We start from the raw sequence: 125122 nt of genomic DNA on the forward strand, positions 1-125122 counted from the left end.
TGTTCATTTTTTATTAGAATAAATAATCTTTTTTTGTGTGTGTTTCATCAAGCAAAGTGTTCAAGTGCCTTTCAGAGGAGTTTGTTGAGTTTGCAAATATGACTGGAGAAATGGAGAAAGTTTGGAAAGGACCTGTTAGTGATTTCTTAGGCATGAAAGTGTCAAATGTTGATGTCCAAATTTAGTCCAAATTCTTATTATTAAAATCTGAAAATTTGAAAATAAATACAATAGGAATGTTTTATAACATTATAGATGTCTTTACTGTTAAGTGTCCTAACTGAAAAAAAGTATTAAGGCAAGACACTACATATAAAATATATAAAATAATGTTCATAAATCATTTTCATAAACTTAAACCTCTATAACTTTTTTTTTTGTTTCACTTTTTAAACTTTTTTTTACTTCAAGATTCTGCCAAGGGTCTTCTTTAAAACGAGACCAAACTTAAAGGTGCAATGTGTAAATTTTATGAGGATCTATTGACAGAAATGTAATATAATAAACATAACTATGTTTTCAGTGGTGTATAAAGACCTTACAAAATGAACCATTATGTTTTTATTACCTTAGAATGAGTCATTTCTATCTACATACCTTACATGTTATGTCGCCATTTTACACTGACATGTTTCTACAGTAGCCCTAAACGGACAAACTTCTCTACAGAGCACGTTTGCTTGACTAGCTACTCTCTGCTGTCTCCGATGATGACATCTTTGTCCTGTGACGGCCACCGTAGCTTCTCTATATTGCAATTTGCAACCTCACCACCAGATGCCGCTAAAATTTACACACTTTACCTTTAAGTCTGTGCCCCCAAGCTTCAAATGTTTTTCACATTTTTTGACACAGAGATTTTTGCCCACTATTGACATATGTGTAACTTTTTTTAATTGACCCACAAGGGTTCATTTCTTTAAAAAAAACAAAAAACAAATCTCTTACTGTAAACTTGGTAACTTACGCCAAATTGTGCAGATATAATTTTTGGCCAGGCTTTCATACAAAGAAATTATGAACACATGCAAAAACAGGAGAGAACCTTAAAAAATTACAATATTTTCCTCATATTTTGATGGTTTAATAAAACCTTTAGGATCATTAAAAAAAAATATACCCTCCATGTCAGGCTTTTGGTGTGTTCTAGTCAACACACAAGGAAGTACTAATTCAAAGTCTTTAAAGGGTTAGTTACCTTTCTGGAGCTTGAAAGTGGTAGTTGTGTAGCTGTCAAAGGAGGGACAGAAACCTTTCAGATTTCATTAAAAAGATCTTAATTTGTGTTCCAAAGATGAACGAAGGTCTTAAGGGTTTGGAACAACATATAAGGGTGAGTAAATGATGACAGAATTTTCATTTTTGGGTGAAATGAAAGCTCTAGCGTAAGTTCTGCCAGGAAGACTCAATGTTACAATCATTATCTTTCACTTGGAGTATATAAGATTGCTGACACATGTTTGAGTCCACAGATGCTGACGCAAACCTTCACCTCCATCCTCCCCACCACCACCAGGATGGTCCCTGTCCATACCTCCCAGGGGTCGGCTATGCCCCTGCCTTCATCTTCAGGCAGGAAATGCAGAGTCCGCAACCCTTTAGGATCTGAGCTACGGACGGGGCCTACGCCAAAGAACTTTCTTACAACATTTTGCTTGCTGATTGTTAATAAACATGGTTGTCACGTTATCTTACCTCCCCGAGTCTTTCTGGTAGAACTAACCCTTTAATAAGTAAACCATAATGCAGGAGATCACATGAGAAAACAGGAATACACTCAAAGTAAAGACGACACCGAACAATGAACAGAAGGAACTAAGGGCTTAAATACACAGGACAGATAATCAACAGAACATGAAACAGGTGCGTAACTCATATCAGTAGCCAATGTAACTAACAATGACAGGGAACACAGGCAAACAGAACAAAACCAAACTAAAGGCATCTTTACATTATAACAATGTACTATGTACATTTACAATGTAGTTTTTTTTGTTGTTTTTTTGTTTTGTTTTTGCATACAGACGACAAACAATCCCCTTTCACACAGATCCGTGAAAATGACTAAAAACGCTGTATTATTCATTCAAGGCCAGTAGTTGGTGTTGTCACTTTGTAAAGAAACACTACACACCTACATGTAATACACATGCGCATTACGTTTTCACAAAATCTCATTTTTGTAGCGACGATAAAAATCAGCCCAGGCTCATTAGAAAAACGTACCTGTGTCAACATTTTTGCGAAACACAAAATAGCCTATGTTACGTCGTGCACGTTTCGCGACAGTTTCAAAGTGAAATGTCCACTGAGTGGCGCTAAAAGTGTGTTTAGTTTTTTCCGGAACAGATGAACGTGAATATTTTAACGTTTTATTATTTTTTGGATTGAAATGTCCAGTGAGTGGCGCTAAAAGCTTATATGCTCTATCACATTTAATAACGTACACCTACACTCTAAACCTACCCGATAGTGTTAACAAAAGCAAATGTGACATAAAAAGGCAATCGTAACCATGGCATTTTAGCATGTTTTTGAACTGTTGTTTGAGCTCTTTTACCGTGACTCGTCTTTCACTTTATTCGTACCCGAACTCTTTGCATCGCAAGTACAATTCTGTACCAGCTGAACTACCGAGCAAGCTTATTACGTCAGAAAAACTGAACATGGAGCTAGTTAAGTGATGCAAACTCCAAAATATATTCGTTTACAAATGGTAAAACGTGTTTTGAGGTCAGAACATAATTGTGTAAGGAGCCACGTGAAGTCTTTATTAATCCATAATCTGGGCCTGTAATCATAATTGAGTGTGAGAACGATTAAAAGTGCTTGCTGTATCACTGTCTGTTGTGTTCATTTCTGTTAGAAACTGCGTATTGGTATGTATTTTGCGTTTTGAAAAAATGTGGACACAAGTACGTTTTTCAAATGAGCATGTGTTGCATAAAATGGTGTCCTGTAAACGGCCCCTAAAACACAGTCAAACATAAACCTGACACTCCGGACATCACATTTGGCCAATACTGTATAAATTTGTTGTATATATTAAGCTAAATGAAAACTTTACATCTATACTAGACCACTGAGCATTTTATCTAAAGCATTTGCTTTGTTCTTCTCAGTGAATGTTTTTTACAATGATTCTTGGGTGATGTCCCGCCTTCGTAAAGTTCTCACTAGCCTGTATGATTCAGTATATTACAAAACATTCATTGCATTCTTCAGAAGAAATGCATTGTTAGTAGACACACCTTCTAAAGCAGTAAAGCATTTAATCTAAGCAAGTAAACTCGTGTTGCTTCAGATTCAGCTTCTTGTCAAACACATTTCTGTGCTCTGATGTGAAGAGAGAGTGTCCAGCAATGAATCTACCCATCATTCCACCTCATACAGAATGCTGTATTCTGTACATGACAAGCATAAATCAGTTTTCAATGCAACATAATCCCTTTTTTCTCACACAGCCTTGGGGCTTTTCTTCCTTCTCACACACACACACTCACAGGAGCTCAGGTGTGTCTTTACAAGCTTCAACTTTCAGAGTTATTACCGCACAATCCATGGCTGGCAGCTACAGGAACGCGCCCCACAAGCCCAAGACCACAACATACTGAGATTATCAGAAGAAGACCCTGTCTAATGAACTTCAAACTCTACATTCTGGTGAGTGTAAGTGAGATTGTGGAATTGTCAAGTCATTTTTGTGCTGCAATATTAAGAGTAATACAATGATGTGCAAACTTTGAGTCAGTGCTTTGAATTGTTCTCTATAGAATATCGGACTATGATGGATCTTTGGTAGAAGTCGAAGCTGTTCAGTCAAGTCCCCAACCACATGCTATTTGTCTTCATATCTGCTAAGGTATGTGTAGAAAATATTCTGTCATAGCTGATGTAATGATTTCTTGGTTTAGTTTATGTAACTGTTGTGGGATGCACTGTTATTTTAGTATCATTCAAAAATACTATTTTTATATTTTCCACTTTCATTTTAGTTATTTTCAAGCTCTTTTTTAAAGTCTGTTTTTTAATTAATTTTTATTGTAGTTGTAGTTATTTAAGTATATCAAGTTAAACTAAATTGTATTTTATTTAAAGCAACAAAATATGGTTGCAGATATGGTTTTAGTTTTAGTTAACTATAATAATCCTGGATTCTGTATGTACACGAGTATTTTGTTCCATATTAAAAATGTGTTTTGAGTATTTTTTTTACTGGTTTGCAATTAAAATAATCAGATAAATTCAGTATATTTTATCTTTATGTGTGGGAGAGAGAAAGAGAACATAACAATTGACAACCTTACTTATTTTATTGTTAATTAACATCATTAGAATTTTTAACAGGCAATTTTTTATGTTAGCAACTTTTATTTTAGCATTTATTTTATTGCATTTTTAGTTACATTGTAGTTTAATGTTAAGGAACCTTTTTATTTTTTATTTTATTTAGTTTTATTTATAGTTTGTTTCATGTTTTAGTAACCAATTTTTTTTTTTTGTACTTGTAATACAGTAATTTAGTTCTTACTTTTAAAAATTCTACAAAATACTGTAACGACTGAAAGTTATGTCTGGCCTATAGGAAAATTTACTGTAGCATACTGTAGTTTAGCTTGTAGTCAATTGTTTTATTATGATAAACAAAACAAAATAATGTGCGGAAATCATTGTTGGCCAGGCTGTCATACAAAGAAATTTTTAACATGCAAAAACAAGAGAGAACCAATGAAATATTAATAATATTTTCTATGAGCTTTTTGTTTTTCTGTTTTTTTTTTTTCATAGTAAAAGAAAACCTGTAGCTGTAGGTTATCTTTTTTTTATTCAGATAAATACCTTAACCAAGTTTAATGTTTTTTTCTTCCCTCATATTTAAAATCTTAATAAAATATAAAATATTCTCCTCATATTTTGATGATTGAACTTATAGAGTCATTAAAAACAAATATCCTCTTCACACATCACTTTTGGTTGCTATGCAAACTAAAAAAACAAACAAAAAATATGTATTAAAATATATACATGACTAATAATATTTTTAATGAGGGATAAACTGCCCTGTAAATTTGAGCACAATGTGATTGACTTTAATGCAGCACCATCTACTATGGCAGGACTTAGTTGCACTGCAATTACATAAATACTCAGTTTCTCTTTTTTTCTGTAGCTGCAGGAGCTGCTGTGTTGCATTGCCTAAAAACAAACTATTACTTGAATGAGCATGTTGTTGTTGCATGTTTTAAATTGCTGTTTCGTCACACACAAGACTTAAACAGAAGCCCACCTATAAGTTCCGGGGCCATAAAAAAATACATTGTGGCTTTTCTTGAATGAAGTTCAGTCTGCTCTGTGTCATAGATATACTGACAGACTCTACAGAAATATGATCAAATTACATGCTACATGCTCACACTACTATAGTCAATGGTTGAAATGGTTTTACTTCAGGACCTAGATTTCATAACAGACATGGACGAGTGGACAAAAATTGTTTATCATAACAAACGTAACAAAATGTCCTTAAAATAAATGTATTATTTATTTATTCATTAATTTTACTTACTGTCTGATTAAAGATGACACATTTATTTTATTTTCACTACAAGCAATTTAGATTTTTATTTAATGGTGCAATGTGTATTTTTTCAGGAGGATCTATTGACAGAAATGCAATATAATATACTTAACTGTGTTTTCAGTGGTACATAAAGACCTTACATAATGAACCATTATGTTTTTATTACCTTAGAATGAGCCATTTCTATCGCATTCACCGCGGGTCCCCCCTCCATGTCAAGTCGTCATTTTGCACCCGCATTTTTCTGCAGCAACCCTAAACGGACAAACTGCTCTACAGAGCACGTTTATTCACTATGTTGTTGTTTTTCTAAATCGTTCGTGTTTTTAGAGGCAGTTTGCACTAAGTTGAATATGCATGGAGTAGTAGTAGTTAGTCATCTGGTTTATTAGAAGCAGAGACCGTTCTGGCTAATGGCTAATGTACTCTCTGCTGTCTCAGACGACGACATCTTTGTCTTGTGTCCGCCAGACGGCCACCGTAGCTTTTCCGAAAGGGGGGTGAGCTCCGTTGGTTGCAACCTCACCGCTAGATGCCGCTAACATTTACACATTTCACCTTTACTTTTTATACTTTTTAGTAGTTTTAGTTTATTTATTTATTTATATGCCACATTTTAGAATCCTACAAAATTTATTTGATGAATAAAAATATAAATATCTATAAATGAATAATGCATATATTTTCAAATATGTTTTCTATTGAAAATATAATTAACTCTCATAGATAAATAACTACAATGTAAAAAAAAAAAAAAAAAAAAAATTGTTGGTTTAACTTAAAAAAGTAAGCTACCTGAGTTCATTGAAATTAAAAATTTGAGTTAATAGAATGAAGGCGATTGGTTTAATCAACAGAAACTCAAAATATGTTATCTGAACCACATAAATTATATAAGAAAAAAATGTGATAAACAAATCATGAAAATAATTTTTCTCAATGAGAAAAACATTTTGACACCTTGCTTTAATTAAACCAGTAGTAAACCTTGGGGCAAGGGCTGTGTTTATTGTGACATATTTCTCTCATTGATTTTGTATCACATTCCCCCTCCTCCATTCATTCATCCATCCTTTCTCTCCCCTCATGCACCCATCTCTCCTATAGGTCCAGCTATGCAGATCCGATTGGAGACATCAGCGTTCCTGCTTCTCTGTAAGTCTGCTCATGTCTTTGACATTGCTGGAAGCTGACAGTGAAATTACCCTATGAGCCCAATCATAGGAAACATGTGATCACTTGCCACCCTTGGATTGAAATTTTTTTTCTCCCCCCACTTGTTGACACTTGAATCCTCTAACATGCACAAGTTGTGTTATATATTTTTCAACATATTTCTTTAGTTTTTGTAGCAAAGCCAATTTGAACAAATCACTGTCACTCAGTTTAGCAATTATTCTGGTTCATACTTGTTTGGTTTTACATGTACATTTTTTGTCTTTCAAGTGTTGCTTTTTTATTGAAACTTAGTAAGGTAACTTAAGACAATAATTATTTTTAAGCTGCAAATTAAGCTGCAGTCTAGTTTCTAGAGAGAAACAAATGGGATTATATTCTTATGTAATAATTTATAATTAATATATGTATTATAATTATGTATATGATTACATGGATTGAGTGCTGTAGCATTTACATATTTTTGTAGGCTAATTTTGTGCAATAATCCAATGGAAAAATCCTATTGGGTTTTTGTTGAATGAACCAGGGTGATGCTATATTGTCTGCACTGGCCTACAAAAATACATCATTACCTCACACTGTAAAAAAATATTTTCATGATTCATCACAAAATTTTTTCTTTTGTCAAATCAACTTAGATAATTAATGTGGTTCAGATAACACAATATTTTTAGTTTCTGTTGATTAAACCAATCGCCTTCATTGTATTAACTCAAATTTTTAATTTCAATGAACTCAAAATGTTAAGGCAACCAGAAAACTTACTTTTTAAGTTAAACCAACAATTCTTTTTTTACAGTGCTATCAAACTAAGAAGATGGGGACTTTTTCTAAACCCTGCTTCTTGAAGCTTTGAAATATTTACAAATCTTTTGTATCAAAAAATGGTTCGCACATATCAAACTCTCCAAGTCACGAGATTTCAGCAAACGAGGCTTTGTTACGTCACGCTGTTTCAGAATTCCTATAGTTGACGCTAGATGTCTGTGATCTGGTGAACACATGAACCAGTACAGTATCTAATGGTTTGAACTGATCTTAGGTCAGTTTTATAATGTAGGCTCACTCTCATTAATTATTTTTAATACATATGTGTGTAATATAAATATTATAATTATAGTTAATTGTTATTTTAAATGTCATTTACCGTGTCTTGGCCAACAGGTATCTCCACCTTTTTTGACTGTTTTTTGAAACCGTGAATCATTTTACAAAGCAATTTGTTCAATCTATTTTGGAGTTTTATAAAGCTTTGTTTCTCCCTTCACTACAAAATAAATGATTTGCTATTGTGTAGTTGTTGGTTGCGGGTGGTATTAGGGGCGGGAACGTTCTCAGACTTGAGAGGTTTTATTGGACAAATATTTGTATACGACCCTGAGCAATTGAGAGGTCATCAAAGCGTGCATACATGGACTAAAAGAGTAGTCCAACATACATGGACTATTTAAGGGGAGGGGCATTCTGAGTCTAGATAGCATTTGATTGGACAGAAATTTGTAGTACAGGATGAGTCATCAATATACAGCTAACTTTATTACTTGAGGTTTAGTTAATGTGAAACCTGAAATAACCATGCATTTATGATTTTTAGTGATATCAGCTCCAGTCCGCCTCCAGGACCAATGTGTGGGGAATTCATGTTATCCTAACCTCGGTGACCTCATGGTGGGTCGTGCCGCCCAACTCACTGCTTCTTCAACCTGTGGCCTCTACAGACCACAAAACTATTGTATCCTGGGATACCTGGAGGTCAGTTGTAAAAATTGCAACACTTCAAAGGGTTTGAATGTCAGTAAGGGGCATGTGTTTTAAAAAATGTATGTCTTCAGAGTATTAAACCAGAAATGAAAGTACATTTGAAGAGTTTCTTGGAAAAATACTTGAAAAAAATATAAATATTCAAGGTTGTAAATTCCCAAGTCCTCAAGCAATTATATTTCCCTCAGGAATCCAATTACAGTGAAGCCCTTTTTTTTCCTCAGACATATTTGCATAACATCTTCCCAATCCAAACTACCCAGGATACAGTTCCATTCCAAAATGGTCCCTTTTCAGCACCCACACTGAGATAAAAGAGATGGCATGCTTTTTCCCCTTTTTTCAGTGTGGATTGACAGCACTCTGGCCAACCCTTTGGGTAATACATACTACAGACAAGTTCTGATGTGCCTTCCTCAGCTGTCGTATAGGTCATTACCTCTTCACTGCCACAAGACTAATTTATGCCTGTTTCCATTTTCCACTTTCCTCCCACCCCACACCCCCGGCTCTGTCTATACAGGTGATAAAGCTGGTATGTGGGTGTGTCGTTTAGCACTCATTTTGTATATTTACACTACTTTTCTTGACTTGAAGAGCGAACCGCAATGGTGCTTCCAATAACAGGCAGTATAAATAAAAGGAATCTGCAAAAACACTGAATGCATTTCGATTGGTTTCTCAGGTGTTAAAATGAGATTATTGATGTGATGGACAGCACTTGTTCATACATGCCCAAAACTAAGACGTGCCCCCTGCATATCCGCCCTCATTGTCCCTACTATATTCTGCCTTTCTTCAGGAAATGCTTCTGAATTTTTGCCAGGAGACACTAATTACATAGAATAATACATTACTGCAGGAGCTTCTGCGACTTACTCCCCGCTGTATGAAGTTTACTTGAAACTTCATACAGAAGAATAGTTCACTTGGAAAATGTTCATTTTCTCATGTTGCTTCAAACCCGTAGAAGTTTCTTTCTTCCATGGAACACAAAAGGTGATTTTTTTTTCTGAAGAACATCCTGGTGGGTCTTTCCAATATAATGAAAGTGAATGAGGACTGCGGTTGTCAAGCTCCAAAGAAACCCCATAAAAGTAGTCTAAAAGACTGTATGCACTATATTCCAAGTCTTTCTTCTTTCATTGGTTTTGTGTAAAGAATAATTTGAATTGTAAGTCGTTAATCATCGAAAATCTTGCCATTCGCCCTTACTCTCCTTGGCAAACTCATAAGAGAAGTAGTCATGTCCTGTTTCAGATCAGATCTTTTCAATGAATCAGTTGATCCTGTTTACAAACTTATCTGGGTACGTTTTTCCACAAGCATCATTATCCAACATTATCCAAGTTCTGTTGTTTACCAACACATTTCAATGAATCTGTTTCCCAAAACCATAGTTCCAACAAACATTCCCAAAAATCATTGCAAAGTTGTATGATTGCACCTACAGCTCTCGAACTGTGGTTAGAAGCATAGGTTCTTGTTAGTATGGCATGTGGACTTAATCATGCCATTGAGCAAAATAAGCAAGCTAACATCCGGTACAATATATATATTTCATTCCATATACACCAATCAGGCATAACATTATGACCACTGACAGGTGCAGTGAATAACAAATTATCAGTGATGTTCACTGATTAGTTGATGTGTTGAAGTTGATGTGTTAGAAGCAGGAAAAATGGGCAAGCATAAGGAGTTTGACAAGGGCCAAATTGTGATGGCTAGACGACTGGGTCAGAGCATCTCCAAAACTGCAGCTCATGTGGGGTGTTCCCGTTCTGCAGTGGTCAGTATCAAAAGTGGTCCAAGGAAGGAATAGTGGTGAACCGGTGACAGGGTGAAGGCTCATTGATGCACGTGGCCCGTGTGATCAAACAGATGAGCTACTGTAGCTCAAATTTCTCAAGAAGTTAATGCTGGTTCTGATAGAAAGGTGTCCGAATACACAGTGCATCACAGTTTGTTGCGTATGGGGCTGCAGAGCCGCAGACCAGTCATGCTGACCCCTGTCCACCACTGAAAGCACCAACAGTGGGCATGTGAGCATCAGAAATGACCACAGAGCAATGGAAGAGGGTGGCCTGGTCTGATGAATCACATTTTCTTTTACTTTCATTGTTGGGTGTGTCACTTTCCTGGGGATCACATGGCACCAAGATGGACTATGGGAAGATGGCAAGCCGACAGAGGCAGTGTGATGCTTTGGGCAATGTTCTGCTGGGAAACCTTGGGTCCTGCCATCCATGTGGGTGTTACTTTGACACGTACCACCTACCTAAGCATTGTTGCAGACCATGTACACCCTTTCATGGAAACGGTATTCCCTGGTGGCTGTGGCCTCCTTTCAGCAGGATAATGCTCCCTGTCACAAAGCTTTTGTTTCAGTGTTTTGAGGTGTTGAATTGGATTCTAAATTCCCCAGATCTCAATCCAATCGAGCATCTGTGGGATGTGTTGAACAAACAAGTCCGATCCATGGAGGCCCCACCTCTCAGCTTACAGGACTTAAAGGATCTGCTGCTAACATCTTGGTGCCAGACACCACAGCACACCTTCAGGGGTCTAGTGGATTCCATGCCTCGACAGGTCAGGGCTGTTTTGGCAGCAAAAGGGGGACCAACACGATATTAGGAAGGTGGTCATAATATTATGTCTGATCGGTTTATATACAAAATGTCACCACCTGCTTGACGTCATTAATTATATTTTTGAACCAACGTGGTTCAAACAACAGATGTGCAACAAAGTTACTAAGGTTTTGGGAAATAGTTGTGACTATCTTGTTAATTTCTCCGTTGACGCATCGTATTATTGTAGTTGAACAGCGAGTTACATTGTTGTACAAGAAACGCACCCCTGAATTATTAATTTATGAATCTGATTCGGTTCCCGAGTTCAGCTTATTGACCAGCCATAACTGTTAAAATCCCTACAGAAAATTGGTGAACAACCACTTAATTTTCATTGCTCAACACTAAAATGGTTACATATTGCCATTTGATAGACACTTTTACCCTGTATCTCAAAACTCAGAATGAACGCAAGTGCTTCACCTGTGACTCCAGGAGCCCCTACAATCTCCACCACAATCCCAACAGCCACCGCATAGAAAACATCATCACAACCTTCCAACCTGAACGTAAGATGAGCTGGTGGCAGTCTGAGAATGGTGCGTAACATTTTTGCATGAACTGAATGGACACTTTGTCATTAAATTCTGCTGGTATTACAAATTTAGACTTAATTTAGCTTTATTTCAAAATCTCAGGTGTGCATGAAGTCAGCATTCGGTTGGATTTGGAATCAATGTTTCAGTTTAGTCATTTGATATTGACATTCAAGGTACATTCACATCATCCCATTCAATTAATGGCATCTTATTCAATTAATTTTAATTAATTAATTAATATTTCACATGTGATTGAGCAAACTATTTGATAACATGCTCTCAAACAGAGTTTCCGTCCTGCTGCCATGTTGGTCGAGAGGTCAAAAGACTTCGGGAGAACCTGGAAGGTTTTCCGTTATTTCGCGGAGGACTGTGCCAACTCATTCCCCGGCATTTCTGAGGAGCCAGCAGACAGTATTGATGACCTCATATGTGACAGACGCTACTCTGGGGCAGAGCCATCCACCGATGGAGAGGTAATCTCAGAGCAATCCTGAAATAATCCAAACTCTTCCATTACTTACAGTGCACAGCATAAATGAGTACACCCCCTCTGAAACTTCTGAAAGTCAGCAATTATTCAATTACTTAGAAGACATGTTAGGGTTCTTTAGAGATATAATGTTCCAGCAAGTCTGCTTAATCAATTGTCAAAGAAGCATGTCAAAATTATTCAGGAAAATAAGATTTTCTTATCAATGTGACAAAATATTGTGTAGCAAAAATGAGTACACGCTCCTTAAAGTTACTAAATAAAACAATTTTTTTTTTCTGGTGTAAGTTTAAGGCAATGTTTGATCAACAGGTAAGTATGTTGAACCAAAACATTTAAAGAGAAGTAATTTCTTGACAATTAAAAGCATTATATAGCCTACTGAATCATTCTCAGACTTAATGCTAACAACAATGGAACTACTCGGGAGAAAACTGTCAGGAGACTTATTTTTTAGCACAAAAAAGGACAGTGGTACAAGAGGATTACCAAATCATTGTTTTAAGTGTGAAAATATAACAAACGTAACAGAAAGTCAAAAACAATGGACTTGTGACAAGACCACTGAAATAATCAGGCCTTCATTTTAAGCTTTCATTTAGTGATGAGGGATTTTTTTGCTAGACAAAGAGCAGGACAAATACCAAGCGAGTGTCTCAGAGCCAGCAAAAGCTATGAAAAGAGTGACTGTTTTTCTCATAGAGTAAGATGCAGCCTGCAGAAATGACATGCATGGTTGTTGTTCTCACTGGAGCTACCTACTGTAGCCAAAGCACAAAAAAGTCAGTTAGCAATTTCAAAAGCCCATATTTAAAAAAAATATAGATTCTGGGAATCAATACTCTGGTCTCATGACACCAAATCAGTAATTTTGGATCTAACAGCATCCAAAATGTTATGGTGTTGCTAGAGGAGGAGTACAGTGAGAAGTGCCTGGTTCCCACAGTAAAGTTAAGTGGTAGTAAAGCTCTTATATAGGGATGTATGAGTGCTGAAGGTGTGAGGGAGTTGTGCTTTATCAACGCTGTCATGAATTCCCACACCACTGTGTAATTTAGTACGCAAACTTGAAACAGAAGATGTTACCCTTTCCTCATTCCCTGCATTGTTTCCACGTGACAATGAGGATATGCATTTTCCCAAGGTGAAGAACCTTCTGTGGACATGTATTGAACTCAATCTTAACACTCTTGAGCACATGTGGGGGATTCTGTAGAGACGAGTTGAGCAACACTCCCCATTAAAGATCAGGGCATTTAAGGAGCTCATCATCCAGGAGTTAAACAGGACAGATGTGACAATTTGTCATGAACTTGTATACTCTGTGCCAAGAAGGGTCAGAGCAGTATATTCAAAATTATGGAGGGCATACTAAGTACTAGAATATTATACATTTGTTGAATTAAAACAAGGGTGTACTCATTTCTGCAATCCTTAATTTAAACACAACTAATTTACTTTTTATGGCTATTAATGACATATATTATATTATGTATATGTTTAATACATTTTAGTTTTGCCATCTTTCCATGAATTGTATTAGTGATCATAAAGAAAATACATCTTTTGTATTTGTTCAGAGGGGGTGTACTCATTTATGCTGCACACTGTGCATTTATCATACTTACATTTCAGGTTAATTCTTACTGTGCTTTCCATCCAGGTGGTGTTAAAAGCCTTGGATCCCACTTTTGACATCCACGATCCATACGACCCTACTATACAAGGTTTGTGTCTCATTGAAGGTGTTGTTTGTTTTAGAAATAACACAGTAATTTAGATGTCAAGCCAGGATGATGCCTAAAGGCATGTCCAACAACTGAAAGGCCTTGATATCTTTGATATCTAGTTGATGAGCTCATAGTGTACTAGACACTTTTAAAAATTCAGTGTAAAGAATATTTACACTGTTCAAACATGTCATAACATAGTCTGTTTCATTGGTTCTCACCTGGGCTTTTTTCAGGACCCAGATTAATTAGGGATGCAGTGATATTAAAATTCTGCGTATTGATATGTCGATAATTATTTATGTTATGGCCAATAATTGATAAATGGCCGATATTAAAATTTCATATTATTTTGTTTAAATTAAAAATAACACACGAAAAACTAAAATTATATGCTACAAATTAATTTAGAAGTCAAAACATTATAATATACAGTTTAAAAAATGCATATTCATTGAGATTTTCTAAAGATTTAAGAGTATTAATAAAATATTAATTTTTTTTTAAACATTAACTGTAAGTAAGGTAATCTAGATGTAAAAATGGAGGAAATAAGCTGCACAATTAAGTATCCAATATCTCCCAATACCAATAAGTGAAAAATTTGTAATATGGGCCAATAACAGATATGGTGCAGTTATATCTTGAAATATCAGTTATTTATTATGGTCCTCAGAACTAATTACCCTGACGAACCTGCGAGTAAACTTTACCCGTTTGATCACCCTGGGTGACACGGTGCTCACACGACGGAGGAGGAACCCACAGGATAAGTACTATTATGCCCTCTATGAGATGGTCGTTCGGGGGAGCTGCTTCTGCAATGGCCATGCCAGTCAGTGTGTTCCCGTGGATGGCACACGTGGAGATACCTTCAGTGAGCCTGGCATGGTGAGCATACTCCTGCAAGAAAGAAAAATCACATACGAGATGTCCTTAATGTCTGAACTGTTTCTCCAGGACGGCAATAAAATTAAATGAAGATTAATGGAGACATTACTTTTCTCTAGACCCCAGATAGTCTCTCATGTGTCTTCTTTAGACATTCAGAAAAGAGAACTTAATGTCTCATGCTGTGCTCAGATTGCCAGTCATTAAAAGTATATGTGAACTCAAACATTTCTCATCCAAATTCTTTCAAATTTTTGTCAACCATGGACATCAATTTTATATATTACTGTAAGTCAACAATTTGTCTACATAATGTTTCATGCTGTTATTTCTATAATTGTGGAATTTTTTTATTGTATGTATATATATATATATATATATATATATATATATATATATTTTTTTTTTTTTTTTTTTTTTTTTTTGCGTTTTAGAGCAGTTAACAATAATCGCTACCAAGCTTCAGTGTAGTATAAAAGGTCTTGCTCTTCGGTTATCAGAGCCTGTTTTTAATCTTAAATTAGTAGCTTAGTTTAAAGAAATTGTATGTTCTTTATAATAATTGTCTGTTTTTTGTGATCCTTTGATATTCACCTCTCTCTGTCTTTGCTCAAGGTGCACGGTAGATGTATTTGCCAACACAACACCGCAGGGAACAACTGTGAGTGCTGTCAAGACTTCTACCATGATGCCCCCTGGAGGCCAGGTGGAAAAACAGACTCCGATGTTTGCAGAAGTAAGCATACTCAGACAATTGATAGATTTAACCACAAAAGACACTCTTCTGGCTCTAAATAAATTTTGGAAGAGATAATAATATGTAAAATAAAGGCATGCACATTAAAACACATTGGAAATAACAATAAAAGCCATATGTAACTCCTCCTTTAATGTTTCAGGATGTAACTGCCATGGCCATTCAGAGAAGTGTCACTTTGACCTAGCACGCTATCTGGCCACTGGTGGGATTAGTGGTGGTGTGTGTGATGACTGCAGGAACAACCGTGGTGGATTTCAGTGTGAGCTGTGTGGGCCGTATTACTACCAGGACCCTCAACGCTCTGTGGATGACCCCAACGCTTGTATACGTGAGTGAAAAAATCCTCTAGACTTGCTAAGAATTTTTTTCTGTTCTAATGTTTTTCATTGTTGTCCTCTAAAATAACCATTCTGTAACAAAGGCTACTTAAAGGTTTCCAAAATATCTCTATTTTGTTCTGTACTATGTCCAGCTTGTGAATGTGATCCTGATGGCTCAGTGGACCGTGGTCTGTGTGATCCAGTGACTGGCCAATGTGTGTGTAAACAGAACGTTGAAGGAGAGCGCTGTGACCGCTGCAAGTTTGGGTTCTATGGGTTCAATCGGGACGATCCTAGTGGCTGTCAGTGTAAGTGTTCATTCACCCACAAAATGGGACTTTTAGGAGTCATATCATACTCAATAATGTGTAAAACTGAGTTGGAATTATTAAAAGTCGTACTTCCAGTTAAGCAGGACTTCCGTCTACTCAAGTGTCTACCATCCCTGCTGAAAAATCCAGAATAAACCGGCATGAATTCCATATTGGTCCAGGCTGGTTAGAGCTGGTGTAGTGCTGGTCTAGCTTGTAGACCAGCATAGTCATGCTGTTCTCAAGCAAAACTGATCTGGTGTAGCTGGTCCACCAGAACTCCCAGTTCCCATGCTAGGAACCAGCAACCATCACACTGGTCCCAGCATGTAAAACTTGGTGACCAACAATGCTGGATTTTTCAGCAGGGTTGTGAGATCACAAGGTCGGGAGTTTTGAATAGCCAAAAGTCTTTGAATTCACTAAATGTTTATCTAACCTTTCTCCATTAACTTTTACATGTTCAGTGTGCAGGTGTAATTTCATGGGAACGATACGCACAGACAACCCTTGTGATCAGAACACAGGAATGTGTATTTGTGAACACTTTGCTTACGGCCCACAGTGTGACCAGTGTCTGGTGAGCTAAACCGCTCCATCAGACCACAGCATGTAAACTTAATGATTTACACTTGAAAATTGTAATGTTTTACTATGTTTTCCAATTTCCTAGCCAGGTTACTGGGGTCTGGGAAACACAGTCTATGGCTGCTTACCCTGCGACTGTGACATTGGAGGGGCCCTGAGAACTGAGTAAGATTCTCAGCAAACTACTTACCTCTGCAGCAAACCACTTACCTCTGATTAACTGTTTACAAGACTGTATGTGCATATATATATTCAGATGTTCCTCAGTGGATGGCCAGTGTGAATGCAAGCCTAACATGGTGGGCAACAAATGCAGTGATCCAGCCCCTGGATATTTCCTGGCTCCTCTTGATTTCTATATCTATGAGGCTGAGAACGCAGCACCTCTGGTGAGAGATTGTGATTGGCTGGATATGATTTCTTTACTAATTTATATTCTATATTTGAGGTCACACTAAACAAGGTGTGGCGAACTCTGGTCCTGGAGAGCCTCAGGCTACATCCACACGAAGCCAGAGCTTTCCCTATCCAATCTTTTTTTCCCCCTCGTCTCAAGAAATATCTGCATACACAAAAAAACACTGAAACCAAATCAAAACGATGTAGTATACATGCCAGATCAGTATGTGGCGCTGTAATTCTGCCACAGAGATACAATAAAAACGGAGAACAAGACTTGCATGCGCATTAACCTTGTGCGCTGTATACAAACTTTAGTAAAGCTTAGAAATAAAGCTTTATTTTAGTAAAGCTAATAGGCTCAGTAGCTTATGCAGCACGAACACAAGCATGTCGTCTGCTATTGTTGTTGTTGTTTTGTGCTGTTAGCGGTGTCTGACTAGGGTCGACACGTAGGGTGATGAGATCATCGTTTCACAAAATATACGGATTGACTACACATGAAAACTCAAGGGCGTCATTTTCAGATTTATCTACTCTGGGACCCGGTTTCAAAAAATAGCGGTTTCACCTTCTTAAAATGCCGGATCCGTCTGGATGAAAATTTTTTGCGAATACAGCTAAACTCGTCTCCGTGTGGACGGGCCCTCAGTTCTGCAGAGTTTAGCTCCAAACCTGATAAAAACTCACCTGCCTATAGCTTTCTAGCAACCCTTCAGACCTTGACTAGCTTGTTCAGGTGTGTTTGATTAGGGTTGGAGCTGAACTCTGCAGGACTGTGGCTCTCCAGGACTGATGTTAGCCACCCCTGCACTAGACTTTGAGCATGCAAAATGTCTATGGACACTGCAATGGTCACAATATGACATTTTTTTAAACACATTATTCAACATATACTACAGTCCTCTGTTTGCAAAAAAAAAAGTTTGCAGTCTTTTAATTCAGCTAATAGGTCATGACACAACATATCAGTCACACGTCTTCACATGATGCAAATTCTCAGGGCAGAGTTCACCAAACTTGAAATTTGAAACAGCCAAATTCGCACGAGGTTGCATTTCCTGCCTTCTGCATTTGCATACGTATGAATAGAAGTCAATGGTCAACATCCCAAAACATAATTTTATTTTAGGGATTTATTCATGTTATTTAAATAAAAATTTGTACCTTGAAAAATATATTTACAAACTTTTTTTGAAAATGGATGTGTGCACTTGTATTCAAGGTATAAGGAAATATGTTATTACTTTTTACTTCATTGTTACACCAAATATTTTGTCTTTAAATTTAAATGTTAGATTCAATATTTAAATCTTTAAATTTAAAAATGTATCTTTTTTAAATTTTAAAAATGTTTTAACAGAGAACAAATTGTGCACTTCAGCTCCCACTTTCTGCTTCCACAGGTGACAGTTTCTCCATTTATTCAGCCCACTACAGTCTACATACCTGAACGACCAACAAAGCTCCCTCTATGTCCCCCGGCTCCGAAACCTTCCCCAACACCTCATAAAGAAACTGAACCCCCAACGATGAACCCCCATGTCACCCTGCCCATCTGTGAGCACTACTACAGACAAAGGGGTTATGACTTTAAGATCAGTAATGGAAGGGTTGTGCTGGTCAAGCCTGAGAAACGGCGAAGACGAAGACGAAGACAAGGCCAGGTGATGCTTAAAATGACAGATAAACAAACTGTTATAATGCTACACAATTTAATGTGTTTGTCTTACTTAATTGTTCCCATGTAGAGGACAATCCCCTTTGAACCAGGCTCACCTCTTCAGATCATCCTGCGACAACGTGTCTCTGATCGGTCAGTCACTTGGACTGGACCGGGTTTTGTGAGAGTTCAGGATGGGGCAGGACTCAGATTTACTGTCAGCAATATACCAGCAACTCTTGACTACTATGTAGTTGTCCGCTATGAACCAGAGGTCAGACAGTCCTTTCAATCAATATTTGAATATCAGCGTTTGTTTGAAATGTTTTGGTCCATTTCACATTTATGTATTGTAAACTTTATCTTTGCAGTCCACCGATGATTGGACAGCTATTGTGAATGTTGTATCACTTGGATCAGGGGATGGACGTTGTCCAAAAGAACCATCCAACAAAATGTTTACTCTTTCAGGCTCTGGAAGGTGATTTTTGTTGGATTTATTTTTGCATGATTTTCAAAATATTATTAAGTTTCTGTCGAGTGATAATTTACAAAGGATATAGTTCACCCAAAAATGTAACTTTTGTAATTGTTTACTTAACCTCACATTGTCCCAAATGTATGAAATTCTTTCCTCTGCACAATAGAAAAGAAGACATTTTGAAGTGTTTTAGAAGTGACAGTCGGTGGAGTCGAATATTGTTTTGGACTCTACTTCATCTAACTATATTTAACTATTCCAATACAGGACAGCCACTCTGGATCTTCCAGTGTGCCTCAATGATGGTAACCAATACCACGTGGACGTTACTTTTAGAAAGCAGTACAATGCCGGCTATGAGACCAGCTCATATATCCTGATTGATTCTGTAAGATTTCAACCAATCAAAATAAATGGAAATTATGAAATAGAAAATTAAACAAATTGCCTTTTGCTTAGTGTATTTGCACTATTCACTTTCACCATAGGTAGGCCTCATTCCCAAAGTGGACTCCCTCCCAAACTTCTGTTCACAGTCATATCTAGCTCAGTTTCAGCAATACCGCTGTATTGAGTTGGGAGCACAGGCAGGAGAGCAAACCCTCCCAGAAGTATGTGAGAAGCTTATTGGAAGCATGTCTGCCTTTATTCACAATGGTGCAGTGTGTGAGTATCATTTTAAAGTACACCACTGATATACACAAGATTAAATTTCATGTTACTATATGTATACTATGTGTATGTGTATAAATCAACAGCTTGCAACTGTCATCACATTGGAGCATTTAGCTCATCATGCAGTAAATTCGGTGGACAGTGTCAATGCAAACCTAACGTTATTGGCCGTTGCTGTGATTCCTGTGCTCCTTTGACATACGGACTTGGACCCAATGGCTGCTCAAGTAAGCCATATTCTCTCATGTCATCTCAGGCATATTGTGACAATCTATATTTCAAATTTGACATGATATAATTTGACTTAAATTATTTTTAAACAAATATTTTTGGGGGGCATAAAGTAAAAAATATCCAGGTGGTTCTACTGTCCTGATGTCAATAAGTCTCTTAAAATATCATATATTCTGACCTTTTATGACATGGTATAATTCAGGTTCAGTTCATAGTTTTAGATCATTTAAATTAAAACTTATGTTAAAAATAAACATTTTAAACTCTTAAGAAATTAATAAAAACAATGCATTTCTAAGAACATGGCACATATGCTACATTTTTTTTTTTTTATCTTGGACATTCTTAATTTTCATTGACCTTTCTAGCATGTGACTGTGATCCGTCTGGCTCTACCGCTGAACTGTGTGACCAGACAACTGGTCAGTGCTCGTGTCGAGATGGAGTAACTGGCCGGCGCTGTGATAAATGTTACCCTGGATACTATGGGTTTCCCCTGTGCAGACGTTGCCAATGCAACAGGTTGGCTGACATCTGTGACCCCATCACTGGAGACTGTTTGAACTGCAGGGAACACTCCACGGGACCCCACTGTGAAAGGCAAGAGAGGATTTTGAGATCAAATTGTTTCAATTAAAATAAATATCACTACAATTTAGATGCTAAAGGTCTTTTTCTGTTCCAGGTGTAAAGATGGTTATGTTGGAGACCCGGTCTCTGGGCAGCCATGTGAGCCATGCTTATGTCCAGATATGAATGGAAGTGGACGCTTCTTTGCCATTTACTGCAACAATGACCCATACTCTGGAGCCACAAACTGTGAATGTCTGCCTGGACATACAGGTCCTTGTTCAAGTTTGCATACACCACATTTCCGAGACTATCAAAGAGTCTTCCAGTTACCTGTTTGTTGTAACACACAGTCAGTGAGGGAAGTAAAGATACAACACTGTAAAAAAAAACAAAAAAAACATTTATTTTATAACTCTTACCCTTACTCTTGCAGGTCTACACTGCGACTCCTGTGCTCCTGGTTACTACGGTGACTTAAGGTTACCAGGTGGCCGATGTGAGGAGTGCTGTTGCAACAATAACATTAATCCTCGAGATGGTAATGCATGTGATGCTGTAACTGGCGAGTGTTTGCGCTGCTTATACAACACAGATGGGCCGCACTGTCAGAGCTGCAAAATCGGATACTATGGCAATGCACTCGCTCAAGACTGCAAAGGTATGGGTTTAAAAAGTTCTCAATCTCAAGAACGTAATTTTTTAACGACTCAAATATTGATCATATATTCAAAGGCTACCTCAAAGGGTACATTCACCTAAAATGCTTAATGCATTGCATCCAAAAATGAATGCGAGCTTGCAGTTGATTGTAGAAGGTTGAGTTTTAAGTGGATTTAATGATTGGCATACGTCCCCCAAGAGAAATCTACATGGATGAATCGTTCACAATAAGATTTATAACATGTATTTACAAAATAGGGTAAAAAAAAATGTTTCTATGGGGGACAAAATGCTGAAACACCTTCATAAACAACATATGTCTTTTTTATTGTATACTTAGAGTGCTCTTGTGACCAGAGGGGCACAGATGACACAAAGTGTCCAGCTGGAAGCCCCTGTTTCTGCGACCAGGAAACTGGCCAGTGCCCATGTCGCACAGGTGTCAATGGAGCTCTTTGTAATGAGTGTGAGGATGGATACTGGAACCTGGATGGGGAGTCTGGGTGCGAGCCCTGCAACTGTGACCCAGAACATGCTCTTGATTACGTCTGTGACAAGGTTAATACTGTATCTTATGTTAATATAACAAATTCACTTTTCACAATAAATTTCTCATCACAAGGGCACCTTCATTTTTTGTCCTCCCAGATCACAGGCCAGTGTTTCTGCCAGCCAGAGTATGGAGGCAGAAAATGTGATGAGTGTGGGCCGAATCACTTTGGAAACCCAGATATACAGTGCATGTGTAAGCTATTATATGCAGAGTTTTGTTCTCTTCCAAGTCACTGTCTGCTGACTACAACAAAATGATCTCATCCTTCTTTCAGCTTGTGACTGTAACATGGAGGGCACCATTTTTCCAGCTTGCGACACTTTCACGGGTGAGTGTTTGTGTAAGCCAGGGGTGACAGGCCCTTTCTGTGATGACTGCGCCCCGGGTCACGACACCAACTTTCCTGCTTGCAAACCCTGCCATGCCTGCTATCACCTCTGGGAGAAAATCATCTCAGATGTTAGACTAGATACTAAAAGGATAGAAACTGTGATACCTTGCCCTGAAGACTTTCGGCCTAGACCTGATCTACAACGCTTACAGGATTTGTTGGAGAAGCTGCAGAGTCTGCTTAACATGACCGCTCAGGATGAGCTTAAAAAACTAGAGGAGCTCTTGGCACGCATTAGGTATTATAATGCCTTTACACAATTTAATTAACATACTACAATATTTCTGGATCAGTGACAATGCTAATTTTATTTTAGATCTATTAATTTATTCAAAAATACTTAATGACTTCTTGATGAACATGTTTTTAATTTCTGAATTGAAATTTATTCAATTTATTATTATTGATATTTTTTGGGGGGTCAAAGTCAAAAAGAAAACCTTATAAAATTAGTCATAATCTTTAATATTTTTTTAAAGAAACAAACTAGACAAAATAGTCAGTGGAGTAATTTTGTTAAAATATTACAGATTTGTGAAAAACCCTTGCTGCCAAATTAAAGTCAACATGCCCAGTGGTGCAACCAACAAAGTCATGCAGTGCAACCAATGTGCAGAAACATGCAGAAAAGAAAATATGAAAAAGGAAATTGTTATAATGAATACTTTTTTGGCAACTCCCAAAAAACATATTTATAAGTGAATAATTCAGACTTGTCTGGTTATGTCTAGTACAAGTGGAGGGAATGTGTGCAGTAATCTTGTACAATGAAAGCTTATATCTTGCACGGTATTCTACTCACTCCTCAGGAATGAAATGGAGACCATTGACCCAAAAATAATCATTATTGATCCAACCATACTTCTCAACACTGACATCGACAACATCCACCTGGAGTTCAATAGGCTGTTGAGGAATCTCAGAGAGAAGACAAAAGAGGTTCCAGTGACAGACGTAAAAGCTAAAGGTTTGTGTTTGAAAAGTGTTAAATCTCAAGAATACCAATGAAAAGTTATGACTGAATTATACGGTCACTTGTGAACAATATCATTTTAACATTTCAGATTGGATTTTAAACATGCTACTATGCAACTATTGTGTCTCATATCAGATATTTTAAATAAGATCAAAAAGCTCTATGATGAGTTCAATGACAGCGAGATGAAAGTGGAAGCGGCTAAAAAGGTTCTAGAAGCCTCCAGGAAGACGAGAGAGAATGTCACATTGGAACTTGCTAAGTGTCGCATAGGAGAAATGGATAAGCTGGAGAGGAACCTAAACGCTCTGAGTGTTGCCAACCTCAACAAGGAGGTGAAGAGTAAAACTGGGGTTTTGAGAATAAAGAAAAATAAATAAATCTGTATATCACAGTGACAAAACCTTCTGCCGTAGGTCTGTGGGGCTCCAGGTGATACAGAATGTGAGAAAGCAAAATGTGGTGGAGCTTTGTGTGGGGTATGCGGGGGGCCGGCCTGTACGGGGAGTTTACCCACCAGCCTCGATGCCTCCAAACTGGCAGAGATGACCAAGATGAACATCACTGCTCTGCAAAGTAAACTCAAAGAAGATGATGCTAAGGCATGTCAAAAACGTACCAGTACCATCCTATTCTTGTGTACTTATATTTATAATCTTTTATTGCATATACTTCATAGTGAATATTTCTTTGTAGTTCAAAGTGTCTATATTAGGCTATCCAGAGGAACTTTATCTTTTACATGTAAAATTTAGGCCTTGTTCTGTTTTCTTTTCTATTTACAGCTCATGAACATCTCAAAACTGACTAATTACATCAAAGATCAAGCAGAGAACCTGACGAATAAAATTAATCAGACTAAGAACAAATATGAGATGGAAAAGACTGACACCAAGAACCTCATAGAGAAGATTAAGAACTACCTAAGAGGTACTGCACCTAACAAATCAGTTAGTAGCTTCTGGTAAAGCTAGCCTGGTCTTTGATCATATCCAGTCAGGAAAAAAAAACTGCACACTTATTTCATCATCTACACACCTCAGATAGAATCTTCATTTTGTGGAGCACAAAAGCAGAGCTCCAAGCTTCTTTTTTCATACAACAGAAGTAGACAGTGACTAGTGTCAATCAGTGCATTTACATGCACCCTCATAACGTGATTATAATTGGATTTTGGCAATATTGCGATTAAACTTTACCTCCGTGACATTATTCCCATAATATTTACATGTTAGGTCAGGAGCCAGAGAGTAAGCGGTCTTTTGTGCTGTTCGAACACTTTCAACCATATGAGTGTTTACACTATGAAAGCAATCCGGTCTAATGCTTTTCGACTACCTCTGAAAGTGGTCATAAGTAGACAAGCTCAAAACATTTTAGACCCCATTTACACCTGTATTTAGTGCCGTCCACTTGTGATCCGATTGATCAAAACGCATCTTAATACCAGGTGTAAATAGGGCCTTACTAGAATTTATCACATTCTATTGCATTTGTTGTGGTAAATTTTGACTAACTTGTTGTAGAATTTATAATAGATAGTTTGATAAGGGAATATGTTTCACTAAAGATTTATGATACAACTATGTTGTAGATAGTTTCTAAATGTGTAGGTTGGTATATAACAAATGCTATAGATAAAAAAGAAAGAAAAAAGTCGAGAGCGCAAGCCTTTCAAAGTGTACTCTTTGGCTGTAAGCGCAAAAAGATGCATTCAAGTTACTCTCACATGCGCTGTTGTACGTGCACCATCAAACGGGGTGTGCGGGTTTCCGCAGACCCCCCTGATGATGAAAATTATGTCACACCGACAGTGTGCGGACCGTCGTGGAATGCGGATGGTCAAGTATACTTTGGGATTGATTGTTAACTAGTAAAAAAACATAAAGTGCTTCATTCTGCCAAATGTCTTCAAATCATATAGATTTGGTGTGTCGTGAGGGATTAATATGAAGAATGAATTTTAAGATGAAACTACTAAATTTACATTTACAGTAAAGTAAAATGTACATTGTAAAATGTCAAATTTTTGAGTATTGTACCTTAACAGATGAGATGGTGAAGCCAGAGGACATTGAGAAACTGGCCAATGCTGTGTTGTCCATTCACCTGCCCAAGTCCCCTGATGAGATCAAGGACATGATTGAGAACATCAAGGGGATCCTGGCAAACTTCACAGACTTCAACGATGATCTAGAACACTTGGAAAAACAAGCCAAAATAGCTGAAAACCTGAAGGAGAGGGCCAGAGAAATTTTGTGAGGCTATAGTAATGAAGTCTATGTCTCACAGCTGTACTATTTCAGTGTGCTTTATAAAGTTAAACCTGTGGTCACCAGCATTACTAATCCTGTTTGGTTGTTGTATAACCAGGAACAGAACCAAGGCAATCGATGTGAGGGAGATAGAGAAAGCACTTGTTGATACAGCAGAGCTCAATGACAAGATAGCCAATGATCTGGAAAAGGCTAAAGAAAACAATGATGTTATCAGTAGCAAAGTTAATGAGGTAATGGCTTATTTTGCTGAACGATTTAAGGAATTGTTTAAGTAATTTAAGTAATTCTGCCATTATTCACTCACCTTCATGTAATGTCTTGTCAAATTATGGTGTAATTTTTCCAAACATCATGACATCAGACGTGGTCCTACAACATTTTATTTTTGTGTGATCTCTTTAAAATTAATAACAATTCATAATTTCATTACTTTTTCATTTATTTTGCTTTGAGAGATATATACTAGTATATATACCCCAAATATACTGCTTTATAACAATATTTTCTCATCAATGTTAAATAGACGGAACCTAAACTGAAAAACATTGAGGATAATTTGAATTCGACTCGCGCCAAAAAATTACTGGATGAAATCGAGGCCTTGAAGAATAAGACAGAGATGAACAGGGCTCAGGGGAAGGAGGCCAAAGATGCTGCCAATGCAGCTCTCGCCAGTGCCAAAGATGCCGACAAAGTAAGTCTTACAACCACAAGTACATGTATATTATGTAAATATGCAGTATGTTGGATGTACAAACATCATTACTGTTTAAAAGTATACTCATATTAACTGGAAAGATGCTACAGCTGCCTTAATTTAGCTCCTAGTAAGTTAACCGTAACCTGTTCTGTTAAGAGTAGATTGCTTTTCTACATTTACAGGATCTCGAAGAACTGAAAGAGCAGTTTGAAAAATTAAAACTGAATAGCACCAACCAGAATATTAATGAAGAAGCTAATGAACGTCTAAAGAACATCACAATGGAGGCAGAAACGCTGGCTAAATATGTGGAAGATAAAATGAAGAACATTGAAGGTACAATATCATAAAAACAGAGCAGTATGCATCTGGATTTAATGGTTTTATGGATTTTGATATGTTTGATATGTGAAATGTTTCTTTATCCTTGGGGTTTCAGAGTTGGAGAAAAGGATTCTGGTTGCAAATGAAAGAAAAGAGGAAAGGATGAAAGATTTAGAGGCACTCCAGAAGGAGGCAGATGATTTGAAGAACTTTATAGTTGACAAAGTGGATAAATACGGTCTGTGCTCCACTTAAGCCTGCAAGGGCTTCCCTTCCTCAAAATTAGAGGAAGCATTTTAGTGTTTGCCATGGGAGAATGCTGAAGGCAATGCAGTGCAAAACTGCCTCTGAACAGGACTAAGGGATAAATGCGGTCTCATCATGCACCAGAAATGCCTTCTGGTAATATCCTGGATCTGTTTTATTAATCTTTTGTTTTTCTTTATTTTTTTAGTATATTTTTAGTAAATTATGGTCCAGTCCTGTGTTTGGCAATGTCTTATAGAGAATGTATAACCCTGACTGTCCACTAGGGGACGCAAGAGTAAAATTAAAAATAAAACGTCACACAAGTACTTGTTGTTTCCTTCACTGCATGAATCTACAGTGCCACAGCAAAACAAATCATATTTTACTCAAGTCATGAGTTTGTTGAATTGAATAAGATGAGTTAAAAAGAATGTGTACTACAAAATAATGACAACAAAGCATATTCTTGTCCTCAGAATGACAATGATTCAGGTTTTGAGCCAGGTTTTGAAGTGAATCGTTCAAAAAGACTCATGAATTTCATGTTTGAATTAGACTTACGAATCAGATATACAAATTCAATTACTGATCAATTCAATTCTGTCATTTCAAATTAGCTTAGTCTGAACTATTTAAGCATATTCCTAAGCTTCCTCCAACAGTAAGCAGTTCAAATGCTTTTTAAGTATTTTCATTGTTTTTGGTTCATGGTTAAGTAATGAAGACATCTATAGATTAAAAATATACTTTAGCATTACTTCCAGAGTTTAGCTCTACAGCTGCTCAATGTTCAATAAGATAAGACAGTCAAGTTTAGATGCCTGCTGCTTGTGGAATGTGTTCGTTTGTCTCTCGTAGGAGGTGGAGGGTCTGTGCTTTTGTCCTGCAGTGTTAACAGCCTCTCCGTTTACTATTGAATTGCAAAACCAAAGGTAAAGCCCCACTGATGTTATTTCATTGATCTGTCTGAGTGGATCTTCCCCCCTTTTTAGCTACTTAAGTGTTGTTGAGACATTTCTTATGAGATAATTTAATCTTCACTGGATGAAGACAAAGGGAAAAAATTAAAAGGTGCGGTTGTTACCTTATAGTTATTTCTACTTGTCTGATCCTTAAAAATGTAGCCTGTAGTCAGGCTAATTATTTTTTTTTTAAATAGTATATTTTGACTTGAATAAAACCAATTAATTTAGGTGTTAAAACCTGAAGTACATTTGTATGTTACCTGACAGAACATTTTTTTTTTTCTGGTGTAGGTCAGAAAGTCTGTTGAATGGTTAAAATGTCTTTCAGGTTTTCATAGGATCTACATTAGTTGTGTCACCTTACCTAATCTCTTCAAAACAAAGAAAATGCTATGTGAGCTGGTTAAAGGTGACAGGACGTAGGGTAAATCAATTTAGTTTCACTTTTTACACAGTGTGCTTTGGAGAACTTGCCTTCCTTCCAAATAACTGACCACTTTTTATTGCTTTAGAAATACACTGATAATCAAAAGCTCTGGGTTACTTCTTGGTGTCTAAACTGACAAGAGTTTCGTTTTTCTCTGCCTGGTCATTTTTATTATTTTACTAATTTAGCTCAGCCGAGGCAACCATTAGTTCTTCATGAACCTCCTGAACTGTCTAATTATTGAGGAATCCTCCCTTATTTAAGGCAATTTCACTAATCACAGGCCAGTTCATTTCAGCGTATCATCTTTGAAAGTGAGAATAGCTGTTAACATAATTATTGTTAGGACTTTGTAATTATGCATGAGAAAAATTAATTTCTTTTAATAAAAAAAAATCTGTTGCAACCACTGATATAATGGTTTTTATCTTTCTCTTAGGCTAACACTAACTAAAAGTACCACAGTACTACCATGGTTTTCTGGTACATGTACCATGTATGTACCATTGTCCATGAATTTACCAGTAGGCCTGCCCTATATGATATAATAATTATCATTATTAAAACTTGATATACCACAGTAGGCCTACTACAAACAGATCTGACATTTCGTTGGTACCGAAATACAAATTAAAAGAAAATATTTCTATATTACTAATTTTTCAGTCACAAGCCCGAACAATCCAGCCCTGAACAGGGTAAATATCTTTGCTTGGTTTGAGGCACCGTTTCAAATCCCATAAAACGGCGAGTTTTCCTCACTGTATGCAAATGCTCGCAATCAGTGTTATTTATTTGACATGTACATATATCAGTCTACTTGAACCTACACTTCAGTGCTCATTTAATTAGTTTTATCCGTTTTTGATCGACTTACCTCAAGACCACCTTCGTGAATGGGGGAGGGAGTGCGCGACTCGACGCATGCGCAGAAGAGTGGCGGCGGAGGAGAAAAAGTTTCGCGCAGTTCCAGCTGCAGTAGTTTAGCAGCAGCACAGTCTGCAGGGATCAGACTCAGCTCAGCAGTTTCCAACGCAAAACCAGGATTACTGCACCCAGACTGAAGAAAGAATCTAGAAACATGCTGTTACAGCTCGCAGCCCTTCTAAGTAAGTTTCATTTTAGTTTGGTTGAGGTAAAGTCTCTCAATATAAAGATTTATTTATAAGGTCTATTTTAACTGCCACAAGGCATGGTTTCTCAAACTTTAAGCATCTAAGTATATCTTAAACTTTCAAAAGAAAATATGTAATTAACTTTAACACCTTTGCTTGTTCACTTGTGAATTATATATTTTTTGTTGTCTTATTACAATGAACTTCTTACATTTACTTTTAATATAAATGAATTTAAATTGAATTTCAGTTAAGTTCCATACAGCCAGTTGCATCTTATTTAGATAGCATATATATTTATTTGTATATATATATATATATATATATATATATATATATATATATATATATATATATATATATTTATGTGTCTGTGTGTGTATAAGTATGTGTGAATCTATGTTTGAATGTAGGTTTCAAAAGGGATCTCTCTCACCCATCCCTACCTCCCTTCAGATTTAACAATCTGAAGAACCATTTCCACTATAAAGTACTTTTTTTTTTTTTTTTTTTTTTTTGCAATGGCAAGATTCCATGGATGTTTAAGGTTATTCACGGAATCATAATTTTAGGAGTGTATGTATTTTAAAGGGATAGTTTAAAGTCAGAATTGAATGGATACCCCAAAATTACAATTCTGTCATTATTTATTCACCCTCAGGTTGTTCCAAACCTGTATAAATTTCTTTGTTCTGTTGAACACAATGGAAGATATTTTGAAGAATGTGGGAAACTGAACAGTTTTGGGGCACTATTGAGTTCCATAGTATTTGTTTTTTCTACTGTGGAAGTCAATGGTGCCTCAAAGCAGTAGAAACGCTCTTCAAACTATCCTCCTTTGTGTTCAACAGAACAAAGAAATTTATACAGGTTTGGAACAACCTGCGGGTGAGTAAATGATGACAGAATCTTCATTTTTGGGTGAACTATCCCTTTAAAATGTCCAATTTTGTAGCTTGGTTGATGTGTTGTTCTATCACCACTCACTTTTTTGTAGCTTTTCTAAAACTTAAAGGAAAATACAAGCAAAAATACCTTGAAAATACAAGTAAACAAACTCAGTTACGTTTCATTAGTACAAATGCATATAAAAGTTTTTCTTCCTCAAAGTACTAGGGGCATGGGCTCTTGCAGATGAGCCTGAGCTGGGAGATGTTTGCACAGAGGGGAGCTGTTATCCTGCCACAGGAGATCTTCTCATTGGAAGAGCTCACCAACTCTCGGCCACCTCAACATGCGGACTCCAGAAACCTGAGCCCTTTTGTATCGTCAGTCATTTGCAGGTAACCTATGTGCTGCATCTCGAAACCCTTTTGAATAAATGCAGATGTTTTGCCATTAAAATTCTCAGAAACATTGACTTATTGACTATGAATTAAAATTACAATGAGCTAACATCATTCCATTGTGGTGGAAATTATAAGGACTTCATTTTTCAGGTTGCAAAGATAAGCATTCATTTTATGTTAACGTCAATGTCAAATGATATATGTTCATTCAAAATGAAAACTGCATGCCTGTGCGCTCTATAGATAATTAAATTGTAATACCACAAATGAGGATTTACTTCCACATGTGGGATTTCTCCCAAAACCCCTTGGGGGTTTTATCTGGAACATCTTTAGAAAGAACTTCATTGCAGTCTTGTTATTTCATGTGGGTGTTTTTGGAACACCAAGTTATGTTTGTCTGCAGAGATTTGTTTCAGGACCTGTGACTTTTGACTGTCTAGACTGCTTCCTTTTAGACAAAGTGCCTTAAAATGTTTTATGTAGGTCTATTGAAAATGTTATGAGGGTCTTCTGAATCTTCAAAACTGGAACCTGCATGTTTATTGATGCTGTGGCTGAGTTGTAATCACTCATGCCACACCATAACAGAGATAATTGCTTCTAAGTCTTGTCTCGAGACCAAGAATTTGATTTACACCATTGTATCACTTCTTTTGATCAGCAGTCTTCAGTTTACCTCAATCTCTTTTCATGTTTAATCATTTAAGTGGTGTCATCAAAGACAAACCTTTGCAGTGCAACATTTTGAGTAGGAGCTCATGGCATGAAGATAGTCATTAAAATGGTGGTGGCGGTGATGTCTCCCACCCTCGTGAGGTCAAATGGTGGTTATGAGGTGGAGGTAGACAGGAAGTCATTTTAATGCGCTAGCCACATTACAACACCATATATTTACCAACGTTCATGCTAATTCCCCTCAACAGAACTAAATTGCTGTAATAGGTTTTTAATGAAGAGAAAAATGTCTCAAAGCAACTCTGAACATCTGGAGAGCACATGAAACCAATGCTCTCAGTAGGCCATCAGACTTTGAAAAAGCTGCGTAATGTAAATCAGACCAAGTGGGTTGACTTGCTTCAGTATCTCAGAGACCCTTACAGTCATTCATTTCATTTGGAGAAGTTCTTGCGTCACAAGAATGCAATTGACATTATCTGGTTTTCCCACCCCCTCCATCACAGGAAGAGAAGAAGTGCTTTGTGTGCGATTCCAGGAAGACCTACGATGAGAGGATGCACCAAGTAACCAGCCACAGAATTGAAAATGTTGTGACTACATTTGCTCCGAACCGCCTCAAGACTTGGTGGCAGTCGGAAAATGGTGAGTTGAGCCGTGACGCCAAACAAGACAATTGCTCATCTCCCTTCCTTTTCAATACTGTTCAGTACCATTTGAAGTGTTTGTTCACAGTCGATGTATGAAAGACTGCACTATCCGTATAGTTCTCATGGGAACATAGGAAGGCTGTGAAACAAGGTCTTATTATAGGGAACTCTCTCTCATTAGTGTGTCTGTTAGTTCCCCTATAATCAGACCAATGGAGGGACTAATAACTTCAAAGCAGTTGTGTAATTACTGACCTGTTAAGGTGATGACCATCTTTAACGTGTGGAATGACAACTTTTTTCCCTTGGGAAAAAGTTTTCTATCTGCTAATAGTGTTGAAAGAACATTTCACCCAAAATGTTTATACTGGTTTGGAACAGCATGAGATAAATTCTCATAATCTAGTAATTTATATAATAAAAAAAAACGATAAAATAGTAATTTTATTATTTCTTAGGAAAAAAATATACTTGAGCAAAACTACTTCACTGCTTATTAATATTTGAAAAAAAGTCAGCTAAATCAAAGTCATCTGACTCAAAGTCATCTGATGTGCAGAAAAAAACATAAAGGAAATATCATAGAGAGGACAGACCTTCAGTAATTCAATGAGTCTCTTAAAATATCAAATAATGTAACCTTTTTATTAGTTTAGCTCATATGGTGCGACTTTCTGAAAACCAGACAAAAGACACTTATAATGAATAATTTATTGTATTTGTAAAAACAAAAAACAAAAATGTTTACAAATATGTAAATATATTTTAAAACTTTTTAAAATGATTATTAAGACACTCAAACAGTGATTATATTATTCATGGTGTATGGAAAATATGTTTTTACTTGATGTTACAACATTCATCAATCAATCAATCAATCAATCAATCAATCAATCAATCAATCGTATAGTGTGTTACTATGTACTACTGTACACCAAAAGTGCTTTACAATCATATCATGGCATTTTTAGTTATTTATTTTAAACTTTCTTTAAAATGGTCAGTAAGTTTTCAAAATCATGAAATCATTATGAATACATTTCTAAGATCTCGAGTTCTAAAGATTTTTCCTTTTCTTTAGTGCATACACTTATTTTTACCCTTAAACATATGTGATTCCTGTCTATGTGTATGAAAATGTAAAATGTAAATCTATTGCTCACACAAAGCAATCATATAAGTTCAGAAGATTACACAACAAAGTTCGGAAAAGTTTTTCCTTTGTGTTTTTCGCGTATATGTGACAACATTATGAAAATGATCCCTGTTCACACCGATCTGCGAAAACGTCTAAAAATGCTGTATTATTCATGCCAGGCCTGTTGGTGATGTCACTTTGTAAAGAAAGTAACACTACGTGCCTATAGACTGAACACGTAATACACATGTGCATGACATCACTGTTTCATATATTTGTGTTAATGTAGCTTAAATGGAGACAATACTGGTATCGTTTTCAAAAACTTGTACTTTGAAACCCATTTTTTTTAAAAGGTTGCATTTTCAGGCCCCTAAAATGTTGTTGTCATGTAAATGAATGGCCAAAAGGCATAAAAAGCTTTCCGTTTTTATTTGAAAATGGTGTCGTGTAAACATTCCCATTATTCTATGACTAATGAAGCCACTCGGATAAGTTGCGAAACATCTTCAGCCAACAAGGAGAAGGTTCAGCTGTTTTAAACTGTTAGAATGTACAGTTTCTACAAGCCATATGTTCCTCAATTACATGAACAGACAGAGGAAATGGAAATCCAGAGATTTACTGGTTATTGCCAGTGGAGGAGTGTGAAATGTAGTGGGACAGGAAACAAAGGGGCCATGAATGCAACCAGAGAAGCCTGTGAATATATGGTTTAGGAAAGAGTTACTTACCCATGAGAGATACAGCTGCCAACTGGACCAAAGGCTTGGGAATACAGGGGGGAACTCCTACTTAATTAAAAATACGATTCTGTTTATTCAAATTTTTGATGTTTATAGACCCCCAAAGCACTTTCCCAATAAAAAAGCAGTGTAACTATAGAGCAGCAGAGTTCAGCAGTACTATTAGAGCAATTGTGAATTTCTTCTTAATGTACAAGCTGCAGATGTTCCTGGTAAAATTGTGTAATTTGTACTGAAACCATGTTGCTCAAGCCTTCTGACTTTATATCTCGCTCTGACTCTATATCTCGAATTCTGACTTTATATCTCGCAATTCTGACTTTATAACTCGCAATTCTGACTTTATATCGCGCAATTCTGACTATATCACGCAATTCTGACTTTATATGACACAATTCTGACTTTATATGACACAATTCTGACTTTATATCGCGCAATTCTGACTTTATATCACGCAATTCTGACTTTATATGACACAATTCTGACTTTATCTCGCGCAATTCTGACTTTATATCTCGCAATTCTGACTTTATAACTCACAATTCTGACTTTATATCTCGCAATTCTGACTTTACATCGCGCAATTCTGACTTTATATTGCGCAATTCTGACTTTATAACTCGCAATTCTGACTTTATATTGCGCAATTCTGACTTTATAACTCGCAATTCTGACTTTATATCACGCAATTCTGACTTTATATCGCGCAATTCTGACTTTATAACTCGCAATTCTGACTTTATATCAAGCAATTCTGACTTTATATCAAGCAATTCTGACTTTATTACTCGCAATTCTGACATTATTACTCGCAATTCTGACTTTATATCGCGCAATTCTGACTTTGTCACAATTCTGACTTTATAACTCACAATTGTGACTTTATAACTTGCAATTGTGACTTTATATCATGTAATTCTGACTTTATATCATGCAATTCTGACTTTATAACTCACAATTCTGTCTTTATTACTGGCAATTCTGACTTTATATCACACAATTCTGACTTTTTCTCAGAACTGCAAGATAAAAACTCACAATTGCGAAAAAAAAAGTCAGAATTGTGAGATAAAAGTTTCAAGCATTTAAGCATAAACCATTATAAAGGCTTTAAAGACCATGAGAAGCATAAATTCAGTATGTAAGCCGATGTATACTCTTAAAAATAAAGGAGCATTTTCTGAGCAATCCCATAGAAGAACCATTTTGGGTTCCTAAAAGAACCTTCAGCAAACAGTTCTTAAAAGAACCATTTTGAAATATTCAAAGAAACTTTTTCCACTATAAAGAACATTTTGGACAATGGAAAGATTCTTCATGACAGATCCACAGATGCCAATAAATAACCTTGTATCTAGAAGAACAGTTGGGCAGTTAACAAATGGAAGTGCATAAATAAATGTGGAGAAATACATCCCTTTGTCTGGACTCTCTTTCCTGATGTCTTTTTCTTTCTCTCAGGCCTGGAGAACGTCACAGTCCAGTTGAACCTTGAGGCAGAGTTCCACTTCACCCACCTCATCATGACCTTTAAAGTAAGTGCTTAGGGGACACAGTCAGTTGGTGATGTGTGTTTAGGGGGAAGGTGTCGCCACAGCCCCGGGCTGAGGTGAGATTTGAGGTCGTTAAGAGAGAATGTGGGAAGGGAAGGGGGTTGATGTGGATTTTGCTGGCAGGAGGGGAAGTGTTGCTCAGTGTGTGGGAGTCGTGGGAGGTCTGGGATAAACCCAGCTGTGCAGCCGTCTGAGACCGATGGAATGCTTCAGCTAAAGATTACTGTTCAGCATGATCTCACTTCAGCAATACAGTTAAAAGAAATCAGAGTGCACAGATTAAACGACTGGCGTCACGAGAACAATAGTGCTCATGTGAGGTTCATTGCAAAGATTGTTGTGAAATAGCACAGGAACAAGACATTCATCAATGTTTACTTGTTATAATATAATATATAATGTACTTTTTAGGTCAATATTGCCAATATCAATACCTGGATTTATTATTAAACAGTCTAGCCATTTAACATCATATCTTAACAAAATCAAATAAAAAAACAACAAATAAACAGCAAATTATGACAAATGATCAAACTAAAAAAAAAGAACTATTATAATAAATGTCACATTTCAACATGATTTAGCGGTATGAAAACTTTGAAGGTGCACTTTAATACACTGTAATTTTAATGCTAATCAAATACAAAGTAGTTAAAAAAGGGTAACACAATTTTAGGCCTTACATGCACTGTAGTAATAACTAATAAATGATGCATAATTACAATCAACTAACACTAGCCATAATCCCATAGTAAGTAAATGTAGTTAATTAATATTACTCAGTACTTATTTGTGTAAATGCACTGTAACAGCATCACCTTAAAGGGATAGTTCACCCAAAAATGAACATTCTGTCATTAATTACTCACCCTCATGTCGTAAGACACACCCTAAGACCTTCGTTCATCTTTCGAACACAAATTAAGATATTTTTGATAAAATCCGATGGCTCAGTGAGGCCTCCATTGACAGTAAGTTAATTAACACTTTCAAATGCCCAGAAAGCTACTAAAGATGTATTTAAAACAGGTCATGTGACTACAGTGGTTCAACCTTAATGTTATGAAGCGACAAGAATATTTTTGTGCGCCAAAAAAACGAAATAACGACTTTATTCAACAATATCTAGTGATGGCCGATTTCAAAACACTGCTTCATGAAGCTTCGAAGCTTTAAGAATCTTTTGTTTCGAATCAGTGGTTCGGAGTTTGTATCAAACTTGTGTTTTCAGTAAACGAGTCTTCGTTGCGTCATAAGTGTTTCAAAACGTTTCGAAATTTCAATGGTTCACATGACTTTGGCAGTTTGATACACGCTCCGAGCGAGCCGCTAATTCAAAACAAAAGAAGCTTCATGAAGCAGTGTTTTGAAATCTCCCTTCACTATTTAACATCGTTATTTAGTTTTTTTGCCGCACAAAAAGTATTTTCGTCGCTTCATAACATTAAGGTTGAACTACTGTAGTCACATGAACTGTTTTAAATACGTCTTTAGTAGCTTTCTGGGCATTGAAAGTGTTAATTATCTTGCTGTCAATGGAGGCCTCGCTGAGCCATCAGATTTTATCAAAAATATCTTAATTTGTGTTCCAAAGATGAACGAAGGTCTTACGGGTGTGGAACGACATGAGGGTGAGTAATTAATGACTGTTTTTTTTTTTTTTTGGGTGAGAAATAACCCTTTAAAATAAAGTGTAACCAAACAATGAGTATAGATATTATGTAAGGATCAATCTTAATGATACAGGATTATCATCAACATTGAAAGTGTTAATCCAATGCCCTATTGTACTCTCTCTATATAGACATTTCGACCTGCTGCCATGGTGATCGAGCGTTCTTCGGACTTTGGCAAGACTTGGCAAGTGTACCGTTACTTTGCGTATGACTGCGAGGCCTCCTTCCCCTTCATCTCTCAAGGACCCATGACCAAAGTGGACGATGTTATCTGCGATTCTCGCTACTCTGACATTGAACCCTCAACTGAGGGCGAGGTGAGCGTCTGGAAATTTAATGCACTTCCTGTGAATACTTCCTTGGATTTTTCATTGACTCTTGTTCCTTTTGCTTCTGAAGGTCATCTTTAGGGTTTTGGATCCTGCCTTCAGGATTGATGATCCCTACAGCCCCAGAATCCAAAGTAAGGACACAAACGAAAAAGAACCAGTGACCTTTTCTTTAAAAACATACATCCTTGTCGTTAAGTGCCCTAACAGACCAACCAAATGATTGTATTACTAACTTCTTGCTTTCTGTAATTTACGTTTCCCTTCTATAGACATGTTAAAGATCACTAATCTGAGGGTGAAGTTCACTAGGCTGCACACTCTCGGGGACAACCTTCTGGACTCACGTATAGAGATCAAGGAGAAGTACTACTACGCAATCTACGACATGGTGGTCAGAGGAAACTGTTTTTGCTATGGACACGCATCTGAATGCGCCCCCATTGATGGAGTTGGAGAGGCCGTGGAGGGCATGGTGAGTGTTATCCCAAGTCGTGCCAAAGTCATTCTATATTGTAGTTTAAAGTGCTCCTATTTTACTATTTTAAAGGTTCCTAATTTTGTTTTAGAGGTCTCCTGCAATAGGTTTAAATGCATCCAAGATCAAAAAACACTTTAATTTTCTCATAATATACATTGCAGCATCACCTCTTTTCTCACACTATCTGAAACGGTACAATAAAAGATTCAGTCTCTCTAAAACCCTCTGATTGGTCAGATGGCCCAGTCTGGTGTGATTGGTCTACTCTGCTCTGATTGGTCAGATGACCCAAATTCACAAACAGCTATATTACACACTACATGAAAGGTAATATCCAAAAAAGCATAATAGAGGTGCATAAAGTAAGCTATTAGTATTTATTTTTTATTTTTTTTTTATAGTTCACTATTATTATTTTTTACATTAAATTATAATTATATATTATTTGTATTATTTAATGTTATATAACACTTTTTTTATCACATTTAAATTAATTCCAAGTTTTTCCCTCCAGTCACCACAAATTGACTTAACAATTGTAAATGGCAAGAAATTTAATGCTGTGTTGAAAATGGATAGGCCATAAATACAGCAAATTTAGAGGAAGTAGTTTTTGATTTATGCCACATTTAAATGGAGCAGATGCTTTTGTGGCTTTTTTAACCTCCGGTTTGAAGAAAACATCTCACATACATTTGTCATGGAAAGAAATAGTTTGAACTTCAATCACAGTCTGCTGCTAATTCAGTCTGGATCTGTTTCACATTAGTATGAAAGTATGTGGCCCGCCTCATGGTTTCATTATTGAATAGTTTACAGTGCAAATAATCATGTGGCAGAGAAAATGCACGCAGAGGGTCTTGTTCGAGTATCTTTTTTGGTTTTGTTTCATTTATGTTTGAAGTTGTAGTATGTGTTTCTACCGGTTTATATAAATGATTTTTAGAGCCAAAAACGAAATACACCAAAGGAACGAGGTTCCTGTTTAGTCTGTCATCTCCTCTGTTTACAAGCCGTCTGAACTGGGTTGCATCTCAGTCTGTTGCTGCCCTTACAAAAGTAATGAACTGAAAATACATACAGATCTCAATCTCACTACATTTTTATGTGCAAAATGGCACTGAAGTGACCCCAGATTGTCTCTAGGTACAAAGCAGGTACATGAAAGCTCACATAGATGGGTCTAGATCTGCGTATGTGCCAGAGCTGGAGTTTGTTTAATGTAGTCCAGATGCATCAGTATAAACATTTCCTGTTGCCATCTGGTTTAGGGCCGGATTTGTATGTTCTGAGAAACTGCATCTTTTATCTAAGTTTCTGTTGTAGGAAGAAACGTTTCACAAAACATTTCAGGGTCTCAGTGAGAAGTTAGCTCTCCAAATGTTCATCTTCTGTTTATATTTTTTGGTGCTTTCAAGCATCCTGTTCCAAATAGTATCAATTTGATTACAAATATTTTAAGTGTTTTGTTATTGGTTATCATTATTATGTCTGCTTTTGCCGTAGGTCCATGGCCATTGTATGTGTAATCATAACACCATGGGTCTGAACTGTGAGCGCTGTCAGGACTTCTACCATGACCTGCCATGGAGGCCCGCCGAAGGACGTAACACCAACGCCTGTAAAAGTATGATGTTATGCTACGATTAATCATGGGTCAATGAAATCACGCTATTTTTTGGTCAATCTATTAATTTATCTAAAAAGGTTAGATAAATTAATGTTATAAAATGTGGTACAAAACCCAAAAACTTTAAGATATTATTTATGAAATATTTAAGAATTATTTATGAAATAAGTAATATGAGGACATGTGTCTTAATTGTCCTAATGCACAGTAAGAGTTTGAGTGGCCAAAGACTCTCCAAAGATCAGGAGAATTGCTGAAATTAGCTGAGTCTTGAGTTTTGAAAGCCTAAAAAAATTATCAAACAGCACCTACATCCCCACAAGTTGTTCAGGAGGCTTACAAGAAAAATCCTCCTCGCTCATCCAAAAACAAACTCCAGCATATTCAGCTGTCAGACAAGACTGGAACTTCAAAAGGGACCTGGTTTTATGTTCAGATGAAACTAAAAAAAAGAGCTTTTTGGCAGCAAACCCACCAGATTTTACCGCATTATAGTTTTTAAACAACGTTGTTGTAGTTCTTTGTTGTACAAAATTTACCGCATTATAGTTTTTAAATGTTTTTGTTGTACAAATTTTACCACATTATAGTTTTTAAACGTTTTTGTTGTACAAATTGTACCGCATTATAGTTTTAAACAACGTTGTTGTAGTTCTTTGTTGTACAAATTTTACCGCATTATAGTTTTTAAATGTTTTTGTTGTACAAATTTTACCGCATTATAGTTTTAAACAACATTGTTGTAGTTCTTTGTTGTACAAATTTTACCGCATTATAGTTTTTAAACGTTTTTGTTGTACAAATGTTACCACATTATAGTTTTAAACAACATTGTTGTAGTTCTTTGTTGTACAAATTTTACCGCATTATAGTTTTAAACAACATTGTTGTAGTTCTTTGTTGTACTAATTTTACCACATTATAGTTTTTAAACGTTTTTGTTGTACAAATTTTACTGCATTATAGTTTTAAACAACGTTGTTGTAGTTCTTTGTTGTACAAATTTGACCACATTATAGTTTTAAACAACATTGTTGTAGTTCTTTGTTGTACAAATTTTACCGCATTATAGTTTTAAACAACATTGTTGTAGTTCTTTGTTGTACAAATTTTACCGCATTGTTGTAGTTCTTTGTTGTACTAATTTTACCACATTATAGTTTTTAAACGTTTTTGTTGTACTAATTTTACCGCATTATAGTTTTTAAACGTTTTTGTTGTACAAATTTTACCACATTATAGTTTTTAAACAACGTTGTTGTAGTTCTTTGTTGTACAGATTTTACAGCATTACAGTTTTAAACGTTGTTGTAGTTCTTTGTTGTACAAATTTTACCGCATTATAGTTTTTAAACAACGTTGTTGTAGTTCTTTGTTGTACAAATTTTACCGCATTATAGTTTTTAAACAACGTTGTTGTAGTTCTTTGTTGTACAGATTTTACAGCATTACAGTTTTAAACGTTGTTGTAGTTCTTTGTTGTACAAATTTTACTGCATTATAGTTTTTAAACAACGTTGTTGTAGTTCTTTGTTGTACAAATTTTACTGCATTATAGTTTTTAAACAACGTTGTTGTAGTTCTTTGTTGTACAGATTTTACAGCATTACAGTTTTAAACGTTGTTGTAGTTCTTTGTTGTACAAATTTTACCGCATTATAGTTTTAAACAACGTTGTTGTAGTTCTTTGTTGTACAAATTTTACCGCATTATAGTTTTTAAACAACGTTGTTGTAGTTCTTTGTTGTACAGATTTTACAGCATTACAGTTTTAAACGTTGTTGTAGTTCTTTGTTGTACAAATTTTACCGCATTATAGTTTTTAAACAACGTTGTTGTAGTTCTTTGTTGTACAAATTTTACTGCGTTATAGTTATAAACAACATTGTTGTAGTTCTTTGTTGTACAAATTTTACTGCATTATAGTTTTTAAACAACGTTGTTGTAGTTCTTTGTTGTACAAATTTTACTGCATTATAGTTTTTAAACAACATTGTTGTAGTTCTTTGTTGTACAAATTTTACTGCATTATAGTTTTTAAACAACGTTGTTGTAGTTCTTTGTTGTACAGATTTTACAGCATTACAGTTTTAAACGTTGTTGTAGTTCTTTGTTGTACAAATTTTACTGCATTATAGTTTTTAAACAATGTTGCTGTAGTTCTTTGTTGTACAAATTTTACCGCATTATAGTTTTTAAACAACGTTGTTGTAGTTCTTTGTTGTACAAATTACCGCATTGTAGTTTTTAAACAACGTTGTTGTAGTTCTTTGTTGTACAAATTTTACCACATTATAGTTTTTAAACGTTTTTGTTGTACAAATTTTACCACATTATAGTTTTTAAACAACGTTGTTGTAGTTCTTTGTTGTACAAATGTTTCTGCATTATCTCACTAACATTCCCTTGCTTCTTTTACAGAGTGTAACTGCAATCATCACTCTGATTCCTGTCATTTCGACATGGCCGTGTATCAGGCCTCAGGTAACGTGAGCGGTGGCGTGTGCGACGGCTGCGAGCACAACACCATGGGTCACAAATGCGAGCAGTGCAAGCCGTTCTTCTACCAACATCCGGAGAAAGACATCCGCGACCCCAACATCTGCGAGCGTACGTGTTCCCTCTCATTTCCTCTCCTGTCATTTCCTCTGAGGAGCTTTTTTTCCCCATTCAGGCGGCTGCTTCTCCTCTACCTGTCTGGTCTAGTTTGTGATACGAGTCTGGTCCAGCTGTTCTTTTGTTCATCTCTGATTTGGGAAGTAGAAACACCTGGGCTTTGAAGTAGTCCGTCACCACAGGGCAAAGCTCCGCCCTTTTTCAAAGCACATGCGTCTACGGTTTCACATTCCTCTTTTGTTGTGGTGACTGAGGTTTTTAGTTTGAAACCTCTGACCACAAAGCAGAAATGCGGTCTGTGAATTTTACACAAAACCTTGGTAACAGTTTACAATAAGATTCATTAATATTAATCCAATAAATAAACATAAAATAATAATGAAAAATACTTTTTTCATTGTATGTAAAAAATGATTTTTTTTTCCTGTGTTGGATTTTTGAGAGAATGTATTCTTTTACGGTCTTAAAATTGTTCATTGTTTGTTAATGCAATAACTGTTAACAAACTAAATTTTGTTGCAAATTGTTACCAATAGTTTGTTGTGTGATTATTAATGCTAAACAATGAACTTTGTTTGGCTTGAAAAACTGTGTTGTTATATATAATAAGATTTTCCTGTGCTGCACTGATATACCATAAGAGCCAGCATGGCTTCGTTTGTTAGTTTTCCCATCTGTCCACAGTTCCTCCCATTGTCTTTAAGTATGCTGTCTGGATTTGTCTTTTCCAGCCTGTAACTGTGATCCGGTCGGCTCTCTCAATGGTGGAGTTTGTGATCCGCTGACAGACGTGTCTCTCGGGCTGATCACGGGTCAGTGCCGCTGTAAGCCTAATGTGGAGGGAGAGCGCTGTGACCAGTGCAAACAGGGCCATTACGGACTCAGCGACGACCCTCTGGGATGTCAGCGTAAGTCGACGTCTCACACAATAAAGCGACTAATCAGTCTAAATCCAAACCATTTGTCAATGTGAGAATGACTTTGAAAGGTCTTCATAACTCTAAAGAAAGCTATTCTTGTGTTGTTGTTACCCAGCATGCACGTGCAATGCTTTGGGGACAGTTCCAGGTGGAAGCCCATGCGATACGGACTCAGGAAACTGCTACTGTAAACGTCTGGTTACCGGAAGGAATTGTGACCAGTGTCTGGTGGGTGTTCTGCTTCCTTTATGAGTTAATTCATATGTCTTTGAGCAGTAAATCTGTAAGTTGTTTTATTTTAAAAATATAAAATCTTACTTTTATGGTAATTAATGTAATATTTATTATAAAGCAATAATCACCAAGAATCACCAGTGAATTTACAGCTGCTAAGGCTTGTTGTTAGAAACGACGTAGAGTGGCTCCCATAAGGCTTATTGCTTTTAGAAAACAGTTAGTCCATAAAAATATTTGTTTAATATTTTTAGACTCAGTGGCGCAGTAATACTGATGAAATGAGGTCACAGGTGTATGTTTTTAGAGTAATTTACAACGGCTTTGAATGAGGCTTAACCAGTCAGAATCAAGGACTGGAACTAGCCATTTTATTATGTAAATTATACAACAGTTTGTGCAAGTGCTTGAATTGATCAGTGTTCTAGTAGCCCTGATATTCACTATAATAGCACTTTAGCTTGTGCAAAAATGCTTAAATTGTTATGAAAATTAATGATTAAAGTTGTTTTTGTTTAATTTATATATATATATATATATATATATATATATAGCATTCTATTGTGTGAAAATGCAATCTCTTTAACAACTGCTTACATTTTGCTTCTTGTGAGGTCTGTCATAAACACTGTGGTGTTCAAATGTTATTTTAACAAGTCTCTCTTTCTCTCTCTCTCTCTCTCTCTCTCTCTCACTCTCTCTCTCTCTCACTCTTAGCCTCAGCACTGGGGTCTCAGTAATGACATGGATGGCTGCAGACCATGTGACTGTGATCATGGTGGCGCAATCAACAACCAGTGAGTAAAACTACTCCTTTCTGTATGTAGTTCTACTTTCTGCCTGAATCTCTCATTCAAATTCAGTTTTTATCACTATTATTATAGTTTGTAATGTTAAGGATTTGACCAACCCTGATTTACCAGTGTGAACCCAGTGTTACCAAAGTATTATTATATGTAGTTTAGTTCTAGTATAGTATTTTAAATAGTTTTTATTTTTCTGTTTTCATTTTTAACAAGCAATCATGTTCTGTGCTTTTGTAATTTTCATTATTTAAAAAAAAAGTTTTTTTTCAAATTTCTTCATGAAATTTAATTTATTTTTATTTCAGTTTTTTCAGTAAAGCCTAAACTGATTTATTTCAGTTAGTTGTTTAGGCGACATTTCTAATTGTTGTTTAAGTAATTTATTTAATTTTTCTATTTCATTTTATTTTAGCTTCATTTCCCTTACTGAAAATGATTTTTAATAGTTTCAGTTTTTGTTAACAGTAACTATATGTATTAAACTTTTGCGACATTGAATGATACCTTACTTAACTAATGTTGCTTGCTGATAATTACTTTTCTAAGTGATCAGATCAGTCTTTGATAAAACGATAAAGCGTTAGTTTACCCAAAAATGAAAATTTTGTCATCATTTACTCACCCTCATGTCGTTACAAACCCCCAAGACTTTCGTTCATCTTCGGAAAACAAATGAAGATATTTTTGATAAAATCGGAGAGATTTCTGTTCCTCCATTGACAGCTACACAACCACCACTTTGATGCTCTAAAAAGTTCATAAAGGGCTCGTAAAACTAAATCAATACCCATGCATCATACCCGCGTTACCCTCGGTTTCCGGTTTTATTTTGTAAAAACACTATTTTGTCAAGTAGCTAACATAGCATAATCAGATGCAGCTTTATTTTTAGTAACAGTAATACAGCATTTTCTCCATCATACAATACGTTTTAAAATTAATTGCATGCCATTTATCAACACAATCATCCAGCATTTAATATTTTAAAATCGATTAATCTTGCTGCAGTGTGTCTCAAACAAGTGTCTCACAGCAGCCGCCGAGCGAACGCACAGAGTAATGTTATAACATCATTTTCAACACTCTCAAATGTATCTAATATGATAAACAGAGCTGTGTTACCTCATACTCATGACTGGAAAAGAGGAAGCAGCACCGGCGACTGTTTCATAATAAAAGTTCAGCTGCTCGTGAGGCGTGTGTTGCACAATCTCCTCGTTCAGCTCCCACAACACTCGGTCCTGCTCTGCTTCATACTACAGTAACGTTAATAATTGCATCCATGAACATGATTTCTTCCCGAGTCCTATCCCAATTCTTTTCCACCAGCTGTGATGTGAAGACCACATGTCCCGAGATCCCGCACTCAAACTTGCCGTCATCAAGCTACGCCTTTGTTTTGAATAGGCCTCTAGCGACCTCTAGAAGACAGAAATCTTACATATTGCACCTTTAACTTTACTTTTAAAAAATTGATCATGCTATAACAAAAAAAAAAAAACCCCAACATGAAACCAATAACCACTGTGCAAACTGTGCAATATTTTTTATATTTTATCAGAATTTATTTATATTTTATTTAGCACACCCAGGAAGTCGTGGTGTGGTGTGTGGGGTAACCAGGATCTATTTAATTTTATTTTATTTTCAATTTCTTGGTTACACACAGTTCTGTATTGTCATATTTGGTTGAATGTTGATGCTGAACGTGAATAAATTAATTTACTTTGTAAATCTGGGACTTTTCTTACTTTTTTTGGACGTGAAAGGACATGAGCGGTCTTGAATAATGGTCTTTAAAAGGCCTTAAAAGTATTAAATTTACCTTGTCGAAACCTGCAGAAAATACATTTTCTTCAGCACTTGTAAAAACTTACTTTCTCCTCTTACTGGGCTGTCCTTCTTATAAGTTGTATCAGCCTGTTGAGAAACTACTGGCAGGAGGCCTGAAATAGCAATGAAAAAGAATGTTTCTTAGTCTCAGATTAAGCCCTGAACTGGCAATATCGTCCAATAAGAAAACTGCATTTACATGAGTTACAAAGGGAGGCTTTAACTGCAGTCCAACACTCAGTCGGGTGCCCTTTCTCACAGGTTTTGTATCTTAAATGTGTGTGTGTCTGTCACCGGTGAATATTTCCTCCTGAGCTGTTTTTCTCCAGACCTTTAAGAAGAACCATCTAAACCTCTTGATGTTTCTTTTCCCAGTTGTTCTCCTGAAACGGGCCAGTGTCAGTGTCGCGAGCACATGTTTGGCAGGCGCTGCGACCAGGTGGAATCTGGTTTTTACTTCATCGCTCTGGACCACTACACTTATGAAGCAGAGGACGCCAAGTTTGGACCAGTAGGCTTCTTCATTATTCTCATTTAACAAAGTCCTCATTTGACCCAATGGTTGACCCAAATATCTCTCCATCTCCCTGCAGGGTGTGACCGTTGTCCCAAGAACACACCCTCAGGACAGATCCCCTACTTGGACAGGCATTGGTTTCGTGAATGTCCCTGAAGGTGCCTATCTTGAATTTAGCATTGACAACATTCCCTACTCTATGGAGTATGACATCATCATCCGATATGAACCACAGGTGACTTCCTCTACAATTACATTGTCTAATACTCGTACTGACATTTGACTATTGAAGATGTCTAACTAAAGTCAGCTGGGACATGTTTCATCAGACCTCTCTTGAGTTAAAGGGTACGCTGACATCTTCAGCAGACTTCACATCATTACATCATGTTTTTGCTCTTTCATGATCTGTAGCTGCCAGAGCAGTGGGAAGAAGTGTTGATGACTGTCATCAGGCCTGGTGTCATTACCGCCGACAGCCGCTGTGCCAACACAATGCCCGATGATGACAACCAAATGGTGTCTCTGCATCCTGGATCCAGGTATGTTGCTACGTCCGAAAATTTTCCACCCCCATGCAAAGTTCTAGATTGCATGAATTACTTGCTTTTGATCATGAAAGTACGCAACGTTAACTGTGTTTAGAACCTGCCTCTCACTAGGTTTTGGAAGCCAATGTCTTTGAGTGTTGAGAAAGTCAATTCTCTTGGTTTTACCCATCAGGTATGTGGTGCTGCCCAGGCCTGTATGTTTTGAAGAGGGCTTGAACTACACCGTGCGCTTGAGTCTGTCTCTATACTCGGCTCTCAGCGATATGCAGTCGCCATACACGCTCATCGACTCGGTAGGCTCCTTCTTTTACCCTCAAAACAGAAAGACTCAACTGCATTGGAATAGTCAAATGCTGATCGGTTGATTTCGATCCTTGCCCTCAGATCGTCCTCATGCCACACTGTAAAAACCTGGATATTTTCTCTGGCTCTGGATCAGAGGGTGGGGATCTGGTGACCAACAGCGCCTGGGAAACCTTCCAGCGTTACCGCTGTTTGGAGAACAGCCAAGCTGTGGTGAAAACCCCCATGACTGATATCTGCAGAAATTACATCTTCAGCGTTTCCGCTCTTCTGCACCAGGGAGTTAAAGGTATACAAAGTCAAATTATTAGTTATGTTTGCTAAGAATTTCCCTGAGAAAATAAAAAAAATCTAGTTCTGTTATCAAATTTGGCACTTTGACTTGATCTACAAGATCTTTCCACTTTGTTTAAAGTGCACACGCATACAGATACTCACTCTGTCATCATCGCATGAGATTGGCTCCATTCTCTAACCACAAAAGCATCCCCTTTTCCCTTTATGATAGACGTGCCAGTCTTCATTCTGTCATCGTTCATTCAGCTTTCATTTTCTTCCGTCTGCTGTCTCTCGGCAGAGGTGCTTTCCTGCCTCGTGTCAGAGCTTGTAACATAATTATACTGCCTTACATGCTTCCTGTCTGACACTTTACAATTTCATCGACTGTCAGAGCAAGAAGAAAAGCAAAAGACATGGCTAGAGGCATTAATCGGAACAAAAGCTTTGCTGACTATGAATGTTTTCGGTGTGAAAACGTTCACTTCTACATGATAAAATCAAACATAACAAAACACTCTACTGCTAGAAATATTTGTTGAAGTCATACTTTAAGAATAGGATATTTTGAAACTTTGTAACTTGTCAAGCTTCACGTGATAGATAATGAAAAAACAACAGTCATACTCATTTCTAGGAAAAGTAGGCTACAATTCAAAGCTACACTTTAATAAACAGCTACACTGAAGCTATTTAAAGAGACATTTTTTTTTAAATATATCAGTTTAATGAGAGCAGTATATTGCACAGAATGGCAAATTAATGATAGTTTTTAAATAAACAGTATCAAGATTGGCAATTACATTAAACTTGAAAAAAATGTACACAAATAAAACTGTTTTAGTAGTGTCTCTGATTTAAACTTTATCAGGAAAAATGGTGATACAGTTGGTGAGATCAATTAATTTTCACATTTGGCATGTTGCCAGAATTATTCATGTTTTTTGTTTGTCTAGATCAATGGTCACCAACCTTTTTAAGCCCAAGATCCCTGAGCTCGACCTTTTTGGAAGACAAGATCTACTTGATAGAAAAAGACAGTCCAGATTGTATTTAGTATTTTTTTCATGGTCAATTTAGATTCTGATTTATTTATTTATTTTTACAAGCAAATTGGCCGATTCTGATACTGGTTGCAGATATTTATTATTAATAATATTATAATAAACAAAAATACATAGCCATTTCAAATTAGAGGGAACCACTGCTTTTTAATCACAATCCAAACAAAGATGCTACGCACGTTGCATGAGCAGTTGTTTTTTATTTGAATTAGATTTAATTTCAAGATTTAAAGCAAAAACAGAACGGTCTGACTTTATCTTTGTGAAATTATAAATGCTACACACACAAAAAAAGCATGAAACAAAAACAGCAGGCTGAATGAGACGCAGATTCACTCTCTGACAGAAGGTGGCGCTTTTATGGAGCAGCAGTGATACAGCGTTTCCTTGGTTACCGCTGTAAACAAAGTTGAACTGCGCTAATAATTAGCTACTTTATTCACAGGTAAGAGGAAAATAAAATGTCATTGCCATCGAAATCTTCCTGAAGACTGATCTCCTTTTAGAGATGAATTCATAATCCCTCGCCCCCAATTCAATATTTATATTTTCTTCCTATATTTCAAGCATCGTGAACAGTGAGCTGCTCTGCCTGCTACAGAATTGTCTCCTCTTCGCGTCCGTCTTCAGCGTCTCTGGCCTCTTGTTAACGGCCATTTACAGACTCAGACATAATGTGGGCTATTTACCTTTACTTGTCTGTCCCAGTAGCTCCAGAAAATAACATAAAAATAAATACAAAAATACAGTACAAAGACTGGAGAAATGTAATGTATTTTTGTACTCATATTTCTGTTATTTTCGCGAGCTACTGGAACAGTGATAAAGATCGACCAGTCGATCGCGATCGACGGGTTGGCGATCACTGGTCTAGATTATGAAATACCTGCTCATAGCACTATTTTTTGTCATTTAGTTGCATGTCTCCAGCCTATCTAGCAGCAAATGGCACGTACATCTCATCAACTCTATACATTAATGATATAACAGTCTCTTCCACAGAGTATGTAGATGATGATTAAAGGATTAGTTCACCCCAAAATGAAAATTACCCCAAGATTTACTCAACCTCAAGCCATCCTAGGTGTACATGACTCTCTTCTTTAAGACGAATACAATCGGAGTTATATTGATAATCACCCTGATGCTCCAAAGCTTTAAGATGGCAGTGAACCACCAGTTTTACCACCAGTTTGAAGCTGAAGAAAGTTCATAAACGTACTCCACACGGCTCCAGGGGGTTAATAAAGGCCTTCTGAAGCTAAGTGATGCATTTGTGTAAGAAAAATATCCATATTTAACACTTTATAAAGTAATATAACTATCTTCTGGCTAAACGGCCATATATGGATTCGGCTTACGTCTAAAGCGTACCTTACACAACGGACATAGTGTAGTTAGTATGCCGTGGTGTAGCGTAGTACCAGTAGTACATCGCATAAGTTAATCTGCATAAGAATCTGTATGGCTGTTTGGCCAAAAGCTAGTTATTTTACTGAATTAACATAACTCTGATTGTATTCGTGTGAAAGAAGAAAGACATATGCACCTAGGATGGCTTGAGGGTGAGTAAATCATGGGGTAAAATTAATTCTGGGGTGAACTGATCCTTTAATAGTGAAATAAATAGTAAATATTAAAGGGTTAGTTCACCCAAAAATTTTATTTCTGTCATTTATTACTCACCCTCATGTCGTTCCAAACCCGTAAGACCTTCGTTCATCTTCGGAACACAAATTAAGATATTTTTGATGAAATCCGAGGGTATCTGATCCACACATAGGCAGCAACATCAATGCACCTTTTGACGTCTAGAAAGGTAGTTGAAAACATGGTTAAAATCATCAACGTGACTACAGTGGTTCAACCTTAATGTTATCAAGTGACGTGAATACTTTTCGTGCGCAATAACAAAACAAAAATAATGACTTTATTCAACAATTTGATCCATTATCATACGTAGTGAACTCGGTGCAGGGTTCCTCGTTTACGTCCGAACGCCAACTCAGTATTGGCCGAAGCTGAACACGTGAGCAGCACAGCCAATAATGCGGCGGCATTCTCGCATTCGGACATAAATAAGGAAGCCTGCACTGAGTTCACTATGTATGACAATGGTTCACTAAAGATAACTATAAAGATAAAGATTTAGGGAAAAATTTGCTCAAACAGGTGCGTTTCCCAAAAGCCAACTAACATCGCAAGTTCCGTCGTTACTAACATAGTTCAATGATTTGGTGTTTCCAGAAACCATAATTCAAACGAACATTCGCAAACTGCATCGCAAACTTGTGTGGTTGGAAGGACAGCTCTCGAGCTGTGGTCAGAAGCATAGTTTCTTGTTTATATGACGTGGACTTACTAAATCCTTATCTGGAGCAAAATAAGCAAGCTGACATTAAGTACAATGTAAATATTCTATATATACAAATGTCATTTACATATTTTAGTTTGTCAAGAAATTTTAAGCACCATTTTTAAAGGTGCCCTAGAATTAAATATTGAATTTATATTGGCATAGTTGAATAACAAGTGTTCAGTACAAGGAAAAGACATACAGTGATTTTCAAACTCCATTGTTTCCTCCTTCTTATATAAATCTTATTTGTTTAAAAGACCTCCGAAGAACAGGCGAATCTCAACATGACACCGACTGTTACGTAACAGTCAGGATCATTAATATGTACGCCCCCAATATTTGCATATGCCAGCCCATGATCAAACCATTACACAAGGGCAGGACGTCTGGATGTGCACAGCTGAATCATCAGACTAGGTAAACAAGCAAGAACAATAGCGAAAAATGGCAGATGGAGCAATAATAACTGACATGATCCATGATATCATGATATTTTTAGTGATATTTGTGAATTGTCTTTCTAAATGTTTTGTTAGCATGTTGCTAATGTACTGTTAAATGTGGTTAAAGTTACCATCGTTTCTTACTGTATTCACGGAGACAAGAGCCGTCATTATTTTCATTATTAAACACTTATAAACACTTTTATAAACACTTGCAGTCTGTATAATGCATAAACACAACTTCATTCTTTATAAATCTCTTCAACAGTGTGTAATGTTAGCTTTAGCCACGCAGCATGCATGACGAACATCTTGTAAAGATTCATTTTGAGTGTCATATTAGCTGTGTGAACTGTGTTTATGCTGTTCAAGGCAAGCGCGAGCTCCGGGGGAGGGGGAGCGCGAGATTTAAAGGGGCCGCAACCTATATATCGGTGCATAGTTAATGATGCCCCAAAATAGGCAGTTAAAAAAATGAATTAAAAAAAATCTATGGGGTATTTTGAGCTGAAACTTCACAGACACATTCAGGGGACACCTTAGACTTATATTACATCTTTTAAAAAGAAGTTCTAGGGCACCTTTAAAGAGTGCATATGTGCTTTAGTACGTAAGAACAAGCCTATGATTGAATCTGTAAAACTTGAATTAGTCCTCCGATGCCATGTCCGTAATTTATAGCAGAAAATCTAGCATTAATTCGATCTCAAACGGATTCATTACTTACCACCTGTGTGACATCATTCACCAATGTGGTTGAACGACAGGTTTGCAACAATATGGTTTCGGGAAACAGTCATGACTAGCTAGTTGATTTGTTCAACAATGCATTGAACAATTGTAGTGAAGCAGCGAGTTACGTCATTGTACGGGACACGCACCCCAGATCAATCCTGACTATTAAAAAAAAGTTATGTTCCTCTTTTTCTCCTCTGTTTCTCTCAGCCTGCCAGTGTGACCCACAGGGCTCTCTCAGCACTGTTTGTGACCCGAGCGGTGGGCAGTGCCAGTGTCGACCCAATGTGGTTGGCAGGAACTGCGACAAGTGCGCCCCGGCTACCTTCCTTTTCGGGCCGCAAGGCTGCAGGCGTAAGTACAACTTGGACTCTTTTCACATTTTTGGGGTTCGTCAGAAGTTGTTATAGTTGGGTAAACTACTGGAACGATAGCAAAAGAAAAAAATCCATAAAAGCATTTCTATGACTTTAGAGATTGGTTACGTTGGTCAGATGAGAGAAAAATGTCAAATTTGCCATCACTCCATCAGTGTTAACTATAGTATAGATTGCACCATGTATAGACTCAAGCGTAATTCTGGTCTCTTGTTATTTAGCATGTGATTGCAGTCCCGAGGGGTCTGTCCACTCTTTCTGCCATGAGGCCACGGGTCAGTGTGAATGTATTCCCGGAGCGTATGGGCGGCAGTGTGACCGTTGTCTGCCTGGACACTGGGGTTTCCCTAACTGTCGCCCTTGCACTTGTAATGGCCACGCTGAGCAGTGTGACCCACACACCGGACAGTGTCTGACCTGCAGAGACCACACCAACTGGCCACAACTGCGAGAGGTTTGTTACGGTTTTCTTTGTTCAACATTATAGGTCAAAATGTAAGCCTTTTACTCATCAAATCATTTCCGCAGGTGCTTGAACGGCTACTATGGTGACCCTGTTCTGGGCTCTGGAGACCACTGCCGCCCCTGCATGTGTCCTGACGGTCCCGGCAGCGGCCGGCAGTTTTCCGGCGGGTGTTATAAAAATCTCGACTCCAACCAGGTGTTTTGCATCTGCAACCAGGGATATAAAGGTAAACACCAGACATCTTACTTGATTTATAACAGCATCTGTCGAGAAACTGTAAATTTCCTTTATCATGACACACGCTAGAACTTGTTATAGTTCAAACGTTTAGAATCTTCAGTGTTTTTTAGGTTTTTGAAAGAAGTCTCTTCTGCTCACTTATTTGATCAAAAATACAGTAAAACATTAATATTGTTAAATATTATTACCATTTAAAATTATAGTGATACACTGATAATATAAAAAAAGTGCCTTAAGCACCAGATCAGCATATTAGAATGGTTTCTGAAGGATCATGTGACACTGAAGACTGGAGTAATGATGCTGAAAATTCAGCTTTGATCACAGGAATGAAATACATTTTAAAATATATTCAAATAGAATACAGTTATTTTAAATTGTAATAACATTTCACAATAATATTCATTTTACTGTATTTCTGGTCAAATAAATTGCAGACTTGATTAGCATGACGTTTATTTTTAAAAGATTCCAATCTTTTGAAAGGTAGTGTATGTGGAAGAATATGGTAATATTTTGACTTGAAATATGTATTTCTTTAGTATCTTTCAATATGTAATTTTTTAGTAGTGAAAGCTGTAATTTAACACGCCTCCTCTCATGTTGCCCATAGGTGCCAGGTGTGAAGAGTGCGCCCCTGGTTATTATGGAAACCCACACGAGGCGGGCGGAGAATGTAGGGCTTGTCAGTGCAATAACAACATTGACATGACGGACCCGGAGTCCTGTGACGCCCGCACGGGCGCCTGTCTCAAATGCCTGTACCACACGGAGGGCGAGGGCTGCAACCGTTGCAAGCTTGGTTATTACGGCAATGCTCTGACCCAGAGTTGCAGAAGTAAGTTTTTGAAGAAATCAGTTTCCATCCTGCAAATTATTGAATTTTTATTGCCAATACAATGCCTGATTAATAAATATATTTTTATTTAAGACCTAATAATGCACAATTGAAAAGTTTAGTACTTTTGAAATCTAGTTTAAATCTTTTCCCACCAGCGTTGTTTTTTTTTTTTTTTTTTTTTAAACTAGCCAGCTTCAGCATTTTCACAAAAATGTCATGGCCTCCAGAATATTTTGTTGTATGAACATCTGAACATACAATATATCAGAAGAACAGAGGCTCAAAAGCAAAAGCAAACAAAACAAATTATAGAAAAAATGAATTCTAGCTTCATGCGTTCTTTTTTTATCAACATTTGTATGTGGGTAAATGTCATGAAAAAAGCAAGCAATGCTTCTATCAGAGATGGTGTTATTATTGGGAGATACAAGGATCAGTGGCTCTATTATTGGAGAAAGCATAATGACTAACTTGGATTATGTGTGCCTTGATAACCAATCACATTACAGACTTGACATCATTGAATTTCATTCAGAGTTGTGCGACTGTCAATCACTGTGTGCGGATACCATAGAAATCAAAGAGAAGTGCCGTAAACTGAATCATACCTGTCGTGCAATTGTCCGTGACTTCACTCTTAAACCAGCATTTTTTTCGGTGTAAACTCTAATTAGCCGATGGGCTGTCAATTCATTAAATGATAATCCATTTCCTTATAAAAGCATGTTTATTCAGCGTAGTGAAGCCTCTTCTCCATTGACATCCATTCAAAAAAATGGATCTGGATCCAACTCCTCCCATTTTACATATCCCTAAACCTACCCATCTCCACCCCCTGGATCTAAACCTACCCATCTCCAACCCCTGGATCTAGATCCAACTCCTCCCACTTTACATATCCCTAAACCTACCCGTCTCCACCCCCTGGATCTAAACCTACTCATCTCCACCCCTGGATCTAAACCTACTCATCTCCACCCCCTGGATCCAGATCCAACTCTTCCCACTTTATATATCCCTAAACCTACCTGTCTCCGCCCCCTGGTTCTAAACCTACCCATCTCCAACCCCTGGATCTAGATCCAACTCCTCCCACTTTACATATCCCTAAACCTACCCATCTCCACCCCCTGGATCCAGATCCAACTCTTCCCACTTTATATATCCCTAAACCTACTTGTCTCCGCCCCCTGGTTCTAAACCTACCCATCTCCAACACCTGGATCTAGATCCAACTCCTCCCACTTTACATATCCCTAAACCTACCCATCTCCACCCCCTGGATCCAGATCCAACTCTTCCCACTTTATATATCCCTAAACCTACTTGTCTCCGCCCCCTGGTTCTAAACCTACCCATCTCCAACCCCTGGATCTAGATCCAACTCCTCCCACTTTACATATCCCTAAACCTACCCATCTCCACCCCCTGGATCCAGATCCAACTCTTCCCACTTTATATATCCCTAAACCTACTTGTCTCCGCCCCCTGGTTCTAAACCTACCCATCTCCAACCCCTGGATCTAGATCCAACTCCTCCCACTTTACATATCCCTAAACCTACCCATCTCCACCCCCTGGATCCAGATCCAACTCTTCCCACTTTATATATCCCTAAACCTACTTGTCTCCGCCCCCTGGTTCTAAACCTACCCATCTCCAACCCCTGGATCTAGATCCAACTCCTCCCACTTTACATATCCCTAAACCTACCCATCTCCACCCCCTGGATCCAGATCCAATTCTTCCCACTTTATATATCCCTAAACCTACTTGTCTCCGCCCCCTGGTTCTAAACCTACCCATCTCCACCCCCTGGATCTAGATCCAACTCCTCCCACTTTACATATCCCTAAACCTACCCATCTCCACCCCCTGGATCCAGATCCAACTCCTCCCACTTTACATATCCCTAAACCTGTCTGCTGTGGAGCATTGAGGGCACATATCGACCGCAAAGGAGCATTCACGAGCACCCTTCTGAGACCTAAAATTGACAAATGGGACACCCTACTGTCTCGTGGACTTAATGGACACATGTGCACGGCAGCCATTGTAAGTCCACAAGACTGAAAGTGTAATGAAGTGGGGCCTATCTCTTGTTTCTGTTTCTTTTTCGCCTGTTTTGATCCGGAGACTCTGTACTCTTTCAGAAGATGTGTAATAGCGCCCCCTACCGTATAATAGTCAAAACATGGATTGCCAGAAAATTACGTCAATGGCGGGGAAAAAGTTAAAGGCTTCTTTACTAGTATGAAAAATACAATTTAAAAATGATTTAAAAAAATGTACATATTGTGCATCTAGTGTAAGTATGGTCTAAAATGTTTTGTCCTTGTCTTTCCCAGAGTGTGTGTGTAATAAAATGGGCACTGCTGCGGAGACGTGTCCCTCTCAAGGTAACTGCAACTGTGACTTAAACAGCGGACAGTGCCAGTGTCTTCCCAACGTGGTGGGCCAACACTGCGATCAGTGCGCCCCGGACACTTGGAACATGGCCAGCGGGAAAGGCTGTGAGGCCTGCGACTGCGACCTCAACCATTCCTTCGGCTCTTCCTGCAATGAGGTTAGACCACATCTCATGTTTGGGATAGTAATAAAGTGCAGATTTTCTGATGGATTAATCTGTGTTTTTATCCTCTGTGCTGTAGATTATGGGCCAGTGCTCTTGTAAACCTGGATTTGGTGGCAGAACCTGCAGAGAGTGTAGAGAACTGTTCTGGGGGAACCCTGAGGTCAAATGTCACGGTGAGTTCAGAAAAAATGAGAAATATTAGTGCATTAAATTACCCAGTGAATTATGATAATTCTTATCATTTAACTTTAGTATAATGTGACATATTTGTCCATACTAGCGCTTTCCAGCACTCTTCTTCATGAGCATTTGAGTGTGTGGTTAAAAACTAGCCTTGAGCGCCATCTGCTGTTAAAAGTAAGCTCAGAAAATTTATTTGAGAGAGAATCAATCCAGAATCATTGTATCGCAAATCAAGAATCGATGTATTGTCCTAGCCCTGTGGTTCCCAAACTGGGGTACGTGAGGTGACAAAAGGGGGTACGCGAACAAAATGCTGAGTAGTTCATTTAATTCTACCTTAAAATAATATTAAAATTGAGCATGTATTACTAACTTCCAAAATGTTGTAAATCTAGTACATTTAATCAAATTACCTCATCATTTGCAGTCAAAAATGACTGTATCCACCATAGACTGTAAAACAAGCAGCATGCAAAAGATAGATTGCGTGCCGAATCTGCTGTCTTAAATCGCGCTAAATTACTTTAGTTCTCAACAATGCACCTTTGTAAAAGTAGAGATTTAGCACTTACTCGCATGAAGAACAAATATAGACACAGATAATGGATTAATTTCGATTTAAGACTTCGATACAAAAACATACCTTGTGTGAGTTCTTGTGTTTAATGATGATAACGAGCAAGAATGCAATTGTTCCCAAATATCCACATGACTGCAAACGTGCCATTATTATACAACAGGTCAAAAAATAAAACGTAAATTTTAAACACAGTACTGTCAGTATTTACTCTATTTTGCAATGAAATAATAGTTCTAACGAAAACCACAGCAGAACTACAACACACGTCTGTGTTTCAAAAACAATTCTGCGGCTTTGAACGAATTGAGAGAGTCAATGATTCAATGATTCATTTACAGCCACTTGCTTCGTTACTGAATGAATGACTCGATGATTCACTCATAAAAACAGTGACTTGCTGCCACCTACTGGCGGTTCTAGTTTAATATTAAAAAGTTTTACTTAGTTTTACCATCGTTGCATATTTCTCTATTAGACATTTTTTCTTTAAAACATTATTTATTTTATAAAGTTATTCATAAAGCTAAAAAAAAAATGCACTGGAAAATCAATTTAGGGGGCAAATATTGTCCCTTAATGGTAAAGGTGTGACTGCAGCCGAAGTGGAAGAGAGGGGGGTACGCAGAAGGATAGTAATCTCTTCAGAGGGTACTCCAAGCTAAAAAGTTTGGGAACCACTGTCCTAGCCCTATTGCACACCAATAAATCGTGTGCAAGGTAAATTAAGTTATTTTAATTTAATTTTAGATCTTAAATTTTAATTATCACTGCTAAACATGAAAGAACAGAACTAAACGTTTTGCTGATAGTGGAAACACACCAATTGTGAGTTCTGCCAATACTCTAAACCATAAAAACTGTAGGCAACCCAGTTTTGTAGGAATGTGTAGCAGAATGGAAAAGCCCTCGACCCACTCTTTGATTTGCCCCAGATGTGCGTGACCATGACGAGCTCGTGGGGGGATCTGTCGAAGCCTAGCAATATCTTCTCTACTCCCACAATGCACCTTTGTACTCGTGGGCTTTCCCCTTATGGGGCCGTTAGAGTCTGACGCAGCACCTCTTCACAGAAAAGAGTTTTTGTCCTCTCTCTGACTGTATTTGTGGCTGTGCAGACCATTATCTTTGAAAATCTATTTGAACTTGATGAAGAATTTTCAGTCTGCTTTTAAGGAAAAAAGGGTAAGATTCTGATTGAGCATCAACTATCTACTGATCTCCTTCAAGATGGTTGTGAAGCATTTCATTAGAACTTCAAATAAACACTACAATCTCTGCCCAATTAACAGCTCATAATCAAAGGTGATATATGTAAATTATGACAGCAAGTACCTACAGCATTTCCAACAAGTCATATAAACACTTTTATGCTATGTTTTTGTAATTAAATGAAGGAAACTAAATGCAGATTTAAATTTTTTTGCACGAACAATTACGTTATTAACCCATTTGGCCGTCAGCAGAGCAGGTTTTGGACTCTCTTTGAGCAGAAAAATCTGTTCCACCCCCACACCAATCCATTTGTTTAGAGAGTCCTGATGGAGCAGGAAGCCCCCCGTGTTCCTCTAAGATCCAGTTACCCCTCTATAACCCTGCTGTTTACTCGCCCTCAACATGCTCTCCCTCTTCCAACACAGGACTGAGCGTTTGTTCAGCTTGAGCTGTGCTTTATGTGGTTTCCTCTTATTAGTTTGGTAATCTTGTGAAATCGCAAGCTTTAAGTTTTGTCCAACCACATCTGATTTGCTCATTTTTTATAGAGGCTTCAGTCATACTTGTGTCTGATTTGCTCTTGAGCACTTGAGTTTTAGAGTTTTTAAGTTTAGACTAGTGCTTAAGCTTTTTTATAACTTTTATACTTTTATAGGTCATAATAATAACAATATAAGCATACATAAATTGTATATGTATGTGTACATATATATATATATATATATATATATATATATATATATATATATATATATACACTGTGTGCAGAATTATTAGGCAAGCTGATTTTCTGATCATATTTTTTTTCCAAGCACATTTTACCAATTCCAATCCACATCAATCTTAATAACTACTATTAACATTGTTTTAATCATTTATAAGTGATATATAATTGTTCATGAAGGCTGGAAATGAAAAATGCCTTATATTCAGGTGTGCAGAATTATTAGGCAGGTTTGCTTTTACAGGCAAAATGAGCCAAAAAAAGAGATTTAACTCAGACTGAAAAATCAAAAATTATTAAATACTCACGAGAAGGACGCAATACTAATGCAATACTAGAATTTGCAAAGTGAAAGCATGACCAAGGGAAAGCAAAATGCTCATGGGGTCAGCGGGGTCATACAAAATCAGGTGGAAAAGAAAAGACACATGTTAACTGCAAAAGATTGAAGAATTAAGGTGAAGAATTAAGTGTGAAACCATCAGGAACCCTTTAGTCTCCAGCGCCACCATTTTCCAGAACTGCAACCTACCTGGAGTCCCCAGAAGTGCAAGGTGTCAGGATCTCAGAGACTTAGGTTAGCTAAAGAATCCTAAAAAATGACCCGCTCTTAATAATAATCACAAGCTGAAATGTTGTGAAATACATGAAGACTGGGTTTTTATAGGCTTTATAGACAGACAGCTTGAGAGTGACTCCTGAAGGACCAGCACCACATCCTCTTGTACCACTGTTTGAAGAATTTATCTTCCAAAATCTGGCAGTAAGGTGTGGGAGTTTACTTTTAGTCCCTCTCTTATCCTGAAATGTCCGTCTTGCAGAGATGGACTAAAAATGAACTCCCACACCTTACTGCCAGATTCTGGAAGATAAATTCTTCAAACAGTGGTAAAAGAGGATGTGGTGCTGGTCCTTCAGGAGTCACTCTCAATCTGTCTGTCTATAAGGCCTATAAAAACCCAGTCTTCGTGTATTTTATAACACTTCAGCTTGTGATTCTGATTAAGAGCGGGTCATTTTTTAGGATTCTTTAGCTAACCTAACTAAGTCTCTGAGACACCTTGCACTTCTGGAGACTCCAGGTAGGTTGCAGTTCTGGAAAATGGTGGCGCTGGAGACTAAAAGGTTCCCGATGGTTTCACACTTAACTCTTCACCTTAATTCTTAACTCTTTTGCAGTTAACATGTGTCTTTTCTTTTCCACCTGTTTTTGTATGACCCCGCTGACCCAATGAGCATTTTGCTGTCCATTGGTCATGCTTTAACTTTGCAATTTCTAGTATTGCATTAGTATTGCGTCCTTCTCGTGAGTATTTAATCATTTTTGACTTTTCAGTCTAAGTTAAATCTCTTTTTTGGCTCATTTTGCCTGTAAAAGCAAACCTGCCTAATAATTCTGCACACCTGAATATAAGGCATTTTTCATTTCCAGCCTTCATGAACAATTATATATCACTTATAAATGATTAAAAACATTATTAATAGTAGTTATTAAGATTGATGTGGATTGAAATTGGTAAAATGTGTTTGGAAAAAAAATATGATCAGAAAGTTAGCTTGCCTAATAATTCTGCACACAGTGTATATATATATATATAGTAATGCTGTTAAATCGATTAATTACGATTAATCACATCTAACATAAAATGTATGTAAATGTGTGTGTGTGTGTGTGTGTGTATGTATGTGTATATGTATATATATATATATATATATATATATATATATATATATATATATCTCAGTGCTTCCCACACATAGACTTTACTTGGGCGGGCCGCCCTGGTATAATAACGGCCACCCATATATATTTGGAGACACATTTTTTCTTTTATTATTTTTATCCTCTTATACTTTTATATCTGCCCAATATAATGAAACCATCCGCGATCGATTAACTAATTGTTTCGTACCTTCTCATTATGTGTGCGTCAGAACTGTTTACTCCCGCTGACATTCCCACAGGCGCTGCATTTTGCAAAGTCACAAGAGGGCGCTGTTGCGCGTTCTACAAGCTCGCGCAACAGCGCTTCAGACTGCTTCAAAGTGATTCTCAATCAATGAAAAGCGCAGATTTATGCCAAGCAATTACTAATGAACTCAAGTTGATGAATTATTACAATGTCTACTTCATAGCCTTTATATAAAATGTTTTATATGGTTGTTTTATAATCTGAAGGATCAGCCTACAATAGTATAGATATTTCAAAATAAGAGTCCCGGTTTATTGCAGGCTTGTTTATAATTAAACGTCACACGCTACGTTTTTTCTTTCTCTTTTGGGCATTATTGGTATTTTAGTTGCATAAGAAATTATATTTAATTTGATTTCCATTTAATTCATAGTAAATTATTGTAATCTAAGAAAAGACTAAGAACATTATTTGACATATATTATTCATTATATAAATTTTACTATTAAAATCTGTGTCCCATTCACCGAGAGAGACACTATATGACAGCAAAGAGAACATAGGAAAAGGATAACCATTTAAATGCTGTAATTTTGCATAATTTAAATTACATAATATTAGTATGTAATTAAATGTAATAGTATATGCTATGTAATTAAAATTAATTTCAATTAATACAAATACTGTTAAAAATCACACATTATTTGTTTGTCACATGTAGTAGACCATTTTTGTGCAATGGGTAATAGGAGGATTTTTCAACCAGCTACCACCGCAAGTATATTTCAAACCTGTGGGAAGCACTGTATATATATATATATATATATATATATATATATATATATATATATATATATATATATATATATATATATATATATAATGATTTATGAATTATAGACCTATTTTAGCTAGACTTTGAAAGAAAAATGAATCACTATTTTTTGTCTGTTCTTCTTAAATAATGAAATAATGATTATTGTACCTTAGATGCAAAATTGCATAGGATATTAAGACATATACTTAAAGCATACAAGTTAATTTGATGTGTGCTTATACAAAATACTCCCGCCGAACAGTAAAACAAATTTGTTCAAATGTTCATTGAATGCTACTTAAACTCTTAAAGCCCTTGTGGAAGAATGATACCTAGACCAAGAAGTGAAGTTTACTCCCATGCTTTTGTAGAATAACCTTATCTACATGGTGATGAAAAACAGATGGAAAGGATGCATACATTTATGAATAAAAACCTACTGACTGATATATTAGAACTTATTGCAGGTCTTTAGTTGGTTTCAGATTAAATTTATTGACAGAAATAGGATCTTCATGGCTGGTTACTGTTTACACAAATCTGGCAAATACATCACTAACCCAGAAGTTGGTATGTTTTAAAGGCATCATTTCCGAGAGCTTGTTAACACCGTCATGAATGTTTAACAGCAGTAAAATGGACATTGTTTTACAGAAGTACCTCTAGGGTGGTTTAGGCTGGGAGACTGTGGTTTCTCTTCTCGGCTAGCGTGTGAGATGTTAAAGATTTACATCCCCATACCTTAGCCATATACGTCTGTGTAACCGTTGGCTGAGTACACAAATGCAATGCATTCAATCTTCAAGAAGCGTGTTTATTTTAGGCCTATTTTTAAAAGGTTCATTTAATTCTCAAGCCAGCTTTTAAACAATAAAATGCAGATGTGTTCCTTAGACAGTAAACGCATGTCCTAGTGTTTTTGTGTCTGTTGTAAATTGTCGAAATCACCTTCACAAAAACTCCTACGCATGTCACCATCTCCAGGGGTCACATTCACGGCATTGTCCCAACAAGAAACACCCCGGTGCCGCCTGAGGCCCCCTGGATAATAGCAGGGATTAACCTCCAAGATAATTCCCTATCTCTAGTACCTTGTATGCATTAGTGCCCTTAGGTGAAGGAGTCTTTTCCCGTGGAATGTGTGTGTAATCACTACACACTGGAATGTGTTTTAAGTAAATTAACCGTCCCAGACAGGGTCCCCATTCACATATTGTATGTGTCACATGTATTGTCCTGAATTCCTGGTTACTTATCTACCCAGAAAGACATGGTCTCTGTTCCAAATCGTAATGAGCTACAAACCCAGCATAACTTTCCTGCTCTCTAATGCCAAATTGGCACAGCAAAGGTGGCACAGAACTGGCAATTAGGTGTGTTTACACAGACTGTTTAATACTGCTCAGAGGTGACATAAATACATTTACACAGCAGTTTCAACTGAATACTTTGACTCTAAGGACTGAAGAGGGCCAGAGCAGGCTTAATTTAATCTATTTTTTGTGCAGAATTATGATTTTAAATTGAATTTTTAGCAGGCAAAGCATTGTAACTATGTCTGATCTTTGAAATTTTAAGGCATCGTTCATGGAGAAGGCAATCTCATGCTGTGGTTATGTTGGAAAGATCATAATTACTAGTTGAACGCACATGAACAACACCAGAATTTCATAATTACAAGTGGAAACTAAATTTTGAAAACATTGTGAAAGGCAATAAATGTAGTGTCTGTATTTAAGGTAAAGTTGATGAATGAATGATTTTTTTTTTATTATTTACAATAAAATAAGCTAAGTTGCTTCTACAAAATATGATAGTATTGTATAATTATGATAAAATATAAGATTCAAGTTAAAGCACTTTAATAAATTGAAAAACAGCAAAAACACCTGATGCGCATTCTTTATTCGAGTTAAAAAATATTGCAGTATTGTTTGTAAAAGGCTACATTGATGTCTTGCTCCGACTAAAGTGATTTGAACACACCTGATGTTTTAATTACAACTTTCCAATTCGTAAATACGAACTTTCCAGGAGAACCTGAATGCACCATTAGAATGATCTGCACCGAGCTAAAAAAATATCCAAAATGGCAGACATAAAAAATGCTATGCTGATATTTCTTGCAATACTGAATAGTATTGATAAAGTAATACATAAAAAATGGACCATTTTATGGACTAGTGCTTATGCTTATTACCACATTGTTAGCTTAGCATCATGCTAATGTAACCGCTTTTTAAGTTGTGAAATAAGGAATATTGTTTATGGCATATACACACACACGTATATATGTATATATACACATAGATTTCTCATTAGCTGCTGTTTCTGTGGGTCATGATACACAAGTCATCCGCCATATTGGAACAGTCAAAGCCAGTCCGTAAACATTAAAGAGCAAGTTTACTGTGCATCTGCAACCGTAGTTAGACGCATGTTTGATTATCTATATCTGCAATATATTTCAGCAGATGATTTTGCTAAACTAACACAATACAAGACGATGGCGTCAGCTAACACGACATTAAAAAGGTTGCCATAGTATAAAAACAGTAATATTGAGTTAATACATATAACACAAACACATTCTCACCTGGGAAAGCTTATCCCATTTCTTCAGGAATTTAAATCAAAGCGGTTTCACAACCAAAGTTGTGAAAGTTGCGCAATGTTGTGGTATCATTGATTCTTACTGTAAATGACGACATGTTGACCTTTCCAAGATGGCAGACGCGCCGATGTGTCTGAAGCGGTCGAGTGTGGCATCTACATATACATACAGTATCTTTGGTTTCGGGTCAAAGCCTCTACATTTTTCACTTGAGAATACTATCTCAACAGCTCAATGAGCACTATTTATTCATATCACACATATAAGCTAAGCTTTTTAAAGCTTACAGTGTACATTACGGTCTACAAATATTTTAACGATTCATAAAAGACAAATCACTGTCTGGACATCTGGGATTTTGGTATGGAGATAAAGGATAGGATCATGATTTTTCGGTAGTATTATCCAAAAAGAATCTAAAAAAGAGATTTTTTTCTGGTGAAATAGTCTTGATGAAGGTTAACAAGGTTCTTACAACTCCTAGAATTTTCTGTAGATGAGTATGTTTGTTTAAGGGCCTCATGTTAGGTCATTCCTGATGTGGTGTTTGCTAAGTGTCTCGTCTGTCATTGTAGGCAGTTACTGCCTTTTGTTCACCAAACACTCTGAAACAACGCTAGACGTGCAGCACTAAAGTGGGCAAACAGTCTTTTCCTCAATGCTTCTACTCCCACCTCCTCTCCCTGGCTCAATCACTCACTCTTTAAACTCCAGCCTAATAAGGTCACAGTAACTTAAAGTTTGCAGCCATTGCCAGAAAATGCCAGTCAATGAGCTGTTGTTTTTGCCCTGTTTACACCTGGTATTAAGATGCATTTTGGTCGATCGGATCACGAGTAGATGGGGGAGACACATACCAGTTTACACCTGGTGTTTTAATCCGTCTCTTTTGATCACTTTCAACCACTTCTTTTTGGGGAGGGTCTATGGGCAAGTAAATGTATGGGTTTTTTCCAGATCTTTCGATCTAATGGATGAAATAAGCTTGCACAATCTAATTTCAACTAACTTGGTTAGTTGCCAATGCAGTATTTAGTCATTTAGTTTGAAATTTTTACCTAATATTTATATTTTACTTCAGGCTTTATTTCAAATAGTTTAAATTAACAATAATAACTGTACATAAACCTCAATGTTCCTGTATATTTTTTCAGCGTGTGACTGTGACCCAAGAGGCATTGCGGAGCAGCAGTGCAACAAGGCCACAGGTCACTGCGTTTGTGTGGAGGGTGTTTCCGGACCCCGATGTGACGCATGCGCTCGAGGCTACACGGGCGAGTTCCCACAGTGCGAGCGCTGCCATCAGTGCTTTGCCGAATGGGATGTAATTGTAGGCGACCTCACCAATCAGACCCATAGACTGGTTCAGAAGGTCAATACCATCAAAGCCACTGGCATTACTGGACCCTACCAAGCCACCATCAATAATGTTGAAAGCAGCGCCAACTCAATCCGCAACATCCTGGCCCAGAATCCAGCCACTGAGCCTCTAACGGAGATCCAGGAACTTCTTGAAAAAGCTACGTAAGTTATGTCCTTGCTTGGCATGTGGAAGCAAGTGCAGATCCTTCTTATTAGTTCGCATTGAGAGATCATTTTTAACTCTTCTCATAAGAATAATCTTCTTTCTCTAAAGTGATTTGATGGCTAAAATGAACACCAACCTTAACCTGACGGAGGAGACCTTGTCCGAGATCTCATCTGACAACAACAGCACAGACACCAAACTGAACTCTCTCAAAGAAGAAGCTCAAAAACTGGAACAGACAGTGAAAGACCTGCAGGAACAGGTGGAGTTTGTGAAGAATTCGGATGTTCGAGGTGAGTAACATCACTCAAGATGTTGTAAAGCACTTTTCTTGACCAGGAAAAACCATCAATCCACCATCTTTTTTGGTCCACAGGGGCCAGAGCCAGCGTGAATCGATATTACGAGCAGTCCCAGAAGGCAGAGGCCCGTGCCAATGCCTCCACCAGTGACCCATACAATCTGGTCAATCAGTCTGCCACCCTGCGGACAGAAACGGAGGACTTGATGAACCAGACCAAAGAAGAGTTCAGTCAAAGGCAGGATGAGTTTTCAACAAAACTGGACAACCTGGCAGGACAACTAGAGACTCTGGACCTGTCTGAGCTTAGCGAGAAGGTAAAGCAGTCAAGGATAGGTGTACTATTACATTTCAAAGTGATTGGACTTTTAGTTTTTTGCTTGGGCCAATGAACAAACAGACATTTGTGACCACCCAGAACACTAGCAACTGCATAGAAACACCCTTGCAAGACTCTAGCATCATGAAACTAAGTTTTGCTTATTTAAAACCTAGTTTTAACTTTGAGATCTCTCCTTGGATACAGACATGTGGTAGTCAAGCTGGCTCTGAGAACTGTGCCGACTCTCCCTGTGGAGGCCTGAGCTGTGTGGACGGGGAAGGAAACAGGAAGTGTGGAGGAGAGGGATGTGGTGGGCTCACTACGCTGGCCCACAATGCCTGGCAGAAAGCCAAGGACTTTGACCTGGAGATCATCAGCGCCATGGAGGAAGTGGACAAGCTGTCCAAAATGGTGAGGTTTCTCAGCAGACACTGTATCTGCTATCGATATAATAAAGGCATTTTCTTTATTATATTCTGATCTGCACTTGCTAACTGCTGAATGCCTTCGTGAAGACAAGGATTTCTTTCTTTAAAGAGTCCTTCATATATGTGTTCAGGTGTCAGAAGCCAAGGTAAAAGCCGACGAAGCAAAGCTAAATGCTCAGGAGGTGTTGGCGAAGACCAATGAGACCAAAAAACGTGTGGACAGCAGCAACGAGGAGCTTCGCCAACTCATCAAACAGATCCGAGACTTCCTTACTCGTAAGACACACTTAGCAAGTTTCCTTGAGATAAGTTGTTTGGATGATGAAAATTGGCTTGAATTTCAACTCCTATTGTATCTGATTCTTCAGAAGATGGAGCGGACCTGGAAAGCATCGAGGCTGTGGCCAATGAAGTTCTGCAGATGCAGATGCCCACCACACCAGCCCAGCTGCAGAACCTGACAGCGGAGATCAGGGAGCGTGTGGGCAGCTTGACAGATGTTGAAGACATCCTCAACCAGAGCGCCGATGACATCCTGAAAGCAGAAAGCTTGCTGGAACAAGCCCGCAAGGCCAGGTCTGAGATATATTCAGTCATATACATCAATCCCAGAAAACGGTTTGAATGCTAAGCTATATTTTTTCCCCAAAAGTCTATTTAATAAAAAAAAATGTATAAAAAAATTAACCTCTAATACTTAAAAAAGTAATGGGACACTAATTCAGTGGTTGACTCTAAGGCTCCCCTTTGTTCAACATAAAACTCGAGGTTTTCTTCTCTCCCTATTATATAAAAGATATTTTCAGTGTTTCTGACATGACAAAGATGCTTGTTTTCAATTTTTTTCATTAACAGAAATATTAAATTGGCATATTAAATTAACATATTTTGTGATTTGGAACTATATAATTTGGAATGCAACTATTGAGTATATCTACAGTACATACAGTATACTCACTATATAGCAAACCTCAACTGCTTGATTGTTATATCATTGAAATGTATATATTTATATATTACTGCCCAGGTATATATATATATATATATATATATATATATATATATATATATATATATATATATTAATTAAAAATTGTATATATAGAACAACCTACCTTCTCTCCGTATTTACAGTATATTCACATAAAGCAATATATATATATATATACTATATAGAATCTCGACAGTGTGATTATTTATATTGTTCCAAAAATGTAACATTATTGCCCAGCTCTTTATATAAAGTTGGATTTATATTATATCCAACTTAATTTGCATACATACAGTATACTAACGTAAAGCGACATATATAAAATATAGTGAAACTTACTGATTTTTCATTTTGTCGCAAAATCTAGCTACGTTATCACCCAGCTCTTTATATAAAGATGGATATATAAATTCAAAATATGTCCAAATTCATCTGCATATATATCTTTCACTCTTTCAAAACGATACTATATAGCAAATCTAAATTACTTGAATGCTTGTATCGTCACAAAATGTAAACTATATTATTGCCAAGCTCTAATCTGCTAAATTTGACTATAAGGCATGTTGATATTACAAGATATTATAATCATTAAAATCACAATTGTCAGTAAAGCTGTGAAAAGAGCTATATAAATCAATTTGACACGACTTGATAAGTTTCTGTATGTTCTTCAATAAAAACCAATAGTTATTGAAAGGGCGAAAAGAATTGTGATTTCAGCTTGATTTCGTCTTGTTTTTTAGCATTTTAGAGTCAGTTTATTATAGTATATTTACTATAATGGGATAGTTCACCCAAAAATGAAAATTCTGTCAAAATTTACTCACCCTCAAGTTGTTTCAAACCTCTATGAATTTTTTTCTGCTGAACACAAAAGATATTTTGTTCCAAACTGTTGATGGGCCCCACTGACTTCCATATTATGGAGGAAAAATACTATGGAAGTCAATGGGGCCTATCAACTGTTTGGTTACCCATATTCTTCAAAATATCATCTTTTGCGTTCAGCAGAAGAAAAAAATTCATATAAATTTGGAACAACTTGAGGCTGAGAAAATGATGACGACATTATTGAGTGAACTATCCCTTTTAAGTCATCCTGTGGGCCCTTTGGGTGTTTGCTGAGGCCCCCTAGTGGGCCCCTGGTTGAGAATGACTGTACTAAAGTGTACCATATCTATGGAATGTGGCACTATTGCCACCTAGTGGCCAGTTCATTGAACAACATGTTTGTTCGTTCTCTATTTTTCACAGGAAGGAGGCGACAGATGTAAAAGACACAGCTGAGATGGTGAAGGAGGCCTTGAAGCAGGCCGAACGCGCTCAGAGCTCTGTAACAGAGGCGTTGAAACAGGCCACTGCTGACATCAAGGGAACACAAGACTTGCTGGTCTCGGTAAGTCTACACTGGTTTATATCACCAGTCATTTGCTCTAAGACTTGTTTTGTCATGAACAATTTTCTGCTTTTGGATGGTACCAAAACACTTTAAGTGACTCTTTTGTACAAAAGGTGGAGTCAGAGACATCCGACTCAGAGCTAAAACTGAGTAACGCCACACGAAGGCTCCTGAAGTTGGAAAGCGACGTAGCTCTGCTCAAAGAAAAGGCTCTCAATACCTCCACAAGCGCCAACATCACAGAGAAAGAGGCTGATAGCATTAACGCACTGGCTGCGCAGCTCAAAAAGGTGCCTGTAATATCTGGACACTGTTGCGTAGTTTTTGGCATTAAATGTTTTGCGTTTGTAACCACTTATGTTGTGGTTGACTGCAGGATCTGGATTCAGAGCTGAAAGACAAGTACAGTACTGTTGAAGAACTGATCACACAGAAAGCTGAAGGAGTGGCAGAGGCCAAGAAAAGAGCAGAGGAACTCCAACAGGAAGCCAAAAATCTGTTGCTACAGGCCAGCGAAAAACTTCAGCTTCTGAAAAGTAAGTCAGTTGTGCATTTCTGATTTGTGAAGCAAATTTTACGCAATAATACGCATTGTTGTAAGAGTATGATAAACCTGAGGCCTGTTGACATGTTATTTCTGCGTCAAATAAGTGCAAATGCAACATCAGCTTCAACTTCAACTGTGAATCTGAACTGATTTCTGGGTTAAAACTTTTAAACATTGGGGTTTAAAATAGTGATGTGAAGTAAAAATTCTGGGCCGATACCAAAAATTCAGGATGGACTTGGTCGAAAGGTGAAAAGGAAAATAGTTTATTTGATAATCAATTAATTAGTCATTAATTTAAAAATCAACACTCAAATAAAACTGAGTTGTACAAACATTTATATCACACATAAGTTTTTATATCAACTCTTTAATAATAGAATTATGTTTCTTCTAATGAGGACATCACTAACAGTAATAAAAATTATAATGAATATGTAATACGGTGCATATTTTTATCAAAATGCGTGTCTAGATTCATTTTTTCTAGCTAACAAGTTTATGGTCACTGAATAGTTTTCAATATACAAGCTATTAAAATAGTTGACATCTTTCTTCGGTCGAAACACTGATCGAGCAAATACAAAAGAGCATCAAAACAACATATTTATTACTTGAATTTTGTGATAAAATCACAAAATTTAATTTAAAAAAATTAAAAGTTGAGAATTTAAAAGTTGAGACTTTGTTTCATATTATTAGGCCCGGTTTCACAGACAGGTCTTAAGCCAGGATTAATCCTTAGTTCAATCATGACATTTTCCCCCGGTTTCACAGACAAGGCTTAAGTTATTCCTAGACTTAAATGCATGTTTGAGCTGTTTTAACTGAAAGTAACTTGTACTGGCAGATCTTAAAATATGTCACTACCATTGTTTTGTCTCAAGATGCACACCAATAATGTTTTTTTCTTAGTGAACGTTTCTAAAAGCTACTTAAATGCCCTAATTGAACTAAGGCTTAATCCTGGTTTAGGCTAAGCCCTGTCTGTGAAACTGGGCCTTAAGTAGCTTTTATAAACATGCCTTATGAAAAAAAATTACTGGTGTGCATCTTGAGACAAAACAATGGCAATGACATTTTAAGATATATCAGTGCAAGTTGCTTTTAGTTAAAACAGCTCAAACATGCATTTTAGTCTGGGACTAGGCTTAATCCTTGTCTGTGAAACTGGGGTTAAAAGTATCAAAACACAAATCTTATTGAAGCTTATCCACATTGTGTGCACAAAACACAGTCAAAACGTGCAATGCTAATTAAACATCACCATTTCGGTCCGTGATTTCAGCTCTCCTAAACCATTTCGGCCAAAACATAAAATTTTCGGTAGCGGAAATTTCAGTGCATTACTACTTTAATCTTCTGGTGCTCTTCGGTCATTTTTGACCGAAAAATTTTACGTTATTTTTTTTTATTTATTTATTTTTTAGAATTTTTTACTTCATCTGAATGGTATGAAACTTGGTAAAAGTTTTGGCACTTGCTATGTGAACATAAAAAAAAATCATGGACATGATTCGAAAAGGTTAAATGGTCCTGAAAAAAATAGTCACACTTGTGCTCCTCCCGGTCAAAAATGACCACATTGGAAATGAATGGGAGACGAATTTCATCTACTGAAAACTTTTGGTACTGCGGGTAAACAAAATCTTACTGAAAGCTCAGTTTTTGAACACTATTTTTTTAGTTTTATGATTTTGATTTTATTGCAGTTTTAGAGTAAAACGTGTTTTTGAAAATATGTATTTCATATAAAAATTGAAAAAAGTATTTTTGTGCATTTTTCATAACAATAAATGTAAAATTCTTTCGTTTTTAAGTTAACTTTTTAAAACTTTTGTTCACTTCAGCAGTAATATGCCAAGTGTCATCTTTGAAAGAGATCAAAAAGTCTGTGCTATAAAGCATTCAAAATTTATGACAGCTTAAGTTGGAAATTTAATTTCCAGGTCTATGCTCAAAAATTGAATAGATGGATTATAACTACAGAGTAAATATAATTTAGCACCATAAAATCCCCTAAAAATGCAAAATATTAAATAAAAAACATTATCGAACTAAAATATACATACATAAAATATAGTACAAAAAAAATCTGTAATTGTTGACCGACATGTGAAGAGCACCAGAGGGTTAAAAAGAACTATCATACAACTGTTTCCAGTTTAGTTTTTAGTGTTCTTGATTAAGAAGAGCTAAACTTCTGTTGTTTTGCAGATCTTGAGAAGAGCTATGATGAAAATCAGAAGCTGCTGGAGGACAAGGCCAATGAGCTGGTGGATCTGGAGAAGGCTGTGAAAGACCTGCTGCAGGAGATCAGTCATAAAGTTACCGTCTACAGCACCTGTCTGTTTTAACGCTACTAAAGACCGCATTAGGAAAATAAATTATATTACCTTTTTGGTGAGTTTTACAACTCTTACAGCTACAACTTTACCCACACATTTATCTTTTGTCACTGTATGGAAGGGTGTTAGACACTTTTGCGACCACAAGAGAATGTAATTTGGATTTTAAAATAGACAAGACCAAAGAGTGAATGTAAGATATGCCCAACATAACTATGAGACTGCAATTACACTGACCTCATTGTTTTGATTTATAATAAAAGTTGTTGAAACAAGAAGTAAAATAATGTAAATATGCCTCAATTTTTTACTTTTCTGTCACAGATATCTGGACCAATTTATAAATGCCATGAAAATGAAATCTGAATAAACTCAAGTTTATTACTCAATACTACAGTGTGAAATTGTGTCACTGTTTTCACTCTCCCTCCCAACACATCCTTGAGGTAAAAATACAATCTGAGCACATCTCTGCATTCTTATGAAACTTTATAAGATGGAAATAACAGTCGAGAGTCGTGTATTGTGGAAGAATCACTCTTTATTCAAAATTTGTTTACTTGGACCTGGTCCATGGCTGTAGACCGGTTGAATCACTATAAAGAACCAGTTCATAAGAGTCATTTGGTTGTAAATCAGACACTAGTCACACTGTTATTGTGCTATACTGAGCTTCAGTTATTGTGCTTAAAAGAATTCATTAATTGGATTAAACTGTTTTAAACAGGTAACTCCTAAGTTTGTGAATATTTTTTAGCATTCATTAAAATAACCAGGTCTTAAGAGTCATTTGCTCATGAATCGGACTACACTGAGTGTTTTGTATGTTTTTGAATGACTATTAAGAACCAGCTCAGAATCATTTGCCTGTGAATCGGACAATGGTCGCGCGCTGTATCTTATTGTGCTATACTGAGCTTAAGTTATTGCGCTTAATTGACTTCATTAATTGAATGATTCATCAGACTATTTTAAAAACTGGTAACTTCTTAGTTTGTGAGCTTTTTTTATTTTTTTTTTATTTTAAGCGATTCACTAAAAATAATAAGATTTTGTCATTTACACGGTTTTTTTTTTAGCCATTATTTTAGAGTACGCAGTCTTTTATATTTATATTTTATATTTATATTTATATTATATTTTTATATATTACATTCAATTTAGATGGCAAAGTCTCATTTACTACACAGGTTAAATTGTGCCTCAATACCCCCAGTGAGCAAGCCAAAGGCGACAGTGGCAAGGAAAAACACCCTTCAAAATGTAGGGAGAAACCGTGGGAGGAACCAAGACTCAACAGGGGGGACCCATCCTCCTCTGGTCGGCACATTAAAAAAAATACTGCATATTTGATTTATAATATTTATGATTAGATGATAATTAGCAAAATAACTAATTACATGTTCTCTACAACTCTTACCTGTATTTTACAACTCTTTTCTGTATTTTATAACTATTACATGTACTTTGCAACTCTTACCTGTATTCTACAACTCTTACTTGTACTCTACAACTCTTACTTGTACTCTACAACTCTTACCTGTATTTTACAACTCTTACCCATATTTTACAATTTTTACATGTACTTTACAACTCTTACCTGTATTCTACAACTCTTACCTGTGTTTTACAATTCTTACATGTACTTTACAACTCTTACCCGTATTTTACAATTTTTACATGTACTTTACAACTCTTACCTGTATTTTACAACTCTTACCTGTGTTTTACAATTCTTACATGTTCTTTATAACTCTTACCTGTGTTTTACAATTCTTACATGTACTTTACAACTCTTACCTGTATTTTACAACTCTTACCTGTTTTACAATTCTTACATGTACTTTATAACTCTTACCTGTGTTTTACAATTCTTACATGTACTTTGCAACTCTTACCTGTATTTTACAACTCTTACCTTTGTTTTACAATTCTTACATGTACTTTATAACTCTTACCTGTATTCTACAACTCTTACCTGTATTTTACAACTCTTATCTGTATTTTATAACTATTACATGTACTTTGCAACTCTTACCTGTATTCTACAACTCTTACTTGTATTCTACAACTCTTACCTGTATTTTACAACTATTACCTTTGTTTTACAACTCTTACCTTTGTTTTACAACTCTTACCTTTGTTTTACAACTCTTACATGTACTTTACAACTCTTACCTGTATTTTACAACTCTTACCTGTTTTACAATTTTTACATGTACTTTACAACTCTTACCTGTATTTTACAACTCTTACCTGTGTTTTACAACTCTTACCTGTGTTTTACAATTCTTACATGTACTTTACAACTCTTACCCATATTTTACAATTTTTACATGTACTTTACAACTCTTACCTGTATTCTACAACTCTTACCTGTGTTTTACAATTCTTACATGTACTTTACAACTCTTACCCGTATTTTACAATTTTTACATGTACTTTACAACTCTTACCTGTATTTTACAACTCTTACCTTTGTTTTACAATTCTTACATGTACTTTACAACTCTTACCCATATTTTACAATTTTTACATGTACTTTACAACTCTTACCTGTATTCTACAACTCTTACCTTTGTTTTACAATTCTTACATGTACTTTATAACTCTTACCTGTGTTTTACAATTCTTACATGTACTTTACAACTCTTACCTGTATTTTACAACTCTTACCTGTGTTTTACAATTCTTACATGTACTTTATAACTCTTACCTGTGTTTTACAATTCTTACATGTACTTTACAACTCTTACCTGTATTCTACAACTCTTACCTTTGTTTTACAATTCTTACATGTTCTTTATAACTCTTACCTGTGTTTTACAATTCTTACATGTACTTTACAACTCTTACCTGTATTTTACAACTCTTACCTGTTTTACAATTCTTACATGTACTTTATAACTCTTACCTGTTTTACAATTTTTACATGTACTTTACAACTCTTACCTGTATTCTACAACTCTTACTTGTACTCTACAACACTTACCTGTATTTTACAACTATTACCTTTGTTTTACAACTCTTACCTTTGTTTTACAACTCTTACATGTACTTTACAACTCTTACCTGTATTTTACAACTCTTACCTGTTTTACAATTTTTACATGTACTTTACAACTCTTACCTGTATTTTACAACTCTTACCTGTGTTTTACAACTCTTACCTGTTTTACAATTCTTACATGTACTTTACAACTCTTACCCATATTTTACAATTTTTACATGTACTTTACAACTCTTACCTGTATTCTACAACTCTTACCTGTGTTTTACAATTCTTACATGTACTTTACAACTCTTACCCGTATTTTACAATTTTTACATGTACTTTACAACTCTTACCTGTATTTTACAACTCTTACCTGTATTTTACAACTCTTACCTTTGTTTTACAATTCTTACATGTACTTTACAACTCTTACCCATATTTTACAATTTTTACATGTACTTTACAACTCTTACCTGTATTCTACAACTCTTACTTTTGTTTTACAATTCTTACATGTACTTTACAACTCTTACCTGTATTTTACAACTCTTACCTGTGTTTTACAATTCTTACATGTACTTTGCAACTCTTACCTTTGTTTTACAACTCTTACATGTACTTTACAACTCTTACCTGTGTTTTACAATTTTTACATGTACTTTACAACTCTTACCTGTGTTTTACAATTCTTACATGTACTTTACAACTCTTACCCATATTTTACAATTTTTACATGTACTTTACAACTCTTACCTGTATTCTACAACTCTTACCTGTGTTTTACAATTCTTACATGTACTTTACAACTCTTACCCATATTTTACAATTTTTACATGTACTTTACAACTCTTACCTGTATTCTACAACTCTTACCTGTGTTTTACAATTCTTACATGTACTTTACAACTCTTACCTGTATTCTACAACTCTTACCTGTGTTTTACAATTCTTACATGTACTTTACAACTCTTACCTGTATTCTACAACTCTTACCTTTGTTTTACAATTCTTACATGTACTTTATAACTCTTACCTGTGTTTTACAATTCTTACATGTACTTTATAACTCTTACCTGTGTTTTACAATTCTTACATGTACTTTACAACTCTTACCTGTATTCTACAACTCTTACCTGTATTTTACAACTCTTATCTGTATTTTATAACTATTACATGTACTTTGCAACTCTTACCTGTATTCTACAACTCTTACTTGTACTCTACAACTCTTACTTGTACTCTACAACTCTTACCTGTATTTTACAACTATTACCTTTGTTTTACAACTCTTACCTTTGTTTTACAACTCTTACATGTACTTTACAACTCTTACCTGTATTTTACAACTCTTACCTGTGTTTTACAATTTTTACATGTACTTTACAACTCTTACCTGTATTTTACAACTCTTACCTGTTTTACAACTCTTACCTGTGTTTTACAATTCTTACATGTACTTTACAACTCTTACCCATATTTTACAATTTTTACATGTACTTTACAACTCTTACCTGTGTTTTACAATTCTTACATGTACTTTACAACTCTTACTTTACAACTCTTACCCGTATTTTACAATTTTTACATGTACTTTACAACTCTTACCTGTATTCTACAACTCTTACCTTTGTTTTACAATTCTTACATGTACTTTACAACTCTTACCTGTATTTTACAACTCTTACCTGTGTTTTACAATTCTTACATGTACTTTATAACTCTTACCTGTGTTTTACAATTCTTACATGTACTTTGCAACTCTTACCTTTGTTTTACAATTCTTACATGTACTTTATAACTCTTACCTGTGTTTTACAATTCTTACATGTACTTTACAACTCTTACCTGTATTCTACAACTCTTACCTGTGTTTTACAATTCTTACATGTATTCTACAACTCTTACATGTACTTTAAATCTCTTACCTGTGTTTTACAATTTTTACATGTACTTTACAACTCTTACCTGTATTCTACAACTCTTACCTTTGTTTTACAATTCTTACATGTACTTTATAACTCTTACCTGTGTTTTACAATTCTTACATGTACTTTACAACTCTTACCTATATTCTACAACTCTTACCTGTATTTTACAACTCTTATCTGTATTTTATAACTATTACATGTACTTTGCAACTCTTACCTGTATTCTACAACTCTTACTTGTACTCTACAACTCTTACTTGTACTCTACAACTCTTACCTGTATTTTACAACTATTACCTTTGTTTTACAACTCTTACCTTTGTTTTACAACTCTTACATGTACTTTACAACTCTTACCTGTATTTTACAACTCTTACCTGTGTTTTACAATTTTTACATGTACTTTACAACTCTTACCTGTGTTTTACAACTCTTACCTGTGTTTTACAATTCTTACATGTACTTTACAACTCTTACCCATATTTTACAATTTTTACATGTACTTTACAACTCTTACCTGTATTCTACAACTCTTACCTGTGTTTTACAATTCTTACATGTACTTTACAACTCTTACCCGTATTTTACAATTTTTACATGTACTTTACAACTCTTACCTGTATTTTACAACTCTTACCTTTGTTTTACAATTCTTACATGTACTTTACAACTCTTACCTGTATTTTACAACTCTTACCTGTGTTTTACAATTCTTACATGTACTTTATAACTCTTACCTGTGTTTTACAATTCTTACATGTACTTTGCAACTCTTACCTTTGTTTTACAATTCTTACATGTACTTTATAACTCTTACCTGTGTTTTACAATTCTTACATGTACTTTACAACTCTTACCTGTATTCTACAACTCTTACTTGTGTTTTACAATTCTTACATGTACTTTACAACTCTTACCTGTGTTTTACAATTCTTACATGTACTTTACAACTCTTACCTGTGTTTTACAATTATTACATGTACTTTAAAACTCTTACCTGTATTCTACAACTCTTACCTGTGTTTTACAATTCTTACATGTACTTTAAAACTCTTACCTGTATTCTACAACTCTTACCTGTGTTTTACAATTCTTACATGTACTTTACAACTCTTACCTGTATTCTACAACTCTTACCTGTATTCTACAACTCTTACATGTACTTTAAATCTCTTACCTGTGTTTTACAATTCTTACATATACTTTAACTCTTATCTGTGTTTTACAATTCTTACATGTACTTTACAACTCTTACCTGTACTTTACAATTTTTTACATGTACTTTACAATTCTTACCTGTGTTTTACAATTCTTACATGTACTTTACAACTCTTACCTGTATTTTACAACTCTTACCTGTGTTTTACAATTCTTACATGTACTTTACAACTCTTACCTGTATTTTACAACTCTTACCTGTGTTTTACAACTCTTACCTGTACTTTACAACCCTTACCTGTATTTTACAACTCTTACCTGTATTTTACAACTCTTACCTGTATTTTACAACTCTTACATGTACTTTATTCTACAAGATTTACCTGTACATTACAAGGTTCCCTCTTGGTTGAAATTACATTCCCATCGAACCCCACTCAGCCTGGCCCCCTCCTCCACCCTCTAGTGATGACCCAGAATGTATCTGTACTTTGGCCATGGCATTGAGATGGCCCTTTGGTCATTTGTGGCACTAAGGGAGGCCTAGGCTACGGGCGCCGCACTGAGGACTGCCAGGGTTTGCCTCACACTGAGGGGTGCCTAGTCTGTGGCCACGGCGCTGAGGGGTGCTGGACTGACGCCGCAGTGCTGAGGGGTGCCTGTACTGCGGCCGTGGCAATGAGGGATGTCTGGGCAGTGGCGCTGAGGGGGACCTGCGCTGTGGCTCTAAAGTGGCTCAAGGTCAGTTTACTGTGACGTGGGCATGAATTCACAAACACTTAAGCTACATGAAATTACATAAAAGGCTTCTGTGACAAAGCATTTATGTAGCTAAAACAGTAGATCATGGTGCTAAGCAACGCCAAGGTCATGGGTTTGAGTCCCACATGTATAAACTGATACAGTGTATAATTTGAATGCAATCTAAGTAGCTTTTGATAAAAGCATCTGGGCTTGGGCTAGGCTGCAACAAGAACCTCAAAGAGCTCAGGTTGGAACAGGAAGCTTAGGGGCAGTGGCCATGACAGGAGGTGAGTCCCAACTTGCTTACACACTACTCTGCCTTTTGTAGTATAAATACTATGAGTAATGTGCTTACACTGAAAATTTCAACAAGAAGAAGGGCACTTCAAATACCTGGATGATGCAAACTGAACAAAGAAAGTGTGGAATGTAGGACAATGAACTCTATGCACCGGCGCTTCTGCATTTAGCCTCAGTGGCAACTTCCTGTCCTGTGCAGCGCAGTGAATGGAAATTGACTGTTCCCTTTAGTTACGACAAACCATGCTCTCACGCCACACATGTTCTACACAAAATACATTGCGGAGCAAGGAGAACACTAACAACGCGTTAACGGACAAGACAGAGCAGGTTACTTTTGATATTAAAGTCTCAAATTTCAAATTTTGTATTTTTTAAAAGAAATTTAAACAATACCGTTATATGGCTCTTGAATCTGTCATAAAAAAACGCTGTAGCGCTTCACTTCAAGCAGCTTGTGAACTAAACATCTGCTCCTACAAGTTAATATATAGCCTCAAATAATCATGAATGAACATCAGAAAGAATGTTGTTTCAATCTAAGAAAGAAGTCAGTACACACAATTTTTTAAGTTCAAGTCCACCAACATTAATCTACTAACTCCCTGACTGCTTTGTCGGACAAAATGGTGGATCTGGCATTATGATTGGTCAAATCACCTGTCAATCAAACTTCTGGTGAAGGGTGACTTGTGAAAAAACTAAGCACACAATTAAAGCTTGAGGAAGTGTCACACAACAAGACACACAACAATATTGATACAATCCACATTCACAAGGTATGTTTTAAATGGAATATAATAAAATATGCTTACTAGTTAATAATATGTATTTATATTATACTAAAATATAATAAACTGTGATAATTGATAGTTAATTGAAATATGACAGAAAGAGTTTACTAGCACCACAGTTTGCTATGGGAGAATTCTTTACTGGAAAATGAGCAGCTGTTCTGATGCTGAATGACAAAAATCAAGTTACTACATTTTGCCTTTGGCACTAAGGTCCTTAATTGATTTCAGCAGCCATACAACCATAATTTACTATGTTGTGCAAAATCATCTGGTTTTGTTGGGCATAAAATAATATTTTAACTTACAATGCAGTACAATGCAGAAATTATGTGCATTATGTAAAATTACACGACTCCTCTCTTGAGACTCTAAGGAATAATAAAGTGACCATTAGATGAGAATTTCAGAATCTCGGCAGAAGTAGTAGGTCACCCTTCGCCTGCTGTTTTACTATGAATTTGAACAAACTATACGTTAGGGAACTAGGCACATTCGGGCTGCGGTCATGAAAGGGACCTCAGATGCCAAGCCCGTGACAGGGACCTCAGGGAGCGTTGGCCATGACAGGGGAGACCTCAAGCAGCAGTGGCCGTCACAGGGTCCTCAGGAAGCAATGGACAAGACAGGGACCTCAGGGGGCAATGGCCGAGACAGGGACCTCAAGTAGCTGCGACCGTGACGGGTATCTCCGAAGCCATGGCCAAGTCAGGTATTTCAGGGACGCCATAACCCCAAGACTACAATAAAGTGCCTTACTAATTCTAAAATTAAACATTTACTTACATTTAACCATTATATGAATCCACCTTGTTTCTTAGACTTTAAGAAGATATTGAAGGTAAGTGCTTCCCTAATTTGCCCTTCAAACTCAATCTTCCAAACATTGATTGTCAGACCCTTTTGTTTGACAGTGGTGCGCTGTATGCCAGTGGTTTGCTCTCCTTTTTTTTTTTTTTCCTAAGTCTTTTGAGATCATATACTACAGTGGATATAAAAAGCCTACACACCCCTGTTAAAACAGCTGGTATATAAAGAAATGAAACCAAGATAAATATTTTCAGAACTTTTGCATGTTTAATGTAAAAAAAAAACACTATGCAATGCCACTGAAAATCCAAGTGACACATTTCAGAGAAAAACATAAAAAAGAAACCTTAAAATAACATAAATGCATAAGTATGCACGCCCTTTTATAATTGGGTATGTGGCTGCAGTGTTCAGAATTAACTATTCATCAAGCACATGTGAAATAGTACACACCTGTCTTCACCTGAATCTCAGCTGTTCTTGAAAGATTTTCCCAATAACTTCTTAGGTCGCGTACTCAACAGGATCTTCCATGGAACACAGTGAAGAACTTCATCAACAAGTGAAGAAAGTGGAGAAAGTATGGACAATCATCAAGAACAGGGCATCCCACCAAAATTGATGAGAAGACAAAGAGAAAACTGGTCAGGGAGGCTGTCAAGATGCCTATAGCAACAAGAGTTGCAGCTCTGTCAGGAAAGTACTGGTCCCTCCCAAAACCATGTGGAAAAATGTGTTTTGGTCTGAAGAGACCAAGATTGAACATTTGTGGTAAAATTGTAAAGGGAAAGTTTGGCGCAAAAATCAGCAAAAGAACTCCATACAAACAGTGAAGCATGATGGAGGCAGCGTCATGATGGGCTGCTTTTCTTCAGCTGGAACTGGGGCTTTAGTGAAGGTGGAGGGAATCATGAATAGCTCCAAGTACCAGTCCATTTTGGCTTTTCGGCTAGAAAGCTGAAAATGAAGAGAACTTGCACCTTTCAGCATGACAGTGATCCAAAACACACTTCTAAATCAACAAAAGAATGGCTTCAGCAAAGAAAGTGTAATGTTGTGAGATTGATAAGACTTTCTCTGGAGTGTCACTGGAATTGGTTTTTAGTGGCATTGCATAGCTTGTAATTTTTACATTAAACATGGAAAAGTTATGATGTGATTCAACTGTTTTAATTTTTTTACATGATAAAAAACAGCTGTTTTAACAGTGTAGACTTTTTATATCCACTGTATTTTCCCATTCCTGTTTTTTAAACCCCAGGACTCGAAGCATTGCACATTTTGTAGGCTATGTCTCTCTTATTTTAGCTCATGAAGTTATCTCAGGATTGAAAACCACTGGTTTAAAAAAAATACTTTTCTCCTACAACACTTACCTGCACTCTGATGAATGTAATAAATTACATTATTGATTGAATCACTAACCTTCTTTTAAGCAGTTCACCACTGGCTCTGCAGCAACATTTTTAGACGATCCTACAGAAAATAATGAGGATTTATAACTTGTAAAATGTTTCTTACATCGGGTCGTACTAACAGTGGTTATTTGAAGTACAAATAGCAGGAGTGCCGTCATGTAGATTAAATAAATCGACTCTCTTCGACAAGCTCTTTCGGCTCTAATTCGGTTCATGCGGAAGCAGCATTAACGATTACAATTACTGATATGCAAATTAAACCATTAACGCAAAATGAAAACTTAATTTTCTACTCACCACCACCAGTTGCAGATGTAAATACAGATGGAGAGGAGTAACATTAGCACCAGTCGAGTTGAAGTCAACAGCGCGGTCTTCGCGCGAGCACTGTGACGACATAAGCCGAACAGAACGTTACTAAAGCCACCCTCGATTCAACCGCTAATAGTGAAAAATATAGGCCTACCAAGAAACACATAAATATCCAAAACTGATATAAATATCCTTCAAATCACCCCACAGGTGAAAAAAATACTATAGTAGCCTAATTTATAGTAAATACTATAGTGTTTTTGAAGTACTTGAATTAATTTGTTGTGCTAATTCTATTGTTGCTGTGGCAACATAACAACTATAGCAATATAAACAAATGACTTTACCTAATACTGTAGGCTACTAGGTTTTCTACAACTAAGCTATAGGGTATTATACTACAATATACGCTGTTTACTGTAGTAAAAACTAAACTACAGTATTTATTACAGTTTATCAGTTCATCCTGTTTGCTGTAGCATTCATTAACAAAGTGTACAATAATATGTAGGCTATACTACAATTTACTATAGTATGGTTCAAAAACACTATAGTATTTACTATAAATTACTTTTTCACCATCCTTAAAAACCATGTGAAAGATAACCTGATTTAGAGTAAAGCGTACTTTAGACATGGTGTGTGAGAACCAAACAATCCAAGAGAACTGAATCTGTTTCTTGTTGTTGCTAGTGAAGTTGAAAGTTATTGATCTGTGTCATGTGTTATCCTTTACTATATATATATATATATATATATATATATATATATATATATATATATTCAGGTGTGCTAGTATAGCATACTTTTAAACTAAAAATAAGAAAATATAGGCTATACTTTCAGTTTACTTTTTATATAGGCTAGCCTACTTCTCAGAGCTACTTAAAAATCACTTAAGAATACTTGACTTATACTGACAGAAATCTTTTGATCGAGATATACTAATTAAGTAAAATAGCCTACTTGGCTTTATCTTTTCATTATAATTTTAAATAGGCTACTGTCTTATAAACTTAAATTATTTGAAAAGAAGATATGTTCCTAATAGTTAATAGCTAAATAGGAACAACATAGTATACTTAAAGTGCAAAAAGAAATAAATAAGAAAGTAGTTAAGTTCATTATATTTGCAGTATAAAACTACTAAACTAGTTTACTGAGAGTAAATTACTACTTTCGTAAACTAAAAAATGTGCTACAGGTATTTAACTACTAGTTCACTTGTATAGTTGCAGTACAAATGGAAAACAGTTGTGAACTAGTTGTGCACTCAAAGTTCACTATTGTTACACTCAATCCTAAATTATCCTTTGGGACAAATGTGGGCAAAATCATTTAAAATAAATAAATAAATAATAGTTTCTTTGGTCTGAGTGGTACAAGATTTGGTTACTTTTCATAAGTTTGCCACCCGAACACACAAAAAAGTTGGACTTGATTCAACAATTTTAAGTGGGTGAAAAAAAGAAGAAAAAAAAAATCCTTAATTGTTCCTGCAGGTGGGCACTCATAATGAATTGGAGAGACTACAGCTGCGTCCGAAAACCTAGGTAGCTGTCTTGCTGCCTCGCTGTCTTATAAGAGAATGACTTGTACGGCAGCGTTTGTACATGAAGGTACCTCACGAAACTGATTTCAGACAGACTTCTGAGGCAGCGTAACAGTTTAATCATCTACAGCAAAATAGCACGAGCTTTGGTGAGAACTAAACAAATATTTAATTATTACAGTAGTAATTTCTCGATAGAAATAATATCAAAATTGAAATATGTTGGTCAAAATCGTACATTTATACACAAAATGAGCAGCAAACGCAACTTTCGGACGCCATCTTTATTTTTCTAGCTCAACTACACAGAATGGAAAGCACAGGATTGTGGGATATCAAAGGCAGCTAAGGATACATCTATGCTTCCTTCAAAAATCGATCAGATGAAGGTATCTCAGGAAACAGGAAGTGAAGCTAACATTGGATTCGGACATGCCTTGATGCCTTCCTACCTTGAAATGTGTCCTCAGAAGGCAGCATTTTACAGTTTTCGGACGCAGCCTACAATTCAGAGCATTTTTTTTTTATTTGTCCAATAAAGATCAATACATCCAACACAATGCAGATTATACATACACATAAATGAAGGGGTGAGCCTATATAACATTCTCAATGTGGCAAACGCACACACACACACAAACACACACACACACACACACACATACACACACACACACACACACACACACACACACACACACACACACGTATGATCTCTAATGTTCTTTTAAATTCTACAATTTTAATTTATGATAAAATCTAAAACTTAAGAGGTTACATTTGTTACAACATTGGTTTATTTCAGACTATATGCAGCCAATGATTATACAGCCATCTAGTGGCTATTAATATTTCATATTATTGCTATTTTTATACCAACATGAGCCACCAGATGTCAGCAAAGTATGCCAATGTTTCAAGGGTTAGTTCACCCAAAAATGAAAATCATGTCATTTATTACTCACACTCATGCCGTTCCACACCAGTAAGACCTTCGTTAATCTTCAGAACACAGTTCAAGATATTTTAGTTGAAATCCGATGGCTCCGTGAGGCCTGCATAGGGAACAATGACATTTCCTCTCTCAAGACCAATTAATGTACTAAAAACATATTTAAATCAGTTCATGTGAGTACAGTGGTTCAATATTAATATTATAATGCGACAAGAATTTTTTTGGTGCGGCAAAAAAACAAAATAACGACTTATTTAGTGATGGCCGATTTCAAAACAATGCTTCATGAAGCATCGGAGCATAAATAAATCAGTGTATCGAATCATGATTCAGATTGTATGTCAAACTGCCAACGGCTTTATAATATTGAACCACTGTACTCACATGAACTGATTTAAATATGTTTTTAGTACATTAATGGATCTTGAGAGAGGAAATGTCATTGTTCCCTATGCAGGCCTCACGGAGCCATCGGATTTCAACTAAAATATCTTAATTTGTGCTCCGAAGATTAATGAAGGTGTGGAACGAGCGCAAGTAATAAATGACAGAATTTTCATTTTTGGGTGAACTTACACTTGTATGATTATACAGCCATCTAGTGGCTATTAATATTTCATATTATTGCTATTTTTATACCAACATATGCCACCAGATGTCAGCAAAGTATGCCAATGTTTCAGCTTACTTGAATATTTTTTTACTGAAGTAAAATAAATAAATAAATAAAACATATAAATAAGCACTTTTACATGAAAAATATGGTACTTTTAGAGATAAATAAATTCAATACCAAAAAACACAAAAGAAATGCATAAATTGATAGTTTTTATTTTATCGAAGATAGTGATATGACATTTATTTATTTATTTTTAAATTTGGGATCACACCTGAGACATTCATGCCCAAATTTGTCCATGACTCATTAAGGGCTGCTCTATGAAGGACACATGAGTGTTAAGTAAAAGTAAATATATTTTTATGCACTAAAAAGTGGGCCAGTTTAGTCCCAAGTAGTACTGTAATAGTACACTTACAATTATACTAATAATACATTGATATTAGTGTACTTACTACATAAAGCATGATGAAAGGAGAACACAAACACAGTCTTTATTAAATCCACAACAGAAAAAACAGAAGGAGATCATAGGAGAAAACATTAACACAACCATGTTAAACATGTTAAAGTCTCCCTGAAATCAAAATGTAAGTTTTTTAGCTTTTAGTATGAATAGCCTCAAGGTTATTAATAAGCTGGTATCCAAAAAACATGACAAAATTCACATTACGACATATAAGCATTCAAAATTTACAGTCTCTCACTTCTGCTAAAATGGATCTCGGATTTTCATGACATCGCATCGCACTTCAGCTTCTCATCAAATCTTCTGTCCAATCAAATGCTCTCTAGAATCTGAAGTCCCGCCCCCTCCTACACTTTCAACAAACAAGCTGCAGCTGAAATTGGTAATTTGTTCACACATTTACTAGTTTCTACATGTAGTTCACACATAGTGCACTATATAGGGGATAGGGAACAATTCAGGCAGTGTAAATATGCTTTCCATTGACGCGAAAGAAGTCCGTTTTCGCGTTAGTATAACCGATGCAGCGCGAGCAAAGTCTATGGCCCAGGGACACGAGGGCACAGAGCGGATCATATCCGTGAGTCGGCTCAGACCACGAAAGGTATCAGACCATTTAAAATCTGCGCAGAATGCTGAATTAAAGTAATATAGAGGAGATTAGGAGGATAAACGGTTAGAGATTAAAAGGAAACAGAGGTTTTACTGAGTTTAATGGCTCTGGGCGAGCTGTGATATAAACAAAATGCTATTGGCTATTTTAAAAAAGGGGCGGGGCTGTTCCATATATCGCTGTGTCTTCCTGTTTTGTCAACACATTAAATAATGCTGCTTGTTCCAAGACACTTCAGCAAGCATGGGGAGAGTAATCAAGATGTGTAGAACTAATAAACAAACCAAGGAAACTAACTAGGGAACAGAACCAAAACAGAACATACATGTTGCAACTTTATTTTGTAGAATATTTCTGGTCAGTTTGATTACTTTTCAGATTGGGTGTTGTAATGGGCTTTGAGATAAATTTGCTGTATGTTTAATTATTAATAAAGAATATAAATTATGAGCGCTCATCCTTTTTTTTGCATTTTGTCAAAAGATGTTATTAATATTAATCATATTAATTTGGTTAATTTAGTAAACAGTTTTTGTATTTTAAACTGATTATTTGTTGTATAAAGTTTACAGTTTTTAAATTTTTGAACTGTTTATATGTTTATTTAAATAACTGTTTTAGCTATACAGTATGTTATTAATGAAATGTCTTCTTGGTTTTCATAGAGAAATTCATGTTTCACTCATGATTTGTATAAAAAGTTTATTTTGAATTTCATATGTTTAAGCACAGTATATTTTACATTAAATGTCACATACTCTGTCTTTAAGTAGCCTACCATTTGTAACAACATGCACACAATGAAATAACATTAATCACATAATACAGTCAAATAGGAAACACTTTACAACACAGTTACACATTTATTAATATATTTTTCAAATGTGAAAGTTGTATTGTTGAACTAACAATGAACTATTGTGATTAAAAGGCTGAAATAATGCTCATTGTACATCATGCATGTATGAACTAAAAAGTGACCTTATTTAAAAGTATTGTCACTCAATATTGTAGATATCGATCTAATCAAAACCCATGTGAAAATAGCCTATATCTAATCAAAGAAAGTTACATGTTATAGGTAGCGCATGTATGAGCTCCTCACTTCCGTTCTGTGGCTGCTGGTCTAGAGCTGCGGCTCTGCAGCTAAACCTGACAATGAAATTAAAGCATTAGTTGACCCAAATATGAACATTTTGTCATTAATTACTCACCCTCATGTCGTTCCACACCCATAAGACCTTTGTGTTCATCTTCGGAACACAAATTAAGATATTTTTGATAAAATCCGAGGGCTCAGTGAAGCCTGCATTGACAGCAAGATAATTAACACTTTCAATGCCCAGAAAGCTACTAAAGCTTTCTGAAACTACTAAAACTACTAAACTAGCATAAACTAAAAAATGTGCTTCATGTATTTAACTACTAAACCAGGGGTCAGCAGCCAAGTGCCATTTTTAAGTTTTTGAGGTAATTACTGTGCCACAACTAAAATTTACACATGTTGCTTCAGCAACTAGATGCATTTTGTCCAGTTTCATCTGGAATGCAAAAAAATGCTCTCTTGTTTTTGTCTTTTCACGATTGGTTAGCTTCTGTCGGATCAGAGAAAGCACATGAAGTGACCAGGTACGCATGAACAGAGTTTTTACATGCATCACAGTCATTTTGAGGTGTGTGGAATGTTTAATGGGACTCTAAATCCAGAAGATATCACTCTAAAAAGAAGTTAAAGCATTAAGGCATAACAAGAATATGACTTTCTGTATTATAAATGCAGTGTTTAAGTTAAATCAATCAATGACATTAAGTCCAACAAAAGGAGGAATATTAAAATAATCAGTTGTAATGTAAATGTTTAACCACACTCTTAGAAGAGTTCGAACCCTTGAAATTCAATAAAGAACTTCAAAGTGCAAATGTAAACGTCTAACAGTCAAAAAGGTTCAAAGTTGAACTTGCAGGTTCTATAATGATCAACTGGTTATTTGGAAGTTCTTTGTTGGAGTAACATGGTTCATATTTGAAACTTGGTGTATTTAAGGTTCATTTATGAACCTTTTCTAAGATGGTTGGATTCTACTGTGAGTACAACTGATACAGTGTGTTTCATTTGTACCTCCCTGACCACCCTGCACATTTCTAAATTGCATGACAAACTTAAAGGGCACCATGTTTTTGTCCATTTTTAGAGCAAAAATTAAAGATAAAAAAATCGAAGTTCAGTTTTACACTGTCAGAAAAAAAATGTACAACGCTTGTCACTGGGATAGTTCACAAAAGTGAAAAGGTACTAATATGTACTTTTAAAGTACTAATACATACCTTTAAGGTACTAATATGTACCATTTAGGGGTAAGTAAGATACAAAGATGTACCTTTTCACTTTTTTACCTTAGGGTACTGCCCCAGTGACAGTGCTGTACCTTTTTTCTGAGAGTGTAAATAGATAAAAAGCTGTTCAGTATTAAATGGAGAGGGTGAAGTGAAATTCTTAGCCCTAGAAATAGACTGTGTTCAATATCTTCATATTAGACAACCGTACATCCTTTAAATGTTCCCCAATTGAAGAGGACACTGCACTTTTGGAGCAAAAATCATGGGTCAGTTGTGATGCAAAGCCAAGTTATTTTAAAGACGAAGATGAAGATGAACCAACATAAGATTTATTATGCACCAGATTAACAAGCCAACATGCGTGACAGTGTGCACTGGACACTAGGGCCGTGCACAGACCTTTTGAGGGGCATGTGCTGAAAGGGGCTTGAGCCCCTGGCCATTTGATCGAGAAAGTGAAAGTGCCCTTTGCGGTCGCATAGCGGCTCCCATTTTTCCCCCAGGAACACGATTTCTACCGCAGGTCGGGAGAACAATCGACTAAATATATTTGTAAAACAGACAGAGAGACGTAAAGGGTGACCAATAGCATTGAATTATTGAAGAAAATAAATAAATAAAATAAAACACCTCCAAAAAAAGGGCACTTCGGAGTGTAAGGACAAAAAGGGCATGTGCTCTGCACAGGTTGAGCCCTACCTGTGCACATGCCTGCTGGACACAAACAACAACCGACCATGAACAAAACAAGGGAAGGAACTTAAATACACAGTGATGACTGAACACACGACAAGCTGTGAGGAATGGTTAGTGCAAATATTGAGTGGCAGCGAATAAACAAAGAAGACACGTGACAAATGAAAACAAACTGAAAGTCCATGAAAACAGAAACAGAAGATAACATCACGCCTCCCTCCAGCAAGGTGAAACCTCATGCCGTAACGTAGCAACAGGGGGAGGACCAGAGGGGGCTTTGGAGGTGGACAAGGTGATGGTGAGAGGCGGAAGAGAAAGGATGATGGCAGGATGAGGTGAGGGGTGGTGATGAGAGGATGACGAGACCCTGATGTAGACGGTGGAGGAGTCCCGATTGCACAGAACTGCGCTCTCCACAACGACGAGGAAGTTTCAGCAAAGGATAACCCCTTATTTACCCTTTATTTACACCACACACGTCTGTGGCGCGTTACAGCTGCCTCTCAGCGCCTTACACGGCCTCTCTAGTCAATGCTTGTGTTTACACCAGCTGCGCCGCGGCACGTTTCAGAAGTGTCCCGGAAGTGGTTTGCCACACCTCTTCGCTAAAGATAGGAGCTGTTCACAATACGTCTAAAGCCTTGTTTACACTGCACACGTCTGCGGTGCGTCATGGCTCTAGCGAGATTTTATTCCGTCCTCTATGCGGTCCCAACTCACACCACGAGCATTTTAGGAGCGATGCGAAAGGATTCGCGAGACCATGTGATATGCCTGTCCTACATTGTTTTTCTCGATTTTTTTGTGTTCTAACATGGGTAAGTTAAATGTTTGTTTTGTCCAGTTTAATTCTGCTTTTTGTTGTGTTTTTGCTATCCCATATGAGTCTGCACAGGGTGTTTATTTTGAAATTGACAGGATTTTGGACTTTTATTTTGGCGTCTGTCAAAAATAGGCGAGGACTGTACAGCTATGATCAGCTGTTTGGCTGAGCTTTCGATGTTTTGTTACAGGAAAAAAAAACTGATGAAAAAGTTGCGATTCATCACGAGTTAACGCATGACATTCATGCGATTAATCACAATTAAATATTTTAATCGATTGACAGCCCTAAATACATCATAAATATATTTTGAAAACAATTTAGAACATTGCTTTATTTATAGCTGATTTACATCCTTAAAGGTGCCGTAGAACGTCTTTTTAAAAGATGTAATATAAGTCTAAGGTGTCCCCTGAATGTGTCTGTGAAGTTTCAGCTCAAAATACCCCATAGATTTTTTTTAATTAATTTTTTTAACTGCCTATTTTGGGGCATCATTAAATATGAGCCGATTTAGGCTGCGGCCCCTTTAAATGCTCATGCTCCCCACCCACGGAGCTTGCGCTTGCCTTAAACAGCATAAACAAAGTTCACACAGCTAATATAACCCTCAAAATGAATCTTTACAAAGTGTTCGTCATGCATGCTGAATGCATGCCTCGGATTATGTGAGTATTGTATTTATTTGGATGTTTACATTTGATTCTGAATGAATTTGAGGCTGTGCTCCGTGGCTAACGGCTAATGCTACACTGTTGGAGAGATTTATAAAGAATGAAGTTGTGTTTATGCATTATACAGACTGCAAGTGTTTAATAATGAAAATAACGACGGCTCTTGTCTCCGTGAATGCAGTAAGAAACGATGGTAACGTTAACCTCATTTAACAGTACATTAGCAACATGCTAACGAAACATTTAGAAAGACAGTTTACAAATATCACTAAAAATATCATGATATCATGGATCATGTCAGTTATTATTGCTCCATCTGCCATTTTTTGCTGTTGTTCTTGCTTGCTTACCTAGTCTGATGATTCAGCTGTGCACAGATCCAGACATCCTGCCCTTGTGTAATGCTTGAACATGAGCTGGCATATGCAAATATTGTGGGCGTACATATTAATGATCCCGACTGTTACGTAACAGTCGGTGTTATGTTGAGATTTGCCTGTTTTTCGGAGGTCTTTTAAACAAATGAGATTTATATAAGAAGGAGGAAACAATGGAGTTTGAAACTCACTGTATGTCATTTCCATGTACTGAACTCTTGTTATTCAACTATGCCAAGGTAAATTCAATTTTTGAATCTAGGGCACCTTTAACATTAATTTTGTTGAAATCCTACGTCACTGACCTTTGAGTGGATTTCAAAAGGGGTGCTTCATGTTTCAATCACTTGACACCCCTGTTTGGATTCAACACCAATCATGTTCACTTTAATGTTGTAGAAGAAGAGATAAATGCACTGAAGCTTAGGCGCCCCACATTAGTCAGTGTCCCACATTACACTAATCCACCCTACGTGGAGTAACTGATTGTGTGTGAGAGAGAGAGAATATGTTTTTTTTTTTTTTTTTTTTTTACCTCCAAGACTGTGAAATTATAGAGGGGTAAGAAACATATGGCAAAACTGAAGAGATCTGAGAGAGTTAATTTGTGTTTACCAATATCACCCAGCCCCTGATGTTTTGGAAACCTAGAAACGCCCCTGTGAAGAACCAATCATGTTGCAGAAAAATTATGTAATGAATCCTAACCCATGCTCCAATTCTATAAAAACTGTTATACTCTCTTTGTCGGGGGGATTATCTGTGATTGATACGAGGACCTCCTGGCCGTGATTAAAGCATATTCAAAGGAATTGTCTGGAGTCTGTCTGGTTACTGCTGTGCAGCAGGTTAGTGGAACACTAAAGATCTTTACCCTCTAACGCAGGGGTTCTCAACCTTTTGCAAGCTGGGCCCCCCCAAAGCTGGTTCATTGCAGTTGGGGCCCCAGTGCGTGTGAGCATTTCACAAAAACTAAAGGAAAGCTTTAACTGTAGCCTATATTCTGACTAGTTTATTCGTTTATATATATACAGGGTGCGATTTGTGAAAAAACAGAGGGGAGGATGTTTTGAAATTTTTTTTTTTTTTTTTTTAATTTGTTAAAAACCACAGTGCTATATACTATTTTTTGGCAGCTGTTACAAAACATTTATATATATATATTAAAAAAAAATATATATATATAGATATTTGCACCACTAAAATGACATTAATAATTCTTAATTTCTGATAGAAATGCAAAATCAATCGGTAGTTATTAATAGAATAACGAGACACAAACCTTTACATTCAATCGCGTTTGGCCCCATTTATTTTTGATCACAGTGCATACACGTTTACCTCAGATTTTTTTATATAGAATAAGCCGGGCCGTACGCAGGGTTTCATAATTCCCGAGGTCAGAAAATGTTGTTTGCTAGGGGGTACGGGGGCATGCTCCCCCGAGAAAATTTAGATTTCCCTGGTGTACATATGTGCATTTTAAGACGTTTCAAGGCCAACAAAATGGATAACAATAGCTTTAAAACCATGTTTACATGCATGCACAGTTTTGAGGCAGCTTTAATCGCATGTTTGGCAATTTCATGACTTCACTTACAACAGAACAACGACCATCATTGCTCGTAGTTTCTTTTGCGCTTTATTTAAGCTATAATAAAGTCATTATGCAGCGCGCGCCGGCGCATTTGCGCATGCAATTCTTGAGTGCGCTCCACAAGCACAGTATAGCGGCTGATAGGACAGTCGTGTTCATTTTTCTGAGTTTTACAGACATAGCCTGACAAAATCTCATCTGACCGCAATTCACTGTTGTTCAACTGAAGCTCCCTCGTCGTCACCTGCACCTTTTCCGCTCTCATTTGACTTGAGCCTGGCACTGACCCTGCGTTCCATTCGGAAGGGCTCATCCCTATGCCCTAATCCCTTCAAAGGGTTTACCCTCCGGAGTGAGAGCTTCGAAGGGATGAAGGGTGTAGGGGTCAAAAAAACTCTTTTTTTGGAACGCACTTCTGCGTCATCTTAACGACACAATCAAGGAGGAGCAGATTGTGCAAGCTGCGCCCTTTATTTAACGTTAGTTTATTTATTTATTTTAGGTTTATCGCATGTAGGCTATATTGTATATATGTATTTTAAACATTTGAATGGACTGATAAAGGGAGCTGTAAAGTTTTTTTGTTGAAGTACAATGTCGTTTTGACCATAATAATGTACCAAATCTAACTCGCATAAATATTACAGTAGTACATAAAAATATTATACATACCTTTATAGTTAAAATCGAGCTCCAAGCCTCCTGTACCCATTCTGTGATGTCAAACTTCCCTGTGCAAAGGATCATGGGGGCCCGAAGTGTCCATCAGTTGTTCCCTTCGAAATCCTTCATTCCGAAGGGCCCTTTGAAGTGGCCAGTTTTGAGCACTTCGGTTTGAAACGACCCTTCAATATGGCGGCCATGATTATTTTCACTCCGAAGTGCCCTTTGGAGGGCGATATATCCCGTTTGGAACGCACCGTATGACGAAGTCGGAATGCGCGTCTGAAAAGTGTCCTGTTTGTTGTGGTGGTAAAGAGACAGTTCTATAGGCTAAACGCAGCGTTTTACTTGGCGATGTTTTAAAAAAAGATTTTTATTTTTGGTATTTTATATGCTCTGTTGGTGGTTTGTGGAATAGCATCACCCGGGGGATATTTTTTTCCCCACCGGGGATAAAAATATTTCAGCAGAGGGAGGGATACATAGACCAGAAGGGGGGAAATTCCCCCCATCCCCTCATACATATATATATATATATATATATATATATATAAACTAAATACGACCTCACGTTTTATACGTTTGCAGCCTCTGAAACTTCCGTCTGTCATAAAAATTCGGATGGTTCGATTTTCTGCATTTTTCGCATCCGTAGCAAATATTTTGAGGGGTTTTTGACAATTGATCCACCAAATGACGAATATGAAAAAACGAATACGACAGTTTCGGACTGAGTCAGGGTGCAAGGACCTTAAACTTTTGAGGCTTGTGCAGTTTCTCGAGGAGAAATCAAACAAATGAGCGCCGTTTTCTAAAGTCTATGAGCGCAGCACACACAAATAAACAAAATTGACATACTGCAGTTAAATTTCAAAATGTGGTGTTTTTATATTTATAACATTTGAATACAGTTCAGCAACATACATCACACGACCTGACGACCAAGAGAGCTGACAATTGACCATCACTTAATTGACCATCACCTCGCGATTGAAAATGTGACACTGATATGACAGTTCAACAAACAAGTTAATAATATTAAGTCACTTACATTTTAGACAAAATAATGACTGTCTATTTTAGCAGCGAAAATAGATCCGATGAATCCAAACAAAGATCACAACATAGCGCATCTCACAGCAACACTCAACCGTGTTTTGAATGATTCAGTGTTTTGAACAAATCGTTTGAGTCAAAGATTCAATGACCCATTCACAAACATCTGTCTCATTCTTGATGAATCGGCCGTTTGAACGAATCGTGAATGAACGACTCAGTGACTCGCTTAATAAAACCGCTTATCACCTGCATTTGCGCCGATTTGCGCTCACTATCGACAAACCAATCAAATTTGTTCAAAACTTTTTTTTTTAATCAGTCCAAACACATTTTAATTTTTATTCAGGAGTTATGTATATACAAAACTATAACGTTTTATGACAGTAGTTTAGTGATAAAAATTTTTGCAATTTTTTTTTTTTTTTTTTCAGTTTTTTTTCCTCCCATCCTGTAGCCACTCGCGCCCCCCGCGCCCCACCGGTTGAGAACCACTGCTCTAACGCATGGTGTTGCCATATGACAACATTCTCTTTGTGTTCATTTCCTTGCCACTGTCTCTTGAAGAGAACATTCTAATTTTTTTTGTTGGTAAGAGAAGACCTTAGCTTAGCCAGTGATGTGCTTTGGTTAAGTCACATAACAGGCAATTATTTTTCTGTGGCGCGATTTCTGACAGACTGTCGTCTCTTGTCGGTAGTTGCTGAAGCAAACTAAAACATCAGTAACAAAAGGACCAGTCCATGTGACATTCACAAAAAAGCATCATCTCATCCAAGTTATGATGACATATTCACCACTCAAAAAGGTTTTTATGAAATTAGTTTTTGGTAAATAGATAAAATGTCTGTGTTGCCATATGGCAACACTGTGCAATAATGGAATGACATTAGCTTAGCTTAGCTAGCTAGCAAAGGTCAGCTGCAGTCTGTTAAGTTGTAACAATAACAACATTAATGCTAGTGATATAATGTTGATTAGTCGTATGTTAAGGACTGCCATGGCATTTGTATTATGGATTAAATCAACATCAGAGACATGCCACCACAGTCAGTACTACTGGACCAGACCAACCACTGGCCTACCATAGTGTCTCAAAAAGGCAGGTGCAAGTGGCTGTAAGTGTATTGTTAGGGTGAAGCGCACCAAATGTGATGTGCACCTGTGCCTCACCTCTGAAAAAAACTGCTTTGTGAAGTTTCGTACAGAAAAAAGGTGATTTCTACCACAGAGTACAAATGAAAAACATAGTTGTAAACTAGTTGTGTACTCAAAGTTTACTACTGTTACACTTAAGTAAAAGCATACTTTTATACTCTAAAAAGTGGGCCAATTTAATCCCAAGTTTTATTGAAATAGTTCACTTACAAGTATACTACTAGTACATTGATATTGGTATACTTAAAGTGCACTTCAAATATACTTGAACTTTACTTAAGTATACTTAATAAAATGAACTGGAAATACACTTATTTTTTGTAAGGGATACCAGACTTTACTTTTACCATTGATGTGTAAAGCTGATCATAGAGCAAAAATAAAACATAATGTTTTTGAATGTGTCTGATTATATATCATCACTTTTAGAAAAGTAGCTGAAATTTTGCTGGCTAGAGTCAGAGGCTTGAATTTGCATTGTTCAAGTAGTAGTAGTATCTTTCAAGTCGCCTACTACTTCAGATGAAGTGGACACATTGAGTCTGTGCACGTTGAATTTGTTGTCATGCTTTTGTCATAAAGTGGCTTTAGTAATGCACACTATGAAAGGAGTAAAGCACAAAAATAGTCTTTATTAAATCCACAACTGAAAACTTAGATCAGAGATTGTACGAAAAACATTAACACAACCATGTTAAATAAAGACAATACCGGAGGAAACTCAAGGCTTAAACACATGGGGAGAGTAATCAAGATGTGTAGAACTAATTAACAACCAAGGAAACTAACTAGGGAACACAGGCAAACCAGAACAGGGAAAACAGAACCAAAACAGAACATACATGTTACAACTTTATTTTGTAGAATATTTTTGGTCAGTTCCTACACCGTTCACCTGATTTGGATGTAAATACCCTCAAATTAAAGCTAAAAGTCTGCAGTTTAAGCACATCTTGTTCGTTTCATTTCAGATCCATTGTGGTGGTGTATAGAGCCAAAAAGATTAGAATTGTGTCGATGTCCCAATATTTATGGACCTAACTGTATCTGGCCTTAAGGGATGACGCTGTGACAGGACAGATAGCTTCCAAGCATCTTCGGGATCGCTCCATACCCATGCTCTTTCAGCCCCCTGTATTAACATTTATTTTTTACTGAGAACTGAAAAACTGAGCTGAAAATATCTTATGCTTGTGATATAGTGACAGACAAAAATAAATAAGACAAACAGTTTCACACACAGCGCTTGCTGAGGCACAAAGCTTTTATGCTTTCCTGGTTGTGACGTCACCTGCCTGTGGACTCGCCATTGGACTAGTTGACACAAGTGCTTCAGACGCAATAACGCAGAGGCGTTCCTAAAGCGTCATTGACGCAGCGCGAGTTCCCTCAAAAGGGAACTGTAAAGTGTGTTGTTTCTTTAAACTTTCAGCAAAAGATTGTAAGGTTTGTATATTTAAGAAGCAGTTGCTACAAATCTTGAGATGTTCAAGACATTTGTAACACAAAGAAGTTTTAGAATAAATTCAAGCACGTCAAGCGAACATAATCCTCAATTATGTCCTCAAGAACTTGTTTTCAAAAGAAAAAAAGAGATAAAAATACTAAAAAGCTTTTGGTTTTTGGTAACTTTTCAAAATAAATTTGTTTGACCCTATGATGTAGCGTCAAGTGCTTTTATTATTATCATCATAATCGTCATATAATTTGCAAAGTTGTCAGTTCAGGTTATCACTTTAAATGACTCTTATTTCATTTACATTTGTTCTTTGAGTGTGAAAAACACATAAATAATTTGTACTAATCTGCATCTTCATGTGTGCTTGGCAGGAGCTGAAAATGGCAACTAAATACCTGATGCTTATTGCCTTGGGGACTGCAGTGATTGGCAGTGTGCACTGTTGCCCTCAGCAGTGTATCTGCTCTGATAAATATAACCACCATTTTGCAGATTGTGCCTACAAAGAACTTCTGGAAGTACCCATGGGCTTGCCATCCAATGTGACCACCGTGAGTCTTTCAGCTAACAAAATTAAAGTGCTGAAATCCAAAACCTTTATAAATGTGATCCAGGTGACCTCTCTTTGGATAGCTCACAATGAAATCGTCACCGTCGAGAGGGACACCTTGGCTCCGATGATTCAGCTGAGAAATTTGGATATTAGCTACAACAAAATTGTGCATTTTCCATGGGAGGACTTGACCAATCTCACTGCCCTGCAGATGTTAAAGATGAACAATAATGAGATGGTCAGTATCCCCAAGAATGCTTTTTCCAACCTGAAGGACCTGCGTTCAGTCCGTATTAACAATAACAAGTTTACCACCATCGTGCAGGGAACGTTTAATGCTTTGACTGCCATGTCCCACCTCCAAATCTTCCACAACCCCTTCATCTGCTCCTGCAAGCTTGAGTGGCTTAGGGACTGGATTATCAAATCCTCAATCTCAATCCCTGACCAAAACAACATTATCTGCAATGCTCCTTCCCTCCTTAAAGGTACACAAGTCACTAGCATGCCCAAACTGGATTGCAAGGCCCCGTCCGTGTCTACCACATATCAGACAAACATCCTTCCACCCAGAACACATCTCACTATGGTGGATAAAGAGCAAGTGGAAGAAGGGACCGATAGTTTGCCATTTGTTGGCAAATGCGAAATAAATGATGGTATGCAGTACATCTCCAACCGTGCTTTCAACCTCAGCTTGAATAGACTCAAACAGAACACTTTTGATTTCGGGGTGATTGCTCTGGAAGTTTCAGAGACTGAGGCCAAAGTTCAGCTGAACCCTTTCCAGAAGTCAAACATTCACCTCAGTCAACAAGAAGACCTCCAAACTGTGAATAAGGAGCCGTCCACCAAAAAGTCACCCCTGGACATGTTGTACCTTTGCGTCAGTACTGACAATGGATATTCAGTGTTGCAGTGGTCCAAAATAGAGGAGGGGGGCGTCAAAACCTATCGCCTCAAGCCAGGCACTAATTACAGCCTGTGCTTCACCTATGAAAGCCAGGACTGTCAAGTCCAAGTGGTCTTTAGTGCCCCACTTAAATGGGACAGCTTTAGTCCAAGTGTTGTGGTTATTGTGCTTTAACTACAAATACCACATTAAAAGTACAGTCACTGTGGTAAAAGCATGATATGTGTTGCGGTTACCGTGATTTAACTACAAATACTACAGTAAAACTACAGTTACGGTGGGAGAAGTATGGTATTATGTTGTGGTTACTGTGCATTAACTACAAATGACATGGTCGAGCAACAGTTACTATGGTAAAAATATGGTAAATGTGTTGACTTTTTACATGATTCCTTTCCCACCATAGGCAAATTTCAAATCAAATATCTTTTTACCATGAAAACTAACTTTATAATGCTGGGTCAGATTATGCTTGTGTATTGATTTGAAACACGACATATAATTTCATTCATAAATACAGGACAATCGACTATTTAACGAGACGGGTGGAAACCCTACCTGAATGTGTCTTGAAATCATCTAAAATCACTAGCTGCATCTCAATTTGAAGGCTGCATCCTCCGGAGGTCGCATTTGATTTGTATGTCATCAAGGATGTTATGGAGTCAAATTAATGCCTTAAAGTTTTGCACAAAAATAAAGTTTTGCAAAACACAAAAAAGAATTGAGCAATAAAAAAATGTTTTGCAAACAAAAATAAAGAATTGCAAAGGAAAAATAAAGTACTGAGCAGAAAAAAATAAGTTTTGCAAACAAAAATAATAAATTGCAAAATAAAATAAAGTAGTGCAAAAATAAAAATATAATCAATTACAAAAATCAATGACAGCTGTAATCCTATTTTATCTTTGCCACATATTTTTCATGCTCAAACCTACTAAATCATTTGCAACGCTCATTTTATTCTGCGTTTCAGTGAAGCGTGCGCTCACGATACCGGTTTTCTTTTGCGCTGCACTTTTCTGTGCGGTTCTCTTTATGGCACTGGTTTGACGTGGGGGTGGAGTCAAGAAACGGGGGCACGCCCCCGCGAAATGCATTGGAGGGGAACGTAATCAGCGACAGGTGAAATAATTCTTTGACATGGTTAAAAATAATGAATGGTTTGTTTTTGTTGGTTTGTTTAGCATATGTTGTCGCCAATTACGACCCCCTCCAATGCATTTCTTATAGTAATATGACCTGTTGTGCTCTGTCTCACTGCCTGTATCCACTTTTGTGTCCTTAAACATTCGTTTTTTGGGGTCGACAGCTTATAAAAACTTATTTCTGGGTTTTTTTAGCTTGTTAGCTGTACACCTTGTCACACAGCAGCTTTTAGGCATTGTTCTGTTTTTTGTAATGAGTCAGAAAAGACAAGGAGGCAGCCTCATGCATTACAAAGTCAATGGAGACGGTTGGATTGTTTTTCCCCCGGTGGGCATGGTTTTCAGATTATAATAAATGCGCTCTGTCTCTATGCTTGATCTGTTCTGTTGCGATCTGCGTCTCCTGCCGATGACGTGTTTCGCGGGGGCGTGCCCCCGTTTCTTGACTCCACCCCCACGTCAAACCAGTGCCATAAAGAGAACCGCACAGAACAGTGCAGCGCAAACGAAAGCCGGTATCGTGAGCGCACGCTTGACTGAAACGCAGAATAAAATGAGCGTTGCAAATGATTTAGTAGGTTTGAGCATGAAAAATATGTGGCAAAGATAAAATAGGATTACAGCTGTCATTGATTTTTGTAATTGATTATATTTTTATTTTTGCACTACGTTATTTTATTTTGCAATTTATTATTTTTGCTTGCAAAACTTATTTTTTTCTGCTCAATACTTTATTTTTCCTTTGCAATTCTTTATTTTTGTTTGCAAAACATTTTTTTATTGCTCAATTCTTTTTTTTGTTTTGCAAAACTTTATTTTTGTGCAAAACTTTAAGGCATTAATTTGACTCCATAGGATGTCTAATTTAAGAAAAGTAACTGTAATAAAATTGACTGTAATAAAATTAGTGCCCCCGGTCCCCCTAAATTTGAAATCGTATCGCATCAAACAATTTATTTAAACAAGATGCAATGTGCAGTTTTTGCTGTGGCGATGAAAAGAGTAGGCTTATTTATTGTGCCGCAATATCTTTTTAAACTCTCATGATGAGATTACTCGATGACCAGTGCAGAGGAGTGCGAGTAGTAGTGATGATCGTTCATTAATGATTCGTCACTCTGTCTGCGTTCACGCACTTGATTAAATCTATACATAAAATAAGCTCTCTTTATACAAGTTGTGTTGTGTGTAGTGTAAGTAACTTTATGCAGATCAGATCATTTTATTGACTTGATTTGATGACTTTCACTCAGAACACATCCACTTATGCAATCTTTGATCATATTCCGAATTTTTAGGAAGTCATAATGCAGCCAATGATAAATTATGACCAACGCAATGAACGTACGAGTTCATGAGCAACCTAACATGATCACAGAAACTGTGAACTTGAATCAACTTGAAATCATTTTAGTTCCCATGTATATGCAGAGTGATAGGCTACATGACCCAGTAAAAATGACTTCAATAAAAAATATTAAAGGATTAAGGTTTATTACTCAATACTACAGTGTGAAATTGTGTCACTGTTTTCACTCTCCCAACACATCCTTGAGGTAAAAATACAATCTGAGCACATCTCTGCATTCTTATGAAACTTTATAAGATGGAAATAACAGTCGAGACTCGTGTATTGTGGAAGAATCACTCTTTATTCAAAATCTGTTTACTTGGACCTGGTCCATGGCTGTAGACCGGTTGAATCACTATAAAGAACCAGTTCATAAGAGTCATTTGATTGTAAATCAGACACTAGTCTGTTATTGTGCTATACTGAGCTTCAGTTATTGTGCTTAAATGAATTCATTAATTGGATTAAACTGTTTTAAACAGGTAACTCCTAAGTTTGTGAATATTTTTTAGCATTCATTAAAATAACCAGGTCTTAAGAGTCATTTGCTCATGAATCGGACTACACTGAGTGTTTTGTATGTTTTTGAATGACTATTAAGAACCAGCTCAGAATCATTTGCCTGTGAATCGGACAGTGGTCGCGCGCTGTATGTTATTGTGCTATACTGAGCTTAAGTTATTGCGCTTAATTGACTTCATTAATTGAATGATTCATCAGACTATTTTAAAAACTGGTAACTTCTTAGTTTGTGAGCTTTTTTTTTTAATTTGAAGCAATTCACTAAAAAATAATAAGATTTAGTCATTTACACATTTTTTTTAAGCCATTATTTTAGAGTACGCAGTCTTTTATATTTATATTTTATATTTATATATTACATTCAATTTAGATGGCAAAGTCTCATTTACTACACGGGTTAAATTGTGCCTCAATACCCCCAGTGAGCAAGCCAAAGGCGACAGTGGCAAGGAAAAACACCCTTCAAAATGTAGGGAGAAACCTTGGGAGGAACCAAGACTCAACAGGGGGGACCCATCCTCCTCTGGTCGGCACATTAAAAAAAATACTGCATATTTGATTTATAATATTTATGATTAGATGATAATTAGCAAAATAACTACAAAATTTAAAGTTTACATAACTCTACTCTTACCTGTATTCTACAACTCTTACCTGTTTTACAATTCTTACATGTACTTTACAACTCTTACCTGTGTTTTACAATTCTTACATGTAATTTACAACTCTTACCTGTATTCTACAACTCTTACCTGTGTTTTACAATTCTTACATGTAATTTACAACTCTTACCTGTGTTTTACAATTCTTACATGTAATTTACAACTCTTACCTGTATTCTACAACTCTTACCTGTGTTTTACAATTCTTACATGTAATTTACAACTCTTACCTGTTTTACAATTCTTACATGTACTTTACAACTCTTACCTGTGTTTTACAATTCTTACATGTAATTTACAACTCTTACCTGTTTTACAATTCTTACATGTACTTTACAACTCTTACCTGTGTTTTACAATTCTTACATGTAATTTACAACTCTTACCTGTATTCTACAACTCTTACCTGTGTTTTACAATTCTTACATGTAATTTACAACTCTTACCTGTATTTTAAAATTCTTACATGTACTTTACAACTCTTACCTGTATTCTACAACCAATGTTCCCTCTAAGCTGCGCGCGTGCGCGGCCGCGCACTTCTGAAGCCGCGGCCGCGCAGAAGAAATAATTGCCGCGCAGAGAACAGACATGAAAATGATTGTAGTAGTTTAAATGAGAAATAATTGCAGTGCTCTGGACAACCGCTATAGAGTTATTGTCGCTATAGAGTTGGAACCAGTGAATGCGGTTTACAGGTTTCATAGAAAGAGAACGATTGAGCGCGTGCGCTGGCTGGCCCTGAGCCAAATCAGTCGCGGTAAGAATACTGTCATACGAGAGGCAACGCGAAATGAAAAGAAATGTGAAATAAAACGTCATGTTTTAATGAAAAGTGGTGGAAATGATGGGCACAGAATGGTAACAAAACTCTGAGACATTTACAATCACACACCCACCACAGGTGTAGCTTGAAAACTCAAAATACATCAGTGATATACCTCAGTTTAAATAGATTATTGTGTGTGGTGGTGGTGTGGGTTTCAGGGATGTTTAGATAACTATAAACGAGTTAACGTTCACTTTTCTTAAAAATATTTAGCTATCAGTTTAAATGCTTCAGTTTGTTTTCACTATATAATATATTAAAACAAATGGAAGCGTTTAAACTGATATAATACTGTATATCAGTTTAAATACTTAAATATTATATTATATTTTATTATATTATAATGTAAGCCTAATAAAAAATTGATCTCACAGGGGGATTGTTCAGGGCTCCTTGTCACGAAAAATCTTAACCTCCTGGTATATAAAATCTGGGAAATTCATCAGCAATAAACATGTAATTTTGATGGTTTAACACTGTCTGTTGCTAATAACTGACTGTACAAAAATACATTATGGTTGTCCCAAACCATCATTGTAACTGCTCATATTATATTATTATAAAGAATTTAACTGTCCTGCAGGAGGACAGAAATTATTTTTTAATAGAATTTCTTGGTAAAGACTGGTACAGTTAATACAGCAATGTGAAAAAATCTCAAGTAACCTAAAATGTGCTTAATTTACTGACTGAACTGCTTGTTTTCAAACATATTATTTAATAAATCACTAAGTTACATCAAGGGTCAAATAAAATAGAAACGGCACATTAAAGTTAAATGTTGCAGTTGCATGATAAAACCATTTTTTTGTGCGTGTGTTTACGTTCATTGTACAGGTCTGATATAAAGTATGTTTTTGCTCAGGTGGCCAAAATGTGCACTCAATAGAGAAAAGTTTTGCTCAGCGAGAAAAAAAATTAGAGGGAACATTGTCTACAACTCTTACCTGTTTTACAATTTTTACATGTACTTTACAACTCTTACCTGTACTTTACAACTCTTACATGTACTTTACAACTCTTACCTGTTTTACAACTCTTACATGTACTTTACTACTCTTACCTGTATTCTACAACTCTTACCTTTGTTTTACAATTCTTACATGTACTTTACAACTCTTACATGTACTTTACAACTCTTACCTGTATTCTACAACTCTTACCTGTTTTACAATTCTTACATGTACTTTACAACTCTTACCTGTTTTACAACTCTTACATGTACTTTACAACTCTTACCTGTATTTTACAACTCTTACCTTTGTTTTACAACTCTTACATGTACTTTACAACTCTTACCTGTTTTACAACTCTTACATGTACTTTACTACTCTTACCTGTATTCCACAACTCTTACCTTTGTTTTACAATTCTTACCTGTACTTTACAACTCTTACATGTACTTTACAACTCTTACCTGTTTTACAATTCTTACATGTACTTTACAACTCTTACATGTACTTTACAACTCTTACCTGTGTTTTACAATTTTTACATGTACTTTACAACTCTTACCTGTACTTTACAACTCTTACATGTACTTTACAACTCTTACCTGTGTTTTACAATTCTTACATGTACTTTACAACTCTTACCTGTGTTTTACAATTCTTACATGTAATTTACAACTCTTACCTGTATTCTACAACTCTTACCTGTTTTACAATTCTTACATGTACTTTACAACTCTTACCTGTTTTACAACTCTTACATGTACTTTACAACTCTTACCTGTATTCTACAACTCTTACCTTTGTTTTACAATTCTTACATGTACTTTACAACTCTTACCTGTACTTTACAACTCTTACATGTACTTTACAACTCTTACCTGTTTTACAACTCTTACATGTACTTTACTACTCTTACCTGTATTCTACAACTCTTACCTTTGTTTTACAATTCTTACCTGTACTTTACAACTCTTACCTGTACTTTACAACTCTTACATGTACTTTACAACTCTTACCTGTTTTACAATTCTTACATGTACTTTACAACTCTTACCTGTACTTTACAACTCTTACATGTACTTTACAACTCTTACCTGTGTTTTACAATTTTTACATGTACTTTACAACTCTTACCTGTACTTTACAACTCTTACATGTACTTTACAACTCTTACCTGTGTTTTACAATTCTTACATGTACTTTACAACTCTTACCTGTGTTTTACAATTCTTACATGCAATTTACAACTCTTACCTGTATTCTACAACTCTTACCTGTTTTACAATTCTTACATGTACTTTACAACTCTTACCTGTACTTTACAACTCTTACATGTACTTTACAACTCTTACCTGCGTTTTACAATTTTTACATGTACTTTACAACTCTTACCTGTACTTTACAACTCTTACATGTACTTTACAACTCTTACCTGTGTTTTACAATTCTTACATGTACTTTACAACTCTAACCTGTGTTTTACAATTATTACATGTAATTTACAACTCTTACCTGTGTTTTACAATTCTTACATGTAATTTACAACTCTTACCTGTATTCTACAACTCTTACCTGTTTTACAATTCTTACATGTACTTTACAACTCTTACCTGTTTTACAACTCTTACATGTACTTTACAACTCTTACCTGTATTCTACAACTCTTACCTTTGTTTTACAATTCTTACATGTACTTTACAACTCTTACCTGTACTTTACAACTCTTACATGTACTTTACAACTCTTACCTGTTTTACAACTCTTACATGTACTTTACTACTCTTACCTGTATTCTACAACTCTTACCTTTGTTTTACAATTCTTACCTGTACTTTACAACTCTTACCTGTACTTTACAACTCTTACATGTACTTTACAACTCTTACCTGTTTTACAATTCTTACATGTACTTTACAACTCTTACCTGTACTTTACAACTCTTACATGTACTTTACAACTCTTACCTGTGTTTTACAATTTTTACATGTACTTTACAACTCTTACCTGTACTTTACAACTCTTACATGTACTTTACAACTCTTACCTGTGTTTTACAATTCTTACATGTACTTTACAACTCTTACCTGTGTTTTACAATTCTTACATGCAATTTACAACTCTTACCTGTATTCTACAACTCTTACCTGTTTTACAATTCTTACATGTACTTTACAACTCTTACCTGTACTTTACAACTCTTACATGTACTTTACAACTCTTACCTGCGTTTTACAATTTTTACATGTACTTTACAACTCCTACCTGTACTTTACAACTCTTACATGTACTTTACAACTCTTACCTGTGTTTTACAATTCTTACATGTACTTTACAACTCTTACCTGTGTTTTACAATTCTTACATGTACTTTACAACTCTTACCTGTGTTTTACAATTCTTACATGTAATTTACAACTCTTACCTGTATTCTACAACTCTTACCTGTTTTACAATTCTTACATGTACTTTACAACTCTTACCTGTTTTACAACTCTTACATGTACTTTACAACTCTTACCTGTATTCTACAACTCTTACCTTTGTTTTACAATTCTTACATGTACTTTACAACTCTTACCTGTACTTTACAACTCTTACATGTACTTTACAACTCTTACCTGTTTTACAACTCTTACATGTACTTTACTACTCTTACCTGTATTCTACAACTCTTACCTTTGTTTTACAATTCTTACCTGTACTTTACAACTCTTACCTGTACTTTACAACTCTTACATGTACTTTACAACTCTTACCTGTTTTACAATTCTTACATGTACTTTACAACTCTTACCTGTACTTTACAACTCTTACATGTACTTTACAACTCTTACCTGTACTTTACAACTCTTACATGTACTTTACAACTCTTACCTGTGTTTTACAATTCTTACATGTACTTTACAACTCTTACCTGTGTTTTACAATTCTTACATGCAATTTACAACTCTTACCTGTATTCTACAACTCTTACCTGTTTTACAATTCTTACATGTACTTTACAACTCTTACCTGTACTTTACAACTCTTACATGTACTTTACAACTCTTACCTGCGTTTTACAATTTTTACATGTACTTTACAACTCTTACCTGTACTTTACAACTCTTACATGTACTTTACAACTCTTACCTGTGTTTTACAATTCTTACATGTACTTTACAACTCTTACCTGTGTTTTACAATTCTTACATGTACTTTACAACTCTTACCTGTGTTTTACAATTCTTACATGTAATTTACAACTCTTACCTGTTTTACAATTCTTACATGTACTTTACAACTCTTACCTGTACTTTACAACTCTTACATGTACTTTACAACTCTTACCTGCGTTTTACAATTTTTACATGTACTTTACAACTCTTACCTGTACTTTACAACTCTTACATGTACTTTACAACTCTTACCTGTGTTTTACAATTCTTACATGTACTTTACAACTCTTACCTGTGTTTTACAATTCTTACATGTACTTTACAACTCTTACCTGTGTTTTACAATTCTTACATGTAATTTACAACTCTTACCTGTATTCTACAACTCTTACTGTTTTACAATTCTTACATGTACTTTACAACTCTTACCTGTTTTACAACTCTTACATGTACTTTACAACTCTTACCTGTATTCTACAACTCTTACCTTTGTTTTACAATTCTTACATGTACTTTACAACTCTTACCTGTACTTTACAACTCTTACATGTACTTTACAACTCTTACCTGTTTTACAACTCTTACATGTACTTTACTACTCTTACCTGTATTCTACAACTCTTACCTTTGTTTTACAATTCTTACCTGTACTTTACAACTCTTACCTGTACTTTACAACTCTTACATGTACTTTACAACTCTTACCTGTTTTACAATTCTTACATGTACTTTACAACTCTTACCTGTACTTTACAACTCTTACATGTACTTTACAACTCTTACCTGTACTTTACAACTCTTACATGTACTTTACAACTCTTACCTGTGTTTTACAATTCTTACATGTACTTTACAACTCTTACCTGTGTTTTACAATTCTTACATGCATTTACAACTCTTACCTGTATTCTACAACTCTTACCTGTTTTACAATTCTTACATGTACTTTACAACTCTTACCTGTACTTTACAACTCTTACATGTACTTTACAACTCTTACCTGCGTTTTACAATTTTACATGTACTTTACAACTCTTACCTGTACTTTACAACTCTTACATGTACTTTACAACTCTTACCTGTGTTTTACAATTCTTACATGTACTTTACAACTCTTACCTGTGTTTTACAATTCTTACATGTACTTTACAACTCTTACCTGTGTTTTACAATTCTTACATGTAATTTACAACTCTTACCTGTATTCTACAACTCTTACCTGTTTTACAATTCTTACATGTACTTTACAACTCTTACCTGTTTTACAACTCTTACATGTACTTTACAACTCTTACCTGTATTCTACAACTCTTACCTTTGTTTTACAATTCTTACATGTACTTTACAACTCTTACCTGTTTTACAACTCTTACATGTACTTTACAACTCTTACCTGTATTCTACAACTCTTACCTTTGTTTTACAATTCTTACATGTACTTTACAACTCTTACCTGTACTTTACAACTCTTACATGTACTTTACAACTCTTACCTGTTTTACAACTCTTACATGTACTTTACTACTCTTACCTGTATTCTACAACTCTTACCTTTGTTTTACAATTCTTACCTGTACTTTACAACTCTTACCTGTACTTTACAACTCTTACATGTACTTTACAACTCTTACCTGTTTTACAATTCTTACATGTACTTTACAACTCTTACCTGTACTTTACAACTCTTACATGTACTTTACAACTCTTACCTGTGTTTTACAATTTTTACATGTACTTTACAACTCTTACCTGTACTTTACAACTCTTACATGTACTTTACAACTCTTACCTGTGTTTTACAATTCTTACATGTACTTTACAACTCTTACCTGTGTTTTACAATTCTTACATGCAATTTACAACTCTTACCTGTATTCTACAACTCTTACCTGTTTTACAATTCTTACATGTACTTTACAACTCTTACCTGTACTTTACAACTCTTACATGTACTTTACAACTCTTACCTGCGTTTTACAATTTTTACATGTACTTTACAACTCTTACCTGTACTTTACAACTCTTACATGTACTTTACAACTCTTACCTGTGTTTTACAATTCTTACATGTACTTTACAACTCTTACCTGTGTTTTACAATTATTACATGTAATTTACAACTCTTACCTGTGTTTTACAATTCTTACATGTAATTTACAACTCTTACCTGTATTCTACAACTCTTACCTGTTTTACAATTCTTACATGTACTTTACAACTCTTACCTGTTTTACAACTCTTACATGTACTTTACAACTCTTACCTGTATTCTACAACTCTTACCTTTGTTTTACAATTCTTACATGTACTTTACAACTCTTACCTGTACTTTACAACTCTTACATGTACTTTACAACTCTTACCTGTTTTACAACTCTTACATGTACTTTACTACTCTTACCTGTATTCTACAACTCTTACCTTTGTTTTACAATTCTTACCTGTACTTTACAACTCTTACCTGTACTTTACAACTCTTACATGTACTTTACAACTCTTACCTGTTTTACAATTCTTACATGTACATTACAACTCTTACCTGTACTTTACAACTCTTACATGTACTTTACAACTCTTACATGTACTTTACAACTCTTACCTGTGTTTTACAATTTTTACATGTACTTTACAACTCTTACCTGTACTTTACAACTCTTACATGTACTTTACAACTCTTACCTGTGTTTTACAATTCTTACATGTACTTTACAACTCTTACCTGTGTTTTACAATTCTTACATGCAATTTACAACTCTTACCTGTATTCTACAACTCTTACCTGTTTTACAATTCTTACATGTACTTTACAACTCTTACCTGTACTTTACAACTCTTACATGTACTTTACAACTCTTACCTGTGTTTTACAATTTTTACATGTACTTTACAACTCTTACCTGTACTTTACAACTCTTACATGTACTTTACAACTCTTACCTGTGTTTTACAATTCTTACATGTACTTTACAACTCTTACCTGTGTTTTACAATTCTTACATGTACTTTACAACTCTTACCTGTGTTTTACAATTCTTACATGTAATTTACAACTCTTACCTGTATTCTACAACTCTTACCTGTTTTACAATTCTTACATGTACTTTACAACTCTTACCTGTTTTACAACTCTTACATGTACTTTACAACTCTTACCTGTATTCTACAACTCTTACCTTTGTTTTACAATTCTTACATGTACTTTACAACTCTTACCTGTACTTTACAACTCTTACATGTACTTTACAACTCTTACCTGTTTTACAACTCTTACATGTACTTTACTACTCTTACCTGTATTCTACAACTCTTACCTTTGTTTTACAATTCTTACCTGTACTTTACAACTCTTACCTGTACTTTACAACTCTTACATGTACTTTACAACTCTTACCTGTTTTACAACTCTTACATGTACTTTACAACTCTTACCTGTACTTTACAACTCTTACATGTACTTTACAACTCTTACCTGTGTTTTACAATTCTTACATGTACTTTACAACTCTTACCTGTGTTTTACAATTCTTACATGCAATTTACAACTCTTACCTGTATTCTACAACTCTTACCTGTTTTACAATTCTTACATGTACTTTACAACTCTTACCTGTACTTTACAACTCTTACATGTACTTTACAACTCTTACCTGCGTTTTACAATTTTTACATGTACTTTACAACTCTTACCTGTACTTTACAACTCTTACATGTACTTTACAACTCTTACCTGTGTTTTACAATTCTTACATGTACTTTACAACTCTTACCTGTGTTTTACAATTCTTACATGTGCTTTACAACTCTTACCTGTGTTTTACAATTCTTACATGTAATTTACAACTCTTACCTGTATTCTACAACTCTTACCTGTTTTACAATTCTTACATGTACTTTACAACTCTTACCTGTTTTACAACTCTTACATGTACTTTACAACTCTTACCTGTATTCTACAACTCTTACCTTTGTTTTACAATTCTTACATGTACTTTACAACTCTTACCTGTACTTTACAACTCTTACATGTACTTTACAACTCTTACCTGTTTTACAACTCTTACATGTACTTTACTACTCTTACCTGTATTCTACAACTCTTACCTTTGTTTTACAATTCTTACCTGTACTTTACAACTCTTACCTGTACTTTACAACTCTTACATGTACTTTACAACTCTTACCTGTTTTACAATTCTTACATGTACTTTACAACTCTTACCTGTACTTTACAACTCTTACATGTACTTTACAACTCTTACCTGTGTTTTACAATTTTTACATGTACTTTACAACTCTTACCTGTACTTTACAACTCTTACATGTACTTTACAACTCTTACCTGTGTTTTACAATTCTTACATGTACTTTACAACTCTTACCTGTGTTTTACAATTCTTACATGCAATTTACAACTCTTACCTGTATTCTACAACTCTTACCTGTTTTACAATTCTTACATGTACTTTACAACTCTTACCTGTACTTTACAACTCTTACATGTACTTTACAACTCTTACCTGCGTTTTACAATTTTTACATGTACTTTACAACTCTTACCTGTACTTTACAACTCTTACATGTACTTTACAACTCTTACCTGTGTTTTACAATTCTTACATGTACTTTACAACTCTTACCTGTACTTTACAACTCTTACATGTACTTTACAACTCTTACCTGTGTTTTACAATTCTTACATGTACTTTACAACTCTTACCTGTATTCTACAACTCTTACATTTGTTTTACAATTCGTACATGTACTTTACAACTCTTACCTGTGTTTTACAATTCTTACATGTAATTTACAACTCTTATCTGTATTCTACAACACTTACCTGTGTTTTACAATTCTTACATGTACTTTACAACTCTTACCTGTGTTTTACAATTCTTATATGTAATTTACAACTCTTATCTGTATTCTACAACTCTTACCTGTGTTTTACAGTTCTTACATGCAATTTACAACTCTTACCTGTATTCTACAACTCTTACCTGTTTTACAATTCTTACATGTACTTTACAACTCTTACCTGTACTTTACAACTCTTACATGTACTTTACAACTCTTACCTGCGTTTTACAATTTTTACATGTACTTTACAACTCTTACCTGTACTTTACAACTCTTACATGTACTTTACAACTCTTACCTGTGTTTTACAATTCTTACATGTACTTTACAACTCTTACCTGTGTTTTACAATTATTACATGTAATTTACAACTCTTACCTGTACTTTACAACTCTTACCTGTACTTTACAACTCTTACATGTACTTTACAACTCTTACCTGTGTTTTACAATTCTTACATGTACTTTACAACTCTTACCTGTATTCTACAACTCTTACCTGTTTTACAATTCTTACATGTACTTTACAACTCTTACCTGTATTCTACAACTCTTACATGTGTTTTACAATTCGTACATGTACTTTACAACTCTTACCTGTGTTTTACAATTCTTACATGTAATTTACAACTCTTATCTGTATTCTACAACACTTACCTGTGTTTTACAATTCTTACATGTACTTTACAACTCTTACCTGTGTTTTACAATTCTTATATGTAATTTACAACTCTTATCTGTATTCTACAACACTTACCTTTGTTTTAAAATTCTTACATGTACTTTACAACTCTTACCTGTGTTTTACAATTCTTACATGTACTTTACAACTCTTACCTGTACTTTACAACTCTTACCTGTATTTTACAACTCTTACATGTACTTTACAACTCTTACCTGTGTTTTACAATTCTTACATGTACTTTACAACTCTTACCTGTATTTTACAACTCTTATCTGTATTTTATAACTATTACATGCACTTTGCAACTCTTGCCTGTACTTTAAAACTCTTATATGTACTTTACAACTCTTACATGTACTCTACAACTCTTACCTGTATTTTACAACTCTTACATGTACTTTATTCTACAAGATTTACCTGTACATTACAAGGTTCCCTCTTGGTTGAAATTACATTCCCATCTAACCCCACTCAGCCTGGCCCCCTCCGCCACCCTCTAGTGATGACCCAGAATGTATCTGTATTTTGGCCATGGCATTGAGATGGCCCTTTGGTCATTTGTGGCACTAAGGGAGGCCTAGGCTACGGGCGCCGCACTGAGGACTGCCAGGGTTTGCCTCACACTGAGGGGTGCCTAGTCTGTGGCCACGGCGCTGAGGGGTGCTGGACTGACGCCGCAGCGCTGAGGGGTGCCTGTACTGCGGCCGTGGCAATGAGGAATGTCTGGGCAGTGGCGCTGAGGGGGACCTGCGCTGTGGCTCTAAAGTGGCTCAAGGTCAGTTTACTGTGACGTGGGCATGAATTCACAAACACATTAAACTACATAAAAGGCTTCTGTGACAAAGCATTTATGTAGCTAAAACAGTAGATCATGGTGCTAAGCAATGCCAAGGTCATGGGTTTGAGTCCCACATGTATAAACTGATACAGTGTATAATTTGAATGCAATCTAAGTAGCTTTTGATAAAAGCATCTGGGCTTGGGCTAGGCTGCAACAAGAACCTCAAAGAGCTCAGGTTGGAACAGGAAGCTTAGGGGCAGTGACCGTGACAGGAGGAGTCCCAACTTGCTTACGCACTACTCTGCCTTTTGTAGTATAAATACTATGAGTAATGTGCTTATACTGAAAATTTCAACAAGAAGAAGGGCACTTCAAATACCTGGATGATGCAAACTGAACAAAGAAAGTGTGGAATGTAGGACAATGAACTCTATGCACCGGCGCTTCTGCATTTAGCCTCAGTGGCAACTTCCTGTCCTGTGCAGCGCAGTGAATGGAAATTGACTGTTCCCTTTAGTTACGACAAACCATGCTCTCATGCCACACATGTTCTACACAAAATACATTGCGGAGCAAGGAGAACACTAACAACGTGTTAACGGACAAGACAGAGCAGGTTACTTTTGATATTAAAGTCTCAAATTTCAAATTTTGTATTTTTTAAAAGAAATTTAAACAATACCGTTATGTGGCTCTTGAATCTGTCATGAAAAATCGCTGTAGCGCTTCACTTCAAGCAGTTCGTGAACTGAACATCTGCTCCTACAAGTTAATTTATAGCCTCAAATAATCATGAATGAACATCAGAAAGAATGTTGTTTCAATCTAGGAAAGAAGTCAGTACACACAGTTTTTCAAGTTCAAGTCCACCAACATTAACCTACTAACTCCCCTGACTGCTTTGTCAGACAAAATGGTGGATCTGGCATTATGATTGGTCAAATCACCTGTCAATCAAACTTCTGGTGAAGGGTGAATTGTGAGAAAACTAAGCACACAATTAAAGCTTGAGGAAGTGTCACACAACAGGACACACAACAATATTGATACAATCCACATTCACAAGGTATGTTTTAAATGGAATATAATAAAATGTTATGCTTACTAGTTAATAATATGTATTTATACTAAAACATAATAAACTGTGATAATTGATAGTTAATTGAAATATGACAGAAAGAGTTTACTAGCACCACAGTTTGCTATGGGAGAATTCTTTACTGGAAACTGAGCAGCTGTTCTGATGCTGAATGACAAAAATCAAGTTACTACATTTTGCCTTTGGCACTAAGGTCCTTAATTGATTTCAGCAGCCATACAACCATAATTTACTATGTTGTGCAAAATCATCTGGTTTTGTTGGGCATAAAATAATACTTTAACTTACAATGCAGTACAATGCAGAAATTATGTGCATTATGTAAAATTACACGACTCCTCTCTTGAGACTCTAATGCTGTGTTCACACCAGACGCGACTTGCGCGAATAAATCGCGCTATTCGCGCGTAGTTGGACGCTTGAACATTTTGAGTTTACTCGCTTCATTCGCGCGTGACATTCGCTTCATTCGCGCGTTAAAATCCCTTCACAACAGACGCGAATTCGCGTCATGAGAGGGGCTCTCCCGCTCCTTTATGTGTCCCAGACTCTCCCACTGCTTTCTGCACACTTCCTCTGAATAAACACAACTTGTCAGTGGGGAAATAATTGTAAATTACAGCGAATAAGATCAATTGGTCGTCTTTAGTTGGCTTGTAGTCTTAATATGTATATATATATATATATATATATATATATATATATATATATATAGCTCTAATTGAGTAAAGACCGTTTTTTACAACTTATCAGATTGTCCGACCTCCTCATTCACTTTCTTTCAAACACGATCCTTTTTATTTCTGTTTCTATAAATGTATAAAGATGTACAGCGACAATGATTTTGTCCTCCATTGTTGTTTCGAAATTCTGCCTCAGCTCGCTACGTCACGTCACTACTAGAGCAAGCTCCTGATTGGTTAACGCGGCGCGGAAATTCGCCAAAGTTCAGATTTTTCAACTTGCGCGATTCGCGCGAATCGCTCAATTCGCGCCGCGTCATTCGCGCGAATCGCGTCATTCGCGCCGCTTCATTCGCGCGAATCGCGCCGCAGGATGTCAATTCGCGTCTTTGCATTGACTTAACATGTAAATCACTCGCGCTTACCGCTTCATTCGCGTCCGGTGTGAACGCACCATAAGGAATAATAAAGTGACCATTAGATGAGAATTTCAGAATCTCGGCAGAAGTAGTAGGTCACCCTTCGCCTGCTGTTTTACTATGAATTCGAACAAACTATACGTTAGGGAACTAGGCACATTCGGGCTGCGGTCATGAAAGGGACCTCAGATGCCAAGCCCGTGACAGGGACCTCAGGGAGCGTTGGCCATGACAGGGGAGACCTCAAGCGGCAGTGGCCGTCACAGGTTCCTCAGGAAGCAATGGACAAGACAGGGACCTCAGGGGGCAATGGCCGAGACAGGGACCTCAAGTAGCGGCGACCGTGACGGGTATCTCCAAAGCCATGGCCAAGTCAGGTATTTCAGGGACGCCATAACCCCAAGACTACAATAAAGTGCCTTACTAATTCTAAAATTAAACATTTACTTACATTTAACCATTATATGAATCCACCTTGTTTCTTAGACTTTTAGAAGATTTTGAAAGTAAGTGCTTCCCTAATTTGTCCTGCAAACTCAATCTTCCAAACATTGATTGTCAGACCCTTTTGTTTGACAGTGGTGCGCTGTATGCTAGTGGTTTGCTCTCCTTTTTTTTTTTTCCTAAGTCTTTTGAGATCATATACTACAGTGGATATAAAAAGCCTACACACCCCTGTTAAAACAGCTGGTATATAAAGAAATGAAACAAAGGTAAATATTTTCAGAACTTTTGCATGTTTAATGTAAAAAAAAAAAAAAAAAAAAAACACTATGCAATGCCACTGAAAATCAAAGTGACCCATTTCATAGAAAAACAGATAAAAAAGAAAACTTAAAATAACATAACTGCATAAGTATGCACGCCCTTTTATAATTGGGTATGTGGCTGCAGTGTTCAGAATTAACTATTCATCAAGCACATGTGAAATAGTACACACCTGTCTTCACCTGAATCTCAGCTGTTCTTGAAAGATTTTCCCAATATCTTCTTAGGTCGCGTACTCAACAGGATCTTCCATGGAACACAGTGAAGACCTTCATCAACAAGTGAAGAAAGTGGAGAAAGTATGGCACAATCATCAAGAACAGGGCATCCCACCAAAATTGATGAGAAGACAAAGAGAAAACTGGTCAGGGAGGCTGTCAAGATGCCTATAGCAACAAGAGTTGCAGCTCTGTCAGGAAAGTACTGGTCCCTCTCAAAACCATGTGGAAAAATGTGTTATGGTCTGATGAGACCAAGATTGAACATTTGTGATAAAATTGTAAAGGGAAAGTTTGGCGCAAAAATCAGCAAAAGAACTCCATACAAACAGTGAAGCATGATGGAGGCAGCGTCATGATGGGCTGCTTTTCTTCAGCTGGAACTGGGGCTTTAGTGAAGGTGGAGGGAATCATGAATAGCTCCAAGTACCAGTCCATTTTGGCTTTTCGGCTAGAAAGCTGAAAATGAAGAGAACTTGCACCTTTCAGCATGACAATGATCCAAAACACCAGAGTTGGTTACTGTAGTCTAATTACTTTTCCTGATAACGCAGTAGTGTAACGCATTACATTTTAAATTTATGTAATTTGATTACAGTTACTGATGTCAATAAAATTACGTTACTTGCGTTACAGGAAAAAAAAATATGTAAAGTGCATTTCTAAAGAAATCACGTTTGCCGCGGATTCGTCATTATGAATCACCGGAGAACGCGTGGAGGAGAATACCCGCTCCCAAGACGAGCGCGGTCCAACCTCCTAAACAAGCTAGATTGGATTTTTAGGCGATTTGTTCAGGATCGGGAGAGAAGGTAACTTCTGAACAATACTGTTTTCAAATGTTATTATAAATGTTTTCAGCATTTTTTTCCTTGTCTTTAATGCAGTTACATACAGACATAAACACAGTTAAGATACCACACACATACATGCTACACACAGCAAGGAATGTTTAAGCTGTGTCCGAAACCGCTCACTTGTTCTCCGATTCACTAATCCCTATGTAGTGTATGTCATCTGAGTGCACTATATCTGCAAAGAGTGAACGAAATGAAGTGAGTAAATTCGGAGGCTGATGTAGACTATAACTGTGCGTCGGAGAGCTGGAGCTGTCACAGAAACGGCTCAACACGTGATAAAACTAGGCCTACTTTTATCCTACATGTTATTTTATAAAATAATATTAATAATAATCTTGATGACTTTATTTTGTAATCATACATACCTGCCAGCTTTGTAATTTAATCGATTGAATGGTTTGTCATGCTTAATATGTGTTCATAATCATTAAATAGCCTACTATTAAAAAAAACGGCAATAAACATTAACAAATGTACAATATTTCATATATTTATTAATTTATATTTCATATATTTATAAGTTATTTTTAGTTTGTTAGAATCTCACACTCAAAGATGACGTGGTCGTTGAGCGCCCTCAGGCGACTGTTATGATTGCATTTGAATGAATAAGCTACCTATAGATGATTAACGAATATTTTTAAGTCAAGTTGCTGTTTTCATACTTCTGTAATATTTTTCAGTCAATATGAAATTACAGAAAGAACTATGAGTTTGTTTGTTGCGTATTTTTGTAGGTTTCAAAGTAACTTGAATGTAAAGTAATTAGTAATCTGATTACTTTTTACATGCAGTAATCAGTAATGTAATCAAATTACAATTTTAATGTAGTAATTTGTAATTTGTAGTGGATTACTTTTTTTGAGTAACTTACCCAACACTGCAAAAAACACATCTAAATCAACAAAAGAATGGCTTCAGCAAAGAAAGTGTAATGTGAGATTGATAAGACTTTCTCTGGAGTGTCACTGGAATTGGTTTTTAGTGGCATTGCATAGCTTGTAATTTTTACATTAAACATGGAAAAGTTATGATGTGATTTAACTTTGTTTTAATTTTTTACATGATAAAAAACAGCTGTTTTAACAGTGTAGACTTTTTATATCCACTGTATTTTCCCATTCCTGTTTTTTAAACCCCAGGACTCACAGCATTGCACATTTTTTAGGCTATGTCTCTCTTATTTTAGCTCATGAAGTTCTCTCAGGATTGAAAACCACTGGTTTAACGAAATACTTTTCTCCTACAACACTTACCTGCACTCTGATGAATGTAATTAATTACATTATTGAATCACTGACCTTCTTTTAAGCAGCTCACCAATGGCTCTGCAGCAACATTTTTAGACGATCCTACACAAAATAATGAGGATTTATAACTAGTAAAATGTTTCTTACATCGGGTCGTACTAACAGTGGTTATTTGAAGTACAAATAGCAGGAGTGCCGTCATGTAGATTAAATAAATCGACTCTCTTCGACAAGCTCTTTCGGCTCTAATTCGGTTTATGCGGAAGCAGCATTAACGATTACAATTACTGATATGCAAATTAAACCATTAACACAAAATGAAAACCTTATTTTCTACTCACCACCACCAGTTGCAGATGTAAATACAGATGGAGAGAAGTAACGTTAGCACCAGTCGATGAAGGTGGACGAGATCCAGTTGAAAAGTCAACAGCGCGGTCTTCGCGCGAGCACTGTGACGACATAAGCCGAACAGAACGTTACTAAAGCCACCCTCGATTCAACCGCTAAAAGTGAAAAATATAGGCCTACCAAGAAACACATAAATATCCAAAACTGATATAAATATCCTTCAAATCACCCCACAGGTGAAAAAAATACTATAGTAGCCTAATTTATAGTAAATACTATAGTGTTTTTGAAGTACTTGAATTAATTTGTTGTGCTAATTCTATTGTTGCTGTGGCAACATAACAACTATAGCAATATAAACAAATGACTTTACCTAATACTGTAGGCTACTAGGTTTTCTACAACTAAGCTATAGGGTATTATACTACAATATACGCTACAGTTTACTGTAGTAAAAACTACAGTATATTACAGTTTATCAGTTCATACTGTTTGCTGTAGCATTCATTACCAAATGTACAATAATATGTACTGTTGGCTATACTACAATTTACTATAGTATGGTTCAAAAACACTATAGTATTTACTATAAATTACTATAGTATTTTTTCACCATCCTTAAAAACCATGTGCAAAGATAACCTGATTTAGAGTAAAGCGTACTTTAGACATGGTGTGTGAGAACCACAAACAATCCAAGAGAACTGAATCTGTTTCTTGTTGTTGCTAGTGAAGTTGAAAATTATTGATCTGTGTGTTATCCTTTACTATATATATATATTCAGGTGTGCTAGTATAGCATACTTTTAAACTAAAAATAAGAAAATATAAGCTACTTTCAGTTTACTTTTTATATAGGCTAGCCTACTTTTCAGAGCTACTTAAAAATCACTTAAGAATACTTGACTTATACTGACAGAAATCTTTTGATCGAGATATACTAATTAAGTAAAATAGCCTATTTGGCTTTATCTTTTGATTATAATATTAAATAGGCTACTGTCTTATAAACTTACATTATTTGAAAAGAAGATATGTTCCTAATTCTGAGTTAATAGCTAATAGGAACAACGTAGTATACTTAAAGTGCAAAAATAATAATAGTAAACTATAAGAAAGTAGTTAAGTTCATTATATTTGCAGTATAAAACTATTAAACTAGTTTACTTGAGAGTAAAGTACTTTCGTAAACTAAAAAAATGTGCTACAGGTATTTAACTACTAGTTCACTACTAGTTCACTTGTAGTTCAGTTGCAGTACAAATGGAAAACAGTTGTGAACTAGTTGTGCACTCAAAGTTCACTATTGTTACACTCAATCCTAAATTATCCTTTGGGACAAATGTGGGCAAAATCATTTAAAATAAATAAATAAATAATAGTATCCTTGGTCTGAGTGGTACAAGATTTGGTTACTTTTCTTAATTTTGCCACCTGAACACACAAAAAAGTTGGACTTGATTCAACAATTTTAAGTGGGTGAAAAAAAGGAGGGAAAAAAATCCTTCATTGTTCCTGCAAGTGGGCACTCATAATGAATGGGAGAGACTACAATTCAGAGCATTTTTTTTTTTATTTGTCCAATAAAGATAAATACATCCAACACAATGCAGATTATACATACACATAAATGAAGGGGTGAGCCTATATAACATTCTCAATGTGGCAAACGCACACACACACATAAACACACACACACACACACACACACACATAAACACACACACACACACACACACACACACACACACACACACACACGTATAATCTCTAATGTTTTTTTAAATTCTACAATTTTAACTTATGATAAAATCTAAAACTTAAGAGGTTACGTTTGTTACAACATTGGTTTATTTCAGACTATATGCAGCCAATGATTATACAGCCATCTAGTGGCTATTAATATTTCATATTATTGCTATTTTTATACCAACATATGCCACCAGATGTCAGCAAAGTATGGCAATGTTTCAAGGGTTAGTTCACCCAAAAATGAAAATTCTGTCATTTATTACTCACCCTCATGCCGTTCCACACCCGTAAGACCTCCGTTAATCTTCATAACACAAATTAAGATATTTTAGTTGAAATCCGATGGCTCTGTGAGGCCTGCATAGGGAACAATGACATTTCCTCTCTCAAGACCAATTAATGTACTAAAAACATATTTAAATCAGTTCATGTGAGTACAGTGGTTCAATATTAATATTAAAAAGCGACAAGAATATTTTTGGTGCGGCAAAAAAACAAAATAACGACTTATTTAGTGATGGCCGATTTCAAAACACTGCTTCAGGAAGCATCGGAGCATTATGAATCAGTGTATCAAATCTGCTGTTCGGAGCGCCAAAGTCACGTGATTTCAGCAGTTTGACACACAATCTGAATCATGATTCAACACACTGATTCATAACGCTCTGAATCTTCCTGAAGCAGTGTTTTGAAATCGGCCATCACTAAATAAGTCGTTATTTTGTTTTGTTTTTGGCACTCCAAAATATTCTTGTCACTTTTTATTTATATTAATATTGAGCCACTGTACTCACATGAACCGATTTAAATATGTTTTTAGTACCGTTATGGATCTTGAGAGAGGAAATGTCATTGCTCCCTATATAGAATATTTCTACATCACTCTCGTCCACATAGTCCATAGCAACAGCAAAAACATATCTTGACATTATCTAATGGTTATTTTTGGAAAAAACAGTAGAGGGCATTTACCCCACTCTATACCCTACATTGTTTTAATGAAAACAGATCTGTTCCTAATTCTGAGTATATGAATTTTGGTGTAGTCCACTGGTATTATACATAGGAATTTACTTCAAATCTATTTAAAGTACAGTTAAAAATATATTTCAAGTATAAAAATGAAGAGCCTATCTAAATAGGGACATAGTACAGTAGTATAGCTAGTGCAAAAATAATATAGTATGATTTTAACTTCAGTAATCTTGCAGTATAAAACTACTAAACTAACATAAACTAAAAAATGTGCTTCATGTATTTAACTACTAAACCAGGGGTCAGCAGCCAAGTTCCATTTTTAAGTTTTTGAGGTAATTACTGTGCCACAACTAAAATTTACACATGTTGCTTCAGCAACTAGATGCATTTTGTCCAGTTTCATCTGGAATGCAAAAAAATGCTCTCTTGTTTTTGTCTTTTCACGATTGGTTAGCTTCTGTCGGATCAGAGAAAGCACATGAAGTGACCAGGTACGCATGAACAGAGTTTTGCATGCATCACAGTCACAGTCATTTTGAGGTGTGTGGAATGTTTAATGGGACTAATGGGATATCCAGAAGATATCACTCTAAAAAGAAGTTAAAGCATTAAGGCATAACAAGAATATGACTTTCTGATTTATAAATGCAGTGTTTAAGTTAAAAATCAATCAATGACATTAAGTCCAACAAAAGGAGGAATATTAAAATAATCAGTTGTAATGTAAATGTTTAACCACACTCTTAGAAGAGTTCGAACCCTTGAAATTCAATAAAGAACTTCAAAGTGCAAATATAAACGTCTAACAATCAAAAAGGTTCAAAGTTGAACTTGCAGGTTCTATAATGATCAACTGGTTATTTGGAAGTTCTTTGTTGGAGTAACATGGTTCATATTTGAAACTTGGTGTATTTAAGGTTCATTTATGAACCTTTTGTAAGATGGTTGGATTCTACTGTGAGTACAACTGATACAGTGTGTTTCATTTGTACCTCCCTGACCACCCTGCACATTTCTTTAAATTGCATGACAGACTTGAAGGGCACCATGTTTTTGTCAATTTTTAGAGCAAAAATTAAAGATAACAAAAATCAAAGTTCAGTTTTACCCTGTCAGAAAAAAAAAGTACAACGCTTGTCACTGGGATAGTTCACAAAAGTGAAAAGGTACTAATATGTACTTTTAAAGTACTAATACATACCTTTAAGGTACTAATATGTACCATTTAGGGGAGAGTAAGATACAAAGATGTACCTTTTCACTTTTTTACCTTAGGGTACTGCCCCAGTGACAGTGCCGTACCTTTTTTCTGAGAGTGTAAATAGATAAAAAGCTGTTCAGTATTAAATGGAGAGGGTGAAGTGAAATTCTTAGCCCTAGAAATAGACTGTGTTCAATATCTTCATATTAGACAACCGTACATCCTTTAAATGTTTGCATTTGTTGCGGTCGCATAGCGGCTCCCATTTCTCCCCCAGGAACGCGTTTTCTACCGCAGGTTGGGAGAACAATCGACTAAATATATTTGTAAAACAGACAGAGAGACGTAAAGGGTGACCAATAGCATTGATTTATTGAAGTAAATAAATAAATAAAATAAAACACCTCCAAAAAAAAGGGCACTTTGGAGTGTAAGGACAAAAAGGGCATGTGCTCTGCACAGGTTGAGCCCTACCTGTGCACATGCCTGCTGGACACAAACAACAACCGACCATGAACAAAACAAGGGAAGGAAATTAAATACACAGTGATGACTGAACACACGACAAGCTGTGAGGAATGGTTAGTGCAAATATTGAGTGGCAGCGAATAAACAAAGAAGACACGTGACAAATGAAAACAAACTGAAAGTCCATGAAAACAGAAACAGAAGATAACATCACGCCTCCCTCCAGCAAGGTGAAACCTCATGCTGTAACGTAACAACAGGGGGAGGACCAGAGGGGGCTTTGGAGGTGGACAAGGTGATGGTGAGAGGCGGAAGAGAAAGGATGATGGCAGGATGAGGTGAGGGGTGGTGATGGGAGGATGACAAGACCCTGATGTAGACGGTGGAGGAGTCCCGATTGCACAGAACTGCGCTCTCCACGACGACGAGGAAGTTTCAACAAAGGATAACCCCTTATTTACCCTTTAT

At 36.2% G+C, this 125122-nt stretch overlaps 3 protein-coding genes and 1 long non-coding RNA gene across 5 annotated transcripts; 3 read left to right on the forward strand and 1 right to left on the reverse strand.

Moving 5' to 3' along the window:
• The first annotated feature begins 3443 nt into the window (after positions 1–3443).
• On the forward strand, positions 3444–27272 carry lamb4 (laminin, beta 4). 2 transcript variants are annotated; one of them, XM_048158145.1, is made up of 36 exons: positions 3444–3669; positions 3774–3862; positions 6689–6736; positions 8355–8512; positions 11561–11696; positions 11796–11869; positions 11984–12172; positions 13853–13916; positions 14596–14810; positions 15426–15546; positions 15710–15898; positions 16043–16198; positions 16669–16781; positions 16875–16954; positions 17046–17178; positions 18595–18855; positions 18940–19125; positions 19223–19332; positions 19600–19720; positions 19821–19998; positions 20091–20234; positions 20610–20841; positions 20927–21084; positions 21248–21472; positions 21815–22032; positions 22123–22219; positions 22302–22656; positions 23228–23385; positions 23530–23729; positions 23811–23996; positions 24180–24324; positions 25445–25652; positions 25768–25903; positions 26197–26367; positions 26556–26709; positions 26813–27272. In XM_048158145.1, exons 3-36 carry the CDS (start codon positions 6697–6699, stop codon positions 26950–26952), a joined length of 5451 nt encoding a protein of 1816 aa, XP_048014102.1. In that variant the 5' UTR covers positions 3444–3669; positions 3774–3862; positions 6689–6696; the 3' UTR covers positions 26953–27272. The 2 variants fall into 2 exon arrangements, with proteins under 2 accessions (XP_048014102.1, XP_048014101.1); XM_048158144.1 differs by having other exon boundaries at positions 3444–3663.
• Positions 27273–29289: 2017 nt separating this feature from the next.
• Positions 29290–73078, forward strand: lamb1a (laminin, beta 1a). Its single transcript, XM_048158146.1, is given in 34 exon segments — positions 29290–29447; positions 30564–30736; positions 31927–32065; positions 35416–35489; positions 37312–37500; positions 37583–37646; positions 37785–37987; positions 39500–39620; positions 42045–42233; positions 42971–43147; positions 43275–43387; positions 44111–44190; positions 46408–46543; positions 46626–46784; positions 46964–47091; positions 47273–47393; positions 47485–47692; positions 52491–52634; positions 52879–53090; positions 53092–53111; positions 53186–53349; positions 53977–54201; positions 56553–56770; positions 56856–56952; positions 65977–66346; positions 66459–66643; positions 66727–66968; positions 67178–67384; positions 67533–67677; positions 67770–67977; positions 69650–69791; positions 69908–70084; positions 70171–70330; positions 72559–73078. Coding segments are annotated over 34 exon segments (5358 nt in total). The 5' UTR covers positions 29290–29419; the 3' UTR covers positions 72699–73078.
• Positions 73079–88055: 14977 nt separating this feature from the next.
• Positions 88056–120664, reverse strand: LOC125246755. The gene is made up of 3 exons (XR_007179962.1): positions 120246–120664; positions 119956–120006; positions 88056–88508 (listed from the first exon to the last, which is right to left on the reverse strand). It is a non-coding gene; the product is annotated as an uncharacterized LOC125246755 (long non-coding RNA).
• Positions 92963–100269, forward strand: LOC125246753 (immunoglobulin superfamily containing leucine-rich repeat protein 2-like). The gene is made up of 2 exons (XM_048157752.1): positions 92963–93111; positions 98568–100269. The coding sequence occupies exon 2, from the start codon at positions 98577–98579 to the stop codon at positions 99834–99836; it is 1260 nt and encodes a 419-aa protein (XP_048013709.1). The 5' UTR covers positions 92963–93111; positions 98568–98576; the 3' UTR covers positions 99837–100269.
• Positions 120665–125122: the final 4458 nt, after the last annotated feature.

The sequence above is a fragment of the Megalobrama amblycephala genome, linkage group LG15, assembly GCF_018812025.1.
Source record: "Megalobrama amblycephala isolate DHTTF-2021 linkage group LG15, ASM1881202v1, whole genome shotgun sequence".
Classification (NCBI taxonomy): domain Eukaryota; kingdom Metazoa; phylum Chordata; class Actinopteri; order Cypriniformes; family Xenocyprididae; genus Megalobrama; species Megalobrama amblycephala.

Coding starts and splice junctions, on each gene's coding strand:
- lamb4 (XM_048158145.1), top strand. CDS start 6,697: ATGCAGATCCGATTGGAGACATCAGCGTTCCTGCTTCTCT. Junction 12,173..13,852: donor AGCCATCCACCGATGGAGAG/GTAATCTCAGAG, acceptor CTTTCCATCCAG/GTGGTGTTAAAAGCCTTGGA. Junction 20,235..20,609: donor TGGACCCAATGGCTGCTCAA/GTAAGCCATATT, acceptor TGACCTTTCTAG/CATGTGACTGTGATCCGTCT.
- LOC125246753 (XM_048157752.1), top strand. CDS start 98,577: ATGGCAACTAAATACCTGATGCTTATTGCCTTGGGGACTGCAGTGATT.